The 143838-nt window shown below is 45.4% G+C and overlaps 7 protein-coding genes and 1 long non-coding RNA gene across 18 annotated transcripts in view; 4 read left to right on the forward strand and 4 right to left on the reverse strand.

Annotated features, from left to right (window-relative positions):
* The window catches only part of cog6 (component of oligomeric golgi complex 6), a 34297-nt gene extending 29290 nt beyond the window's left edge, over positions 1-5007 (reverse strand). Inside the window, 4 exon segments of the mRNA XM_076976194.1 lie at positions 3364-3422; positions 3559-3630; positions 3803-3946; positions 4825-5007. Of these exon segments, the coding sequence (XP_076832309.1) occupies positions 3364-3422; positions 3559-3630; positions 3803-3946; positions 4825-4962 (413 nt within the window). The 5' untranslated portion in view covers positions 4963-5007.
* A 2519-nt stretch (positions 5008-7526) lies between these two features.
* On the forward strand, positions 7527-55416 carry LOC143477909 (LHFPL tetraspan subfamily member 6 protein). 2 transcript variants are annotated; one of them, XM_076976782.1, is made up of 4 exons: positions 7527-7775; positions 8096-8629; positions 52234-52332; positions 55278-55416. In XM_076976782.1, exons 2-4 carry the CDS (start codon positions 8236-8238, stop codon positions 55394-55396), a joined length of 612 nt encoding a protein of 203 aa, XP_076832897.1. In that variant the 5' UTR covers positions 7527-7775; positions 8096-8235; the 3' UTR covers positions 55397-55416. The 2 variants fall into 2 exon arrangements, with proteins under 2 accessions (XP_076832897.1, XP_076832898.1); XM_076976783.1 differs by having other exon boundaries at positions 7527-7761.
* Positions 54762-59336, reverse strand: LOC143477910 (uncharacterized). The gene is made up of 5 exons (XR_013121660.1): positions 58846-59336; positions 58570-58756; positions 56739-56908; positions 55307-55765; positions 54762-55099 (listed from the first exon to the last, which is right to left on the reverse strand). It is a non-coding gene; the product is annotated as an uncharacterized LOC143477910 (long non-coding RNA).
* Positions 58403-64146, forward strand: nek3 (NIMA related kinase 3). Of its 2 annotated transcripts, XM_076976781.1 has the most exons (14): positions 58403-58527; positions 58715-58806; positions 58918-59005; positions 59271-59368; positions 59497-59580; positions 59789-59856; positions 60204-60290; positions 60475-60529; positions 60972-61172; positions 61337-61445; positions 61596-61748; positions 62359-62499; positions 63736-63850; positions 63948-64146. In XM_076976781.1, exons 1-14 carry the CDS (start codon positions 58518-58520, stop codon positions 64051-64053), a joined length of 1407 nt encoding a protein of 468 aa, XP_076832896.1. In that variant the 5' UTR covers positions 58403-58517; the 3' UTR covers positions 64054-64146. The 2 variants fall into 2 exon arrangements, with proteins under 2 accessions (XP_076832896.1, XP_076832895.1); XM_076976780.1 differs by lacking the exon at positions 58403-58527 and having other exon boundaries at positions 58671-58806.
* Positions 64147-84702: 20556 nt separating this feature from the next.
* On the reverse strand, positions 84703-86991 carry lpar6a (lysophosphatidic acid receptor 6a). The gene has a single exon (XM_076976859.1). The coding sequence runs from the start codon at positions 86333-86335 to the stop codon at positions 85163-85165; it is 1173 nt and encodes a 390-aa protein (XP_076832974.1). The 5' UTR covers positions 86336-86991; the 3' UTR covers positions 84703-85162.
* A 4961-nt stretch (positions 86992-91952) lies between these two features.
* Positions 91953-112709, reverse strand: rcbtb2 (regulator of chromosome condensation (RCC1) and BTB (POZ) domain containing protein 2). 3 transcript variants are annotated; one of them, XM_076976215.1, is made up of 12 exons: positions 112056-112709; positions 111231-111362; positions 110946-111096; positions 109349-109515; positions 108948-109106; positions 108705-108812; positions 105499-105641; positions 97775-97965; positions 97529-97655; positions 94915-95054; positions 94368-94498; positions 91953-93761 (listed from the first exon to the last, which is right to left on the reverse strand). In XM_076976215.1, the coding sequence occupies exons 2-12, from the start codon at positions 111354-111356 to the stop codon at positions 93621-93623; spliced, it is 1584 nt and encodes a 527-aa protein (XP_076832330.1). In that variant the 5' UTR covers positions 111357-111362; positions 112056-112709; the 3' UTR covers positions 91953-93620. The 3 variants fall into 3 exon arrangements, with proteins under 3 accessions (XP_076832330.1, XP_076832329.1, XP_076832331.1); XM_076976214.1 differs by having other exon boundaries at positions 112044-112709; XM_076976216.1 differs by having other exon boundaries at positions 112036-112709.
* Positions 112710-120284: 7575 nt separating this feature from the next.
* On the forward strand, positions 120285-124326 carry cysltr2b (cysteinyl leukotriene receptor 2b). 2 transcript variants are annotated; one of them, XR_013121731.1, is made up of 3 exons: positions 120285-120398; positions 121749-122895; positions 123226-124326. XR_013121731.1 is itself a non-coding variant. In XM_076977334.1 (2 exons), exons 1-2 carry the CDS (start codon positions 120467-120469, stop codon positions 122777-122779), a joined length of 1062 nt encoding a protein of 353 aa, XP_076833449.1. In that variant the 5' UTR covers positions 120359-120466; the 3' UTR covers positions 122780-124326. The 2 variants fall into 2 exon arrangements, 1 of the variants encoding a protein (XP_076833449.1); XM_076977334.1 differs by having other exon boundaries at positions 120359-120497; positions 121749-124326.
* Positions 124327-125050: 724 nt separating this feature from the next.
* fndc3a (fibronectin type III domain containing 3A) overlaps positions 125051-143838 on the forward strand; it is a 74777-nt gene continuing 55989 nt past the window's right edge. For 2 of the 6 annotated variants that reach the window (XM_076977333.1, XM_076977332.1), the window contains exons 1-2: positions 125051-125610; positions 135128-135263. In XM_076977333.1, coding sequence (XP_076833448.1) covers positions 135144-135263 — 120 coding nt within the window. In that variant the 5' untranslated portion in view covers positions 125051-125610; positions 135128-135143. Of the gene's footprint in view, positions 125632-125699; positions 125836-135127; positions 135264-143838 lie in introns of those variants that run through there. The other 4 variants (XM_076977329.1, XM_076977328.1, XM_076977331.1 and 1 more) reach the window with 4 other exon arrangements.

Below are 143838 nucleotides of genomic sequence, written 5' to 3' on the forward strand. Positions count from 1 at the left end.
GATTCTCACCAAGACTGTTTAGCTTGTTTCTTAACATCTGCAGCTGTGAAGACCAGTCTTATTTAAAACACTAACAAGGTAACACCTACAGCAGTACCACTACAGTACTACAGCAATACCACTACAGTAGTACCACTACAGTACGACAGCAGTACCACTACAGTACTACTACAGTACTACAGCAGTACCACTACAGTACTACAGCAATACCACTACAGTACTACAGCAATACCACTACAGTAGTACCACTACAGTACGACAGCAGTACCACTACAGTACCACTACAGTACTACAGCAGTACCACTACAGTACTACAACAGTACCACTACAGTACTACAGCAGTACCACTACAGTACCAGAGCAGTATTACAGCAGTACCAGAGCAGTATTACAGCAGTACCACTACAGTACTACAGCAGTACCACTACAGTACTACAGCAGTACCACTACAGTACCAGAGCAGTATTACAGCAGTACTGTAGCAGTACTTCTGCAGCACCACTACAGTACTACAGCAGTACCACTACAGCACTACAGTACTACAGCAGTACCACTACAGCACTACAGTACTACAGCAGTACCACTACAGCACTACAGCAGTACCACTACAGTACCAGAGCAGTATTACAGCAGTACAGTAGCAGTACTTCTACAGCACCACTACAGTACTACAGCAGTACTGAGTCAGTGGGCCGGCTGCACTGTCAACACTTATTTAAGAAATAAACACTATTACTGTTTATAACTGAATAAACACTATTACTGTTTATAACAGAATAAACACTACTACTGTTTTTGAGTGCCATGTCATATTCCTTGATAAAAAAGCCTCAAGAATTGGCGAAGATCAAAATAAGAGTGACTTAACAGAGCAAACGGCAGCATCAGCAGAGTGTGTCCTACCTCACGTAGCAGCCTGCACCCCAGAGGTCAGAGAAGGTGAGGACGAGGTCAGAGAGGTCGCTCAATCTCACCAGGCCATTGTGGACACACTCAGGGTAATGTCACTGAGACCCAGCGGGACACACTCAGGATACTGTCACTGAGACCCAGCGGGACACATTCAGGGTACTGTTACCGAGACCCAGCGGGACACACTCAGGGTAATGCCACTGAGACCCAGCGGGACACATTCAGGGTACTGTTACCGAGACCCAGCGGGACACACTCAGGATACTGTCACTGAGACCCAGCGGGACACATTCAGGGTACTGTTACCGAGACCCAGCGGGACACACTCAGGATACTGTCACTGAGACCCAGCGGGACACATTCAGGATAATGTCACTGAGACCCAGCGGGACACACTCAGGGTACTGTTACCGAGACCCAGCGGGACACACTCACATGCACACAGGTCGTACATTACACGCATGTAAAGCCCAGTGAGATTTTCTATGATTCTCCCCCTGCTAATATTCATATGTCAGTGGTGTGTTGAGGAATCACATGGGGACAGCAGATACACTACAGTGTGCTCACTAACACTACATGGACACATACAATACACAGTGTGCTCACTAACACTACATGGACACATACAATACACAGTGTGCTCACTAACACTACATGGACACATACAATACACAGTGTGCTCACTAACACTACATGGACACATACAATACACAGTGTGCTCACTAACACTACATGGACACATACAATACACAGTGTGCTCACTAACACTACATGGACACATACAATACACAGTGTGCTCACTAACACTACATGGACACATACAATACACAGAGACAAACATACAAGGTTCTACCAGTGTTGTTCTACAGAAACCCTTCATCATGTCTCCATGTTTGTAACAGGTCTGTGTGGACCTCACCCTCTTCTTTAGGACCATTTACCCCACTAGCAGAATCCCCAGCCACCTGCTGCTCTCTCCTGTGACCCGCCCAGCAGCGCAGAGCAGAGCCAGAGAGTCCGACCCGGCAAGCCCTCGCCAAATCAATCAGACTCTCTGTCAGTCACGCGCTCCCTGCATAAATCTCTCACTCTTTCCCAGTTCGATTCAAGGTGATTTTAGGTCTTTTCTCTTTTTCCTTGTCTCTCTCACTCACACACAGAGGTTTGTTAGACAAGACACGCTGTCTCCCCAACAGGTCCCCTTTCCAATCAATTCTGCACAGATGAGGTTTACTGGTGGCCTCTGAATGGTTTTGAAACAACAGGGAGGCACCATGAAGCTGCCCTGTGTGTGGAGAGATGAGACGGAGGAGAAGACCGCCAGCATCTCTGAGACGTGATTCAACCATCCATGCAAGACCACAACAAGCAAACCACCTTCTCCACACTAGAAGTGTGGAGTGTTGTGTCTGTGTTGTGTTTGCTATCTGCTGAACAGTATAATAATCTGAATTCAAAATGAGTAGTGAACAGGAGATATGAGAGAATTAATTACATACGCTGCACTCAAGTAAGACAGCAATAATATTTCCAGTTGGCTTATTAATCATTCATTAGCAGAATTTCCTACTAATCTCTGAATCTATGGATGCTCATTCATATTCCTCAGACATAAAAACAAGGTGAAAACCTTGTTGACACAGACCAAATCAAAACCTTAAATGGCCCCTATTATAGAAAACTGAATTTTCCTCCTTCACTCAATTAAAGCATTTTGAAGTAATATGTAAATACTGTTAAAATTTCTAAACATATAGTTCAGTCCTCCATTCCATAGAGACCATAAATGGAAACTGTATATGCAAAACAGTTAGTGAAGAGAGGCAGCAAGCTCAGATACTAATAAACACACCATCTGAATTAACATTCGCAGTAAATTAATCTAATATCTAATATGTGACCTGTCGGGGCAGTCATTGTCTGGTGGTAGGGAACTCGTCTTGTGACCAGAGGGTTGTGGGTTTGATTCCCAGGCCTGAGGCCATGACTGAAGTGCCCTTGAGCAAGGCACCTGCTCCCCGGGCGCTGTGCTAGGCTGCCCACCGCTGTGTATGTGCACCACAGCCCCCTAGTGATCACTAGTGTGTGTGTGTGTGTGTGTGTGTGTGTGTGTGTGTGTGTGTTCTCACTGCACAGATGGGTGGGTAAAAGCAGAGGACAAATTTCGCTCGGGGTGAAGATCACAATTGACAAATATGGCTTTTTTTTCACAGTAACATTTCTAACATAAAGGAAGGTTGGGTTAGGGTAGTGTGAGAATTAACATAAAGCTGCACAAATGTTGCAGGACATTAAGGAAACAGACAGAGTCCTTTAAAAGTCAGTAGCAAACACTGCACCTGATTTAAGACATTAAGGTTATTCTGAAAAGCCCGTAGTGCTTATTTATCTGTTTTTCACATGCAGATCAAATGTTCACATCTCAACAGGCCGTTTGATTAAACTCACTTTTCTCCTTGTAGTTTGTTGGTTTTCAAAATCAAGTCCTGGGTTTGTTCTTTGGCTACCTATCAAAAGCAGAATCCAATTAAATGACAAAAACAACAGATCACTAGGGTCAGCTTGCTTATTCTGTCTTTACACCACAGACTGCTGAGGATTATATTATATTATATTATTATATTAAATAAAAGAAGCCCCCACCTTTAGCCTGTTGGTCATTTCTCCACAACACGAGCTCATGGCTTGGACGTCCCCCTGAAGACTCTCCAGCTCCTGAGGAAATAAAATACAGCTCCATGAAGACCGTTCTTCTCTCGACAGCTGCAGAGCTGCTAACATAATGCTCGTATGTGCATGGACACAGTTCTCAACATGTACACAGCAGGTAACCACGACGTCGCTAGAGTTAGGGGAGGGAATCGGGTGAAACTTGACAGAGACGTACTTCCTTCACATCTTTAAATATCCGCACAAATTCTTCATTGATGGACAAACTCCGTTTCTCTATGTCACCACGTAGGTTTCTTCTCGTGCGAAGGCTGTTTTCGGTAAAGAAAACAGAGAGGGACTTCAAAGCCTCCAGCATCTCCTGGCGGTGCAGAAGGGACACGCAGTGTGAGATGTCAGTGAGAATATTACCACAAAGTGTATCCTGCTAGCTATCTAAATCTACATAACTAATCTAGCTCAAGTTATAGCCGTTACTACATTGTCTCTGCCTCCACACTAGACTGCATCAATGTCAGTCCATTAAAAACAGCTAGCTACATCATTATATTATAAAATTATTAAAAACAGCTAGCTACATCATTATATTATAAAATTATTAAAAACAGCTAGCAACATCATTACATTATTTTATTACTACATCGTTACATTATAACATTATTAAAAACAGCTACATCATTACACTGTTACATTATTACATCATTATATTATAACATTATTAAAAACAGCTAGCTACATCATTACACTGTTACATTATGACATTATTACATCATTATATTATAACATTATTAAAACCAGCTAGCAACATTATTACATTATTACATTATGACATTATTAAAAACAGATAGCTACATCATTACACTGTTACAATATGACATTATTACATCATTATATTATAACATTATTAAAAACAGCTAGCTACATCATTACACTGTTATATTATGACATTATTACAACATTATATTATAACATTAATAAAAACAGCTAGCTACATCATTACATGATGACATCATTACATTATGACATTAAAAACAGCTAGCTACATTTTTACATTATTACATCATTACATTATAACATTATTAAAATCAGCTAGCTACATCACTACATGATGACATTATGACATTAGTAAGAACATCTCGCTACATCATTCCTACGAGTAAACATTGTACTGGTTTTAGACTAAGTAGCTTGCTTGAACATTAAATTAACTTGTGAACCAGTTATGAACGAGACAATCACCTTGTCATTATCCAGCCTGGTCTCCAGAATCTTATTAAGCTTCCGTGACAGAGGATTATTGGGCTGCGAGGAGACGGTCCCACCAGTGGGGATGAGACCTGAACTGTCAGACGAAACATCCACTTTGACGTCCGCCATTATTAGCCATCCACGTCAACTAGCAGGAAGCTGTTGTGAGCATCACTCTAATGCGTCCCCCTGGTCCGTCTTCCGGTCCTCACTCTAATGCGTCCCCCTGCTCGTTTTCCGGTTCTCCCTCAATAATGAGTTCCGGTCCAGAAGCAAGCGTTAAAAATCTTAGAAGCTTTGATTAAAAATCTTAGAGTCGTTAGAATATTTTTGTAGAACATTTTTATTTGAAGATAATACGGCAATATAATACAAGATAATCCTAGAATGAACGCAAGATGGAAAACCCAGCGGTCGTAAGAGCCCGGAGCGAAAATACAGCTGTTAGCGGGAAGCTCAAAGTGACATTGTGCGCTTTACAGAATACATGCCAGCAGTTACCGTAGCAACGCACCAGAGCTGCTCTGATTGGCTACACGTTTGGAAAGATTAAGTAAACAAATACTGAAATTCTGTAAACCACAGCAGAGGCAGTACCAGATTGAATAAATCAGAGACCAGCACCACCCCCTGTCATCTCTCCTATACACCACCCACTGGACCAACACCACTCCCATCATCTATCCTATACACCACCCACTGGACCAACACCACCCACTGTTATCTCTCCCATAGACCACCCACTGGACCAACACCACCCCCGTGTCATCTCTGCTATACACCACCCACTGGACCAACACCACCCCGTGTCATCTCTGCTATACACCACCCACTGGACCAACACCACCCACTGTCATCTCACCTTTACACCACCCACTGGACCAACACCCCTCCCCCCCGTCATCTCTACAATACACCACCCACTGGACCAACACCCCTCCCCCCCGTCATCTCTACAATACACCACCCACTGGACCAACACCAACCCCCCCCCCCCCCCCCCCCCCGTCATCTCTACAATACACCACCCACTGGACCCACACCACCCACTGTCATCTCACCTATACACCACCCACTGGACCAACACCACCCCCGTGTCATCTCTCCCATACACCACCCACTGGACCAACACCACCCCCATCATCTATCCTATACACCACCCACTGGACCAACACCACCCCCATCGTCTATCCTATACACCACCCACTGGACCAACACCCCCCACTGTCATCTCACCTATACACCACCCACTGGACCAACACCACCCCGTGTCATCTCTCCCATACACCACCCACTGGACCAACACCACCCCCATCATCTATCCTATACACCACCCACTGCACCAACACCACCCACTGTCTTGTCATCACATCTGTTTTCTCTGTCAGTTGTTCATTACTCTATATTATTATGACTTCTGTGCTGACCTGGAGTCATGATCTAGTCCTGAAAGGCAATCTAAGACCACTGGAGGAAGAGCACAGCACTGATCTCAGATCAGAAATTCAAAGTATGTGCCATGGCTGTGTTTTTGGGTGACCAAACTGATGGGCCATGCAAAGTCACACACCTCTAGTTAAGGAAGGTCACAGATGAAACATCCTCAAATGATATAATATACAGAAGTGTACAAAGGTTTCAGGAGGTGTTCATGCTTTATTAGATTATAGATTAATGATATACATATACAGAAATGTACAAAGGTTTTAGGAGGTGTTCATGCTTTATTAGATTATAGATTAATGATATACATATACAGAAGTGTACAAAGGTTTTAGGAGGTGTTCATGCTTTATTAGATTATAGATTAATGATATACATATACAGAAGTGTACAAAGGTTTCAGGAGGTGTTCATGCTTTATTAGATTATAGATTAATGATATACATACACAGAAGTGTACAAAGGTTTATGAGGTGTTCATGCTTTATTAGATTATAGATTAATGATATACATATACAGAAATGTACAAATGTTTAGGAGGTGTTCATGCTTTATTAGATTATAGATTAATGATATACATATACAGAAGTGTACAAAGGTTTCAGGAGGTGTTCATGCTTTATTAGATTATAGATTAATGATATACATACACAGAAGTGTACAAAGGTTTTAGGAGGTGTTCATGCTTTATTAGATTATAGATTAATGATATACATATACAGAAGTGTACAAAGGTTTTAGGAGGTGTGGAAATGGCAATAGTTTAATTGTGTCAATTCACAATAAGGAAAGTGAATAAATAAGAGAAATCAAATAAATATTTGTTGTGACTTCCCCTTGCAGTCAACACAGCATCGGTTCTTTTAGCTACACCTGCACACAGTTTTGAACTCGACAAGGAGGTTGTTCCAAACATCTTGGAGAATAACCACAGATCCTGTGTGGATGTAGGCTTACTTAAACTCTTCTTAAACCCTCCTTAAAGTATTTATAGAGACATAAACACAAACACACGTACACAAATACCGTGTGTGTGTGTGTGTGTGTGTGTGTGTGTGTGTGTGTGTGTGTGTGTGTGTGTGAGTGTGTGTGTGTGTGCGTGTGTGTGCGTGTGTCTGTATGTGTGTGTGTGTGTGTGTGTGTGTGTGTGTGTGTGTGTGCGTGCGTGTGCGTGTGCGCGCGTGTGTGTGTGTGTGTGCGTGTGTGTGTGTGTGTGTGTGTAAGTCCAACCCCTTGGGCGGAGATCGGTATGACTGATGGGAGAGACTCGCTCGTGCTTATTTCGCTAGACGCGAGTTGCCCGCGCGGCTCACGCGCCATTCAGCGAACCTCGGCGCGCTGTCGCGTGCAGCTGCGATTCGCACGAGCGGGAACGCACGAGCGTTTGCGGACTTTGCGGACTCCTGAAACACAGCTGCGCATATTTCACGCAAAGTTTCCTGCGCTGCGATGCCGTTATTGATCTCCACTTGAGACACCGAGCAGGTGACGTTAATTACGTAAGTTATCGTTCATCTAAATTTAAATGGACACTTTGCTCACAATGACACCAGATGTCATTATATCGTCCAGTGCGGGTTTTTAAACTAATTGTCCAGTGGGAATTGCACAATGTTTGAGTTTTATTATCCTATCTGTATAGGATGCATTTTTCCTGTGCCGTAGGACATGCCTTCTTACGGCTGTCCTTACGGGTTTTACTACGGAGTCTTCTGTGGTTCCGTTAGAAGTCCAATTCGAGGATAATGTTGTATTAAACATAACATTTTAGTGTACACTTTGTTTACAACAGTGTTTTCCCTTTTCTGTTTGCCAACAGCCAAGAAGACCCCGTGCGCATCAGAGGAGCATGCTGAGAACTGTGGAGACACATTCCGACCTCCTCTAAAAGCAGGGATACGATCTCCAACATTTCCACAAAAAGTCGGGAGGTGTTCATAATAGGGCATCAAAGACCATATGTCCACCATGGGCTCCAGTTTGACCTGTGCTGGGCTGCTGTGGGCATTTCTGTCCCTGCTCAGCGCCGCAGCCTCGTGCGTCGGCTTCTTCATGCCGTACTGGCTACTGGGCTCGCAGATGGACAAGTCGGTGTCCTTCGGCACTTTCCGCCGGTGCTCGTACCCCGTGCGGGACGAGGAGAGCCAGGCTACGGTGATGCTGGAGCAGTGTGGGCGCTACGCCACGTTTCAGGGCATCCCCAGCCTGGAGTGGCGTATCTGCACCATCGTGACGGGGGCGGGATGCGGTTTGCTGCTCCTGGTGGCGCTCACGGCGCTCATGGGCTGCTGCGTGTCCGACCTCATCTCCCGCACCATCGGACGCGTGGCCGGAGGAATCCAGTTCGCAGGCGGTGAGTAGCGCACTGTGCAAGCTGACCCCTGCACACCCCCCCTCCCCTTTAATATTGTTTTATCACTGTATGATTATTATGCGCCGAGTCTGGAAGAAGAATTGCGTAACTTGTCATATCTTATTAGACCACTATATAATGAATATGTAGTGTAGTTGTTTAATAATTATCAGTGCTGATAGTTAAATATGTATTTGTATGAAGCACGTTATGCCGTTTTACAGATATTTCTCATGTTCACATTTTCATCAGAAGCGAAACACTGGAGCCCCTCCCGTGTGCACACACACTCTGTCCAGTTCAGAGCTCTGACCGTATGCATCACCAGGGCACCTTTCCTCACTCAATCATATTAAGCACAATGCAGAAGGAACCTGATTCACTTTTGGTTGGGAGTTCAGGCCTGTTATTACAAGCTCAGTGTTCTGGGTTCTGGCCCATGATGTGATGTAAGACCCTTTCGTGTTTCCCCCCCGGTTCCCTCTGCCTGACACAGCTGCAGTTCTGCAGGACAGGCTGCTTGGGTCCGCTTGGGTCCGCTTGGGTCCGCTTGGGTCCGCTTGGGTCCGCTTGGGTCCGCTTGAGGAGTGCTGACATGTGTTTCTGTTCTGTCTCCACAACTGTGGATCCCAGTGTGAAAACCTTGAGTAGAGCACCATGAATAAACGGAGCTACTGCTGGATGTTTGTTTCTCTCTGGGTCCCCCAGTCTCTCTCTGGGTCCCCCAGTCTCTTGTCTGGTTCAGTCAGTCTCTCTCTGGTTCAGCTAGTCTCTTTCTGGGTCCCCCAGTCTCTCTCTGGGTCCCCAGTCTCTGTCTGGTTCAGCTAGTCTCTCTCTGGGTCCCCCAGTCTCTCTCTGGGTCTCCCGGTCTCTCTCTGGGTCCCCCAGTCTCTCTCTGGGTCCCCCAGTCTCTTGTCTGGTTCAGTCAGTCTCTCTCTGGTTCAGCTAGTCTCTTTCTGGGTCCCCCAGTCTCTCTCTGGGTCCCCCAGTCTCTGTCTGGTTCAGCTAGTCTCTCTCTGGGTCCCCCAGTCTCTCTCTGGGTCTCCCGGTCTCTCTCTGGGTCCCCCAGTCTCTCTCTGGGTCCCCCAGTCTCTGTCTGGTTCAGCTAGTCTCTTTCTGGGTCCCCCAGTCTCTCTCTGGGTCTCCCGGTCTCTCTCTGGGTCCCCCAGTCTCTGTCTGGTTCAGCTAGTCTCTTTCTGGGTCCCCCAGTCTCTCTCTGGGTCTCCCGGTCTCTCTCTGGGTCCCCCAGTCTCTGGATACACAGTCTTCCTTGTTCTCTATCTGGCCTCTGATGTGTGAAAGATTTTATGCTGTGTGAAGCTTATCTTAGTCTGAATTGATTTTGCACCACTAACTCACCTTTCTAATTCATTAATTCAGTTTGCACAGGCACACACACACACACACACACACATGCTCACACACAGTTGTAATGCACACTGTGGTAAATACCGCTGTGTTAAACAGAGCTCAATGACGTCCGACAGTGCCACATCACTGCTCTACCACACTGTCCTAAGCTCCATACATTTATTTCATCATTTAGCATATGACCATGGTGTAGCACTTTGGAGTCTTCCCACATTTCTGGTTGGCCCGTCTTCACAGTGTTGTGGCGTGAGCGCGCACCTGTGCTCAGGTGAGCGTGGGCTATGAGCGCCTCTCCAGAGGCACACACACTCCCCACCGACGGAGGAGAGCAATACAACCCTGCACAACAGTATCACGCAGCACAATAATATAATCACTAGTCAGTTGGCAGTTTCAGACCCTGCAGCAAGTAAATTGGTTTATGAAAGCAGATGTCATGCAGCTCATCAGGTGTTTAACGAGTTCTTTAAGACTTCTTCCTTTGTCTGTGTTTGGCTCCCAGATTGATTTAGCTCGTTTTGCCTTTGGAGTACATCCCTCATGCAGAGTTTTGAATATCATTTGAGTTTGCATAGCGAAAAGGGATTCATCAGAGAGAGGAGTAGGTAGAGAGAGACAGGGAGAGAGAACGACAGAAAGAGAGAGAGAGAGAGAGAGAGAGAGAGAGAGAGAGAGAGAGAGAGAGAGAGAGAGAGAGAGAGAGAGACAAAGAGAGGGGATATACAGTACATGTACTGGCTCTCTGAAGCATATCTGACACACACACACACACACACACACACACACACACACACACACACACACACACACACACACGGTGTTTGTCAGGTATGTTATGTCTCATGGTATGTTCTGTTAACAGTTGAAATAAATGTAGGAGTAGAAACTACATGCTAAAGGAACAGAGAGGGGGTAACGTAGAGGGGTAATACACACAGTGGATATGGGGGGGGTAACAGAGAGGGGTGGTACACACTGGGGACGGGGGGTAACAGAGGGGTAATATATATACAGGGGAGGGGGGGTAACTGAGAGGGGTAATACACACAGGGGAGGGAGGGGCAATGGAGCGGGGTAATGCACACCGGGGTGGGGGTATCAGAGAGGGGTAATACACACAGAGGAGAGAGTAGTAACAGAGAGGGGTAATACACACAAGGATACAAGACAGAGTAAATATATATTTAAATGTCTCCCGTTTTAATGGTGGCTGGTGACTAGGGACAGGTCCTCTGGTTGGGAAGTGGACATAGACGTCCTGCAGACACACATGCAGAACCATTTGGCCCGCCTTTAGTAGTGATAACGTCCACAAATGTTACACAAACACTCAGACTAACTCCCACATATCTGTACATTAAACCTTTGTACATTACATCACATTGTGAGGAAGACTTACAGTGTGAGGAAGACTGCTGAGTCATTGTGTTTGACGTGGCAACCTCTTCTTTGGATCAGTGAAGGGTGAGCTTGGTGTCTGCAGACACACTGGTCCGTGTCCCAGCCCTTCTGGGGACTCACCTGGTGTCTGATGTCAAGCTGAAGTGTTCCTCAGGGCTCCTCTACACTCAGACTTCTCATCTGTCTGTGTGTGTCTGACTGTGTCTCTCTCTGACCTTAGCTCTGTGGTTACTCTGCATCCTGGTTTTCATCTATTTCAGTTCCCCAGTTCACCTTTCACTTTATTTCCTTCTCCCCGTCTCTGTCTCCCAGTCTCTGTCTCCCAGTCTCTGTCTCCCAGTCTCTGTCTCCCTGCCTCTGTCTCACAGTCTCTGTCTCCCAGTCTCTGTCTCCCCGTCTCTGTCTGTCTTCTCCTCTTTCCCACTGGCTATGTGTAGACTGGAGCTTTGGAGATGGAGCAAATCTCAGCAGTGCCCTCAGAGTGCAAACACACACACACACATACACACACACACACACACACACACACACACACTCACACACACACGCACACAGATAGAGAGAGAGAGAGAGAGAGAGAGAGAGAGGGAGAGAGAAAGAGAAAGACGGAAAGAGAGAGGGAGTGAGGTGGTGTGAGAGAAGGAAAGAGAAAGTGTGAGAGGGAGAGAGAGACCCGCATGCTCTGACTTTTTAAATGCCTTTAATGCATCAACTCTGTGTGTGTAGCAGCCCCTCCCCCCCCCCCCCACCTGAATATGACCTCACTGTGTACACACTTCACACCCCCCCCAATCCCCTCCCCCCAAAAAACAGAAACCATCACAGACAAATATGCAGTTCAAAATGAAGACCTTCTGCATCATAGAGAGGTCAAACCTGCTAACACTGTATCAGGACATCGGGGGTACCAGGAGTATTAGGGCTATCGGGGTACCAGGGTATCAGGCTACCAGGGGTATTAGGGTATGGGAGAGGGGTATCAGGGTACCAGGGGTATTAGGATATGGGGGGGGGTATCTGGGTACCAGGGGTATTAGGGTATGGGGGGGGGGTATCTGGGTACCAGGGGTATTAGGGTATGGTGGGTACCAGGAGTTTCAAGGGTCTTTTTTCTTGACTAAACATGTATAATGGATCCAGCATGAAGAGACACACACAGTCTCACAGCTCACTGGACCAGAGACACAGGGGAAATGTCCAGTGGAGGTTTGTCTTGTGCAGACAGGAAGTGTGTGGTAGAGCCGCGAGGGCTATTTTAGCCGACCGGAACCTTAAACCCTGGTGTGGCGCTGGCCCGTCTCCCTCAGCTCCCTCGGAAACCGCGGCAACACGAGGAGGCTGGTACCTTACGGGCAGCCAAATCAGGAGGCTGCTGTGGTGGGCGGGGCTCACCGGAGAGAAGGGCGGGGCCATCGCTGGTGTGGTAGACCTGCAGGGTGGGGGCTTCTGGGCCTGCTGAGAGAACCCAACACGTGCACACATGAACGCGTGCACACGTGAACGCGTGAATCCTTGTTCCATCTATTTCTGCTGATGAATGTCTCTTGTTCATGGAAGTTCTTGTTATATGTTATATGAATCAGAGCACAGTGGAGTGTGGAGATCAGCATGTACGTTGCTGTGTGTGTGTGTGTGTGTGTGTGTGTGTGTGTGTGTGTGTGTGTGTGTGTGTGTGTGTGTGTGTGTGTGTTTTAGTTAGCCAGGAGTTACTGAACACATTCTCATTAAGTTCTGAATCAGGATTTTCAGATCATTAGGGAAGATTGTGTTTTGAAAAATAAATGAAATTGAATGAATTATTACCTTTACAAAGACTTCCTCCCTGATCCCAGAGAGAGCTGTGTGCTTCTTTAAAATGCTTCATATTAATTTAATTCATAATAGGAATCTTTGTTTAAAGATGTAATTGATGATTACCATGTTTATATTCAAATGTGAAGCTAATTCTTCATTGTGTTGATTTGATCGATCACAGTTGAGGCATTATAGTACCACAACAGCTCAGATCTTCCACTGTGGCATTAGATGAAGATGAGGATGAAGACGACTGTTTTCAGTCTTGGTCTTGGTTCTTATTTTTAGCCCTCTTCATGGATGTGTGCAGGGAGATTAGTGTGTATTCTGAACATGCCACCAGACATCAGTCATGCAACTGCTTTTATAGACCTGCCTGTCCTGTTCTTTGGAGTTAAAGACATGAGACAAAGCGTTTGGGTGTGTGTGTGTGTGTGTGTGTGAGGGGGGGGTCTGTTTTTTTAATAATGCATGCAAATGAAAGAGAAAGAAATTCAAACGGATCCTGTAACCTGTCCTGACAGGAAGTGCTATTTGAAATGCCAGACCTGCCTTCCACCTAGTGTCAGCTATGTGGTGAGTTAGCACAAGCCCCTCCTCACTCACCATCACTGACTGAAGCTGATTTTACTTGATTACTGGACGGTGTAAACACAGTGTGAGGTTTTCTTGTAGAGTGATTTCGCATTAATTAAAAGTACACTGTTCACACAATAACTGTAGATGTTTGTGTAGGTCAAATTAGACCAGGTTTGTGTGAGGTGGTGCGTGTAGTCTTGATGTGTGTAGAACCCAGACACATTTCAGAAGCACACACACATTCTTAAACCCACATATGTTTTGAAAGCGCACACGCACACATTCCTAAACCCACACACATTTCAGGAGCACACACACACACACACACACACACACACACACACACACACACACACACACACATTCTCAAACATTTGTATTCTACTAAAACTGCCCAACAGAAGAGCCTCAGACAACAAAACAAACAAAAGACACAAACATTTGCTGCCCTGCAGATTTCTGGAGCTCTGTGAAATGGTGGTTAGGGCTCTAACCCTCTGTGTTCTGTATAGTCCAGAAGCTAAAGCATAACCCATCTGTTCTCCCGGCCCCCTAGTAAACGAACATCTTTCAGCAGCTGTTTTATTAGCTTCAGCTAGCTTGCTGGTGATCGGTGTGCAGCCGGTTGCTGCTGTGCGTATCAGATCCTCTAGCTGTGCACCAGTGGTCTGACCTTTGTTGACTGGCTATTTTTGGAAGGTGGACCCCCTCCCCCGAACCTGGAACTGTGGGCTGACACGTGGCCACCCCGGCAGCCTGGCTACACTAACGCCAGTACAACACCCACTGCTACGTCAGGCTCACAGTTGGTTGGAGATGATTGGCCACTTGAATGATGTCTGATTAGCTGTGGCCCTCTGGTCAGAAACAGAGTCAGATGAACAGATAGGGCTGCATTCTGCAACACTGACAAAATACACCAAATACACCTGTAACACAGGCTCACCTGATACACCTGTAACACAGTCTCACCTGATACACCTGTAACACAGGCTCACCTGATACACCTGTAACACAGGCTCACCTGATACACCTGTAACACAGGCTCACCTGATACACCTGTAATACAAGCTCACCTGATACACCTGTAACACAGGCTCACCTGATACACCTGTAACACAGTCTCACCTGATATACCTGTAACACAGTCTCACCTGATACACCTGTAACACAGTCTCACCTGATACACCTGTAATACAGGCTCACCTGATACACCTGTAACACAGGCTCACCTGATACACCTGTAACACAGTCTCACCGGATATACCTGTAACACAGTCTCACCTGATACACCTGTAACACAGTCTCACCTGATACACCTGTAACACAGGCTTACCTGATACACCTGTAACACAGTCTCACCTGATACACCTGTAACACAGTCTCACCTGATACACCTGTAACACAGGCTCACCGGATACACCTGTAACACAGGCTCACCTGATACACCAGAGCAGCAGGGTGGTTCCATGTGGGAGGATCTCTGGAGAGCCAGTATGGTCCATAACGCTACCTGAATAGGACACATCTGACAGCTCTTTGACGACCTCAGCCATGATGTGAGGAGACGGGGCGTGGTCCCACGTTTGGGGTTTCCTCTGAATCCCCAGCTGCTGCTGTGTTTGTGAACAGGCTGTATTTTTAGCTTGTGTGAAAGCTGAAACCACAACTCTCTCAGGGTCTGACCCTCTTGCCTCAGGATCTGACCCGCAAACCTCCCCGCGTCTACTGGTCTGAGACTCGAGGCCTGGGTGTATCTTTGGACAACCAGTTGTCAGTTTCAACACATGTTTCAAAGCTGACCAGATCCTGCAGATTTCTCCTCTGCAACATACGGAGAATACGACCCTTCCATTCACAGGAAGCTACTCAAGTGTTTGTGCAGTCTCTAGTAATCTCTAAGCTGGACTACTGCAATTCCCTACTTGCAGGTCTTCCTCTACGGGTCATCAGACCTCTACAACTAATTCAGAATGCTGCAGCACGACTGCCCTTCAATCTACCCAAGTTCTCACATCACTCTATTGCTGTGCTCTCTTCACTGAGTTCCAGTAGCAGCACACATCAGATAGAAAACCTTGATGCTTGCCTACAAAGCCAAAAATGGACCAGCCCTTCCATACATGATGTCCATGAAAGCCCAATCCGTACCACGAGCACTCAGAACCTCAAGCGTGGCTCGCCTCAACACCATGCTTAAAGTCTTGGGGAAGACAAACCTCAAGACTATTCTCTGTCCGATCTTCCACTTACTGCTCGGAATGCAGTATCTCTTGCCGTCTTCAAACATAGACTGAAGATTCACCTGTTTGTTGAGTACTTAAATGAGCACTAACTCAGCAGATAGCATTTATTGTCCTCGCTTTTAAATGTTAGATGTTTATCTGTCCATGGTTATTTGTGCTTCTTGGTATATGTTTTAATTCCTGTTTACTGTAAGTGAACTTGATTAATTGACATACCAGGTCATGGCATTAATCCCTGTAGTTGAGTAGTAGTCTGGTTCTTGAATTCTCACCTATCACCAGCACTTTGTAAGTCACTCTGGATAATGTTGAAAGAAAAATATTAATATGGTGAAAAATGTTATCAAAGTAAAAACAGATCATATTACTGTAAGAGGCAGACGGACTGCGTCTCCAGAATACTGTGCTATGTCACTTTCTCCCTCTTTCTCCTCCTCTCTTCTCTCTTTCTGTCTTTTTCCTTTCTTTTTTTCTCTTTCTTCTTCCCTCTTGTCTTTCTTTTTACTGTAACCTCCCCCAATGTTTCTGTGTTGTCTGTGTTTAGCCCTGGGTGTTCACACAGATTGCAGTAACATCTGTTTTAATGGTGGGGTTGTGTCTGTGCATGTCTTGGCTGGGGCTGGAGTCATGGGTCTGAGTCCTGACCTGTGTGTTCATGCGGACTGCAGTGTTGTTATGGTTTATGTCCAGGATGTCTAGTACGACTTGGACATGCACAGATACTGTCACTGAAAAGAAGTGTGTGTGTGTGTGTGTGTGTGTGTGGTGAGCAGGGTTATTAGGGTTATGTTATTAGGGTTAGTGCTAGGGTTTTTAGGGTTATGGTTAGGGTTATTAGGGTAAGGTCTGTAGCGTCTGATCTCAGCGTCTGATCTCAGTGTCTGATCTCAGTGTCTGATCTCAGCGTCTGATCTCAGATATCTGCAGATGGGCTTGTTAGTTAATCTGTCAATTTGGTGATCTTTTCTGGTGTGGTAGCATGTTTAGCATTCTGTTCAGAGTGCTGTGTTCAGAGTGCTGTGTTCAGAGGGCTGTGTTCAGAGTGCTGTGTTCAGAGGGCTGTGTTCAGAGGGCTGTGTTCAAAGTGCTGTGTTCGGAGTGCTGTGTTCAGGGTGCTGTGTTCAGAGGGCTGTGTTCAGAGTGCTGTGTTCAGAGGGCTGTGTTCAGAGGGCTGTGTTCAGAGGGCTGTGTTCAGAGGGCTGTGTTCGGAGTGCTGTGTTCGGAGTGCTGTGTTCAAAGTGCTGTGTTCAAAGTGCTGTGTTCGGAGTGCTGTGTTCAGAGTGCTGTGTTCAGAGTGCTGTGTTCAGAGGGCTGTGTTCAGAGGGCTGTGTTCAAAGTGCTGTGTTCGGAGTGCTGTGTTCGGAGTGCTGTGTTCAGAGTGCTGTGTTCAGAGGGCTGTGTTCAGAGGGCTGTGTTCAAAGTGCTGTGTTCGGAGTGCTGTGTTCAGAGTGCTGTGTTCAGAGGGCTGTGTTCAGAGTGCTGTGTTCAGAGGGCTGTGTTCAGAGGGCTGTGTTCAGAGGGCTGTGTTCAGAGGGCTGTGTTCGGAGTGCTGTGTTCGGAGTGCTGTGTTCAAAGTGCTGTGTTCAAAGTGCTGTGTTCGGAGTGCTGTGTTCAGAGTGCTGTGTTCAGAGTGCTGTGTTCAGAGGGCTGTGTTCAGAGGGCTGTGTTCAAAGTGCTGTGTTCGGAGTGCTGTGTTCGGAGTGCTGTGTTCGGAGTGCTGTGTTCAAAGTGCTGTGTTCGGAGTGCTCTGTTCGGAGTGCTGTGTTCGAAGTGCTGTGTTCGGAGTGCTGTGTTCGGAGTGCTCTGTTCGGAGTGCTCTGTTCGGAGAGCGATCTCACCCTCCCACTCTCCGCTCTCCTCCAACACATCCATCATCTGACTGAGGCGGCGACATTTTTACAATGGGAATGAGAAGTGGGTTGGATCTGGGACATGCTGCTGATTGAGTGGGGCAATAAATAAAAGATGAGACTTAATGGCTTTTCTTGACTTCATGACTTCTTGTGAAGTGATAGGTCATTCACAAATGTTATCATTCCAGAAACTTCTGCTGGTTTGTCTTTTGGGTTATGTCCAGTAAGACAGGGACATACACAGGGGTGGGGGGATGGTGGTGTGGGCACATTGGTAAGGTGGGGGGTTGGTGGGGGGGGGGGGGGGGGTTGTTGAGTTGAAGGGGGTAATAAGCAGGGGCCTTTTGTAAACTTGAATGCAGAGGTTTCAGTCATTCTGACTCACTGATGGTTTAATGAGCAACTGCGTGTTGAAAGGTTAACACAAAGGGCTAAAACCATATTGAAGCTACTGGAGTTGCTGATAAGGCCTCATTTATGTGGGCATGAATCTCTCATTATCCCAGTGGCACCCACAATGCCACTATGCAGAGTACCCACAATGCCACTGTGCATGTGTCATTTTATCCAGGGCAAAATGTTATCGCAGAGAAGAGGATTAGCACCCTGTTCAGTGCCGTTCAGTTTGGTCTTTGTGAGTAAAAAATGTGCTTTGCACTGCTGTGGTTGGCCTGGCAGTCGCGGTCACTGTGTTGATGCACCGCTAGAACTCGGGCTGAGTGAAACGGGCCTGTAACACCAACACAAGCGCCAACCTTCCACATCACTGGAAACTCTGACAACAGGACGTCGGCCATAGTGAAATAAGGAGGAGGCCCCCCGACCTCAATGACCCCCGGGACCCCCACGACCCCCACAACCCCCACAACCCCCACAATCCCCATGACCCTCATGACCCCCACAACCCTCACAACTCTCCTGCATGGCCTCGGGGAGGGGCGGGGCTATGCCTCTGCTCGTCTGTATGTCCATCATGGGACACACACCCCATGCACCATCCGCACCTCAAGACATCACTCTTTCATCCTTACCCAATGAACACAAACGGGGTCACCCTGCCATCCCAGCCTTACCTAACACCATTAACCTGCTTAGGGACTCACCTCACTGGAGATGTCTTAACTGGAGCTGTCCTAACTGGAGGTGTCCTAACTGAAGGTGTCCTAACTGGAGGTGTCCTAACTGGGTGTGTCCTCACTGGAGGTGTCCTCACTGGAGATGTCTTAACTGGAGGTGTCCTCACTGGAGGTGTCCTAACTGAAGGTGTCCTCAATGGAGGTGTCCTAACTGGGTGTGTCCTCACTGGAGGTGTCCTAACTGGGTGTGTCCTCACTGGAGGTGTCCTAACTGGGTGTGTCCTAACTGGAGGTGTCCTAACTGGAGGTGTCCTCACTGGAGGTGTCCTAACTGGAGGTGTCCTCACTGAAGGTGTCCTAACTAGAGGTGTCCTCACTGGAGGTGTTGAGTCCATGTGCTGTCCCCCAAACCGGGTTCATGCAACATTTACAAAGCTTGTTAACTCTTTATATTGGAGCTAGTCCAAAGTAAATAATGTTAGCATGAGAGCTGCTCTACTCTCTCCATTGATGTATAATTGGTGATCTAAACACTGGCAGAGGTAGCACCCTGCATGCAGGCTTCATGACGCTGTGTAGTAGAATCGGTGCAGTTGTCATGGCGATTACAGAAGTGCACAATAGCTCAGCTGTAATTGTACCCAGACGCACCACGTTTTGCAGGTAGTGGACACAATGTGGTTATGAGAATGTAAACAGTATGGTCATGTAAATGTAAACAATGTGGTGGTGGGAATGTAAACAGTGTGGTTGTGTGGATGAAGCTGGTGAATGTGTGGTTGTGTGGATGTGGGGGGGGGGGGGGGTTGTGTGTAGATTTGATGGGCATTCGGAACGCTGTGATGGGTGTTCAGAATGCTGTGATGGGTGTTCAGAACTCTGTAATGGGTGTTTAGAACGCTGTAGAGGCTTTCAAAATGCTGTGATGGGTGTTCAGAACGCTGTGATGGGCGTTCAGAACTCTGTAATGGGTGTTCAGAACACTGTGATGGACACTGTGATTCAGAACGCTGTGATGTGTGTTCAGAACGCTGTGATGGGCGTTCAGAACGCTGTGATGTGTGTTCAGAACGCTGTGATGTGTGTTCAGAACGCTGTGATGGGCGTTCAGAACGCTGTGATGTGTGTTCAGAACGCTGTGATGGGCGTTCAGAACGCTGTGATGGGCGTTCAGAACTCTGTGATGGGTGTTCAGAACGCTGTGATGTGTGTTCAGAATGCTGTGATGTGTGTTCAGAACGCTGTGATGGGTGTTCAGAATGCTGTGATGTGTGTTCAGAATGCTGTGATGGGCGTTCAGAACTCTTTGATGGGCGTTCAGAATACAGTGATGGGCGTTCAGAACTCTGTGATGGGCATTCAGAACGCTGTGATGGGTGTTCAGAACGCTGTGATGGGCGTTCAGAACTCTGTGATGGGCGTTCAGAACTCTGTGATGGGTGTTCCTCTTCACAGTCAGGACATTCTTGGCCTCCGTACCTGACCTACGCACATGACTTTATGAGAGAGAGAGAGGGTAAAATGCTGTAATAGTGATGTTACGTATTAATCAAATCAAATCAAATCAAATATATTTGTATAGCGCTTTTCACAACACATGTTGTCACAAAGCGCTTTACAGGATTTAAAAGGTTAACAATACTATGGGTCCAGGACCCTAATGAGCAAGCCAAAGGCGACAGTGGCGAGGAAAAACTCCCTATGATGGTGGGGATTAGGAAGAAACCTCGGGAGAACCAAGACTCAAAAGGGAACCCATCCTCCATTGGGCGATTAATATTAATGTGGGCGATTAAACCCAAAGTTCACCCTGAGACAGGACGTGAGGGGAGAAAAGGCTGCAGAAAGACCCAAGAACTCGTGCTGTCCTGAGACAGAGTCTGAAGTTTACAGTGTTTGGATTTCAAATTCCCATCATTCTCGGCACTTGAAGTGTTTATGTAAGGAGCGATGACTGTGCCGTTCACATCTGGTGCACGTCAGATTGCCGGGCCTGTGAGAAGTAAACAAGCAAGCCCTTTGTTGAGAACTAATGTATTTAGTGTAGGAAAGGCGGAGTTATACGAGATAATCGAAAACAAACTCACTTCTGTCTCCATCTCACTCAATACAATAACGTTTAACACATAGCTGAACATCACTGCTGATTCTGCCAATAGTCCAAAGTAACACTGTGGCCACCTGTATAATATTGTGTAGGTCACAAAACAACATCTTTGAGGCGTGGACTACGAGAGCGCTGACAGCGTCTGGCACACAGATATTATACGCCACAGATATAGATATAATATATATATATTATATACACAGATATACGCCAGTGATGTGTAGAGGTGCAAGCTGCGGCCTCTACACAGACTGCTGGGCTCCTGGAGTTCTGTGGGTTTGGACCAGATGGGCTGACCCTCGCTCCCACACTCACCACACACACTTGGGCACACACACTTGGGTTCACCGCTTGTCCTTCCTTGTTCTAATTTGGTTGTTAGTAACCACTGGACCGCAGGCCCTGCCGGTTTGGAAATGCAGGAACCCAGTTGTCTAGTCTCAATTTAGCCTTGGGCAAATTTTATAAATGCTTTATAATGTTTCATTAATGCTTTATAATGCTTTATTAGTGCTTTATAAGTGCTCTGATGCACTTTTTGTGTGTTTTTGCTGTATTTGTGGAGTGTGTTTGTGCTGTGTTTGTGGAGTGTGTTTTTGCTGTATTTGTGGAGTGTGTTTGTGCTGTGTTTGTGGAGTGTGTTTGTGCTGTGTTTGTGGAGTGTGTTTGTGCTGTGTTTGTGGAGTGTGTTTGTGCTGTATTTTTGTGGAGTGTGTTTGTGCTGTGTTTGTGGAGTGTGTTTGTGCTGTGTTTGTGGAGTGTGTTTTTGCTGTATTTGTGGAGTGTGTTTGTGCTGTGTTTGTGGAGTGTGTTTTTGCTGTATTTGTGGAGTGTGTTTGTGCTGTGTTTGTGGAGTGTGTTTGTGCTGTGTTTGTGGAGTGTGTTTGTGCTGTATTTTTGTGGAGTGTGTTTGTGCTGTGTTTGTGGAGTGTGTTTGTGCTGTGTTTGTGGAGTGTATATGTGTGGTACATTTCCACTGGGTAGTTCAGGCATGGGAGCAGATTCCTGTTTTAAAGTGTGATCCATCTACACCACCATCTACACCACCAGCTACACCACCATCTACACCACCATCTACACCACCATCTACAAGACTCCTCTCTGGCCAGATCAACCCACAGCACCTTTGGCACGGGTGTGTTTCAGAGCCCTGGCGCGGTACAGCTGGGATACACATGTGGCGGTGTGATTCTGACACAGCTGTGTAAGAACATGACTTCATCCCCAAATGGCTTGTTTTGTTCTCTTTCGATCTTTTTTGGCCTCTTTTGCTATGTGAGCGTGTGCAGTGTGCTCACACACAGGTGTGCTGTGAGGTACCACACACCTCTCTCACACCGTCCTCCCTCAACAGTTCCTGGACCTTCGAGGACCGCCCGTTATCTGGTCCTGAATTACAATGTTCTCAGATTGTGTTCTCTCTCCATTTAAATGTTTAAATATTGCTTCAAGCTCCAAGAGTGCAAACAGAACTCAGAACCCACTGCAGGGCTGTCTGAGCCCAGTTCAGCCAGAGGTTCTTTCTTATTCAATAAAAAAAACTAACTTTTATTACACTTTTATTATTATTACTTTTATTACATTTTTTTATTGTATTTTGTTATGACTTTTATTTTGTCATGTTTAGCTTTACTAGTAGAGTTATGCCAATGAAGCTAATTTATAGAAAGAGAGAGGGAAGGGGGAGAGAGAGAGAGAGAGAGAGAGAACAAAGAAACAGAAGGAAAGGAAGAGGGAGGGATAGAGAGCAAGAGAGAGAGAGGGAGGGAGATAGAGAGCAAGAGAGACAGCTTGATCTGTGGCTGTGTAATGACTACCAAAGCCTGCATCCTGTCAGAGGCAGGATTCCCGCTGAGGCTGGTTCTCACGTCCTGCTGTGATACATCCTGTGATTCCTCATCACACTGGCTCACAATCTCGCTCCCTCTCACACTTTCTCACTCCCGACTCTCTCTCTCTTTTACACTTTCTCTCTCACACGTTCTTCTCCTTACCACTTACCATGCTGCTGCTTTCGAGGGCTACTGATCTGTGAAAGAGAACCCCCTCACACAGACTGTCTCACACACACACACACACACACACACACACACACACACACACACACACACACACACACACACACATACGCACACACACACCCTCTCTGTTTCTCCCAGTAAAAGCCTTCAAGTGTTTACACCCCCACGCAGCCTCTGTGTTGATAAGGAGCACCCTGACTTACCCCCTCTGGCACTTAGATGCCCAGGCATCGAGATGGAGTTGTTGATGCCATTGAGGTGGAGTTGTTGATGCCATCGAGGTGGAGTTGTTGATGCCATCGATGTGGAGTTGTTGATGCCATTGAGGTGGAGTTGTTGATGCCATCGAGGTGGAGTTGTTGATGCCATTTAGGTGGAGTTGTTGATACCATTTAGGTGGAGTTGTTGATGCCATCGAGATGGAGTTGTTGATGCCATCGAGGTGGAGTTGTTGATGCCATCGAGGTGGAGTTGTTGATGCCATCGAGGTGGAGTTGTTGATGCCATCGAGGTGGAGTTCTTGATGCCATTGAGGTGGAGTTGTTGATGCCATTGAGGTGGAGTTGTTGATGCCATTTAGGTGGAGTTGTTGATGCCATCGAGATGGAGTTGTTGGAGGGACGGCGCCTGAGAATTAAACCAAAATATGGGTCTGCTTGGAGAGGCAGAGGAACAGACGCCCTCATTGCACAGTGAGCTAAACCCAGAAAATGAAGGCAGAACCTTGCTTTCCAGAAGAACCTTGCTTTCTTGAGCAGCTCCTTAAAGCCCTCAGACTCTGAGGAAAGAGCCTTTTCTCTACAAGCATTTTTAATGATCAGAGACTACAGGCACCTGTGCTCACAGCAGACAGGCCACCCTGTCCCCTCAGACCCAGTCTCTCCCGGGGCTGTCAACACAGATCCAGGCCTAATCCACCAGCCTGAGGTCCAGTTCCTCCCAGACACTCTTGTATTACCTCATCAGTCATGACAGCCAGTCACCTCGCAGCTCAGAGTCCAGTGTCCAGTGCTGGTGACCGGGGGGGAAGGTGTCTTATCTGAAGCTGCTGACAGTTGATCTCTGTTTGTGTCCCATATTTCTAAATCCACATGCAAACCCTTCCCATGGTCTGATCCGTCTCTGTAGTGAAGACGTGTCTGTCTGAACCATGTCTGTACTGAAGATGTGTCTGTCTGGCCCGTGACTGTAGTGAAGAAGTGTGTGTCTGACCCGTGTCTGTACTAAAAATGTGTCTGTCTGACCCATGTCTGTATTGATGTGTCTGTCTGACCCATGTCTGTAGTGAAGATGTGTCTGTCTGACCCGTGTCTGTATTGATGTGTCTGTCTGACCCGTGTCTGTATTGATGTGTCTGTCTGACCCGTGTCTGTAGTGATGTCTGTCTGACCCGTGTCTGTACTGAATATGTGTCTGTTTGACCCGTGTCTGTACTAAAAATGTGTCTGTCTGACCCGTGTCTGTATTGATGTGTCTCGTCTGACCCATGTCTGTAGTGATGTGTCTGTCTGACCCGTGTCTGTATTGATGTGTCTGTCTGACCCGTGTCTGTAGTGATGTCTGTCTGACCCGTGTCTGTACTGAATATGTGTCTGTTTGACCCGTGTCTGTACTAAAAATGTGTCTGTCTGACCCGTGTCTGTATTGATGTGTCTGTCTGACCCATGTCTGTAGTGATGTGTCTGTCTGACCCGTGTCTGTAGTGATGTGTCTGTCTGACCCGTGTCTGTAGTGAAGATGTGTCTGTCTGACCTCTGTCTACTATGTCTGTAGTTAAGAAATGTGCTATATTTTCATAGTTTTTTTTTTTTACCACATTAGCTCATTTCATTTAAACCACATAGGACCTGTCCATTAGCATATGCAAATATTCCTCCTGCAGCTGGTACTAGCAGCTGTGAATGTCTTTTGATCATGTTTTATTAATTGGAGCTGTTATCATTTTAACAATCCACTTGAAACTTTGATATTGACTTTGCAAGTCCAGCCTAGTCACTACAGAAAGCACTTTCAGAAATCTTTTTGAACTCACGGCACGACCGTACTGTCAGAGAGAGGTCAGAGTCTGGCTGTGTGCCAAGCACTGTCTTGAGTCAGTGACAAGAGGGAGGGCATGTGTGTGGTCATCTGCTACTGCTGGGAGCCAGTGTGTCAGAGAGAGAGAGAGAGAGAGAGAGAGAGAGAGAGAGAGTGTAAAAGAGATGGAGAGAGACAGAGAGAGAAAGAGGTTTTAACGTGTCACTATATACTGAGAGTTCTTGAATTTACTCTTTCTGCAGCTGCTGAGGTAGAGTGATGTTGGGTAGAGTGATGTTGGGGTAGAGTGATGTTGAGGTAGAGTGATGTTGAGGTAGAGTGATGTTGGGTAGAGTGATGTTGAGGTAGAGTGATATTGGGTAGAGTGATGTTGAGGTAGAGTGATGTTGAGGTAGAGTGATGTTGGGTAGAGTGATGTTGAGGTAGAGTGATGTTGAGGTAGAGTGATGTTGGGTAGAGTGATGTTGGGTAGAGTGATGCTGAGGTAGAGTGATGTTGGGTAGAGTGATGTTGAGGTAGAGTGATGCTGAGGTAGAGTGAGGTTGAGGTAGAGTGATGTTGGGTAGAGTGATGTTGGGTAGAGTGATGTTGAGGTAGAGTGATGTTGGGTAGAGTGATGTTGAGGTAGAGTGATGCTGAGGTAGAGTGAGGTTGGGTAGAGTGATGTTGAGGTAGAGTGAGGTGGGATTGTGACTCTCGGGTGGTTAAGAGAATGGATGTATGTGAGTGTTTAGTGTCTGAGTGCTGAAGATCATCATCATCATCATCATCATCATCATTATCATCATCATCATCAGGGGGTAGGGGTAGAGGTTAGGTGTAGGAGTAGGGGGTAGGGGTATGGTGTAGGTGTAGGGGTAGGGGTAGGGGGTAGGCGTAGGGGTAGGGGTTTGGTGTAGGGGTAGGGGTTAGGGATAGGGGGTATGGGGTAGGGGTTAGGGGTAGGGGTTAGGTGTAGGGGTAGGGGTAGGGCTTAGGTGTAGGGGGTTGGGGTAGGGGTAGGGGTTAGGTGTAGGAGTAGGGGTAGGGGTTAGGTCAGGGATGTCAAAGTCAAATACACCGAGGGCCAAAAAACCAAATTTGCTACAAGCCGAGGGCCGGACTGGTTCAATGTTTATTAAAACATATTGAAATGATTGCACATAGCCTATTGAACCAAGACCTAACACAGTGTATATTATTTAATGCTTAAATGAATAAAGCAATATTTTCTTATGGATCTGTCAGTAATTTCAAGTGAAAACATTTTTCAACAAGCAAACAGATAAAAACAAACTTCCTTCAAAGAAAACATATCCTGTACATTAAATGAATAAAGTAATAAAGGTTTGAAAAGTGCTGGAATTTAGGCTAAAGTACTTGAAAATGCTTGAAATTGTAACGACTTCGTTTCACAACAAATATTTGTCTCACTGAACAGTTTTCAAATACGAGCCTCTTGTAATTCCAGGACGAAACATGAGAGAACGTGAAGACGTTAAGATTGGGTGTTTTGAAAATAAACAACCATTAAATAATGTGAATAAAAAAGCGAATTATTTCGAATCATTTCGACTATATGTATAAATATTTAACTTAATTAAGTTTAACTGGTGCGCGCAGTTACAAAATTCGAGAGGTGCACGACAGCGTGCGACGCCCTCGCGCACGGGCGGAGCCACTGCGATTACGTCATTTCCGACGCGCAGACCCTCGCCGCTTGTGTACGCTGCAGTGACTTCGCGGGCTACCGTTGCATTGTGGGGAATGTAGTGTTTGTGCGTGCAAAACACCATCGGGCGGCTGTGGCCTGCGGGCCGGTTCTAATAGTAATTAAATATCATCCAGGGGGCCATAGATAATCAATTCGTGGGCCGGATCTGGCCCGCGGGCCTTGACTTTGACATATGTGGGTTAGGTGTAGGTGTAAGGGGTAGGGGTAGGGGGTAGGTGTAGGAGTAGGGGTAGGGGTTAGGTGTAGGTGTAAGGGGTAGGGTTAGGTGTAGGTGTAAGGGGTAGGGGGTAGGTGTAGGAGTAGGGGTAGGGGTTAGGTGTAGGTGTAGGGGGCAGGTGTAGGGGTAGGGGGTAGGGGTAGGGGGTAGGGGTATGTGAGACGGTCAGTGAGACGAAAGGTGGAACATGTCAAACGTGGATCTCTTCCCACCTGGAAAAGGACAACAGACAAGTCCATAAAGGACAAGAAGAGATGAGGGAGGAAGAGGGAGAGAAGGAAGGGATGACTAAGGGACAGCGAGAAAGAGAGAAAGAGGGAGACAGAGAAAGAGAAAGGTAGAAAGAGCGGAGCGGAGAGAAGAGAGAGAGAAAGAGAGAAAGACCTCCCCTGGTATGATATGTGGTGTACGGGTTCATACTCCACCATATGGTGGTCCAGGAAGCTCGCCCAGATCTCCCACTCCAAGCAGAGTGTGTGTCGGGACCTTCTCATAGTGGACTACAGCCATCCTAGGAGTTCAGCTGGTGGAGGCGTTGGTGCTGTGGTGATGTGATGCCGAGCCAGGACAGTCCGACAGCATCCGCCAGTGACTTACCCATCTGTGTGTGTGTGGCAGCAAACCTGACGTAGCAGCCCGAGTGTGGCTTTTCACACCACCCGCTGGTGGAGTCCAGCATACCGGGATCTTCACAATCTTCCTGCTGCTGGGGCTTCAGAGCTCAGCAGCTGACTGGGAATGGGCAGAAATAGACCGTTGTATATATAAATAGAGCAGAGGAGCCACAGGGGGGTGGCAGGTGTAGTAGGTGGTGTAGTGGGTGGTGTAGTTGAGGTGTACAGTGTGGTGTAGAGAGTGGTGTAGTGGGTGGTGTACTGAGTGGTGTAGTGGGTGGTGTAGTGGGGTGTGTACTGAGTGGTGTAGTGGGTGGTGAAGAGGGTGGTGTAGTGGGGTGTGCACTGAGTGGTGTAGAGGGTGGTGTAGTGGGTGGTGTAGGGGGGTGTGTACTGAGTGGTGTATAGGGTGGTGTATAGGGTGGTGTAGTGGGTGGTGTAGTGGGAGTGTTTTGGGTGGTGTACTGGGTGGTGTATAGGGTGGTGTAGTGGGAGTGTAGTGGGTGGTGTATAGGGTGGTGTAGTGGGAGTGTAGTGAGTGGTGTAGTGGGAGTGTAGTTGGTGGTGTACTGGGTGGTATAATGGGGGTATAGTGGGAGTGTAGTGGGGGTGTACTGGGTGGTGTATAGGGTGGTGTAGTGGGAGTGTAGTGGGTGGTGTATAGGGTGGTGTAGTGGGAGTGTAGTGAGTGGTGTAGTGGGAGTGTAGTGGGTGTTGTAGTGGGAGTGTAGTGAGTGGTGTAGTGGGAGTGTAGTTGGTGGTGTACTGGGTGGTATAATGGGGGTATAGTGGGAGTGTAGGAGAACTAGGCCAGGACCTCCGCATGTACTGTTTATTAAAAGCAGACTATTCACACACACTCCTGGACTTCATCACTGCCCTGGGAGTGTTAGGCCCCTAACTCTGATATACACTCTACTGCACATATGTCAAAGTCAAGGCCCGCGGGCCAGATCCGGCCCGCGAATTGATTATCTATGGCCCCCTGGATGATATTTAATTACTATTAGAACCGGCCCGCAGGCCACAGCCGCCCGCTGGTGTTTTGCACGCACAAACACTACATTCCCCACAATGCAATGGTAGCCCGCAAAGTCACTGCAGCGCACACAAGCGGCGAGGGTCCGCTCGGCGAAAATGACGTAATCGCAGTGGCTCCGCCCGTACGCGAGGGCGTCGCGCGCTGTCGAGTCGCGAGGTCGTGCGCCTCTCGAATTTTGTAACTTTGCGCGCACCAGCACGTTAAACTTAATAAAGTTAAATATTTATACATCTATTCGAAATTATTCGAAATAATTCGCTTTTTATTCACATTATTTAATGGTTGTTTATTTTCAAAACGCCCAATCTTAACGTCTTCACGTTCTCTCATGTTTCGTCCTGGAATTACAAGAGAACTGTTCAGTCAGATATTTGTTGTGAAACGAAGTAGTTACAATTTCAAGCATTTACAAGTACTTTAGCCTAAATTCCAGCACTTTTCAAACCTTTATTACTTTATTCATTTAATGTACAGAACATGTTTTCTTTGAAGGAAGTTTGTTTTTATCTGTTTGCTTGTTGAAAAATGTTTTCACTTGAAATTACTGACAGATCCATAAGAAATATTGCTTTATTCATTTAGGGCGTATTCACACTCATGGACGTAATTTTGATTTCAAAAGTGGGGGGGACATGGATTCGTCGCTATTTAAATATTTGGTTTTAACCGTAAAAACTGGGGGGGACCAAAGCCGGGTTTTGAAAAAGTGGGGGGGACATGTCCCCCCCGTCCCCCCCCCCCAAAATTACGTCCGTGCTCACACTAGGCTCTGTGATCCGGGCCCGGGCACGGTTGCCTGCCGAAGCACGGTTCGTTTGGCTAGTGTGCGCGCTCCAACCGTGCCCAGGCCCGGATCAATTAACCGTGCTCGGGCCCGCTTGAAGAGGTGGGTCAGGGCACGATTCATGTGGACTCGGGCACGGTTCGCTTCTAGTGTGAGCGCTATCCGTGCCCGGGCCCGCTTGGTGCCTCGTCTGATTGGTTCATTTCGCTGGAACTCAAACATGACGTCAGTGATGCGATGCTCACGTTAAACAGTCATAGCGGCAAAGCGATTAGCAGACAATCGTTGTGTTAAATTATCGATAAATCTGTGCTTGCACCGTGTTTCTGCACTCCCAAAACGACTCCAAAAATACAATAAAAAGAGAATCGTGAACTCCATAGTGTTGTGCGAGCGCGCTTTTTTTCCAAATAAAGCGGCGTTGTGATGACGTAAGCGTGCTCGGGCCGGGTTGCTGAAGCCAGTGTGAGTGCAGGCCAGAGGGGGAGTGGGGAGGGGGGATAACCGGGCCCCAGCACGGAACGAGCAAACCGTGCCTAGTGTGAGTACGCCCTTAAGCATTAAATAATATACACTGTGTTAGGCTATGTGCAATCATTTCAATATGTTTTAATAAACATTGAACCAGTCCGGCCCTCGACTTGTAGCAAATTTGGTTTTTTGGCCCTCTGTGTATTTGACTTTGACATCCCTGCTCTACTGTTAGACCCCTAACTCTGATATACAGTCTACTGTTAGACCCCTAACTCTGATATACACTCTACTGTTAGACCCCTAACTCTGATATACACTCTACTGTTAGACCCCTAACTCTGATATACAATCTACTCTTAGACCCCTAACTCTGATATACAATCTACTCTTAGACCCCTAACTCTGATATACACTCTACTGTTAGACCCCTAACTCTGATATACAATCTACTGTTAGACCCCTAACTCTGATATACACTCTACTGTTAGACCCCTAACTCTGATATACAATCTACTGTTAGACCCCTAACTCTGATATACACTCTACTGTTAGACCCCTAACTCTGATATACAATCTACTGTTAGACCCCTAACTCTGATATACACTCTACTGTTAGACCCCTAACTCTGATATACACTCTACTGTTAGACCCCTAACTCTGATATACAATCTACTGTTAGACCCCTAACTCTGATATACACTCTACTGTTAGACCCCTAACCCTAACTCTGATATACAATCTACTGTTAGACCCCTAACTCTGATATACACTCTACTGTTAGACCTCTAACTCTGATATACAATCTACTGTTAGACCCCTAACTCTGATATACAATCTACTCTTAGACCCCTAACTCTGATATACACTCTACTCTTAGAACCCTAACTCTGATATACAATCTACTCTTAGACCCCTAACTCTGATATACAATCTACTGTTAGACCCCTAACTCTGATATACACTCTACTCTTAGAACCCTAACTCTGATATACAATCTACTGTTAGACCCCTAACTCTGATGTAGATTGTATTTCAGATAAAATCTACTCTTAGACCCCTAACTCTGATATACAATCTACTGTTAGACCCCTAACTCTGATATACAATCTACTGTTAGACCCCTAACTCTGATGTAGATTGTATTTCAGATAAAATCTACTCTTAGACCCCTAACTCTGATATACAATCTACTCTACTGTTAGACTTTACACTTTACTGTTAGACCCCTAACTCTGATATGCACTCTACTGTTAGACCCCTAACTCTGATATACACTCTACTGTTAGACCCCTAACTCTGATATACTATCTACTGTTAGACCCCTAACTCTGATATACAATCTACTCTTAGACCCCTAACTCTGATATACACTCTACTGTTAGACCCCTAACTCTGATATACAATCTACTGTTAGACCCCTAACTCTGATATACACTCTACTCTTAGACCCCTAACTCTGATATACAATCTACTGTTAGACCCCTAACTCTGATGTACACTCTACTGTTAGACCCCTAACTCTGATATACAATCTACTGTTAGACCCCTAACTCTGATATACACTCTACTGTTAGACCCCTAACTCTGATATACAATCTACTGTTAGTCCCCTAACTCTGATATACACTCTACTGTTAGACCCCTAACTCTAAGATACACTCTACTGTTAGACCCCTAACTCTGATATACACTCTACTCTTAGACCCCTAACTCTGATATACAATCTACTATTAGACCTCTAACTCTGATATACAATCTACTGTTAGACCCCTAACTCTGATATACAATCTACTCTTAGATCCCTAACTCTGATATACACTCTACTCTTAGAACCCTAACTCTGATATACAATCTACTGTTAGACCCCTAACTCTGATATACACTCTACTGTTAGACCCCTAACTCTGATATACAATCTACTGTTAGACCCCTAACTCTGATATACACTCTACTCTTAGACCCCTAACTCTGATATACAATCTACTGTTAGACCCCTAACTCTGATGTACACTCTACTGTTAGACCCCTAACTCTGATATACAATCTACTGTTAGACCCCTAACTCTGATATACACTCTACTGTTAGACCCCTAACTCTGATATACAATCTACTGTTAGTCCCCTAACTCTGATATACACTCTACTGTTAGACCCCTAACTCTAAGATACACTCTACTGTTAGACCCCTAACTCTGATATACACTCTACTCTTAGACCCCTAACTCTGATATACAATCTACTATTAGACCTCTAACTCTGATATACAATCTACTGTTAGACCCCTAACTCTGATATACAATCTACTCTTAGATCCCTAACTCTGATATACACTCTACTCTTAGAACCCTAACTCTGATATACAATCTACTGTTAGACCCCTAACTCTGATATACACTCTACTCTTAGAACCCTAACTCTGATATACAATCTACTCTTAGACCCCTAACTCTGATATACAATCTACTGTTAGACCCCTAACTCTGATATACACTTTACTGTTAGACCCCTAACTCTGATATACAATCTACTGTTAGAACCCTAACTCTGATATACACTCTACTCTTAGACCCTTAACTCTGATATACACTTTACTGTTAGAACCCTAACTCTGATATACACTCTACTGGTAGAGCCCTAACTCAGACATGCCCACTTTACTGTTAGACCCCTAACTCAGACACGCCCACTCTATTGTTAGACCCCTAACTCAGACACGCCCACTCTGCTGTTAGACCCCTAACTCAGACACGCCCACTCTACTGTTAGACCCCTAACTCAGACACGCCCACTCTACTGTTAGACCCCTAACTCAGACACACCCACTCTATTGTTAGACCCCTAACTCAGACACGCCCACTCTGCTGTTAGACCCCTAACTCAGACATGCCCACTCTACTGTTAGACCCCTAACTCAGACACGCCCACTCTACTGTTAGACCCCTAACTCAGACACGCCCACTCTACTGTTAGACCCCTAACTCAGACACGCCCACTCTACTGTTAAACCCCTAACTCAAACACGCCCACTCTGCTGTTAGACCCCTAACTCAGACACGCCCACTCTACTGTTAGACCCCTAACTCTGATATGCACTCTACTGTTAGACCCCTAACTCTGATATACACTCTACTGTTAGACCCCTAACTCTGATATACTATCTACTGTTAGACCCCTAACTCTGATATACAATCTACTCTTAGACCCCTAACTCTGATATACACTCTACTGTTAGACCCCTAACTCTGATATACAATCTACTGTTAGACCCCTAACTCTGATATACACTCTACTCTTAGACCCCTAACTCTGATATTCAATCTACTGTTAGACCCCTAACTCTGATGTACACTCTACTGTTAGACCCCTAACTCTGATATACAATCTACTGTTAGACCCCTAACTCTGATATACACTCTACTGTTAGACCCCTAACTCTGAGATATACTCTACTGTTAGACCCCTAACTCTGATATACAATCTACTGTTAGTCCCCTAACTCTGATATACACTCTACTGTTAGACCCCTAACTCTGATATACACTCTACTCTTAGAACCCTAACTCTGATATACACTCCACTGTTAGACCCCTAACTCTGATATACAATCTACTGTTAGACCTCTAACTCTGATATACAATCTACTGTTAGACCCCTAACTCTGATATACAATCTACTCTTAGACCCCTAACTCTGATATACACTTTACTGTTAGACCCCTAACTCTGATATACACTCTACTCTTAGACCCCTAACTCTGATATACAATCTACTGTTAGACCCCTAACTCTGATGTACACTCTACTGTTAGACCCCTAACTCTGATATACAATCTACTGTTAGACCCCTAACTCTGATATACACTCTACTGTTAGACCCCTAACTCTGAGATATACTCTACTGTTAGACCCCTAACTCTGATATACAATCTACTGTTAGTCCCCTAACTCTGATATACACTCTACTGTTAGACCCCTAACTCTAAGATACACTCTACTGTTAGACCCCTAACTCTGATATACACTCTACTCTTAGACCCCTAACTCTGATATACAATCTACTATTAGACCTCTAACTCTGATATACAATCTACTGTTAGACCCCTAACTCTGATATACAATCTACTCTTAGATCCCTAACTCTGATATACACTCTACTCTTAGAACCCTAACTCTGATATACAATCTACTGTTAGACCCCTAACTCTGATATACACTCTACTCTTAGAACCCTAACTCTGATATACAATCTACTCTTAGACCCCTAACTCTGATATACAATCTACTGTTAGACCCCTAACTCTGATATACACTTTACTGTTAGACCCCTAACTCTGATATACAATCTACTGTTAGAACCCTAACTCTGATATACACTCTACTCTTAGACCCTTAACTCTGATATACACTTTACTGTTAGAACCCTAACTCTGATATACACTCTACTGTTAGACCCCTAACTCAGACATGCCCACTTTACTGTTAGACCCCTAACTCAGACACGCCCACTCTATTGTTAGACCCCTAACTCAGACACGCCCACTCTGCTGTTAGACCCCTAACTCAGACACGCCCACTCTACTGTTAGACCCCTAACTCAGACACGCCCACTCTACTGTTAGACCTCTAACTCAGACACGCCCACTCTACTGTTAGACCCCTAACTCAGACACACCCACTCTACTGTTAGACCCCTAACTCAGACACGCCCACTCTACTGTTAAACCCCTAACTCAGACACGCCCACTCTGCTGTTAGACCCCTAACTCAGACACACCCACTCTGCTGTTAGACCCCTAACTCTGATATGCACTCTACTGTTAGACCCCTAACTCTGATATACACTCTACTGTTAGACCCCTAACTCTGATATACTATCTACTGTTAGACCCCTAACTCTGATATACAATCTACTCTTAGACCCCTAACTCTGATATACACTCTACTGTTAGACCCCTAACTCTGATATACAATCTACTGTTAGACCCCTAACTCTGATATACACTCTACTCTTAGACCCCTAACTCTGATATTCAATCTACTGTTAGACCCCTAACTCTGATGTACACTCTACTGTTAGACCCCTAACTCTGATATACAATCTACTGTTAGACCCCTAACTCTGATATACACTCTACTGTTAGACCCCTAACTCTGAGATATACTCTACTGTTAGACCCCTAACTCTGATATACAATCTACTGTTAGTCCCCTAACTCTGATATACACTCTACTGTTAGACCCCTAACTCTGAGATACACTCTACTCTTAGACCCCTAACTCTGATATACACTCTACTCTTAGACCCCTAACTCTGATATACAATCTACTGTTAGACCTCTAACTCTGATATACAATCTACTGTTAGACCCCTAACTCTGATATACAATCTACTCTTAGACCCCTAACTCTGATATACACTCTACTCTTAGAACCCTAACTCTGATATACAATCTACTGTTAGACCCCTAACTCTGATATACACTCTACTCTTAGAACCCTAACTCTGATATACAATCTACTGTTAGACCCCTAACTCTGATATACAATCTACTCTTAGACCCCTAACTCTGATATACAATCTACTGTTAGACCCCTAACTCTGATATACACTCTACTGTTAGACCCCTAACTCTGATATGCACTCTACTGTTAGACCCCTAACTCTGATATACAATCTACTCTTAGACCCCTAACTCTGATATACACTTTACTGTTAGACCCCTAACTCTGATATACAATCTACTGTTAGAACCCTAACTCTGATATACACTCTACTCTTAGACCCTTAACTCTGATATACACTTTACTGTTAGAACCCTAACTCTGATATACACTCTACTGGTAGAGCCCTAACTCAGACATGCCCACTTTACTGTTAGACCCCTAACTCAGACACGCCCACTCTATTGTTAGACCCCTAACTCAGACACGCCCACTCTGCTGTTAGACCCCTAACTCAGACACGCCCACTCTACTGTTAGACCCCTAACTCAGACACGCCCACTCTACTGTTAGACCCCTAACTCAGACACACCCACTCTATTGTTAGACCCCTAACTCAGACACGCCCACTCTGCTGTTAGACCCCTAACTCAGACATGCCCACTCTACTGTTAGACCCCTAACTCAGACACGCCCACTCTACTGTTAGACCCCTAACTCAGACACGCCCACTCTACTGTTAAACCCCTAACTCAAACACGCCCACTCTGCTGTTAGACCCCTAACTCAGACACGCCCACTCTACTGTTAGACCCCTAACTCTGATATGCACTCTACTGTTAGACCCCTAACTCTGATATACACTCTACTGTTAGACCCCTAACTCTGATATACTATCTACTGTTAGACCCCTAACTCTGATATACAATCTACTCTTAGACCCCTAACTCTGATATACACTCTACTGTTAGACCCCTAACTCTGATATACAATCTACTGTTAGACCCCTAACTCTGATATACACTCTACTCTTAGACCCCTAACTTTGATATTCAATCTACTGTTAGACCCCTAACTCTGATGTACACTCTACTGTTAGACCCCTAACTCTGATATACAATCTACTGTTAGACCCCTAACTCTGATATACACTCTACTGTTAGACCCCTAACTCTGAGATATACTCTACTGTTAGACCCCTAACTCTGATATACAATCTACTGTTAGTCCCCTAACTCTGATATACACTCTACTGTTAGACCCCTAACTCTGATATACACTCTACTCTTAGAACCCTAACTCTGATATACACTCCACTGTTAGACCCCTAACTCTGATATACAATCTACTGTTAGACCTCTAACTCTGATATACAATCTACTGTTAGACCCCTAACTCTGATATACAATCTACTCTTAGACCCCTAACTCTGATATACACTTTACTGTTAGACCCCTAACTCTGATATACACTCTACTGTTAGACCCCTAACTGATATACAATCTACTGTTAGACCCCTAACTCTGATATACACTCTACTCTTAGACCCCTAACTCTGATATACACTCTACTGTTAGACCCCTAACTCTGATATACAATTTACTGTTAGACCCCTAACTCTGATATACACTCTACTGTTAGACCCCTAACTCTGATATACACTCTACTCTTAGACCCCTAACTCTGATATACAATCTACTGTTAGACCCCTAACTCTGATATACACTCTACTGTTAGACCCCTAACTCTGAGATACACTCTACTGTTAGACCCCTCACTCTGATATACAATCTACTGTTAGTCCCCTAACTCTGATATACACTCCACTCTTAGACCCCTAACTCTGATATACACTCTACTCTTAGACCCCTAACTCTGATATACAATCTACTGTTAGACCCCTAACTCTGATATACACTCTACTGTTAGACCCCTAACTCTGATATACAATCTACTGTTAGACCCCTAACTCTGATATACACTCTACTGTTAGACCCCTAACTCTGATATACAATCTACTCTTAGACCCCTAACTCTGATATACACTCTACTGTTAGACCCCTAACTCTGATATACAATCTACTGTTAGACCCCTAACTCTGATATACACTCTACTGTTAGACCCCTAACTCTGATATACACTCTACTGTTAGACCCCTAACTCTGATATACACTCTACTCTTAGACCCCTAACTCTGATATACACTTTACTGTTAGACCCCTAACTCTGATATACAATCTACTCTTAGACCCCTAACTCTGATATACACTCTACTGTTAGACCTCTAACTCTGATATACACTCTACTGTTAGACCCCTAACTCAGACATGCCCACTTTACTGTTAGACCCCTAACTCAGACACGCCCACTCTATTGTTAGACCCCTAACTCAGACACGCCCACTCTACTGTTAGACCCCTATCTCAGACACGCCCACTCTGCTGTTAGACCCCTAACTCAGACACGCCCACTCTACTGTTAGACCCCTATCTCAGACACGCCCACTCTACTGTTAGACCCCTAACTCAGACACGCCCACTCTATTGTTAGACCCCTAACTCAGACACGCCCACTCTGCTGTTAGACCCCTAACTCAGACACGCCCACTCTACTGTTAGACCCCTAACTCAGAAACGCCCACTCTACTGTTAGACCCCTAACTCAGACACGCCCACTCTGCTGTTAGACCCCTAACTCAGACACGCCCACTCTGCTGTTAGACCCCTAACTCAGACACGCCCACTCTACTGTTAGACCCCTAACTCAGACACACCCACTCTACTGTTAGACCCCTAACTCAAACACGTGGTGGGGTTTCTCATGGTCAGCCTGAGCTGGTATATACTGGCCCTCTAGTGAGGGAGGTGACTGCTCTCAGGGTGCAGCTTAGCAACCATTACAACACTCGATCAGAGCACCTGCACCTAACCATCCATCTGGGGGTGAGTGGAGGAGTTTGTGGAGAGATAAAGGGAGACGGGGGGGCTCTGTGGCTGGAGCAAGAGAGGAGGAAATGAACTGAGCAGCTAGAAATGCGATTCGCACTCATAATGTTTATGGCCTACAGGAGGCCTTCATGGAGATGTGGACGGATCCTTGGGAGGTGATGATCAGACTCCTCACTCAGGCAGACGGGGGAGGAACAGGCTCTTTGTGGCCTGTGTGTGTGAACTGGTTGAGGTTTCTATGGCTTTGTTCTCTCCATGAACTGAGATTCACCCTCCTTTAGTGCAGAAGATCTAACCGAATAACCATAGGAACACCTCCACGATGTGCCGTACAGAAATGATCCATGCTGGGTGCTACTTAACCTCATGGTCTTCATAGCCAAGTCACTGTGGTTTAATGAAGGCTCCTGTCTTGATGTGATTGGCAAACATTTAAGCTAATTTAAAGGTAAAGGCAATACTCTCTGATTTACCTTTGTGTGAACGTCCAACATGGTTTATAGCTGTAGTTAAGTGTGTTGAACCCAGACGCTTTTATCTGAAACCATCAGCACACTAATGAGTCTGGTTAGGACACGGTGACATTGAGATTCTGGACTGACTGGGGGGCGGGTAGCGGACATGTGGAGGATGGGTGGGGGATGGATGTGTGTGTTAGTGTGTGTGTGTGTGTGTGTGTGTGTGTGTGTGTGTGTGTGTGTGCGCGCCTTGTAGATCTCATTGTTCTCACTTATGTGAAAAGGGATGCTGTTGGGATTTCCTTGTGTGTGTGTGTGTCTGTGTGTGCATGCATGCATGTGTGTGTGCGTGTGTGTGTGTGTGTGTGTGTGTGTGTGTGTGTGTGTGCATACATATGTCTGTGTGTGCATGCATGTGTGTGTGTGTGTGTGTGTGTGTGTGTGCATACATATGTCTGTGTGCATGCATGTGTGTGTGTGTGTGTGTGTGCACAGCCTGAAGGCTTGCAGGGTGGAGAGGAGGAGGGGTTATTTTTATGTTCACACATAAGTGTGTATGTGCTAATGAATGCATGGAATATTGATGAGTGGTCTGGGAAAGTGGGGGTTGGGCACACACACACACACACACACACACACACACACACATGCATACAAACACATGCACATACACACACACACACATACACACACACACGTGCACACACATGCATGCAAACACACGCACATACACACACACACACACACACACACACACACATACACACACACACACACACATACACACACATACACACACACACACGTGCGCACACATGCATACAAACACATACACATACACACACACACACACATACATACATACACACATACACACACACACAAACACAAACACACACACACGTGCGCACACACTATCACACACACATGCACATACACATATACACATACACACACGTGCGCACACATGCAAACATGTCTGTGCTGTTCTCTGGAGGACACTGTGCTGTTTGTCTGAGCTGTTTGTCTGTGCTGTTCTCTGGAGGACGCTGTCTGTGCTGTTTGACTGTACTGTTTGTCTGTGCTGCTTGTCTGTGCTGTTCTCTGGAGGACCCTGACTGTGCCGTTCTCTGGAGGACGCTGTCTGTGCTGTTCGACTGTACTGTTTGTCTGTGCTGTTCTCTGGAGGACCCTGTCTGTGCTGTTCTCTGGAAGATGCTGTCTGTGCTGTTTGACTGTACTGTTTGTCTGTGCTGTTCTCTGGAGGACGCTGTCTGTGCTGTTTGACTGTACTGTTTGTCTGTGCTGTTCTCTGGAGGACCCTGTCTGTGCTGTTATCTGGAGGACGCTGTCTGTGCTGTTTGTCTGTGCTGTTCTCTGGAGGACGCTGTCTGTGCTGTTTGACTGTACTGTTTGTGCTGTTCTCTGGAGGACGCTGTCTGTGCTGTTTGACTGTACTGTTTGTCTGTGCTGTTCTCTGGAGGACACTGTCTGTGATGTTTGTCTGTACTGTTTGTCTGTGCTGTTCTCTGGAGGACACTGTCTGTGCTGTTTGTCTGTACTGTTTGTCTGTGCTGTTCTCTGGAGGACGCTGTCTGTGCTGTTTGTCTGTGCTGTTCTCTGGAGGACGCTGTCTGTGCTGTTTGACTGTACTGTTTGTCTGTGCTGTTCTCTGGAGGACGTTGTCTGTGCTGTTTGACTGTACTGTTTGTCTGTGCTGTTTGTCTGTGCTGTTCTCTGGAGGACACTGTTTGTGCTGTTTGTCTGTACTGTTTGTGCAGTTTTCTGGAGGACACTGTCTGTGCTGTTTGTCTGTACTGTTTGTCTGTGCTGTTCTCTGGAGGACACTGTCTGTGCTGTTTGTCTGTACTGTTTGTCTGTGCTGTTCTCTGGAGGACACTTTATGTGCTGTTTGTCTGTACTGTTTGTCTGTGCTGTTCTCTGGAGGACGCTGTCTGTGCTGTTTGTCTGTACTGTTTGTCTGTGCTGTTCTCTGGAGGACACTGTCTGTGCTGTTTGTCTGTACTGTTTGTCTGTACTGTTCTCTGGAGGACGCTGTCTGTACTGTCCTGTCCTGTGTCACACTCCACTGCACTAATCACCTCAGAGATTCAGTATCCAAGGTCAAACAGCAGTGGCTGTGTGAGTTGTGGCCCACCTGTCACACGTATACATGATAGGATACTCAGATACACTACAATTGTTCCTAGATTTGAAACTTTTATGCCTTTTCATGCTTTATGGTGTCTAGATTTCACCTTTTAGTCCTAATGACCAAAGTGTTGCAGTTCCGATGCCACTATCCCCGTATCTAGGATCCACACTTCCTGACACCTGACCAGCTGAGTCCAGTCACATGACACCTGAAAAGGTAAAGCAGTGTAGTAAATCATTCAGTGTTGTTTAAACACTTCATATGGAATTTTTAAAATCCTGAAATGTGTGCATAAATCAACAGTATGGCTTATCACAGGCATTTGAGAGGGCATGTAATTACTGAAGTGCAATTACTGAGATATGGGGGATTACTGACGTTTGTGTGATAACTGAGGTCTGAGTGATTACTGAGATACAGGTCATTACTGAGGTCTATGTGATTACTGAGATACAGGTTATTACTGAGGTCTATATGATTACTGGGGTCTGTGTGATTGCTCATGTCTGTGTGATGATTGAGTTCTGTGTGGTTCCTGAGGTCTGTGTGTCTGCTGAGGTCTAGTGGCTACTGAAGTTTATGTAGCTAATGAGGTCTCTGTAGTTACTGAGGTATATGTGGTTCCTGAGGTCTGTGTAGCTACTGAGGTCTTTGGGGCTGTAGGTCTGAGGGGTGGAGAACGTCCTGTAAGTCTGAGGGGTGGAGGAGGGGCTGCAGGTCTGAGGGGTGGAGGAGGGGCTGTAGGTCTGAGGGGTGGAGAATGTGCTGTAAGTCTGAGGGGTGGAGGAGGGGCTGCAGGTCTGAGGGGTGGAGGAGGGGTTGTAGGTCTGAGGGGTGGAGGAGGGGCTGTAGGTCTGAGGGGTGGAGAATGTGCTGTAAGTCTGAGGGGTGGAGGAGGGGCTGTAGGTCTGAAGGGTGGAGGAGGGGCTGAAGGTCTGAGGAGTGGAGAACGTGCTGTAAGTCTGAGGGGTGGAGAACGTGCTGTAAGTCTAAGGGGTGGAGGAGGGGCTGTAGGTCTGAGGGGTGGAGAATGTGCTGCAGGTCTGAAGGGTGGAGGAGGGGCTGTAGGATTGTGGTCTAATCCTAACACCTAACCCTATGCCATATGGACTGTGGTCTAACCCTAGTAATAATCTTAAACCTAACCCATACGGATTGTGGTCCATGAAACCGTGTTTGCTTCAGACGTACAGGCTGTCTGATAAGTGGGTTGATCTCTGGTCCTCCAGGCGTTTATGTTCCAGCTCTGACCACCAGGTTATTTGATTTGTTGGAGATGTTACCTGTGGCGATAGTGTGTAGCCATGTGCGACAGGCGGGATAAAGAACTGTGAGGGAGAAGAAGGCAGCTGCAGACTGAACCCAACACTCGGTCTTGACGTCACACGTACAGTACAAACGGTTGTAAAGAACACTGCTGGGCCTCACCGAGGAGAGTTTGGGAAATTCCACCGTTGGTGACGTAAACACACAGACCGAAATAATTAGACCATCTGGATCAAGTCAGTTTGACATGAACATTTTAGCTGCATTTAAAGTCCCTCAGTACTGCTATGAAGACATTTACCAGAGTGCATGTACCATTTATATGCAGGTAATTGTAAAAGTGCGTACATTTTCATGATCTTATGTGAACATTGACCCAACCTAAACTACCCAAGTAAGCAGAGACTTTGTCCAAGATATTTCATGTGATTGCAGTAGTTTCCTGAGTGCCAGGGTTTTCTCTTCTCTGGTAATGTGAGCTACAAATGTATGTTTGCGGAGTTTAGTGTCGTTTGTGTTATCATGTTTATTAATTCCGGTGTTTTCCTGTGTGTGGTTTGCTAGGTTAGTGTAGATTCTGTAATTATGTTCCCATCCTTGTTCTTCCTGTTAGTGTCTGTGTTCCTGTACGTGTTCATTACTCTTCTACCATGATTCTGCCTCATTTGTTATTGTCTTTGTAAACTAGCTGTATTATACCGTTGTTCTATATTGTTGTGTGTTGTGTGTCCTCAGTATTTAGCGTTACCGTGTGTGCTATATTATATAGCCTTTTGTTACGAATACTACCGGTCTCTTTGTATTCATTGATTTTGTGTGTGTGCATTAGTATTAGTCTGATTATGCTCATATTAATGTAAAATAATAGGCTATATGATTTATGACCTTTGACGTCCTACAGCTCTCTGGCAGATTCCCAGACTACTGCACACAGCAGTGATAATGTGAATCTGATGTGTTTAAGATCCTTAATGTCTGGATTGATTCACTCTGTTGGACTTTAGCTCAGTGCTCAACCACTGCCAGGTTTGCCTCTGAAGTTCTTCTATCCCCAAACTGCTATAGATCCTTCCGGTGGGTTTTTAGAGTCCTCAGTGCCCCACAGGACTAAGGGAAGCATTTTCCATCAATAAACTGACCAAGGAATAAATCCTGTCCTGTAAGTGTTGTAAAAGGAGATGAACCATTAGATGTCTGCAGGAGGCTAGTCAAGCCCTGTATTGCTCTGTAGCTCCGGTAATTAGATCTCAGAAAAAAAGAAGAAAGAATGGATCCATCTAACACTACAGCATTTCCATCTAACACTACGTTTCTATGTAACACTACAGCATTTCTATCTAAAAATACAGCATTTCCATCTAAAACTACATTTCCATCTAATACTACAGCGTTTCCATCTAAAACTACAGCGTTTCCATCTAAAACTACAGCGTTTCCATCTAAAACTACAGCATTTCTAATGCTACAGCATTTCCATCTAACACTACAGCATTTCCATCTAACACTACAGCGTTTCCATCTAACACTACAGCGTTTCCATCTAAAACTACAGCATTTCTAATGCTACAGCATTTCCATCTAACACTACAGCATTTCCATCTAACACTACGTTTCTATGTAACACTACAGCATTTCTATCTAAAACTACAGCATTTCTAATGCTACAGCATTTCCGTCTAAAACTACATTTCCATCTAATACTACAGTGTTTCCATCTAAAACTACAGCATTTCTAATGCTACAGCATTTCCATCTAACACTACAGCATTTCCATCTAACACTACAGCGTTTCCATCTAACACTACAGTGTTTCCATCTAACACTACAGCATTTCCATCTAACACTACAGCATTTCCATCTAACACTACAGCGTTTCCACCTAACACTACAGCGTTTCCATCTAACACTACAGCGTTTCCATCTAACACTACAGCATTTCCATCTAACACTACAGCGTTTCCACCTAACACTACAGCATTTCCATCTAACACTACAGCATTTCCATCTAACACTACAGCATTTCCATCTAACACTACAGCGTTTCCATCTAACACTACGTTTCCATCTAACACTACAGCATTTCCATCTAACACTACAGCGTTTCCATCTAACACTACAGCATTTCCATCTAACACTACAGCGTTTCCATCTAACACTACAGCATTTCCATCTAACACTACAGCGTTTCCAACACTACAGCATTTCCATCTAACACTACAGCATTTCCATCTAACACTACAGCATTTCCATCTAACACTACAGCGTTTCCACCTAAAAACCTGCTTGTTGTTGCTTTTCCAGTCTGCCACATTTTTTCTCTTTTTTCATTCTTTTACTGGACATTGGTGTTTAAATGAAACAGAAGGTTTTTGAGCAAAACTGAAATGTGCTTTTAATCAACAGCAATTTTCACTTTCTTCTACAATCTTTCTTGCTGGTTCTCTCTCATTCTTTCTTTCGCTGGTGTTTTCAAGCCCTGGTTCATTCGCCCCTGACAGGAGTTATCTTCCCACCTTTTAAAAACTTTTTTCAGTGTCTTGTTCCTCTGAGAACGATGGAGCAGGCCTTTAAAACAGCCCGAGACCTTTTCACGTCCCCCATTCTTCACCCGCTCCTAAACCCAGACCGCCTTTATTCCTTTTCTTACCCTCCCCTCTCTCTCTCCGCCCCTTTGAATATGAAGTGTGAATGGCGCTGAAGGCCAAGACAACAGGCACAGGGACGTTCAGAATTCCAGAATTCCCACTGACGATAACCAGGAAGAGATGACAGAAACGCAGGGTTCTCCACCCAGGGGGCTGGCAGGGAGATGAAAGGGAGGATGTGGTTTCCATGGAGAGCGGCTCATGGTCCAGGCAGGCCTCCAGAGATCCCTGCTGCCCTGTGCCTTCATACGCATGCCTGCTGCTCCTGTTGTAGACCACTGATGCAAAGTGAGAGCTCATTCCTCTAGTGTTGCTATGATATTCTGAGCACACTCACAGAGTTTATTTCATTGCTTAGTTCATGGGTAACATCTTCTATATTTGGTAAAATTATGTCACTTCTGTACATGCTGTAAAGTCACTTCGGTCATTATTAAATGTCTCTAAGGATTTTCAGAATGTTAGTTTCATGTGCTGTAAAGCACAGGGCCAGAGCACTGTAGCCTAAAAACAAATTGCCTGGTCACACAGACAGGTGAAGAGATTGGACACACAGACGGATGAAGAGATTGTCTGGACACATAGACAGGTGAAGAGATTGTCTGTACACACAGACAGGTCCTTCAAGCCTCCATTGTTTATAAATGATGAAATAAAGAATTTCAGAGAAGAAATTACTTCAGGTATTCTGAGATCTTTTCACATGTTTTATCACATTAGGCTTTGATTCCATTTGGGGTTTTTTATCCTGCTGTGTGCATTAGCCTCATCTCATCACCTGCACACTCTCAGTGTTAAAGGTTCTGATGGACCTGACACATCCGTCCTCTCCCCCAGCTGCTCGAGAGCAAACGGCTTCGTCTGTCATTACGTGTGAGGGCTTGTCTGCTCTTAGCCTGGGATGACTGAAAGGATGTGAGATCATCTAGAGTGTGAAGAAGTGTTCGCTGTAGAGACTCGTTAGTACCCGCTCACAGACTGCGACTGGGGGGAAAGTGTAGACTGAAAGCAGGTCTGCACCGCTCGCTCACTGAGAGCAGGTCTGCCCCACGCGCTCGTTGAGAGCAGGTCTGCCCAGGGGCCACTCTCACTGAGAGCAGGTCTGCCCAGGGGCCACTCACTGAGAGCAGGTCTGCCCAGGGGCCACTCTCACTGAGAGCAGGTCTGCCCAGGGGCCACTCTCACCGAGAGCAGGTCTGCCCAGGGGCCACGCTCACTGAGAGCAGGTCTGCCCAGGGGCCACTCTCACTGAGAGCAGGTCTGCCCAGGGGCCACTCACTGAGAGCAGGTCTGCCCAGAGGCCACTCTCACTGAGAGCAGGTCTGCCCAGGGGCCACTCTCACTGAGAGCAGGTCTGCCCAGGGGCCACACTCACTGAGAGCAGGTCTGCCCAGGGGCCACGCTCACTGAGAGCAGGTCTGCCCAGGGGCCACTCTCACTGAGAGCAGGTCTGCCCAGGGGCCACGCTCACTGAGAGCAGGTCTGCCCAGGGGCCACTCTCACTGGCGGGTTCATATTGATGGCTGCCTACCAACTCCATTGTCTGGTTTCCATGCCAACAACCTTTACAGTAAGACGCAGACCTCCGAGGGTTCTTAGATGAGCCTCAGTAGGAGACCAGAATACACGTAGCATTGGCAACAGAAAATCCCCTCTAGGCAATATCAAGTATATGCTACAAATGTGATGTTATTTTGGCATATTTCTTATACAGAATGTAGCCTGACTGTCATTTCTCCTGTCATGTAGCCATGTTGACTGCCTGCATCATTTACTCAAGGCTCACGGCTCTCTCTCTGCGCATCAAACACTATGGAAATGAGACCACAGAGTTTGTATGTTATCATAGCTGGGTAGTGATGAAGAGAGTCCAGTGTAACATCTCAGGAAACAGGAGACTGTGTTTGTAGCAGGCCCTACCCGTTTAAATCACAGCACGGTTAAATCGATCCTCCTTGCCTCATTATTAAACTTCACCTGTTCCTCATTTCCACACACCCAAATACACCTGGACCTGTTCACGTCCACTTCGTGAAGTATGGCTGAATTCAGTAATACTGAGTGGTTCTCTGAGTGGTTCTCTGTGTTTTGACTGTCTGCTATTTTGACCTGATCTATCATCAGTCTTCCTGGCTTGTGTCATGGCTAGCTCGTTCTCTCTCTCTCTCTCTCTCTCTCTCTCTCTCTCTCTCTCTCTCTCTCTCTCTCTCTCTCTCTCTCTCTCTCTCTCTCTCTCTCTCTCTCTCTCTCTCTCTCTCTCTCTATCTATCTATCTATCTATCTATCTATCTGTTTTTTGAATCTATATTTCTAATATTCCAGTCAGCAGGACAGGAATGACAGGAAATCTGACCAATGAAATGTTTGGTTTTCACTGCGAGGCGGGCCTGTAGTAACCTGGCTTTGTGAAGAAGTGACTCCAGCATCATCTGGACATCACCCTCAGCCGCACCATCAGCCTCTATGCACTGAGGTCTGAGTGTAGTTTCCATGTTCTCACTGTGTCTTACCTCCCACAACCCCAAAACATGGAGGTTAGTAAATTGGCGTTCCCCTGGAAACTCTCTTAGTCTGCATATGTGACTGTGTCTTCAATATAAACTGAAAGGTCATTGATAGTCTCACAATAATTCAGCAAGGTTGGCCAGTTTATAAATGTTTATAACATTTAGCCAGGAAGTAGACCCTCTGTGGCTCTGAAGTTTGTGTCAGATGAGGTAGGCCCGTCTGGGACCAGCATGCAGCCAACACGTTTGATCCAGTCCTGGTTCTGTTGCCCCGCCCAGGATCTCAGTACTACCATAGGGAGCGTGGAGGATGTGATTAAACACCACAAAAGCTTCAAAGACAAACAAGTGAACAAATACTGCACTGCAAAAAGGCCACGTGGTGTAATACTGCACTCGACTGCTCTGATGAAACTACAGCTGAGTACATATACTATACTACAGCTATACTACATCTCCTTCTTCTTTACTGTAGATATAATATTGAGAGGCTGATTAATCCTGGTTGTAAGATGTTGGGATGATTTAGAGTTTAGCCCTAAGGTCCCAGTGTAATGAAACCTCACCAGTACATCACACACACACGGCCCTGTTCTGGTCCCAGTGTAGTGAACCTCACCAGTACATCACACACACACACGGGCCTTTTCTGGTCCCAGTGTAGTGAACCTCACCAGTACATCACACACACACGGCCCTGTTCTGGTCCCAGTGTAGTGAACCTCACCAATACATCACACACACACGGCCCTGTTCTGGTCCCAGTGTAGTGAACCTCACCAATACATCACACACACACGGCCCTGTTCTGGTCCCAGTGTAGTGAACCTCACCAATACATCACACACACACGGCCCTGTTCTGGTCCCAGTGCTCGTTCTGGAGTGTCCTGTCCCAGAACCACAGCTGCGTTCTCGTCCCTCATTGTGTTTCTCTGAGGGGAACACACGTTCACAAATGTCACCAGCATCTACCACAGGTTCAGTGGGAGTTGCCGACGGGCTCTGGTCCGTGCTCACTGGCCGATGCAGGCGGCTGTGTGGTGGATGGTCAGGAGACACAGCCTCTCCTTACTCACCTATCTGTCCATCACATCCAGCTGTTGGTCAGAGAGATGAGCACGGAGGTCGTGTTCTGTAGTTCTGTGACCCGCGGGATTCTTCCACAGGTCCATACATCCTTCATGGCATCAACAACGCCACTACAAGCGCGGCCACGTTCGTGAGCGTGTGCAGCCTGTGAAAAAAGCTGCGTCTTAAACCTGGTTAATGAGGTTCACAGCTTCTGAGTATCTTTTAAATGTCTTTTATTTGCCTCATTAGATCAGAGTAACTTTGTCCTGCGTTGAGCCACTATATGAAGTGTGTTTGTTGTGCCGTGTTCAGACACAGATGAATTAGAGGCTTCTTGACATTATCATACTACTGCTCCCTATATGAAGTGTATACGTTCTGATGTTCTTGCATTCTTTATCCACCACATTCTTCTCTCCTTATGTTTTACAGGGAATTAATGATTGTCAGGCTCATCACCATGTCATTATAAAGTAACAGAATTTATATTAAATCTTTTTTTTTATTGTGCAAATAGGTCTTGCAGTCTAAATGTGTTGGATTCTGAGGTCACGCCTCTTTTTCGCTGCGTTGTGAAGAAGCTCCAGCATTACAAGTTGATTTCACGCCTATTTATCGCTTGTCATTACTTGCTGCTTGAAAGAGAATTCATGATTTTGTTTAAAATTCAGCATGAATACATTAACGCCACATAGCATCTGCGGTAGGAAACCCAATCTTCCACAAACTTCAGTATGCATGAGACATTTAAGCAGCACAATTTGTGGTAGCAACCCAGCACAGAAGAGTGGCAGTGTTTGATTTAGCATCTTATAGATCTCATCTTCAGTGTTCGGTGTGGTGCACCCACCCTTTCTTCAGAGCTTCAAAACTAGGGCAGCAATTTAAAAGAAGAACAGACTCTTCTACCTCTAAAGAGGTGACGGTTCTTTCATCTGCTCCTTTAATCACACTCTAAGTCAGACTCATTGTATTTTAATCACACTCTAAGTCAGACTCATTGTATTTTAAGTAATACTGGTGAATAAAAGAACGATGTCACTTTTTTCCAGGGGTTTGGAATGGCGCGGTGCTCTTCTGGGTCCATGTTACATTGCAGGAGTCAAAAATGCTGAGGAAAATAGATATATAATGTAGTCCCTCACTCTAACCCTAGTCATGTAAACCCCAACGTTCAAATGAACCTCCATACCTAGAGAATCTATGTTTAATTAGGTTTTAGATTATATTTATATAAAATATAATCATAGTAGTTATATAAATAGTAATCATATGTTGGTGAGGAGAAGCAGAATAATTAGTTCTTTGTTAGGTGTAAATAAAGGCTCGTGTTCAGGTGTCTCTGTTATCAGGAGCAGGGAGATTCTGTGACTGTGTTCTTCTGTGGACGCTTTATGAAGTGACTGTGTCCGTCTGTCTTTCATTTCAGGGTAATGTGGACTTTAGATGAGTATGTAAACAAGTTCCTCTGTATGTATGTCTGGGTTGAATTTCAGTTCTTCACTCTTATTTCTGTCTCTCTCTTTCTTTCTCTCTCACTTGGTCTAAAACCAATAATCAAGAGGGTAAATTGGGAGGGATTCATCTAATGTGAAAGCTGAACTCTTTTTGCTTCTGGGTTCACCCAGTACTCAGATGGTTGTATATTATATATATATATGAATATTTATCTCCCTGCCGTGAGCATTGTGTTCCTACCAGGAACTGAGACTGTGGCAGTAGTCTCACTAATAAAATCTGTGGTGATAATGACTAAAAAATTATGACTAAGCAGTAATGACTAAGATTGTTTTTGATCATGGTGCAGAACACCTTCAGATGGTTTTGGAGAAAGACCGGATGGGGCAGATGGTTTTCCCACCATTTACATACAGTTATCTGTTCATTTACATACAGTTGTCTGTTCATTTACATACAGTTATCTGTTCATTTACATACAGTCAGAGGTGGGGACTCGAGTCACATGACTTGGACTCGAGTCAGACTCGAGTCATTAATATTAAGACTTTTGACTTGACTTGAAAAAATATTCAGAGACTTAGACTTGACTTGGACTTTTACACCAATAACTTGGGACTTGAATTGGACTTGAACCTGTTTACTTGCAAAGACTTGATTTTTTAACCCCAAATCTAAATTTTAAAACGCATATTAATATTTATAAAGTGTGCCCCATTAATTTCATTTCCGTCCTTCTGATGCAGACCGGTCCTCTGCTTTTCCACACTCTGTACGTGTGTTTGTGCATGAGCTGCAGCACAACCAATCAAATGGGGGGTTGGCGAACGTAAATTTTTACCGGGCGGGGTGTAAAATGGACACAAATTAAGTATTATATCGCGATCGATCGATCGCCAGTGGTTGGTGCCAGAGCGAACTAGTAACTCATTGAATCATAGATGTGGATCAGAGGTAAATAAACTAGATTTTTTTCCGGCGTGAGAAATCGGATGTGTGGCGTGAGAGCGTGTGAAGACGGTCAAATGCGTGTGTCTCACGCTCAATGCGTGAGGGTTGGCAACCCTGGGTTCTGTATCTGAACTCGGGGAAGAGAGCCTCTCTCTGTCACCATCATAATATCCAGTTCTATCTCAGCATGGATTGTGTATTTGAAGACATCTACATCGAGAAAAAAATATATTGACAAAAGTGGAGCGAGTTTTCAGCTATGGGGACATCATTCATCGTGCACAAATGACATACAGACTTTTGGCCAGCAAATGCAATGCAGAATAGTTTACTGAAATGTCTAAAGTTGCAGATTCCTGTTAATTGTTCAGTTCTTATATTTGTTTGTCTTGTGTCACTCACACATGGACACACATGTTCTCCAAGAAACCAGATAAGAGAAGAGAGGGAAAAATGCTGTTATGGTTCTTGTATTGTACTGTGAAAATATCAGCACTTTTTATTTGAACATGGAGTTCTACTTATGACTTTTTCACAGAATATTTATTTCTGGAAAATTGTAGTTTAAAGTATGAATAATTTTGCAGCTAAGTTTAACAAATTGAACTGTGCAATAAAGAGGTGTAATTTTAATTTTTTTAATACTTCGTGTTTTCAGTTGCACATGTTTTATCAAGATTTGAGGAGAATTTAGATTTAAAAAATAATTTACAATTTAAATTTATTTACATTTAAAATATACCTGCAACATTGGTAAAAAAAAAAAAAAAAAAAGACTCGAAAGGACTTGAAATTCCAAGTTTCAGACTTGGGACTTGACTTGACTGTTGCCTGTCTTGACTCGAGACTTGACTTGACTTGAGTGTCTTTGCTTGAGACTTGACTCGGGACTTGAGGTATAAAGACTTGGACTTACTTGAGACTTGCAAAACACTGACTTGGTCCCACCTCTGCATACAGTTGTCTGTTCATTTACATACAGTTGCCTCTGGCTCCCCCCTCCCTCTCTGAATGAATCACGCCTCTCACTGCTTACTGTCTGTGTTATCAATGCTGTATGTGCTATGGGGATTTTTTGCATGCACACAGACTGTTGTCCTGTTCACGAGAATAATCTGTGGTCATATTTTTTTGTCTCCTCCCAATGTTATCTCTATGTTTTTTTCTGCCTGTGAAGGTGGCACGTCTGCGTCTGTTACGCTGCGTTACGCTGCCACCGCTCTGGTTTTCCGGTGCTTTAACACTGGGCCCTGGGCAAGAAAGCATTTCATATTGTACTTGTACAATGTATGACCAATAAATCTGATTCTGATTCTGATTCTGATTCATGTAGGAGTGAGAAGTAACAGTTATGTCCTTCCTTCCTGTAGGTCTGCTTATTGGCTCTGGGTGTGCCCTCTACCCTCTTGGCTGGGACAGCGAGGAAGTCAGACAGACCTGTGACAACAGCTCAGACCAGTTTCAGCTGGGTAAGCCAGTGTTACTCTACATCTTAATATTTTTAATGTACATTTTTATTAGAGCCCTGCACTTTTGAAGGACATGCATGGACACATACTCGTGTGTCTATACATGTCCTTCATACTCGTGTGTTCATACATGTCCTTCATACTCGTGTCCATACATGTCCTTCATACTCGTGTGTCCATACATGTCCTTCATACTCGTGTGTCCATACATGTCCTTCATACTCGTGTGTCCATACATGTCCTTCATACTCGTGTGTCTATACATGTCCTTCATACTCGTGTGTCTATACATGTCCTTCATACTCGTGTGTTCATACATGTCCTTCATACTCGTGTGTCCATACACATCCTTCATACTCGTGTGTCCATACACGTCCTTCATACTCGTGTGTCCATACATGTCCTTCATACTCGTGTGTTCATACATGTCCTTCATACTCATTTGCTTTACGTAAATTTTTAACTGCAAAGCTTGAAATGGCTTTCGAGATTTTCATCATGATGTGTTTCAATCTCCTTATCATCTAATGTAGAACAATTGAACTCCTGCTAAATAAAACAGGTTTTATTCTGCATAAAAACCATTGGCACTCGAATGTAAGGTACCAGTAAGGAACTGGTTTTGTTCTTCAGCAACAAAAGACCTTTGAGCAAAAACCTTTGAGTGCACAATCCTCATAAATAAAAGTCCTTGCCTAAGGACAATCCTAATAAATAAAAGTCCTTGCCTGAGGACAATCCTCAAATAAAAGTCCTTGCCTGAGGACAATCCTCATAAATAAAAGTCCTTGCCTGAGGACAATACAATATACAATACAATATACATTATACAATGCCTTTGGGGTAATGTTGCTGTAGGCTGTGCTTATTTGTAGATTGTGGTTGCTTTGCTGTAAGCTGTGCAAGTCCACAATGTTCATCATATTCAGCGCATTGTGACATCATGATATTATAGGCATGGTGACATCATGATATTATAGGCATTGTGACATCATGATATTATAGGCATTGTGACATCATGATATTATAGGCATTGTGACATCAGGATATTATAGGCATTGTGACATCATGATATTATAGGCATTGTGACATCAGGATGTTCATTGTATGGTGACATCATTGGCTTTTTAAAAAGTTTCCTTCAGAGATGTGAACTCTCTGTTCTCAAGGAAACATTGTGTTTGGTAGCTTGTGACACGAACAAGCTGAATGTATTGTCTGGCTCCGCCCCTACCTGTCAGTCTAGTGTTCTTCTCCCTTCAGCTCCGCCTCTGTTTTCATTGCCACGGTTTCTCTTCCGTTTGTTCACTCCCTGCTTATTGTTTCCAGCTGTCCCTTGTTTAGGTAGTTTCATTGGTTTGTTATTTAGTCCCTGTGCTAAATGTGTGCATTTTCTGTGCATGTTCTCAGGTGTTGTCTGTGTTTCTCCCTGTTCCTAGTTCACGTGTGTTAGGTTTGTTAATTTAGCATTCTGTTGTTGTTTCCTTATTTACGTTTACTATGCTAGTGTCTTCCTTTTCATGTTATTGCTAGTTTGGTATTTGTTTAGTTGGGTTATTATTTTGGTTTCCCTGCTAGTTTATGTCCCATGTGTCTCTTTATAAATGTCCCCTGGTTCCTAATGTCCAGCTCTGTGTCCTTCTCCATGGGGGCACTGCGACCATCCAAGATCCTCACCCAGTATTAGATAAACCCTGTCACACTGAGAACTAAATGATGTGTGTCTACATCACATCCTTCACATATGTGTGAGCATCAGCTGACTCCTTCAGTCTGTTAAAATGAGCTTCAGTGGGGTTGAGGAGAGCTGGGTGCAACATGCCTGGGGTCTTCTGTCCCTTCCTTCGTCCACAGTGTGGCGGCTTTAGCAGAGACTCAATAGTCCTGTTGTGATCTGCTAAAAGTGATCTGCTAAAAACACCTTTTCCTGAGCTGTACACACATACATGATCTTGTGCAAAGTAAGCGATGTCGCATTGTGTATTTTCTATCACTTTGTTTAAATGAGTTGTTGTCAAGTTCCTTCTTGGAATGAAAGGAACTGTATCTTCTCAAACATTATGACATTCAGAGCAGTTCAAAAGAGATTGCGGCAATTTATGTCGGTTGTGGTTGCTTGACTGTAGGAGGTGGTTGCTTGGTTATACGGATGTCTAAAATAAAAGCTACAAGCACCGAGCATAAGATGAACACTACACTACACACAGCAGGGTGATGTCACTCAGTTCACATGTGAGAGAATATTTTACATCGCCTTTTTTGAAATGGCACCTGTATAAGGGATCACTGCGAAAAATCAGACATTGTAGAAGAACTATATGATGTTATTGAACCATTTAAAATCAAATCTGTTTGTAACAAACAATGTGTGCAAATCCACAAAGTTCATCAAATATTCAGTGTACTGTGATACCAGGACATTCAATGTATTGGGACATCGCAAGTTACTTTAAGGTTCCTCCTGAACTCTCAATAATTTCAGCTCTCACGCAGCAGAATTCATTTATTTTCAAGGAAACAACGTATTCGGTAGCTCGTTACACGAACAAGCTGAGAGCTTTGCTGAATGATGCATGTCTACAGTGGAGGCAGACAAAGAAACGTCACATTGAGCTGTGTCGTGTGCTCTGACTCCAACGGTCTGTTTGTTAAAATGAGCTTCAGTGGGGTTTAGGAACCGAGTTCAACATGCCTGAGGTCTTCTGCCCAGTCCTCCGCCCACAGTGTGAAGGCTGTACCAGTCTCAACGGTCCTGTTGTCAAGTTTCCTGTTAGAATAAATGGAAATGTGTCTTCTCAAGCATTAGGACATTCAGATAGAAGAGTTCAGAAGAGGTTTTGGCGTTCAGTTATTCTGTAAAAGTCCTGATTTGTGATGCCATTTTAAATTCCCTGTACTTCTTAATTTTGAGACTTTTAAGTGTCCTGTGTCTTGTGTGTGTGCAGGCTCGTGTGAGATGGGTTGGGCTTTCTACCTCACAGGGGCGGGGTCCGCCTCCGCCCTGCTGCTCTGCGCCTGGCTGGCCTGCTTCGCTGGCAAGAAGCAGAAACAGTACCCTTATTAACCCCCACCCTTAATAGGAGCCCTCCATCCTCCATGCCAGCACAGAGCTCCAACTACAGCACAGAGACTCGGACACGGAGGCGTGGCCCACGGAGAGCACTAGGCCACGCCCACAACGCGAGCTCCGCCTCCTGCAAGCCATCCAGCACTGCCATGATGCTGATGCTCCACTCGTATGGCCTGCAACACACTCATCAGGGGGGAAGATGACAGATTGTGTGAGTAATTGAATGGACCGATCACATTCAGAGCCGTGACATAATCGTCTGCAGAATTATGTTGGTGAAGGTGGACAACCAGTTTTTTATGATGACTGTGATTCCCGACAGTGTATTTTCTCCGTTTGGTGATGTTCTAGTGCTGGTGCTGTCTGTTACAAAAGGACAGAGAACTCCATTCTTGATATGAACTCTTTATATTTCCATTTATTTTAGCATATGTCTGCATCACATTATGAACTGCAATAATTGTCACACATTTACATATGTATCATCAAATTAGCATTTTCATAAGACTAATCTTGTCATTTTATAGTAATGTATATCAAAGACAGTTTAAAGTACGTTAACTAAACAAGGTAGGCTTTATATTGGCATATACATTTTGTGAATACATGAAATGCAGTTTTATTCATTGTGTTTGTAAATAAAGCTTGTTTATAAACTGTGTTTTGTTCATTTTTGCTCCAACTGTTTGAGTAAATGAACAGGAAATGTCAAAGGTCAGGAACACGTTCCCTGATTGGCTGAATGGCAGGATGCTCCTTTAGCTCTAGTATGCATGGGCGTGGTAGTGGGGGGAAAAGTGGACCTGACTACCCAGGGCCCGAGTAGGGAGAGGAGTGCTTTATGCTCATGTGCCTCGTTTACTGGCATTTATAGGGGCCCACTGACATTGAGAGTGTACAGGGCCCAGAATTTGCTGCAACGATCCTGCTAGTATGTAATACACTCACTGACCAATCCTGTACAGCCAGTCAGTAAGTTTCAACCAATTATCTTTTCCTGCTCTGTCTGGTAAGATGAGGATACTCCAACCAACAATATTTATGTAAACGGGGGGATGATGAGTCAGAACTCTCTGAATAATGTTAACTACAGCACATTCCTTTAAAGGTCAAGGGAATTATAGATTGTAAACTGAATTACCCACCCAGTGCTAAATACCCCCCTGGCCCACGAGGGGCTAAACTTAATGCCCTTATTAGCATCCAGACTTTCCAAATAAGCTACAGTAACTAATCCCAGGATGTCAAATTAGAACTCTCACATACAGCGGGGACAAAACCTACTTTCATCTAAATTCCTAATTTAACAAGGAGAGAGTGGAGAAACATCTCAGACCAGCAATGGCAGGAGTGTTCAGAGGAGTGATGCTCTTGTTTAGATCAGGAGTGTCGCTGGTGTGCTTCAGAGGAGTGTGCTGTTCGTGTTTTAAATGTGGGGCTGAAGCTGGCGTGGCCTCTTTGAATGTGGCCTCTCCTTCACAGCAGAGTGTTGAGGTCCGGCACTGCCTTCAGGGTGAGGAGGGGCACACAGAGGGGAAGGAATTAAAGAGCAAACCCACCTCCATGGTTCAACTCCATTATGGTTAGACCGTTACATCACAGACCTCTGCTTCTTAAAGCCTAGACTTGTTGTCCATAAAATATGCTTCAGGAACTCAGTGCTGGGCCAGTACTCAGTATGGGTAGGGTTAGAGTTAGGTAGGGTTAGAGTTGGATAGGGTTAGGATTATTTCAGATTGATACCAACGCTGATGTTTGACTATCTTCTGAATTAACATGGCACCTGATAAGATTCATTTACCTGTAACGTCTCTCTCTCTCTCTCACTCTCTGGTGTATTTAACCCATGAATATTACTATTGTCTGATATGTGATTTGAGACAACTACTACAATCTCTCCTACACTTTAGTGTCGCCGTCTTCTTCCTGCACAGTTTCAGCTTCCAGTAAGTGGGGAACTTGAGCAGCTCATATTCACTCCACCGCTGGGCCACCAGGGCCTCCAATAGTTGTTATTAGAGAGGGGGCAGCTTAGTCATACATGCATATTGATTTGTAGATCAACTGTGTTATTCAGTTCGTTTTATGCATGTATTACTTTGCAATAAGCACTGGTTCAGGTCGGCTTTAACAGAGACGTAGGTTGTAGCTGTAGTTGTAGCTAACGTGGTCATTTATACAGGTGTTCCTCAGCACTGCTGCCTGTCTAGTCCTTTAAATCACAGAACTTTAGCGTATGGGACTCCGTGCACTCTTGTCCACCCATAAAACTCCCCAGCTGTGCTGCAACAGTGAGAATCATTGTGAACTACTGCATGTCAATGTAATTCTTTTTTATAATACATTTTTTTACAAATGTCTGCTTGTATAACATGACAATATTATGTAGATGCACTAATTCACTCTTACAGGTACTTTACTTTCGGAGTGAGATCTTCTATATTGACAAACCAGTTTTTTTGGTTCTGTACAGCTGAGAACCAACCAGTAGCAAGAATGGCCCACAGTTGGTGATTAATACAGCTCATAGTCTCTGCCCCACAGTCCAAGTGAGATTATACACCTACGTCTGAGTCCTGTCTTCAGCACAGTCAGCTGGGATTAATGCAAATGTAAAATAAATCAAGCGTGGGTCTACACGCTGTTTTCCATCCAGAACACTGAGTGAAAACAATCTATTTTCTCCCGTTTGCTTCTGTCTGAGTGTAATCACAGGCTTTGGAGGGCAGGGAGGAGACACCATGTGACCTGTAAAGGCATGTGTTATTATGACCTGGGCCCAATGAGCACAACTTCCCTCCAGAATTACAGTGTATGTTCTTACACTACAGGACTGTTTGAGGTTCATACACTGCATAGTCTACAGTTATTCTGTAACTGACATTTTGTTTAGGAATCTCCCACCCAAACTTATATTTGCTGAGAAAGACGTGAGGATTTCTTTCATTCTCCAGGCCCATAGTGCCATCTAGTGGTCGAAGATAGCACAGGGCCACGAACTCACCGCGGCTCCCGGTACCGCAGGACTCTTCCAGTCCGGAAACTACCGACGTCTGGCGCTGTTTACGTCACTCAATAACACGGAAATAACGTTGGAAATATAGTTCTACCATATATGAAATTAGGTAGTAAAAATGCCCTTTATTATATGCCCAGTGTGTACTCACAGTCATTCGTTAACATCACACCCGACGTGCAGGGGTCGTTTACTGCATTAGAGCTGCTGCTTCGTCTTTGTTGCAGTTGAATAAGTTGAAGGTGTTTATCAGTATCTGTGTCCCACAGTAATGGACCTTTACTCCGCTCTTACAGTCCTCGGCCAGGGATCTTTTGGACGTGCTGTCTTAGTGCAAACTAAAAACAGCAAAGACAAATGGGTTATGAAGGAAATACGACTCCCACGGGTAATATTCTGTAATATAAATTTTGAAAAGAAAAAAAACCTCTTAGGATGCTCCGGTGTAACTGTGTATTGATTTCTGATTAAAATGTTTCTGATTAAAACGTCGGCACAGCGTGGAATGAGAAGTACGCGAAGGGAAGCCGTGCTCTTGTCACGAATGAAGCACCCGAATATTGTTGCTTTCAAAGACTCGTTTGAAGGTCTGTATTCTTATATATGGTCGATATATGGTGGTATATTATCATATATATTAGCCTGCTAGAAACATTTCCGTTCACTCGTCGCGTATATCTTTGTATTTACAGCTAGACCGTGGTTAAGTTTGTTCATGAACAATTCTGAATCCATACAAACACTACTGACTACACACACACTACTGACTACAATTACTACTGACTACAAACACTAGAGCTCCTACACGCCGCTGTTTCTCACGTCCTTTCCTGGTGCCCTCACGTTCCTCAGATGATGACCATTTGTACATTATAATGGAATATTGTAGTGGAGGCGACCTTCTCCAGAAGATACACCTACAGAAGGGCACTCTGTTCTCTGAGAATGTGGTAAAATGAGTTTTTGATTACTCAAATTATTTAAATGATGATGATGATGATGATGTTGTTAAACATTTTCATGTGTAGGCCTACATGACAGGCCAGATTTCTTAAATGTTCATAATCTGTCCTGTCAGATACTCCGGTGGTTTGTTCAGATGTGTCTGGGTGCAAAGCACATTCACGATAAGCGAGTACTTCATCGGGACCTAAAATCAAAGGTAAGAATACAGTACAGAGTGGATATTATGGTGATGTGCTTGGAATTCACATTTACGTTCATTCTATGTGAGGTTGGCCAACCACTTTTTGAAATGGTTCAAATCATAGTTGGGTTGACACAACCCTCTATTAAGCCCTCTGATTTGGTATTGGCTCATATTATGGTTCATTTGCCATATTGTTTTCACTCTTCATTTGTGTGTTTAGAACATATTTTTGACGGCACATGGGACAGTCAAACTGGGAGACTTTGGGTCTGCATGCACTCTGAAGAGGTAGTCCACACACACACACACACACACACACACACACACACACACACACACACACACACACACACACACTGAAGAGGTACTCTATATACACACACACACACACACACACACACACACTGAAGAGGTACTTTACACACACACTCTGAAGAGGTACTCTACATACACACACACACACACTCTGAAGAGGTACTCTACACACACATTCTCTCTCTCTCTCTCTCTCTCTCTCTCTCTCTCTGAAGAGATAGTCTACACACACACACTGTGAAGAGGTAGTCTACATACACTATTAAGATGACCGTTACTTACAGTGCTAACAATACTCTGCCTCTTCTGCTGGTTTACAGTGCGGAGGGTTATGCACACACTTATGTGGGAACCCCATACTACGTGTCTCCGGAGATCTGGGACAACCAGCCTTACAACAATAAGAGGTCCTCTCATCCTGTTGAGTTATAGTACCTGGAAAACACTTATCTTTACATGTCAGGAGTGGGTTTAACTAAGTGCTATATTCCATACTGTGTGTGTGTGTGTGTGTGTGTGTGTGTGTGTGTGTGTGTGTGTGTGTGTGTGTGTGTGTGTGTGTGTGTGTGTGTGTGTGTGTTTTTCTTACAGTGATGTTTGGTCCCTGGGTTGTGTTCTGTACGAACTCTGCACCCTGCGTCACCCAGTATGTAAATTTCCTCCTGAGGGGTGGTGGTGGTGTTGTAGGTCTAATTCCAGATGGGGGTGGAGGTGGTGGTGTTGTAGGTCTAACTCCAGATGGAGGTGCAGGTGGTGGTGGTGTTGTAGGTCTAATTCCAGATGGGGGTGGAGGTGGTGGTGTTGTAGGTCTAACTCCAGATGGAGGTGCAGGTGGTGGTGGTGTTGTAGGTCTAATTCCAGATGGGGGTGGAGGTGGTGGTGTTGTAGGTCTAACTCCAGATGGAGGTGCAGGTGGTGGTGGTGTTGTAGGTCTAACTCCATATGGGGGTGTAGGTGGTGGTGGTGTTGTAGGTCTAACTCCAGATGGAGGTGCAGGTGGTGGTGTAGTTGTAGGTCTAACTCCAGATGGAGGTGCAGGTGGTGTCGTTGTAGGTTTGGTTGGAGGTCCACTCTTTTCTCCTTCCCAGTTCCAGGCCCACAGCTGGAAGAGTCTGATCTTGCGGGTGTGTCGAGGGGCCTACACCCCTCTGCCCAGTCACCTTCCCTACGAACTTCACTACCTGATTAAACACATGTTCAAGACCAACCCTAGAGACAGACCTTCCATCCAGACCATCCTCAACTCCCACCGTGTGTCCAGACTGCTGTGCAGACACCTACCTGCTGAGGTACAGCAAGAGCACGTTCTCTGGGGGACATGGCTTCCTTCACGTACCATGTTAGCTATTTAATATTATTTATTGTCATTTAGTGCACTCTTTGTCTTTTGAGTGACTAAACCCTGATAGTATTAGGAGACACAACTCAAGGTGTTTTGTCTGTTGCCCTGCAGAGCAAAGAACGGGTGGAGGAGCCAGTAAGTAGGTGGAGGACTGAGGATGGAGAAGACGTAGCTGTGTGTCTGGGCCACATGAGCTTGATAACCACATCCACAAACGCAGGTACGTAGTGTCTGTGAAGGATACCTACGGTTTCTGACTGGGTTCAGCTGTGAGTGTAGCGCTGAACTGAATGAAGCTGCACTGAACGGGTTTGGGCCCTTCAGAGAGAGTCCAGTTCAAACTGAATGATTCTGCTAATCTTTCTTAAAGGACAGTCTCTGCCAGAGAGAGAGAGTAGCAGCGTCCATCCCAGGAAAAAGTGGACAAAAGGACCATCCAGCACGGTCCTGGAGGCTCTCGGACAGGCTGAGATCATGTCCTCCAGTGCCACGGCAAGCGCTGGAGACTCTGATTCCAGATCAGGTGCTCAGTCTGCACCGTCACTGGGTCAGGGTCAGAGTTCAGAGGATAAGGGTTCAGAGGGTCAGTTGAGAGGTTTATGGTCAGTTCAGAGGGTTAGGGTCAGTTCAGAGGGTTAGGGTCAGTTCAGATGGTTAGGGTCAGTTCAGAGGGTCAGTTGAGAGGCTTAGGGTTAGGGCTCAGAGGGTTAGGGTCAGTTTAGAGGACTCTGTGTTTAATGTCATGTGAATTTGCCATTGTGAGAAATAAATGGTAATGTTTGCATATATAAGTATATTGACATTGATACATAGTTCATGGTATAAGGAGGATTTAGAAGTTTACAGGACAGTCTTTGTTCTGCTGATTTGGGCTATTTAAGTTGATCAAAACTATATCTATATATTAAAATTTAATTAGTATGCTTAGCATTGCTTTTGCCATTACAATAAGTGAGACTAACCTGGGCTAGCATATATTATTATTATATAATATATTGTTATTATTATTTTCTACATTTAATATAGAAACACAAAAATTTGTATTAGTTCCACCCCTTTATGACACTTAGCCCACACCCCTTTATGACACTGTTCCCCATTTATTTGTATGTGTTCATTCCTCTGGTGACCAGCTGTAAAGGAGGTGTGTGTGGAGACCCAGAAGAAGAGAGAGAGAAAGCAGTGGGTCAAAGATCCGCCTGAGAGACTCTTGAGTCTTCTGGAGAAGGCCCATCTCAGCGCCGCCTTTAAAACCTACACCATCAGCACAGCCTGTGAGTGTGAGTGAATGTGTGTGTGTGTGTGTCTGAAAGGGCCATGGTGGTGGTCTTATCCTTCTACCCTTTGTTTTATAAGTTCACATTTTGACATTATTATGAACTGCTCCAACAGTGCCAATGAACATGTCAAACTGCAGTAAACTCACATTGACTGATGGGTCGTCGTGTATGTAGCTGTACTCTGATGGGTCGTCGTGTATGTAGATGTACTCTGATGGGTCGTCGTGTATGTAGATGTACTCTGATGGGTCGTCGTGTATGTAGCTGTACTCTGATGGGTCGTCGTGTATGTAGCTGTACTCTGATGGGTCGTCGTGTATGTAGCTGTACTCTGATGGGTCGTCGTGTATGTAGCTGTACTCTGATGGGTCGTCGTGTATGTAGATGTACTCTGATGGGTCGTCGTGTATGTAGATGTACTCTGATGGGCCATCGTGTATGTAGCTGTACTCTGATGGGCCGTCGTGTATGTAGATGTACTCTGATGGGTCGTCGTGTATGTAGATGTACTCTGATGGGTCGTCGTGTATGTAGATGTACTCTGATGGGTCGTCGTGTATGTAGATGTACTCTGATGGGCCGTCGTGTATGTAGCTGTACTCTGATGGGTCGTCGTGTATATAGATGTACTCTGATGGGTCGTCGTGTATATAGATGTACTCTGATGGGTCGTCGTGTATGTAGATGTACTCTGATGGGTCGTCGTGTATGTAGCTGTACTCTGATGGGTCGTCGTGTATGTAGATGTACTCTGATGGGTCGTCGTGTATGTAGCTGTACTCTGATGGGTCGTCGTGTATGTAGCTGTACTCTAATGGGTCGTCGTGTATGTAGCTGTACTCTGATGGGTCGTCGTGTATGTAGCTGTACTCTGATGGGTCGTCGTGTATGTAGATGTACTCTGATGGGTCGTCGTGTATGTAGCTGTACTCTAATGGGTCGTCGTGTATGTAGCTGTACTCTGATGGGTCGTCGTGTATGTAGCTGTACTCTGATGGGTTGTTCTGTATGTAGCTGTACTCTGATGGGTCGTCGTGTATGTAGCTGTACTCTGATGGGTCGTTGTGTATGTAGATGTACTCTGAAGGGTCGTTGTGTATGTAGATGTACTCTGATGGGTTGTCGTGTATGTAGCTGTACTCTGATGGGTCGTCGTGTATGTACAGTAGCTGTACTCTGGCCTGCATTAGCAGTCTGGCCATGTTTCTGTGTGTCTGTACTGTGTGTCAGGTTCTGGTCCTCTGCCTGGGCCCTTGGCCACGGAGCCCAGTGATGTTCCGGATGGCCCAGAGGAGATACCCACAGACCATAGCCGCCTTGATCCTCGCTCGGATGACGAGGACACGTGAGACTCCTCACACCTCTTGTCTTCTAGTGCTGTGTTACGTGATTCCCACTTCCTGCAGGACCCCTCAGGGCTTGTCTGTCCGCTCTGTTCACAGGGACTTTGAGGAGGAATGTCCTCTGGATTGGGTCCAAGAGCTGGAGAGGATGGAGAAGGAGCATCAGAAACACCCAGAACTCTCCAGAGATTTTATACACATTTAAATATGTATAACAACATGGTTAACAGAATTATACATGGTTTAATGTCTGTTTTCATGTGAATATGTGAAAATGAAACACTAATTGTTGCTGTAATTGTGGGCTTTAATTCAGTGACACTTAATTCTGATCATCAAAGGACAATTTAGAGACACGAGTCCACCTTCTGTGTACACCTTTGGGATGTGGGTGGGGACAGGAGACGTGCACAGGCAATGTGCAGGTTGCCAGCAGCGTCAGAATCGATCCCAGAACACAGGAAGTGTGAGTCAGGACTGCACACCACCGTGTCATCACTCAGCTGGGTGTAAAGAGGGGGATTTGTTGCTGGGTTTGTCACATATAAACTACATTAAATGTTCTACATATAAAACAAATAGTATAAATACAGAGATGGTCAATTCTACAGTAAGTCCTTTGAGAGAATGTCATTGCGTTTTTCCACCCACTAGGTGGGGTAAAGATTTTACAGGTTACAAACTGAGAAAAAAATTAAGATGCACCATGAAACGGTAATATGTATATGGGAATAGAAGCGAGGGGAGGGGTTAGTAGTCAAGCAGAGACCAGGGGGAGGGGCACAGAGAGGAAGGGGAGGGGCAAAGGGGGGAGGGATACAGAGAGGAGGGACAGGTCAGGGCACAGGGAGGTATGAAAACCTCATCATGGAAAAACTACTGTCAACTTGGAGGGAAGAATAATTTCTCAATTTAACCATTCTGGATGACTGTGGTAGTCTTTATCATATTATTGTAATATGAGTGTTTTGATATGTGTTGTTTTTCTAGTCCTGGTTACTGTCCAATACAGCAGATCTCAGCCAGTTTAAAACTGGTCATGATTGATGTTGTAAACAACAGCGTATATATAATAGTTCACAGCAGAGTCCAACACCTGAGACACAGCCTGCTTTTCTCTGTTTGGCAGACTGCTTTAACACTGAAGCTCTGACTTTCTCATGACCCTCAAGTTTAGCAGCATAGGAATGGAAGAGTGTGCCGGCCACCCTGTGTCATCAGACTCGGGCAGTGCCGCGGTGGCTCAGAGGAACCGTGGGGTCCAGGGTCTGCAGATAAGACCGCAGGACTGAGGAAAAGCCGGGGGTTATCTGCGGCACACACGGGGTCCTCCTTCAGCCCTGCACACCCCTGTTAAGTCTGACTGCCTTACATCAGCCAAAGCACAATGACTTATGAGAAGCAGAGATAATAATTAGAAATGGCGAACTAGACAAAAGCGAGGATGATAGCAAACCATAAGCTAAGAATAAAGCCCCTATTTTGGTTCAGGCGGTCTTGGGTTCAGAAGAGTGTTGTGTGGTGCCACAAATGGAACTGAAGAAGAAGAAATTACTGCCTTGAGTTTAAGATGTCACACGTTAGCAAGATTCTCTGGGATAAATCACACCTCATGTCGGGCTAATTTGTACTGGAACTGGCTCCTTTGTGCAGCTCCATCAGGGAGAGAGATAGTGTGGGTAACATTTTAATAACATCCCCCTTGCAAATATACCACACGTAATAATTATTACATTTTGTACATAAATTAATGTTTTAAGTTGTGGTGTTTTTTTATAAAAGTGTTAATTAAATAAAGATAATAAAATGAAAAACATCTTAAAGAAAATTGCATTCAAATATGCATCGGAAGACTTCAGTGTGCTATAGAAATATATTCATTATACTGTGATGGTTTGAAAGCTTGTACGTGTTACAGTGTCACTGTCCCTGTCAGCAGTCAGAATTCAGCTCAGAGTAACTAGTGATGTTTCCTCTCAAAACAGCATGATGTCTGCTGGGATTCAACATTAACAAACACACCTCTGTGTGTCTCGTGTCTACACGTGGTTCTGCACTTCACTGATCAGTTGCTTCTTCTATTCTGGAAACCGTATTTTTGTAAAGGTGTGAACATGTGCTGTGAAGACTACTGACAGTCAGCAGCTCTGTGTAGTTTACAGGAACTCTGAGTGTTGCTTGCACACGACTTCTTTGAGCATCACTATATGTAGCTGAAATGCCTTGTGTTTTAAAAACCAGTTATAAACATCTACTAAAGCACCTACTAAAAGCTCCCAAAGCAGCAGCTTTCAGGCACATTATCAGGAATGGTAATGCACATACTGGTGCAGTAAATCTGGGGTCCCTGCAAGACCCATTTGACTATGAGCTAAATTTTAAACGGCATGTTAGCAATATCTCTATTCATCAAAACACCAAGGAAGGGAGGTGCCTTCCTGATGACCCCAAGGAAAAGCTTGCAAGGTATTGTGTGTGTCCTTGTCACCTTGTTTTGAAGGTCAGTCCAGGTTTGTTTGGTGGTCTGAGTACTTGGCAGTTGAGGCAATGGACCATGAACATAGTGCGCTGTGCTTCTGGATCCTTGTCGAGCCAGTATCAGATTGTAGCTGCTGCTGTGCTCTGTTCAAGCAACTAGTGTGTGCATAGGGTGTGTGAAATCTATCTTGTCTTCTTAGTAGTATTGGGTAGTTGAGACGATGGGTCATGGGCATAGTAGTAGGTATTATTAGATCATAGTCGTTGGTTGGTTAATACATCCTAGCCAAGCCTGTTGCATGACTCCGGATGTTAGGTGCAGGATTTTATCATCTTCCTGTATTATGTTACTTGGTGTCTAGTTAAACTAGTGACAGCTTGGAAAGACAGCTGACAAGAGGGAACAGACCCTAACGGTGCTGCCATGGGCTAGCAACTCATGGCAGCAGCCACCATGGTACCCATGTGTGTGCAACCAAGTAAGCTACATTGAGGAATAAAAAAGCAATACCCCAAGAGTCAGCGAGAGCAGGGGTGGAAGATGACTCACAGGTGGATAACACGGTTACGGACTTTGGAACAGACATGACTACGAGAAGTGGGTTGAGCATACAGGCAGGCAGGGTGGTAGGGGAAAAGGCGCTGCAGACTTGCGTGTGTGGGTGGCGCAAGGTCACGTCAGTGAGAGGGCTGAGGATTCACCAAGGGAAGATGAAATGTTTGAGTGAAGGAGTGCAGGGGCCCCGCATTGAACAATACCTTGCACAGAGTTGTTTGAGTCAGTCGGCTGAAGTCCAGCGGCAGGTTAGTTACCACAGTCCGCAGGATATCAACACCCTTGTTACTATGGAGGCCAACTCAAGCACAGGAGGTGGAGAGGAGGATAGCGGTGATGGGCCAGGGGTTAGTGGAAAGCAAAAGGGAAGAGAGAAAGGGTTAGGGTACAGATTGAAGGATAAATGGCCTGGGGCAGGTGATAAAATGTTGTGGAGGAGTATTAATGAGGATTTGAAAGGGATGTTGAAAGGGTTGAAGGGAACAGCGGAAAGTAAGTTGAACAGGCTGGGTCACGTTATCTATGATTATGGTGTGGCAAGATTTGGTGTTGTGCAGAAGAAAGGAATGAGTAAGGCTGTTTGTAAATCAAGGAGGCAGGTAGAAATAGGAAAACTTGTCAAGGTTGTTGAGGAAGCGGTGGAAGCGGGGTAATGAGCAGGAAAGAGAGGGCATAGAGCAGGGGTACTCAACTAAATTTGTCCGCGGTCCAATTTTGGCAGATACCTGTGACCTGAAGTCCGGTGCGGCGGGGGTGGCGAACGTAAGTTGTTGAGCACGGGGGGGGGGGGGGGGGGGTGGCGAACGAAAGTTGTTGAGCGCGAGGGGGGGGGGGGGGGCGTGGGGGCTGGTGGGGGGGGGGGGGAGTGGGGGTGGCGAACGAAAGTTGTTGAGCGGGGGTGGCGAACAGCCCTGAAGTAAATGCTCCGGTTTTTTTTTTGGTCCGTATCCAGTTAATCAGAAATGAGATTGGGTCCGGACAGGACTGCGTTCGGGTCCGGATCCGGACCGCGGTCCGCCAGTTGAGTACCCCTGGCATTGAGTTACTGCAGGACGAGTTGAAAAGTAAGTTAGGGAAATTGCGGAGAGCAGAAGCTATGAGGAAAAGAAGGAAGAAGAAAGAGCGCGCTAGAGAGGCATTCTTTAAGGATCCGTTTAGATTTGTTAAAACGTTGTTTAGTCAGGAGAAGTCAGGGAGCCTAAAGGTAGGAAAGAAGGAGCTTGAGGGGGACTTTCAGAAGGTGTAGGCTACTCAAGGGAGGAAAGGACTAGTGAGGTGAAATTACCAGCAGATATTCCGCCAGTAGGTGACCTACAGTGAAAGATGGATGTTAATCCCCTTAAGTGGAGTGAGGTACAGGATGTAGTGCGGTGTGCAAAAGTAGGTTCAGCACCAGGGCCTAATGGAGTTCCATATTGATTATATAAAAGTGCGGCAGATGTTTTGAAGTTGTTATGGAGGTTGATGATTATAGTGTGGAAGAAGGGGATTATCCCAAAGGACTGGTGAAGGGCAGGTGGTGTTCTTATTCCGAAAGAGAAGGATTCTGTAGCCATAGAGCAGTTTCGTTCCATAAGCTTGCTTAATGTGGAGGGTAAAATATTCTTTAGTGTAGTTGCACGTAGGTTTGCAGCGTTTCTGAAAAAGAATAAGTTAATTGATACATCGGTCCAAAAAGCAGGGATTACAGGTTTTTCAGGGTGTATAGAGCATAGTAGCATGATCTGGCACCAGATTCAAACAGCAAGAGCAGAGAGAAGAGACCTACATGTGGTTTTCTTAGATCTGGCTAATGTTTTTGGTTCGGTACCGCATGCTCTGTTGTGGAAGGCATTTGAATTTTTCAGGTTCCAGATCAGATTACGAGGTTAGCTTATTTTGGAGACATTCAGTTTTGTTTCAGCACAGAGGAGTTTGTCACATCTTGGCAACGTCTGGAAGTAGGTATAATGGCAGGGTGCACAATCTCACCATTGGCATTTACAATGGCAATGGAGGTGATTATTAGGGCTTCTAAGTGGGTTGTAGGTGGGGAGAGGTTGCATGATGGCACCCGGCTCCCACCAATTAGGGCATACATGGATGACATGACTACATTAACGACTACTGTTCCATGTGCTGGGCGGCTGTTGGAGAAGCTAGGTGATAATCTTAGGCTGGCTAGGATGAAGGTTAAATCCAGTAAGTCTAGGAGTGTTTCAATTGTGAAAGGGAAGTTGACACAAGAAAAGTATGTGATGGAGGGAGAAGTAATACTGTCTATTCTGGAGAAATCAGTTAAGAGTCTAGGTAGGTGGTACACCGCAGCACTGAACGACAAAGAGGAGATTGTAGAGTTAAGGAAGGCATTGGGTGAGGCTATTAATAGCAGGCGTGTGGACTCGAGTCACATGACTTGGACTCGAGTCATTAAACTGATGACTTGTGACTTGACTCGACAACATCACTGAAGACTTGCGACTTGACTTAGGTGAGGATCCAACTTGTAAGCTTTGTGCAGGAAGTGGTACATTAAAGCACATCCTGTCGGCATGTAAGGTGAGTTTGTCACAGGGACGTTATACATGGAGGCATAATCAGGTACTTAAATCATTGGCAGGTGCACTTGATAAGAAGCGGTTGGAAGTTAATGGCATGCCAGTTGCTAGTTCCAATAGAGTAATTAGGTTTGTGTGTGAGGGGCAGCATAGCAAGGAGCCAGCACAGTTTTCAAAAGTTGTTGGTAAGTGGGCTGATGCAAGAGATTGGAAACTGTTGGTTGATGTAGGCTGTAAATTACAGGTCCTAGAGTGTATTGTAGTCACAACCTTGAGGCCAGATATTGTGTTGTATTCTGAAAGTAAGCGGATAGTGTATTTCATAGAGTTAACTGTTCCATTTGAGGACGAAGTTGATGCAGCATATGAAAGGAAAAGGTTGAAGTATGCAGATTTGGTGGCTGAGGTAAGAGAGCGGGGCTGGCAAGCACATATTAGACCTGTAGAGGTAGGGGCTAGGGGTTTCGTGGCGAAGTCTGCCACAAGACTGCTGGCTGAGTTTGGATTTAGAGGTTGTGTGATGAGAGCAGTGGTAAAGGAGTTGTCAGCGGTAGCTGAGAGATCTAGTCAGTGGGTGTGGCTAAGAAGGGCTGAGGTTAGGTGGGGTAAGGATAGTACTTGAAGAGAGTACTTGTCTTCTTAGTAGTGTTGGTAGTTGAGACGATGGGTCATGGGCATAGTAGTAGGTATTATTAGATCATAGTCGTTGGTTGGTTAATACATCCTAGCCAAGCCTGTTGCATGACTCCGGATGTTAGGTGCAGGATTTTATCATCTTCCTGTATTATGTTACTAGAACGGCGTTATCTTTGTAACATAGTCAGGTCAGGAGTGTGCTGTGAGCAACCAACAGTGAAAACTACTCTATGCATTTCTGTGTTCCTGTCTGTGCTGTAGTGCAGTGCTCACAGGTCTCTCTGAGAACATCTCAGCACCAGAGCACCAACCTTTAAAGAAGAGAGATCACATTACACATTGACTTTAAAATACTTCTGCTCACTTTCAAGTGTTTACATGGTCTTCTGCTGCCATATCTTAGCAGTGTGATCAGTAGGCACACATCCCCAAGGGGGCTTAGATCAGCTGATAAAAACACATTGATGGTGCCCATTATCTGGATAGAGTTCAGACGCTGGCCCCACACTCTGGACCTCTCCAACATGGCCTGCAGGCCCTTAATGACTGTAAAGCACTTTGTAAACTGTGTTTAAGAAAGTGCTATATAAATTAGGTTTATTATTTATTATTACTAGTCTGATGAGCTAAACACGGAAGAGTGATTGATTTTCATTAGATGAACTGAGGATGAATTACATGCTGTGTGCATCTCATCAAATATGTTAGTGGTAGTGGTGAAGTGTAAGTGGTGAAGGGTGTAGTTGAAGGGTAAGTGGTGAAGGGTGTAGGTGAAGTGTAAGTGGTGAAGTGTAAGTGGTGAAGGGTGTAGTTGAAGTGTGAGTGGTGAAGTGTAAGTGGTGAAGGGTGTAGGTGAAGTGTAAGTGGTGAAGTGTAAGTGGTGAAGGGTGTAGGTGAAGTGTAAGTGGTGAAGGGTGTAGGTGAAGTGTAAGTGGTGAAGTGTAAGTGGTGAAGGGTGTAGGTGAAGTGTAAGTGTAGGGTGTAGGTGAAGTGTAAGTGGTGAAGGGTGTAAGTGAAGTGTAAGTGGTGAAGGGTGTAGGTGAAGGGTGTAGTTGAAGGGTGTAGGTGAAGTGTAAGTGTAGGGTGTAGGTGAAGTGTAAGTGGTGAAGTGTGTAGTTGAAGGGTGTAGGTGAAGTGTAAGTGGTGAAGGGTGCAGTTGAAGGGTGTAGGTGAAGTGTAAGTGGTGAAGGGTGTAGTTGAAGGGTGTAGTTGAAGGGTGTAGGTAAAGTGTAAGTGGTGAAGGGTGTAGTTGAAGGGTGTAGTTGAAGGGTGTAGGTGAAGTGTAAGTGGTGAAGGGTGTAGGTGAAGTGTAAGTGGTGAAGGGTGTAGGTGAAGAGTGTAGGTGAAGTGTAAGTGGTGAAGGGTGTAGGTGAAGGGTGTAGGTGAAGTGTAAGTGGTGAAGGGTGTAGTTGAAGGGTGTAGGTAAAGTGTAAGTGGTGAAGGGTGTAGTTGAAGGGTGTAGTTGAAGGGTGTAGGTGAAGTGTAAGTGGTGAAGGGTGTAGGTGAAGTGTAAGTGGTGAAGGGTGTAGGTGAAGAGTGTAGGTGAAGTGTAAGTGGTGAAGGGTGTAGGTGAAGTGTAAGTGGTGAAGGGTGTAGGTGAAGGGTGTAGGTGAAGTGTAAGTGGTGAAGGGTGTAGGTGAAGAGTGTAGGTGAAGGGTAAGTGGTGAAGGGTGTAGGTGAAGTGTAAGTGGTGAAGGGTGTAGGTGAAGGGTGTAGGTGAAGTGTAAGTGGTGAAGGGTGTAGGTGAAGAGTGTAGGTGAAGTGTAAGTGGTGAAGGGTGTAGGTGAAGGGTGTAGGTGAAGTGTAAGTGGTGAAGGGTGTAGTTGAAGGGTGTAGGTAAAGTGTAAGTGGTGAAGGGTGTAGTTGAAGGGTGTAGTTGAAGGGTGTAGGTGAAGTGTAAGTGGTGAAGGGTGTAGGTGAAGTGTAAGTGGTGAAGGGTGTAGGTGAAGGGTGTAGGTGAAGTGTAAGTGGTGAAGGGTGTAGGTGAAGTGTAAGTGGTGAAGGGTGTAGGTGAAGTGTAAGTGGTGAAGGGTGTAGTTGAAGGGTGTAGGTAAAGTGTAAGTGGTGAAGGGTGTAGGTGAATTGTAAGTGGTGAAGGGTGTAGTTGAAGGGTGTAGGTGAAGTGTAAGTGGTGAAGGGTGTAGTTGACGGGTGTAGTTGAAGGGTGTAGTTGAAGGGTGTAGGTGAAGTGTAAGTGGTGAAGGGTGTAGTTGAAGGGTGTAAGTGAAGTGTAAGTGGTGAAGGTTGTACGTGAAGGGTGTAGGTGAAGTGTAAGTGGTGAAGGGTGTAGTTGAAGGGTGTAGGTGAAGTGTAAGTGGTGAAGGTTGTAGGTGAAGGGTGTAGGTGAAGTGTAAGTGGTGAAGGGTGTAGTTGAAGGGTGTAGGTGAAGTGTAAGTGGTGAAGTGTAAGTGGTGAAGGGTGTAGTTGAAGGGTGTAGGTGAAATGTAAGTGGTGAAGGGTGTAGGTGAAGTGTAAGTGGTGAAGGGTGTAGTTGAAGGGTGTAGGTGAAGTGTACGTGGTGAAGGGTGTAGGTGAAGTGTAAGTGGTGAAGGGTGTAGTTGAAGGGTGTAGGTGAAGTGTAAGTGGTGAAGGGTGTAGTTGAAGGGTGTAGGTGAAGTGTAAGTGGTGAAGGGTGTAGTTGAAGGGTGCAGGTGAAGTGTAAGTGTAGGGTGTAGGTGAAGGGTGTAGGTGAAGTGTAAGTGGTGAAGGGTGTAGGTGAAGTGTAAGTGTAGGGTGTAGGTGAAGGGTGTAGGTGAAGTGTAAGTGGTGAAGGGTGTAGGTGAAGGGTGTAGGTGAAGTGTAAGTGGTGAAGGGTGTAGTTGAAGGGTGTAGGTGAAGTGTAAGTGTAGGGTGTAGGTGAAGTGTAAGTGGTGAAGGGTGTAGTTGAAGGGTGTAGGTGAAGTGTAAGTGGTGAAGGGTGTAGTTGAAGGGTGTAGGTGAAGTGTAAGTGTAGGGTGTAGGTGAAGTGTAAGTGGTGAAGGGTGTAGGTGAAGGGTGTAGGTAAAGTGTAAGTGGTGAAGGGTGTAGGTGAAGGGTGTAGGTGAAGTGTAAGTGGTGAAGGGTGTAGTTGAAGGGTGTAGGTGAAGTGTAAGTGTAGGGTGTAGGTGAAGGGTGTAAGTGAAGTGTAAGTGTAGGGTGTAGGTGAAGTGTAAGTGGTGAAGGATGTAGTTGAAGGGTGTAGGTGAAGTGTAAGTGGTGAAGGGTGTCGTTGAAAGGTGTAGGTGAAGGGTGTAGGTGAAGTGTAAGTGGTGAAGGTTGTACGTGAAGGGTGTAGTTGAAGGGTGTAGGTGAAGTGTAAGTGGTGAAGGGTGTAGGTGAAGTGTAAGTGGTGAAGGTTGTAGGTGAAGGGTGTAGGTGAAGTGTAAGTGGTGAAGGGTGTAGGTGAAGGGTGTAGGTGAAGTGTAAGTGGTGAAGGGTGTAATTGAAGGGTGTAGGTGAAGTGTAAGTGTAGGGTGTAGGTGAAGTGTAAGTGTAGGGTGTAGGTGAAGGGTGTAAGTGAAGTGTAAGTGGTGAAGGGTGTAGGTGAAGGGTGTAGGTGAAGTGTAAGTGGTGAAGGGTGTAGTTGAAGGGTGTAGGTGAAGTGTAAGTGGTGAAGGGTGTAGTTGAAGGGTGTATGTGAAGTGTAAGTGGTGAAGGGTGTAGTTGAAGGGTGTAGGTGAAGTGTAAGTGGTGAAGGGTGTAGGTGAAGGGTGTAGGTGAAGTGTAAGTGGTGAAGGGTGTAGGTGAAGGGTGTAGGTGAAGTGTAAGTGGTGAAGGGTGTAGTTGAAGGGTGTAGGTGAAGTGTAAGTGGTGAAGGGTGTAGGTGAAGTGTAAGTGGTGAAGGGTGTAGTTGAAGAGTGTAGGTGAAGTGTAAGTGTAGGGTGTAGGTGAAGTGTAAGTGGTGAAGGGTGTAGTTGAAGGGTGTAGGTGAAGTGTAAGTGGTGAAGGGTGTAGTTGAAGGGTGTAGGTGAAGTGTAAGTGGTGAAGGGTGTAGGTGAAGTGTAAGTGTAGGGTGTAGTTGAAGGGTGTAGGTGAAGTGTAAGTGGTGAAGGGTGTAGTTGAAGGGTGTAGGTGAAGTGTAAGTGTAGGGTGTAGTTGAAGGGTGTAGGTGAAGTGTAAGTGTAGGGTGTAGGTGAAGGGTGTAGGTGAAGGGTGTAGGTGAAGTGTAAGTGGTGAAGGGTGTAGGTGAAGGGTGTAGGTGAAGTGTAAGTGGTGAAGGGTGTAGGTGAAGTGTAAGTGGTGAAGGGTGTAGTTGAAGGGTGTAGGTGAAGTGTAAGTGGTGAAGTGTAAGTGGTGAAGGGTGTAGGTGAAGTGTAAGTGTAGGGTGTAGGTGAAGGGTGTAGGTGAAGGGTGTAGTTGAAGGGTGTAGGTGAAGTGTAAGTGTAGGGTGTAGGTGAAGTGTAAGTGGTGAAGGGTGTAGGTGAAGGGTGTAGGTGAAGTGTAAGTGTAGGGTGTAGGTGAAGTGTAAGTGTAGGGTGTAGTTGAAGGGTGTAGGTGAAGTGTAAGTGGTGAAGGGTGTAGTTGAAGGGTGTAGGTGAAGTGTAAGTGGTGAAGGGTGTAGTTGAAGGGTGTAGGTGAAGTGTAAGTGGTGAAGGGTGTAGGTGAAGTGTAAGTGGTGAAGGGTGTAGTTGAAGGGTGTAGGTGAAGTGTAAGTGTAGGGTGTAGGTGAAGTGTAAGTGGTGAAGGGTGTAGTTGAAGGGTGTAGGTGAAGTGTAAGTGGTGAAGGGTGTAGGTGAAGGGTGTAGGTGAAGTGTAAGTGGTGAAGGGTGTAGGTGAAGTGTAATTTGACCTCTGAAAGGTTTGGTCTTCTATCACAGTGTAAATATAAGATCAGATTTCCTTTACTCGTTTTGCTGTTTTTATCAAATAAATTCCAATAATTCTGGAGGTCAGAATACACATTATTAATAATAATAATTTCAAGTATGATCATTGTCTAAAACTCACTCAGTAACATTTTATAAGCAGATTTACATTGAATATCAGTAAGACAAACAGGACATGTGTCTGCTTATGATCATTACAAGGGCAAAGAGACTGTCCCCATAAATAACTCCTCAACCTTTTTAACTCTTCATCTCTTCATTGGCACTGCAGACAGAGACATTTCACTTTTGTCCAAACTGAACTGACATTGTTATCAATCGTTGTGTCACATTATTGTCTACAAATTTCATTTTTAGTACCACTGGGACAATGGAGGCTGAACTGTCGTCTGACAGAGTAATTAAAGCTGTGTTCACAGCACAGAGGTCAGGTTCAGTGTAGACGTGAAACTGCTGAGTGTTGCGAACGCTGGCATACGTGTGGAACATCTCGCTGGATCATCAGGCCACTCTGAGGTCATCTGCGTCCTGTTGTCTCCTTGACGGTTCCTGCGACTTCTGTGGAAAGGCCCGACAGAATGGCTGCCTGGGCGTTCGGAGTTCCTTCCTTCATGCCCAGAATAGAATGGCTTCTGTATGAACCCAGGGAAGACAGCCAACTCTCCTCCGAGACCGGACGACCTTGTTGAAAACTCTGTTGAAATAGTTCATTGGTCCGGCAGAGACTTTAAATGAAAATGTACAATGTGCTTACAGATGTGACTTTAAAGAGTCTTAAGGGTTAATGGCGTATTGATTGTGGTTATTGTCGTCCCACCCCCCCGATCCTTGAAATAAAATATTCAGACCATTCAGATAGTTGCCAGCGTTCCTGTGGTTTGTTACTCACTGGTTTGCATGCACAGGTTTACCACGCTTGCTACACCAGAGGAAATGTAGCTCTTCGATTCTTTAACTGAATATTTCTATGGGAGTTATGTTCACACGCCCATGAAGTATGAGGTGGGACTCATTCGTGTTACGGCTTGCTCTCCACGCCGCACAGAGCTCACTCCTCTGGTACGTTGGGACGAAGCATTCGTCTTCTGTAATGTGTGTGTTTTGGAGTGGTGCCATGAGGCCATATTATCAGGCCCTCTGCTCCAGACAACACACACAGTCACAGAACATCAAACCCACCCAACCCTCAGAACCTCAGACTCTCAGAACCTCGACTACTGTTTTCACTTCCTGATCCATCTTGCAATGCTAAAAGTGTGTGTGTGCGATCAGGGCAAGGATGTGCGTTGCAGCGCTGTGCTCAGGACGTGTGCCAAACCTCAAAGCCAAATGTCTGTTTGCTTCTGTTTCCTTTTTTCAATCGTTTAGGTAGTGTGGAGGGGAAACGCCCAGCTGTGAACAGCACTGTGCTGACGCAGGATGACACGTCTGCCTATTCTGACCAATGGGGACAGCTGCTATTGCCACACCCTCTTAATCTGAACACACCCATCTACCGAAAATCCTATCATTTCACCTGCCAAGGTGTAACCACTGCGAAATATCCCACCTGGAGCATGGTGAAACAGAGGAATTTAAAGGGAGACATTTGAAGAGTTAAGACGTTGATTGCCGCACAGTGAGATTTCAGGGCAGAATCAAATGGGGAAATCGTAGCCAATCAATGGAACCATACTTTTAATACACAAAAAATGTTTGAAATGAAAACAGTCAAGCTAATAAATATACTGTTTTATCTTATGACTTAAAAAAACCTACTGATGTATAGACATTTAACATATTAACAGTTAGATGGAATATGACTTCAGGGATCCAGGATCCTGTCGTTATGGATTTTCCCAGGAAATTCCATTCATATGTGATTGCAACATTTAAAGGGAACTGGTGAAAGGGAGTTAGGGACACTAAACATGCAGAGATCTGATTGGTCGATACTGGGTAACAGCAGGCTGGTACAGGTTTATCACAGTCGTGTTTGTTCTTGCAATAAAACCACAACGTTGTTCACCACAGCACCTTTGACCCCTGACAGTATTTCAGGCTCCTCGTTACCTTTAGACCAGAGGGAGCTACCAGAACACATGAAGGATTTGTTTATTCCACCACTCCTCTCTGACATCTGTCAGTCTTATAGGTCTATTTCTTCCTAATTGATTGAAAGTACTGTGCTCTTCGTCTCTCAGACAGTAGTCTTCCTCTCTCTCTCTTACATGGTGCGTTTCATACCAGGGCTGTGCTGTGCAGACAGTGACACAGTCCTCACAGGATAACAGGTGCAGACTATAAGAACATCTGTTATCTAGTTACTGTAAATATTTAACGTGCTTGATTTTTGCTTTTGCTTTCTTTGCAGCGAGGCGGATGATCACGTTTGGTTCCTGCTGTGCCCTGTGTCATAAAACCCTGATGATCCTACTGTGTGTTTGATAAAGAAGAGTTTTTAGCTTTTATAGTGTTTATAGCTTGACTTTACCAAGACAATAGTGTCATCAATGGGTATGGCCTGCTTCTCTCTCCCTCCCTGTCTCTCCCTCTCTCTCCCTCCCTGTCTCTCTCTTTCTCCCTCTCTCTCCCTCCCTGTCTCCCTCTTTCTCTTTCGATTTTACACTGCTCGGTTCCCTCAACAGCAGTGATGTGTATGTCTCTGAGCACAGTGATGTTGTGTGTGTATGTCTCTGAGCACAGTGGTGCTGTGTGTGTATGTCTCTGAGCACAATGGTGCTGTGTGTGTATGTCTCTGAGCACAGTGATGATGTGTGTATGTCTCTGAGCACAGTGGTGCTGTGTGTGTGTGTCTCTGAGCACAGTGGTGCTGTGTGTGTATGTCTCTGAGCACAGTGGTGCTGTGTGTGTATGTCTCTGAGCACAGTGGTGCTGTGTGTGTGTATGTCTCTGAGCACAGTGATGTTGTTTGTATGTCTCTGAGCACAGTGATGTTGTGTGTATGTCTCTGAGCACAGTGGTGCTGTGTGTGTATGTCTCTGAGCACAGTGGTGCTGTGTGTGTGTATGTCTCTGAGCACAGTGATGTTGTTTGTATGTCTCTGAGCACAGTGATGTTGTGTGTATGTCTCTGAGCACAGTGGTGCTGTGTGTGTATGTCTCTGAGCACAGTGGTGCTGTGTGTGTGTATGTCTCTGAGCACAGTGATGTTGTTTGTATGTCTCTGAGCACAGTGATGTTGTGTGTATGTCTCTGAGCACAGTGGTGCTGTGTGTGTATGTCTCTGAGCACAGTGGTGCTGTGTGTGTATGTCTCTGAGCACAGTGGTGCTGTGTGTGTGTATGTCTCTGAGCACAGTGATGTTGTGTGTATGTCTCTGAGCACAGTGATGTTGTGTGTATGTCTCTGAGCACAGTGGTGCTGTATGTGTGTGTATGTCTCTGAGCACAGTGGTGCTGTGTGTGTGTATGTCTCTGAGCACAGTGGTGCTGTGTGTGTGTATGTCTCTGAGCACAGTGATGTTGTGTGTATGTCTCTGAGCACAGTGATGTTGTGTGTATGTCTCTGAGCACAGTGATGTTGTGTGTATGTCTCTGAGCACAGTGATGTTGTGTGTATGTCTCTGAGCACAGTGATGTTGTGTGTGTATGTCTCTGAGCACAGTGATGTTGTGTGTGTGTATGTCTCTGAGCACAGTGGTGCTGTATGTGTGTATGTCTCTGAGCACAGTGGTGCTGTGTGTGTGTATGTCTCTGAGCACAGTGATGTTGTTTGTATGTCTCTGAGCACAGTGGTGCTGTATGTGTGTATGTCTCTGAGCACAGTGGTGCTGAGCACAGGTTTGCTTTCTTCTTTCTTCTTTTTTTATCCTTGTGATTCTCCAAGACAAGCCTGTTTCTCTTGACGTACATAAGCTTTGTGCCTGGACTTTAGAGTGCTATAGTATTTATCTCTGGACTTTGGAGTGCTATATTGTTGGTCTTTGGGGTTTGGAGTGCTGTAGTGTTTGTATCTGAGGTTTGGAATGCTGTAGTGTAGTGTCTCTGGGCTTTTGAGTGCTGTAGTGTAGTGTCTCTGGGCTTTGGAGTGATGTAGTGTAGTGTCTCTGGGCTTTGGAGTGCTGTAGTGTAGTGTCTCTGGGCTTTGGAGTGATGTAGTGTAGTGTCTCTGGGCTTTGGAGTGATGTAGTGTAGTGTCTCTGGGCTTTGGAGTGATGTAGTGTTTATCTCTAGGCCAGAGGTGGGCATTCCAGGTTCAGAAAGTAAAATGCTCCTCACCAGGATTTTACTCAAGCTTGCTAGATTTCCTAATTAGTGCCAGCCAGGTAAAATTAGTGGAATCAACACAATCCAGGAAGCCTGAGCAAAATCTTGGTGAGGACTTTTACTTTCTGAACCTGGAATGCCCACCTCTGCTCTAGGCTTTGGGGTGCTGTAGTGATTGTCTCTGGGGTTTGAAGAGTGTCTTGTTGGGGCATCAACTTGTGCTATTTCCACCCAACAATGAAACTACAAACTATAAACATCCTCCTAAATAATCCATAAAACATTTTTATCTTCCTGCGTGATTACAGATGAACAGCATATAGTTCATGGGTGACATTAACAGCTAGTATATCCAACAAGGAAATTTGCCTCACTAAGAAACCTAGTTTGAGAGCCATTTTGGATGTTGTTTTGATGGTTATCTGACATTTTTCCACAAATAGGTCCTCCCAATCTTTCCTAATTGGTTGAAACTACTGGTATTTGCTCTTGTCAGGCCAATATGTTTTTCTATCGCTCTTGTGTTTCCTGTGGTATGAGCCACATCTGCCCACTGATCTTTAGAATTCTACTTACCAACACAATATTTTTTTCTAGACACATGTTCTTGTGTTGGAGGAGACCAAGAGGGGATCTTAGAAAACAATCAAAATATAGAAGGCTGCGCTTTATGCAGTGGGCCAGAATAGGCAAGGGTGCTATATATAGTAATATAGAGAAGGAGATAACTCCAGAAGTCTCCTGTGTGTGTAGAGAGCGAGATAACTCCAGAACTCTCCTGTGTGTGTAGAGAGCGAGATAACTCCAGAACTCTCCTGACTCCAGCTCTAGAATCTGACTCCTCTATCAAAATGTAAAGGGGAAATGTGTGAATGATTGAGTGTTATGCGTAGATGTGCTTAGTAACAAACTAAGACCCAAAAGAAGATCTTCTGTTAAACAGCAGCGGAGTGGCAGTTTGACGTAAAGGTTTTGAAGTCAAAACACATTTGCATGTCCAAGTTCCCAGTTCACTGATAGCATCTTTGTCTGTGTAAAAGAATTGAGTATACATGCAGAGGTTAAGTGTTAAAGAAGACCACAGTTCTCATTATCAGAAAAGAACCTTAAGAAAGTCCTGAGCTATAGAGAGCGATCAGAATAGCTATCATATATTTTGTTTAAACTCTAAAGTGGGGTGAAAACAACATGGTCTGAATTTATGAATATCAGTTACAACTCCTCCAGAACTGAGAGAACCATTAATGTCTAAACCACTGATGCTTCACCAGCAAGCTCCCAAAAAACAAATGATGTTTGTGAAAGTCTGTGTGTGAATCCAGAGATTTGTGAATTGGAACAGTGGTGTTTGTGTGCCAGCCTCTCTGGTATTTCTCACAGTCCTGGGGGGAGTGCTTCTGGAATGATAAGATAAGGGCAGTGAATGCAGACCAGTCCACTTCGTTCACAGGACAGCCCACAGGACACCCCACAGGACAGCCCACAGGACACCCCATGGTACAGCCGACAGGACAGTTCACAGGACAGCCCACGGGACAGCTGATGGGACAGCCCACAGGACACCCCATGGTACAGCCGACAGGACACCCCACAGGACACCCCATGGTACAGCCCACAGGACAGCTGATGGGACAGCCCACAGGACACCCCATGGTACAGCCGACAGGACAGCCCACAGGACACCCCATGGTACAGCCCACGGGACAGCTGATGGGACAGCCCACAGGACACCCCATGGTACAGCCCACAGGACAGCCCACAGGACACCCCATGGTACAGCCGACAGGACAGCTCACAGGACAGCCCATGGGACAGCCTACGGCACAAGCCCATGAGCTTGTTTTAATCCCGCACCTGCCCGCCACATACACATTTCTGTCGCCCCGCCCGCAATCCTAATATGAATTGAATTAATTAAATTTAGTACTTGAAATTTTCTCATGTATTTATTAAAACAGCAATATAGCGATGGATCGCGCTGTCCCATTTCTTACCACAGTCCAAACACGTGCCGTCAGGTGACGTACACCAACACTTTCTGACATCTATCACAACAAGCCGATTTCCATCTCCATTAATTACAATGGAATATGACTTCCATACATCAGACTTTCCTGTAGTTGGTTTAATTGTGGTGTATTCGCCTGTTTTAATTGAATTTTCCACAGCTGAAACTGGTTGACCGTCTACAATCTCTGCCGTTTCGGTATCAAAATGACAAAATGACGCACACTTCATGTTCACGTGATCAGTTTTTTAGCCAATATTTTGAATTAGTTTATTGCTTACTTACTGAATGATTAGTTGTTTTCATCCTGTTCCTTATGCATGGAAATCATTGCGTTGTTATTATTATAATTTTCTAGACTATTTATTAATTTGCGGGATTTTTCTACATGTATATGTGGTCCCGCTCCCGCATCGCCTGGACTAATTCAACTCCCGCTTCCGCCAATAACAATTAAATTCTGTCCCGCGCCGCAAGATATTCTGCGGGATTACCGCGGGAGTGCAGACCTCTAGCCCACGGGACAGCCCACAGGACAGCCCACAGGACAGCCCACAGGACAGCCCACAGGACAGCCCACGGTGCTGTACAGGGCAGTATGTTCAATCAGCCCAATGTTCAATGTTCAATGTTCAGTTTCCATGACAATGTCCAAACACCTTCAACATTTTAAAGTGGCCAAACAATTTGATGCGGTACCATATGATGCTATAAAGAGGAATCACTACACAAGCAGGGTTGACACCATCTCCTGACTGGTGTTTTAATGTGTAGGCCATACTGTCATGGCTTCTGAGGTTATCTGCTGACCTTCAGCTGGTTGAAGTTCAGCTGCACAGGGAGAGTCTGGAGGCCAGTGTGGTGACCCTGAGGTTCAGCAGTGGAGGATCCGTGTCTGTCAGTGAATCTGCTGCACACAGCCAAACACAACCACACACAACCACACACAGCCACACACAACCACACACAACCACACACAGCCACACACAGCCAAACACAGCCACACACAACCACACACAGCCACACACAGTCACACACAACCACACACAACCACACACAGCCAAACACAGCCACACACAACCACACACAGCCAAACACAACCACACACAGTCACACACAACCACACACAGCCACACACAGCCAAACACAACCACACACAACCACACACAGCCAAACACAACCACACACAGCCAAACACAGCCACACACAACCACACACAACCACACACAGCCAAACACAGCCACACACAACCACACACAGTCACACACAACCACACACAGCCACACACAACCACACACAGTCACACACAACCACACACAACCACACACAACCACACACAGCCACACACAGCCAAACACAGCCACACACAACCACACACAATCACACACAACCACACACAACCACACACAGCCACACACAGCCAAACACAGCCACACACAGCCACACACAGCCAAACACAGCCACACACAACCACACACAATCACACACAACCACACACAACCACACACAGCCACACACAGCCAAACACAGCCACACACAGCCACACACAGCCAAACACAGCCACACACAACCACACACAGTCACACACAACCACACAGAGCCAAACACAACCACACACAGCCACACACAACCACACACAGCCAAACACAGCCACACAACCACACACAACCACACACAGTCACACACAACCACACACAGCCAAACACAACCACACACAGCCACACACAACCACACACAGCCACACACAACCACACACAGCCACACACAACCGCACACAGCCACACACAACCCCACACAACCACACACAACCACACACAGTCACACACAACCCCACACAGCCACACACAACCACACACAGTCACACACAGCCACACATAACCACACACAGCCAGCATGTGGCAGTGAAACCCATGATGTCTTATTGGAGAAACTGTGAATGTGGGCTGTCAGGGGTGAGTGAGGGATGTCGGGTGAATGTGGGCTGTCAGGAGTGAATGTGGGCTGTCAGGAGTGAATGAGGGCTGTCAGGGGTGAATGTGGACTGTCAGGGGTGAATGTGGGCTGTCAGGGGTGAATGTGGGCTGTCAGGAGTGAATGAAGGCTGTCAGGGGTGAATGTGGACTGTCAGGAGTGAAGTTGAATCTTCTCAGGGGTGAATGTGGGCTGTCAGGAGTGAAGTTGAATCTTCTCAGGAGTGAATGTGGGCTCTCAGGGTCGTTTTTGTTTTAACAAGGTGTGGCTAGAATACACATATTGTTCTTTGACAAGCACGATGCCCTTAGAGTTCAGAGGTCACCGTCATGTTGAGACAGGCCACCTTTGATTGCATAGCACTCCACAGCCCTACAATACACTCTTCACATGTGCAGTGGCTAAAGGCTAAAGGCTAAAGGCTGCTCCTTCAGCACTAATGATGAGAAAACAACAGCCTGTTGTTCTTACGGTGACTGGTATATCCTAGTATAACCCTGGCATATATTTATATGTATATACAATAAAATGGAGAAGTTTACCTGCACCTAAACTAGATTTTCAACATTAGATGTTGACATTTTAAACATATCTGAAGCTTTTTATAGTATTGCATGACTAATGCAATTCAGTTTATTCTTGTAAATGATATGAATTATTTATAAGAAAAATTTGGAAATAAACAAAGTTTGAAGATTGCACCCTGGTAGACTACCTCCACACACACACACACATACAGGTACACTTGGGGTTGAGATATGTCTGATTCTCCTGGATCTAGCATGGTTTGGAGATTCTCCTGGATCCAGCATGGTTTGGAGATTTTCCTTCTAAAACCGCACCTGCTGAACCTGCTAAACAGCTGAAATACTTCCAGTTTCTTGGAGCTGTGAAACCATGAAAGTGTGTTTGTCTGAATACAGTTTGGAAGGCATGTTGGTGAAAGAGCAGGTATAAAGAGCATAACTAGTAACATACTGTCATTTTATAAACTACAGCACTGAAAAATCAATGACGGTTTTGTTTATTTGTGACCAGAGGGTCGTGGGTTTCAGTCCCAGGCCTGCGTTCATGACTGAAGTGCCCTTGAGTAAGGCACCTAACCCCAACTACTCTCCTGGCACTGGGCTAGGGTACCACAGCCTACCACACACTAGAGTGCACTTTGCAAGTTGCTCTGGATAAGAGAGTCTGCTAGATGCCTTAAATGTAAATGTAACTCGTTCTCTGACTTTATAATCAGCAGTCAACCAAACATACATAACAATACCATGAACTTTTACTGCTGTTGCATTTTGTATTATTAATGTATTATTAATGCATTATTCAGCTTTTATAGAACATATTTTTCATTGTCATTGGTTAATTACTGTGACTGAAGTTCAACTGGAGATTTATACTTTATAAATACTGGAGATTTATACTTTATAAATACTAGAGATTAAGGCTTCTGTTTATGTTTTTGAACAGAACGTTTGGATAATACAGTTGGCTAAAACCCGTCTTCAGTGTGGTCATAAGATACAAAACAAATTTATTTCAAAGAAGGAAAACTGTCCACTGATTCACAGTAGATGCTATTTATAGTACTCTTATGTTTCCTCACTAGGAGGTGAAATAGAAAAGTGTCTAACTGTCAGTACAGACACAGAGACATTGTGATTTTTAAACTTTATTTTATCATATGGTGTTGTAACAGAATAACATTGCTTAATGAGCTTAATGAAAGGTCAACGTCACTCCCAACACAATAACACTGTAATATAATGTGCCAGTAAATGTCTGTCCATTCAAAACCACTGGCATCTGTGGCTGTGACTGCGTCCTTATGCCAGACACATGTCCCGAAAGCTTCAGCCAATAGAAACTTCTGACAAACGTTCTCTTCTTAATTACAGTTTTAATTAAATATTGGTCATGTGATATTGGCAAAAATATTTTTATGCATTTACTCACCAAGGCAGAAATGTGAGGCTGCAGTGTTTCAAAATGTAAGGATGTTTTACAGGTTTTACAGTTAAATAATCACAGTCCTTGTGAGGAAAAAATAACATTTTCTCAACAGCTAAATACTTTATTCCTAGGGAGATATTCAGAGATAAAGGGTCCATGGACTCTACTGAACACATCCATTAACCGAATGATCATTAGGTACTTGTCCGACCCTCATTGGAGAACTCATCTTGTTTTTAATGGATCTCGAACTGAAATTGAGAGTTGAACTTGTCTCTGACTGCAAGGCCTCTGAGAGCTTCACATCACATGACTGGTGTGCCTGAGATTTCCTCCTGATGGAGTTCTGTATCGTTTCCGAGGTGAAGTAATAAACCACGGGGTCAAAGCAGCAGTTGGACACGGCTATGCACAGGGCGATGGGATAGATGCTCCGCACCACCGATTCTGTCGCGCAGCCCGGCAGGTTCTTGGTGCGCACCAGCGAGTAGAACACCAGGTTGACGTTGTACGGGATGAAACAGAAGCAGAAGATGGCGAGATGCACGACGATCATGCGGAGGATCTTGGCCCGGTTCAGCTTTCCCCCCCGGGCCACGGCGTACGGCCTCCTCAGGGTCTGCAGAACCAGGGCAGAACACACCACGTTGAGGATCAGCGGGAGGAGGAAGCCCACCGTCTCGATGAAGATCACTACCTTGGAGAGATGAGACTTCCACTGCTTGGAGGAGAAGTTCTCAAAGCAGAAGGTGGCGGTGTTGTTGGCGCTCTTAGGCGTGGTGGAGTCCAGCATGAAGCCCGTGGGCAGACTGCCCGACAGAACCAGCATCCACACCGCCACGCACACCATCTTGGCATTGCGCTTGGTGCGAAGTTCTCGCGAGCGGAAGGGGTAGACGATGGCCAGGAAACGGTCCACGCTGATGCAGGTGAGGAAGAGCATGCTGCCGTACATGTTGGTGTAGAAGAGGGAGACGGAGAGCTTGCACAACAAGCTCCCGAACGGCCAGTCCCGTCGCATGAAGTAGAAGACCCGCAGCGGCAGGGTCAGGACGAAGAGCAGGTCCGACACCACCAGGTTCATCATGTAGGTCGTGGTCTCGTTGCGTATCTTCAGGGTGCAGGTGAAGATGTACATGGCGACTATGTTCATAATAAGTCCAACCACAAAGACCACGCTGAACACCGCACTGTAGAGGGGATACTTGAAACCATCATTCTTCTCACACTCTTCACCACCTGAGCTGGAGGTCCAGTTAACGTTACTGCTCCATGAGCTGGACCCGCCGTGCCATGACTCTGTTGGGCCGTCCATCTGTAACGTGATGTTGAACATCTCTCCAGGAAACGGGTCTACACTGCCGGGCAGAAGTTACACGAAGGGATTTTTCCCTTTCCAAAACGAATGGTGAGTTAAGCAGAGCATGAATGGTGGTGAAGGCATTCCTTTACGGTGTCTGTCCTGAGCCGCTCACGCTCCCAGGAACACGGAGGTCTCGGTTGGCTCTCTCTGCTCGTCAGCCTGGCTGTCGCTTGGTGCTGAGTGAACACTCAGAGAGGCAGAAGATGATATTCCACCCCCTCCTTCCTTTCCTCTTACTCAACCGCTCCTAGAAACCCAGCTGCAAGGTAACTCAGAAGTCACCTTGCAGCTCGGAGAACTCAGCCCCGATGACTCACTGCGTGCGGGACAAACGAGCTCGTCCACATGGTACAACCATCCACAGGAGCGTGAGGAAAATCCAAATGAAATGTTGACTCTGAAGAAAAATCTTAACGCTTAAAATCTTGGAAAAAAATGTCATTCACCGAAGAAAGTCAGCTGCACGTCCTCCCTGATGGTTTGTGAAATAATCCGAGAGCGTTGCTTGTGTCTGTGCCGCAGCTAGTCGTGTTTGTACTCAAAACACCTGAAGTGCTGGCTGCTCCGAACACAGCCCGGCTCGCCTCACTTCAACTCCACAAGTGTGTGACAATGTGAGCTTGTGCTTCTCTTCACAGTCTACTTCCTGCTACCCTCCCCTTCTGCCCTCCCTCTCTCCCTCCCTCTTTCTCTCCCTCTGTCTCTCTCTCTCTCTCTCACACACACACACACACACACACCCGTAGTTTGTGTCTCGGTATCTCCGTCTGAAACAGCCTGAGGAGCATTCTCTGCAAAAGCATACCGGGGGCTGGGGAAGGGAGATGTGTGTGAGGTGGGGAAAAGGGTGTGTGTGTGTGTGTGTGTGTGTGTGTGTGTGTGTGTGTGTGTGTGTGTGTGTGTGTGTGTGTGTGTGCGTTAGTCAGGGTGTGGTGTGTACATGTATGAGGCAGGGAGGGGTGTGTGTGTGTGTGTGTGTGTGTGTGTGTGTGTGTGTGTGTGTGTGTGTGTGTGTGTGTGTGTGTGTGTGTGTGTGTGTGTGTGTGTGTGCGTTAGTCAGGGTGTGGTGTGTACATGTATGAGGCAGGGAGGGGTGTGTGTGTGTGTGTGTGTGTGTGTGTGTGTGTGTGTGTGTGTGTGTGTGTGTGTGTGTGTGTGTGAGGCGGGGAGGGGTGTGTGGAAGGGTAATTATATGGAGCATTATCACATTACGTGCATTTGAGTGTTGTCTTGGCCCCGCCCACCTCCCTGTGGGACCTTTTCTGTTGATCTTTGGAACATAAACAGATATTGTGAGTGGAAACCTTAAAAGGTGAAGACAGGTGAAATTGGCAAAGTCCACATCAAGATATTTGGAATGTCCTTCAGGTGGATGTGACGTTGGGTTTGAAGGGTGCGTGTAGCCCAGTGGTACTGGTCACAGGGCTCACCTCCCCAGGCTGGGGGACACAGGCCATGAAGGGTCTCACCACCCCCCGTGACGCTCTGCTGCAGCTCCTGGTGAGGGGGAGCTCGCCTCCTGTCTTTGAGGTCCCACACATTAGTCTTAAACAACAGCTTTTCTTATTCATGGCATTAAGAAAGAGGAGGATGTGACTGTAAGGATTCAGCTACCTCAGCACTTCACCATCTGTCCTTGTTGAAGGCGTTTCTCCCTCTGCACGTTCTCTCTACATTCTTGATACGTCATCTCTCTAAAACAGAACCTCACTGTGGCTATGAGAACATGGTCGTCTTGACCTGTAGCTTGATTTAATTCCGCTTGGTCATTACCACGAAGTACAAAATAACCATCCCTCAAAGTCATCTAGAGCCCTTACCCAAACCATAGCACATATCACATTGTGTTGTCATGGGGCTCACTAACGTGACCAGCAGGTCTTCGGGCTGGACCTGTGACCAACAAATAAGACAAGAATAGACAGAACCTGATTGCACACAAACACGGTAATAAAATCTATACTTTCACACATCTATACTTTCACACGTCTATACATTGACTCACGTTTCTGAGCACGTGGTCAAAATAGGAACCACAAATGCAGATGTCAGCACAACGTGCTGTAGCCTCTCTGCCAGTCAGGTGGCTACGTCTGTCTGAGTCACGCGCTGCAGTCCAGGAAGGGTGTGACACTACTTCCACTCACGCTCAGCCTCTTACTGAACCAGGATCAGCTCATAGTGCAGTCAGTCTGTGTTACTGAACCAGGATCAGCTCATAGTGCAGTCAGTCTGTGTTACTGAACCAGGATCAGCTCATAGTGCAGTCAGTCTGTGTTACTGAACCAGGATCAGCTCATAGTGCAGTCAGTCTGTGTTACTGAACCAGGATCAGCTCATAGTGCAGTCAGTCTGTGTTACTGAACCAGGATCAGCTCGTAACACAGCCTGTGTTAATGAACCAGGATCAGCTCGTAACACAGTCTGTGTTACTGAACTCATTACGTCAGTCAGGCTGGATTTCCAGTGTGAGATTGACTATCATGATTTGCCATAATCATCAGTGCAAACAAAGGTCTAAAGCAACTGTACATGCACTAAAAACAGTTGGATGATTCAGCTCTGAGTCTGATAATGAACTCAAATGTATATAATGTACAATCGATGTCTTTCATGAACTATGTTGGTACATTACAGATACATTAAACCATAAAAACACTAAATTGAAATTTATTTTTAAAATAATTTAACACATTTTTTCTCATTTCTGATATACAGAATATCTTTAATTTCTTTGTAAACTATATATTTATTATAAATACAATACAATAAAGATCTCATTCATGTCCACACTCATAAGGGATTGCTTATATAATTCTTGTAGGAAGTGGTGAAACCATAAAGTAGAGTAAGAGCAATTCTGAGCACTTCACAGTGATAAACTGGTGTTTTTACACCACTGCGTAGTGGTTTTGTGTGAAACACACATCATTAAGGTCAGGAAGGGGTTGGCTACACTTAGTGTGCATAGACATATACACACACACACACACACACACACACACTATTCACTGTGTTCCTCTTTGGTCCTTCTCTTATCTATAAAATAAAGTCTCTGCAATAAATGCGGTTTTGCAAATTCACAAGACAAGAATCAAGTTAACATCTTTACATAGAAACTGCTTCAAAAATGAGTTTGAATGTCAATATTAGTTTATGGCAGTTAGTCCCAGCTTGTGGTACTAGAATTTAGATGCTGGTACTGGTGTTTAGGGCCATATCCGGCCTCCTCTGCTTTTGCTTCTTGGGATACTTGATATACCACATTTTCAAGAATCACTGCAGAGATCTCCGCACCTCCACACGCTGGGACTCCTGCACGTGTCTCCCCATGATGCCTAACGTGTGCAGATAGGAGCTTGGACAGTTCTCCTACCCCACACTACCCCCCCCCCCCCCACACACACACTCCCCCACCCCACAGGGCAGCACAGGCACGTGTCGGGAGACATGATGACACACAAGACATTGCCACTCTGCTTCAAGAGCAACAGGAGGAAACGCAGCAGCGGAAATGTCAGAACAGGAAGTTGACGTCTTAACACACTGCACATCTCCGTGACTCCTAAAGGTTTTTTGCTAGAGCATCACAGCAGAACAGACTGTTCTGTAAACAGTTCTGTTCAGATTTTAAGACATGCTTTGGATTTCACCATCTAGAAAAGTTCTAGACTGGATTTAGAAAAAAAATAAAATTGTTAGAGAACTGGAAAATCAGATAGATGAGAAAGATTGGCAGAACTCAGTGAACATCTAATCTTGCCTTTTCTGGTTCTATCTGGGCTTCTTTCTGTAAATCAAATAACCAGAATCAGTTCATTCAGTGACCAAAGGCCAAAGTTAAATCTACAAAATAATCAGAACTCGATACGACTCTAGAGCTCTGTTTATGAATGTATGATTGTGTTTCTGAAGCAGCAGCTTGCCGAGTGATGGACATTACCCACATCACTCTATAACACCCATCACTCTACGTCACCCCACATCACTCTACATCACCCCACATCACTCTATAACACCCATCACTTTACATTAATCCCACATCACTCTACATCACCCCACATCACTCTATAGCACACATCACTCTACATCACCCCACATCACTCTACGTCACCCCACATCACCCCACATCACTCTATAACACACATCACTCTACATTAATCCCACATTACCCCACATCACTCTATAAAACCCATTACTCTACGTCACCCCACATCACTCTACATCACCACATATTACATTCATATGACATCCTGCCCACACTGGAAATCACAACTCCAATGTTAGTTGTTTTGCCTAATTAATGTTGCCATGGTTACTGAGTTGGTTATGAGTCTGCATTAGAGTCCTTCACGTTCTGAGTGTGATGTATAAATGATGGTGGCAACACCAGAGCTACAAGCTTCAGTCCGGTCACTGCCATGGAGATGACCTCTAAAGACTGTCAAAGGTCACCCGGCTCCATGTAGGTCATTAATCACAAGAAGGTCTAGATTTTTAGAGAGGCAGAGTAACAGAGATCTCATCCTGCCTTCCGAATGCCTTTGCTCACATGACAGTGTAACTTCCTCCACAACAGCTGTAGAGAGACTGTACCTGCTCCACAAACCCCACCTTTAAACAGTTTATCTATGGTAAGAAATGCAGAATTTCCAATATAAAGTTATTAATCACCGGCAGCCATCCAATACAATTCGTGTTGAAGCTCACAATGAGTTATTCTTATCCGACACTGCCACCTAGAGGCAGGAACAAGTTCAGCACTCTCATTTCATGTGGTAAAAAACCCCAGCAGAATCTAAATCACTGATGTCTTACAAATGATCCTTTCGTCTTCATCAGAACACTGCCAATAAGACAATAAAGCTTTCAAGCAAACGTAGAGCTCACCTGGAAAACAAAAGCAGCAGAAAGTCCCAGTGAATGCTCCAAAGAACCACCCCAGTGAACCACCCCAGTGAACGTCCTGGTGAACGTCCCAGTGAAGGCCCCAGTGAACGTCCTGGTGAACGTCCCAGTGAACCACCCCAGTGAACGTCCTGGTGAACGCCCCAGTGAACCACCCCAGTGAATGTCCCAGTGAACGTCCAAATGAACGCCCCAGTGAACCACCCCAGTGAATGTCCCAGTGAACGTCCCAGTGAAGGCCCCAGTGAACCACCTCAGTGAACATCCCAGTGAACCACCCCAGTGAACCACCTCAGTGAACGTCCCAGTGAAACACCCCAGTGAATGCCCTAGTGAACGTCCAAGTGAATGCCCCAGTGAACCACCCCAGTGAACGCCCCAGTGAAAGTCCCAGTGAAGGCTCCAGTGAACGCCCCAGTGAACGCTCCAGTGAACGCTCGTGAACGTCCCAGTGAACGCCCCAGTGAACGCTCCAGTGAACGCCCCAGTGAACCACCCCAGTGAATGCCCTAGTGAACGTCCAAGTGAATGCCCCAGTGAACCACCCCAGTGAACGCCCCAGTGAAAGTCCCAGTGAAGGCTCCAGTGAACGCTCCAGTGAACGCTCCAGTGAACGTCCCAGTGAACGTCCCAGTGAACGCCCCAGTGAACGCCCCAGTGAACATCCCAGCAGCCCCAAACATGGTTTTTAATATCCTTTATTTTAATATTGAGAGCAACAGTACAAGCAAAACTTTCTTTCTCGCAACAACTGAATCTCCAGAGCAGTTGGCTGTGCATTCTGCAGTAGTTTGGGTAACAGACAGACCAGTTCTCTTGGTGTTCTCAGGGACAGCAGGGTCAGGATGTTGTCAGCTCACATAATCAGGTGGTCAAAACAACTTACCAACTCAAGGAAATGACAGAAGTCAAATGTAAACAATATGTTGAGATCAGACCAAACACAGATGTAGTGAATTTCTAAAGATGCGATAAAAAAAATTCCTTGTTTACCATTTGTGGCATTATCAATAAATTTTTTATGCAGTCATGGCATTGATATGTATACATAAATATTCAAGACTGTGAAGATGTTCCTCCTGAAGTCTGTTATAAAAACAGTGGGCAGTAATGCTATCAGCTTGCCCAGAAGGTTCATTAGAGTCAGAGTCAGTGTATAATGCTCTTATTACCAACCAATGTAAACTTACATCTACATACAGAACTATGTCCCACTCCACTGTAAAACATTAACCTTACAATAACACAATAGCTGAAATACTGACCTGTCCTGGCATTATATACCAACAGCAGTGCAAATCAAACAAAATAAGCATGTAACTCCTAGCCAAGACACCCGTCTGAGAGCAGGAGTGTTCTCAACAGCACATGGGCAAATATATATCGTGCTTACTGAAAATAACATGATATGAAGTAAAAATCATATTTAATGAACTCCAGTGTAATGTATAGACTGGAGAAATGACTCAAGTAGTAAACAGTGAGCTTACCAAGGTTTTAAAGGTGATGTTTTAAATGAAAGGTTTTAATTGAAAGGTTTTAAAGGAGATTTTATAGGAGGGGTTTTAAAGGAGAAGTTTAAAAGCCGTCAAGTATGCTGCTACCTAAATGCTTCACGTTTCAGCTATTCAAACCCTGAAATGTGATCACCTAAAGTCATCTGTGAAAACCAGGAAGAAGCAATTACTGTCAGGTAACAACCCTTAACATGAAATTAATAAATGAATCTGAAAAAACATAAATAAAACAGTCTCATTATTTTTCAATGTCTCTTATGTGAAGGTGATCTCTTCCATAAAGGTGACCTCTTCCGTAAAGGTAATCTTATCCGTAAAGGTAATCTCTTCCATAACGGTGACCTCATCCATAACGGTGATCTCATCCATAACGGTGACCTCTTCCATAACGGTGACCTCATCCATAAAGGTGATCCTGAACTATAACAGTTACAGTGTTTGTTGCAGTTGTCTGCTGTTGGCAACATATTTCCTGGAGAAAGCAGGTGATGTGAAGTCTTTACTGTGAATGTTACTAGTGTGAGGATCTCTGCTCTTGTTTTCCTTATTTATAGTCTGTTGTGTAGGCACCCTCACATACTCGTAGGTACAGTGATCCACCAGTTTTAAACATACTTCCAAGTCCACTAAAGTGATGAATGTACTCCTGATCAGAGAGACTTCTAACTCTTCAGTTAATCTAATCCCAGAGGTGAAGCCCTGTACAGCTCGAGCAGCGCAGTGGTTTAACACGGTGCTCATATCTCTCATGGTGCGTTCTCATGCTCTAGACCTTAATGGCAAAGTCACCCTGTGATTCTCCAGCTGTCTACAACATCGGATCCCGTTCCATGTTAGTTTTTGAAGGCCCCGTACCGACTTGCTTTGCTAATGAAGTTCTTCAGCAGGTCGTGGTCCATGTCGGCAAAAGCCTGGGTTTGTGTGACGGCCGTCAGGTGGTTGACACAGAACTTGAAGCAGAACTCCTCAAGGTCCTGCCAAAGAAAGCACACCCATGGTTAATGCTGCGTTGAGCTGAACACGGCACAAGCACCTCCAAGCCCACGCGGGTTAAGAGGGAGCTGAACGTCCTGGACAATATTATACATCACAGATTAAAGGTTATAATACACATCACAGATTAAAGGTTATAATACACATCACAGATTAAAGGTTACAATATATTATACACCATAGATTAAAGGTTATAATATAAATCACAAATTAAAGGTTATATTAAAAATCATAGATTAATGGATACAATAGCATATGTTTATATATTATAGATCAAAGGATAGGTTGCATGTGTTATACAAACGTAATGAGTATAGATACCATACTTTACGAGTCATAAAGGACAGATTAGCAGACATTACACATCATAGACTAAACTGTGTTCCAAATTATTGTACAAAAAGTGTTTAGGAGTGATAAGGTAAGAAGTATTTTGTTTGTCAGTTAAACCCATTGATGGTGATGTGTGGCAGGACTCTTTAAATCACTGAAAGCAATTACAGTGTGTGTGTGTGTGTGTGTGTGTGCGCGCGCACGTGGGTGTGTGTGTGTGCATGGGTGTACATGTGTGTGTACCATGCACTTACGCGTGCCTCGTACTTGACAGCAGCAGACAGTAGTGTGATGGCATTGTCTTCGGAGATGCCTCTTTTAATGGTCTCCTGACAGAGTCTCTTCAGACGCGCCTCTCTGTAGTAAGTAGCAAGATCTAGAAGACCTTTAGATGACAGAGATGGGAGTCACTACATGGACTAAATCAAGACCTAAAATAAACTTCTCTCCCAAAGACCTCCATCAGAACATGAATTCAAACAGGTCAAATCTATTCACGTACAGAACAAACAGGCCTTGTTTGATAAATGGCCACATAGAAGTCGAGTAACCATAGGAATTATTCACACAATACAGGAATCATAAGAATATGAAAGATCATTAAAAGGTAAAGATGATATAAACACAGTTCCCTCATATCCCGTATTTCACACAAAACGTCCCAACTCCCAAAATCCCAACTAGATTATATATTTTTTATTTGACTCTATGATACTCCAGAAACAATACAGAACAATAATACTGCTTAAATGTATTATTTATACAGAATGGCTAATGATGAGATAATAAGACTTGTGTTACCAATAGCGTCCTCAGGGGGAAGGTTAATGGTGTCGGTGTAGAGGTATTCCAGAAAGGCGCGGTACACCAGGTACGAGAACTGAGTGACCTCAATAGCAGTCTCATCTGTCTCGGTTAACAGCGTTCGGAAATGTTCACACCTTTAAATAAAGAAAAAAAAGAAACATCGCTCACAGGAAAATGCCTCATTGGTAAAGAATCTCTCACATGCATGTGTTCATATTTACTAGACACACTAATGTTTCAGTTTGAGGGTAAAGATTATTATCAGACTATTATTATTATAAAGATTGTTATCAGACTATTACTATTATAAAGATTATTATTAGACTATTCCTCCAGCTGCTCAGAAATGTTCCCAGGAAAAATATTTCAGACATTTCACTCAAAAATAAAAAATGCTCAACGATACACAGGAGTAAAGAGTATAGAATACAATTCTTTTTATTGTTATTGAATCCTAGCAGTGGACTGATAGGTATGAACGCTGGGATGTGACCCAGCAGAACCACACAACTCAGCTAGAAGAAGCAGAGCACAAACAGGTCCAGACACAGAAATCCCACAGTGGCATGAGGAAAAGCTGAGACGTGTCCAAGAGGGAACCACAACACGCCTCGGGCACGGAACCACAACACGCCTCGGGCACAGAACCACAACACGCCTCGGGCACAGAACCACAACACGCCTCGGGTACAGAACCACAACACGCCTCGGGTACGGAACCACAACACGCCTCGGGTACAGAACCACAACACGCCTCGGGCACAGAACGACAACACGCCTCGGGCACGGAACCACAACACGCCTCGGGTACAGAACCACAACACGCCTCGGGTACAGAACCACAACACGCCTCGGGTACGGAACCACAACACGCCTCGGGTACGGAACCACAACACGCCTCGGGCACGGAACGACAACACGCCTCGGGCACGGAACCACAACACGCCTCGGGCACGGAACCACAACACGCCTCGGGCACAGAACGACAACACGCCTCGGGTACAGAACGACAACACGCCTCGGGTACAGAACCACAACACGCCTCGGGTACGGAACCACAACACGCCTCGGGTACAGAACGACAACACGCCTCGGGTACAGAACCACAACACGCCTCGGGTACAGAACCACAACACGCCTCGGGCACGGAACCACAACACGCCTCGGCCACGGAACCACAACACGCCTCGGGTACAGAACGACAACACGCCTCGGGTACGGAACCACAACACGCCTCGGGTACAGAACCACAACACGCCTCGGGCACAGAACCACAACACGCCTCGGGTACGGAACCACAACACGCCTCGGGTACAGAACGACAACACGCCTCGGGTACAGAACCACAACACGCCTCGGGTACAGAACCACAACACGCCTCGGGCACGGAACCACAACACGCCTCGGGCACGGAACCACAACACGCCTCGGGTACAGAACCACAACACGCCTTGGGTACAGAACCACAACACGCCTCGGGCACGGAACCACAACACGCCTTGGGCACAGATGGCCAGGAGCACAACACCAGTGTTTTGTAACACACACAGTCACACTACACACAGAAACAACTATATATACAGTCACACTACACACAGAAACAACTAGTCACACTACACAGAGGAACCACTATACCCAGTATCACCAAATGGCGGACCGCGGTCCGGATCCGGACCCGAACGCCGTCCTGTCCGGACCCAATCACATTCCTGATTAACTGGATACGGACCCAAATGCCAAAAAAATTTTAACGGGAGACTATATTTTAAACCGGAGAATTTATTTTCAGACGAGTGTTACGTTCACCACCCATTTGAGTGTGGTGGACAACTATACAATCACACTACACACAGGAACAACTATACTGTCACACTACACACAGGAACAACTATACTGTCACACTACACACAGAAACAAGTATACAGTCACACTACACACAGAAACAAGTATACAGTCACACTACACACAGAAACAAGTATACAGTCACACTACACACAGAAACAACTATACAGTCACACTACACACAGAAACAAGTATACAGTCACACTACACACAGGAACAACTATACAGTCACACTACACACAGAAACAATTATACCGCCACACTACATCCAGGAAACTATAGTCACAGTACACACAGAAACAACTATACAGTCACACTACACACAGAAACAATTATACAGTCACACTACACACAGAAACAACTACATAGAGGAATAACTATATAGTCATACTACACACAGGAAACTATAGTCACACTACACACAGAAATAAATATACTGTCATACTACACAGAGGAACAATCTGGTGAGCGGCCAGTTTTAACACTAACGATAGGTGCGCACAACTAAGCATGCACACCCATCATTTGTTGACAACCTGGAGGTTCTCTGCTTAGCAAGTAGTGTATATCAGAAATGACTTCCTGGAACAGGCACCATCATGTCTGTGGTTAAACTCCTACTAACGGTCTGTGGCAGATGTTTGTTTTCTTGATATCATATAAAGCAAACTTTCACTTAGAGATTATCTGAGGACAGAAACCCTTCAGGCAAGAATGTTCCACAGAGTGAAGGAAGGTCAGAAGGTCTCAGAGGGGATGGAGGTACCTGATTTTAAGCAGAGCTTTGTGAACGTAGATACACTTCCCATCCACCAGAAACTTCAGGTCAGAGATTTCTGGGCTGTCAAACTCTCTTTTGAGGGACTGGGACACAGTCAGGTAGTCATCTCCATCTATCAAACAATATTCAGCATAGTTATATATGTAGTCGTATAAGTGTAACGGCACAAAAGTGAGAATAAATGAGTGTGAGGCATGTAGGTGTAACCAGACAGTAGCCCAGGCATCTTACCCACGGAGAGAAGACGCCAGGTGATGGCAGGCGTGGCGAAGCAGGCGAAGACGTCGTCCGTGGTGGAGAAGTGTGTGAGGTGTGGGAGTGCCACAGCCTGGCCACGACACTGACCCCACATCAGAACCTGACCGCTCTGGCTCTTAGCAGCCGACGTGTGGCTGGTGTGACAAGCAGCCACCTCCACCATCCTAGGGAGTGTGTACGACGCCCACACGCAGCACATCAGCACAGACACACACACACACACACACACACACACACACACACACACACACACACATCAGCACACACACACACGCATACATGCTAGGATATGTATACCCTCAAAAACACACCCACACGCATATATGCTAAGATACACATAAGTTCACACACACACACACACACAAACACACTAACATAGCACCTGCTAGCTCTAATCAAAACGTGATGCCAGCAGCTCTCCAACACTGACCTGTATGAACAATCTACTATATAAGAGAGTAGGGGGGGAGTGTATCTGAGGAGGGGAGTGTATCTGAGGAGGGGAGTGTATCTGGGGAGGGGAGTGTATCAGGAGAGCGGAGTGTATCAGGGGAGGGGAGTGTATCAGGAGAGCGGAGTGTATCAGGAGAGGGGAGTGTATCTGGGGAGGGGAGTGTATCAGGAGAGCGGAGTGTATCAGGAGAGGGGAGTGTATCAGGGGAGGGGAGTGTATCTGAGGAGGGGAGTGTATCTGAGGAGGGGAGTGTATCGGGGGAGGGGCGTGTATCGGGGGAGGGGAGTGTATCAGGAGAGGGGAGTGTATCAGGGGAGGGGAGTGTATCTGAGGAGGGGAGTGTATCTGGGGAGGGGAGTGTATCAGGGAGGGGAGTGTATCTGGGGAGGGGAGTGTATCTGGGGAGGGGAGTGTATCAGGGGAGGGGAGTGTATCAAGAGAGGGGAGTGTATCTGGGGAGGGGAGTGTATCAGGAGAGGGGAGTGTATCAGGGGAGGGGAGTGTATCAGGGGAGGGGAGTGTATCAGGGAGGGGAGTGTATCTGGGGAGGGGAGTGTATCAGGGGAGGGGAGTGTATCTGGGAGGGGAGTGTATCTGGGGAGGGGAGTGTATCAGGGGAGGGGAGTGTATCTGGGGAGGGGAGTGTATCAGGGAGGGGAGTGTATCAGGAGAGTGGAGTGTATCAGGAGAGGGGAGTGTATCAGGGGAGGGGAGTGTATCTGAGGAGGGGAGTGTATCAGGGAGGGGAGTGTATCTGGGGAGGGGAGTGTATCAGGAGAGTGGAGTGTATCAGGAGAGGGGAGTGTATCAGGGGAGGGGAGTGTATCTGAGGAGGGGAGTGTATCAGGGAGGGGAGTGTATCAGGGGAGGGGAGTATATCTGAGGAGGGGATTGTATCAGGGAGGGGAGTGTATCAGGGGAGGGGAGTGTATCAGGGGAGGGGAGTGTATCAGGGGAGGGGAGTATATCTGAGGAGGGGAGTGTATCAGGTGAGGGGAGTGTATCAGGTGAGGGGAGTGTATCAGGTGAGGGGAGTGTATCTGGGGAGGGGAGTGTATCAGGGGAGGGGAGTGTATCTGAGGAGGGGAGTGTATCAGGTGAGGGGAGTGTATCTGGGGAGGGGAGTGTATCAGGGGAGGGGAGTGTATCTGAGGAGGGGAGTGTATCAGGGGAGGGGAGTGTATCTGAGGAGGGGAGTGTATCAGGGGAGGGGAGTGTATCAGGAGAGCGGAGTGTATCAGGAGAGGGGAGTGTATCAGGGGAGGGGAGTGTATCTGAGGAGGGGAGTGTATCTGAGGAGGGGAGTGTATCAGGGAGGGGAGTGTATCTGGGGAGGGGAGTGTATCAGGGGAGGGGAGTGTATCAGGAGAGCGGAGTGTATCAGGAGAGGGGAGTGTATCTGAGGAGGGGAGTGTATCAGGAGAGGGGAGTGCATCAGGGGAGGGGAGTGTATCAGGGGAGGGGAGTGTATCTGAGGAGGGGAGTGTATCAGGTGAGGGGAGTGTATCAGGGGAGGGGAGTGTATCTGAGGAGGGGAGTGTATCAGGTGAGGGGAGTGTATCAGGTGAGGGGAGTGTATCTGGGGAGGGGAGTGTATCAGGGGAGGGGAGTGTATCTGAGGAGGGGAGTGTATCAGGTGAGGGGAGTGTATCTGGGGAGGGGAGTGTATCAGGGGAGGGGAGTGTATCTGAGGAGGGGAGTGTATCAGGGGAGGGGAGTGTATCTGAGGAGGGGAGTGTATCAGGGGAGGGGAGTGTATCAGGAGAGCGGAGTGTATCAGGAGAGGGGAGTGTATCAGGGGAGGGGAGTGTATCTGAGGAGGGGAGTGTATCTGAGGAGGGGAGTGTATCAGGGAGGGGAGTGTATCTGGAGAGCGGAGTGTATCAGGAGAGGGGAGTGTATCAGGGGAGGGGAGTGTATCAGGGGAGGGGAGTGTATCTGAGGAGGGGAGTGTATCAGGGGAGGGGAGTGTACCTGAGGAGGGGAGTGTATCAGGTGAGGGGAGTGTATCAGGGAGGGGAGTGTATCTGGGGAGGGGAGTGTATCAGGTGAGGGGAGTGTATCAGGGAGGGGAGTGTATCAGGGAGGGGAGTGTATCAGGGGAGGGGAGTGTATCTGAGGAGGGGAGTGTATCAGGGAGGGGAGTGTATCTGGGGAGGGGAGTGTATCAGGAGAGCGGAGTGTATCAGGAGAGGGGAGTGTATCAGGGGAGGGGAGTGTATCAGGGAGGGGAGTGTATCTGGGGAGGGGAGTGTATCAGGAGAGCGGAGTGTATCAGGAGAGGGGAGTGTATCTGGGGAGGGGAGTGTATCTGAGGAGGGGAGTGTATCAGGGGAGGGGAGTGTATCAGGGGAGGGGAGTGTATCAGGGGAGGGGAGTGTATCCAGGGGTGATAGTGGGAAAAATTCCTGAGCCTGAACTTTTTCTGAGTGGGGGGGAGGGGGGGGTGGAGTGTTAGTGTACCATATTTAGAATATTTCATAATTAATCTTTAAATTAATTAATAAATAAGTCAGGTAATCATTATAGTGAAATAAAAAACTAATTTCTATTAATATTCTGAGAAAATGCTGTAACCTAAAGATTTAGATTAGACACAATATGTTAAAAACAGGCATAATTATTTATTCATTACTGTTAGTAAATTATAGGATACCAGACAACTCAAAGAAATTATGCAAATAAATTTTAAAAGAATTACAAGTATTATGATTATAGTTAGTTTTTATATATAAAATTTAATAAATATTTTGTGTTGGTTTATTAGGACATACATTTTGTGCTTTTGTTCATGTATTACATGTATTTGTTCATGTTCAATTATGCAAATAAATTTGAAAAGAATTACAAGTATTATGATTATAGTTAGTTTTTATATATAAAATTTAATAAATTTAATAAATATTTTGTGTTGGTTTATTAGGACATACATTTTGTGCTTTTGTTCATGTATTACACCTTACGCTGTAAGGCGGCCAGGATGAACCAGATCGTCTGACCACCTGTACCAGCTAAAAACATTCTTATATTTCTGATAAAAATTTAACTTAATCAGAATAAAGATAAAATACTGAAGTTATCTTGCATCTACCTCTGAAGCTCTTCCGATGTCTGAAATACAGGCGGTCCCCGGGTTACGAAGTTGATCCGTCGTAAATCGATTTTCGGTGTAAATCGGAACATACGTACATGTATGTACGTAAATAACGTACTATACGCAGTTATCCTATCCTAAAGCTAGCCTTTTGGCCAATACCTTTATTCATAGCTGCGTTTAACTAATCCTGACGCCACGCACACCAAACACCAAGTTCCGTTTACGACGCAGAACCATTTAGGTCCAAACAAGGCTTTATACAGTAAATGGGAGATGTGTAGTAACCACGAAAATCGTACCTTGGGAACCTCGTAAGGATCATATTTCGGCCTCAAAACAGATAGCATGCGCACGCGTGTGGTTTATCATTATGATTTGACGGATTCCCCCCCGCCCCCCCCCTCAATTTTTTTTTCTCGCGGACATGTCGGTACGCCGGAATTCTGGCGTGGCGCCTGAAAACTATCAGGCCTGTGTATCTGGGGAGGGGAGTGTATCTGGGGAGGGGAGTGTATCAGGAGAGCGGAGTGTATCAGGAGAGCGGAGTGTATCAGGAGAGGGGAGTGTATCTGGGGAGGGGAGTGTATCTGAGGAGGGGAGTGTATCTGAGGAGGGGAGTGTATCCAGGGGTGATAGTGGGAAAAATTCCTGAGCCTGAACTTTTTCTGAGTGGGGGGGAGGGGGGGGGGGTGGAGTGTTAGTGTACCATATTTAGAATATTTCATAATTAATCTTTAAATTAATTAATAAATAAGTCAGGTAATCATTATAGTGAAATAAAAAACTAATTTCTATTAATATTCTGAGAAAATGCTGTAACCTAAAGATTTAGATTAGACACAATATGTTAAAAACAGGCATAATTATTTATTCATTACTGTTAGTAAATTATAGGATACCAGACAACTCAAAGAAATTATGCAAATAAATTTTAAAAGAATTACAAGTATTATGATTATAGTTAGTTTTTATATATAAAATTTAATAAATATTTTGTGTTGGTTTATTAGGACATACATTTTGTGCTTTTGTTCATGTATTACATGTATTTGTTCATGTTCAATTATGCAAATAAATTTGAAAAGAATTACAAGTATTATGATTATAGTTAGTTTTTATATATAAAATTTAATAAATTTAATAAATATTTTGTGTTGGTTTATTAGGACATACATTTTGTGCTTTTGTTCATGTATTACACCTTACGCCGTAAGGCGGCCAGGATGAACCAGATCGTCTGACCACCTGTACCGGCTAAAAACATTCTTATATTTCTGATAAAAATTTAACTTAATCAGAATAAAGATAAAATACTGAAGTTATCTTGCATCTACCTCTGAAGCTCTTCCGATGTCTGAAATACAGGCGGTCCCCGGGTTACGAAGTTGATCCGTCGTAAATCGATTTTCGGTGTAAATCGGAACATACGTACATGTATGTACGTAAATAACGTACTATACGCAGTTATCCTATCCTAAAGCTAGCCTTTTGGCCAATACCTTTATTCATAGCTGCGTTTAACTAATCCTGACGCCACGCACACCAAACACCAAGTTCCGTTTACGACGCAGAACCATTTAGGTCCAAACAAGGCTTTATACAGTAAATGGGAGATGTGTAGTAACCACGAAAATCGTACCTTGGGAACCTCGTAAGGATCATATTTCGGCCTCAAAACAGATAGCATGCGCGCGCGTGTGGTTTATCATTATGATTTGACGGATTCCCCCCCCAATTTTTTTTTCTCGCGGACATGTCGGTACGCCGGAATTCCGGCGTGGCGCCTGAAAACTATCAGGCCTGTGTATCTGGGGAGGGGAGTGTATCTGGGGAGGGGAGTGTATCAGGGGAGGGGAGTGTATCTGGGGAGGGGAGTGTATCAGGTGAGGGGAGTGTATCTGGGGAGGGGAGTGTATCAGGAGAGGGGAGTGTATCAGGAGAGGGGAGTGTATCTGAGGAGGGGAGTGTATCAGGGGAGGGGAGTGTATCAGAGGAGGGGAGTGTATCAGGGGAGGGGAGTGTATCTGGGGAGGGGAGTGTATCAGGGGAGGGGAGTGTATCTGAGGAGGGGAGTGTATCTGAGGAGGGGAGTGTATCTGAGGAGGGGAGTGTATCTGGGGAGGGGAGTGTATCTGAGGAGGGGAGTGTATCAGGGGAGGGGAGTGTATCAGGTGAGGGAAGTGTATCTGGGGAGGGGAGTGTATCTGAGGAGGGGAGTGTATCAGGAGATGGGAGTGTATCAGGAGAGGGGAGTGTATCTGAGGAGGGGAGTGTATCAGGGGAGGGGAGTGTATCAGAGGAGGGGAGTGTATCAGGGGAGGGGAGTGTATCTGGGGAGGGGAGTGTATCAGGTGAGTGGAGTGTATCTGAGGAGGGGAGTGTATCAGGGGAGGGGAGTGTATCTGAGGAGGGGAGTGTATCTGGGGAGGGGAGTGTATCAGGTGAGGGGAGTGTATTTGAGGAGGGGAGTGTATCAGGGGAGGGGAGTGTATCTGAGGAGGGGAGTGTATCTGGGGAGGGGAGTGTATCTGGGGAGGGGAGTGTATCTGAGGAGGGGAGTGTATCTGGGGAGGGGAGTGTATCTGGGGAGGGGAGTGTATCAGGAGAGGGGAGTGTATCAGGGGAGGGGAGTGTATCTGAGGAGGGGAGTGTATCAGGAGAGGGGAGTGTATCAGGGGAGGGGAGTGTATCTGAGGAGGGGAGTGTATCAGGAGAGGGGAGTGTATCTGAGGAGGGGAGTGTATCTGAGGAGGGGAGTGTATCAGGAGAGGGGAGTGTATCTGGGGAGGGGAGTGTATCAGGGGAGGGGAGTGTATCTGAGGCAAGGTTATAATCGTTAACGAAAACGAACGAAAAAACGAAAACTAATATTGAAAAAACATTTTCGCTAAATGAAATAAATAATAAAGGTAATTAAAAGAAAAAAACGACAAGTAACTGTAACTATATTACATGTTTAGAAAACTAACTAAAACGTACTGAAATTATAGATAGGATACCCTTCGTTTTCGTGTTTGTCAGTTTATTTATAAGTCTTGTGAACTGATATGAGATTGATTTTTTTCACTAGAAGTTTTATATTAGCTGACAGAAGCGTACGACACATTGTGGTCCGTCACGTCTCTTGTTTAGAGCTCCTGCTTGCCATGCTAGCTGCAAAATTACCACAACAAAGTTGTGGAGAAAACGGCGAGTCCTGTATCGGATTTAAAAAATATGACTACACGTCTTGTAGTAGAAACAGGTGATAAAAATATATGAAGTAATTATCAAGAGGAAAATCCCACGAATCTCAAAGCTCACACAATAGGGCTAACTGCCAGTACCTTGACAAGCTAGCCTCTGAGTAGCTCCACCGAAAGAGAAGCACCATCCCGGCTGGGTAGCACCGGGAAGGAGAACCATAATGGACCGTTTTCACCAGTAATCAAATAGCTGCTAGTTAGTTAATACTCAGGAAAAGCGCAAGCGGGCGGATGCACTAGTTAACGTATTGAGACTGGATGTCAACACGACTGTGTGACTCGATTGCCTTCAAAAAGTTTGGCTTTTCACACGAACCAAAATAGGGTTACACTCCTATGTTCGTGTCTGTTCTAGTCTGGCAATTTTCAACAGCAAAATTACACATTTTGCACTTAAGGCTTCTATCTTGTGGACTGTTGGTTTAAAATGGTATCTTTTGATGAGTTTTTATGACACAATATTTACTTTGGACTTTTTGAATCCTGCACCTGACAAATAACCCAAAATATTAAAAAAAAAAACTAAAAAACTAATACTAGAACTAATGAAAACTAAACTAAAACTAAGCTTTAAAAAAATAATTAAAACTAATAAAAACTAGCAAACATGCTCTAAAAACGAATTAAAACTAACTGAATTAGAAAAAAGTCACAATGAAATAAAAACTAAACTATAATGAAAAATCCAAAACTATTATAACCTTGATCTGAGGAGGGGAGTGTATATCACTTTACTACCAGTGGACAGTGCCAATGTCGCCTGCTACCTTCATATTACATGTGTGTTTGTGATGGGTCTGTGTGCTCAGTCACAATTAACACGCTTCACATCCATCCAACCGAAAAACAAAGTATCTGGACTTCACTAATCGCCCCGACATCCTGGCCTGTTCATGCTGACCTTTCTCTGTCCACGCTGAGGAGCGTGGGTAAGGCCTGGTTGCACTTGCTGCCCGTGCCCAGTTGCCCGTAAGAGTTGGCCCCCCAGGCGTAAACAAAGCCCTCGTCCGTCAGGGCCAGGGTGTGCGCATAGCCACACGCCACCTGCAGAGTGCACAGGACACGGACGTTTGCATGAGTGTGAGAGGCAGACACGATACACACGCCTTTCTCATCTGAAATGAGTAGGGCAGGATGGGTGTGAATAAACTACATCCACTCAGTACAACTGTAGCAATGTACTGGAATACAATGTCATGAGTAGAAGTGAGAGTAAGTGTGTTATTGTAAATATATGTAAAGGTGTTCTGGCTTGTGTAATTATGTATATTACTCTCACACACCTGTATGTTAACTCACCTGTGCCCTCTCATACCTGTATGTTAACTCACCTGTGTCCTCTCATACCTGTATATTAACTCACCTGTGCCCTCTCATACCTGTATGTTAACTCACCTGTGCCCTCTTAATACCTGTATGTTAACTCACCTGTGCCCTCTTAATACCTGTATGTTAACTCACCTGTGCCCTCTCATACCTGTATGTTAACTCACCTGTGCCCTCTAATACATGTATGTTAACTCACCTGTGCCCTCTCATACCTGTATGTTAACTCACCTGTGCCCTCTCATACCTGTATGTTAACTCACCTGTGCCCTCTCATACACCTGTGTTATCTCACCTGTGCCCTCTCATACCTGTATGTTATCTCACCTGTGCCCTCTCATACACCTGTGTTACCTCACCTGTGCCCCCTAATACCTGTATGTTAACTCACCTGTGCCCTCTAATACCTGTATGTTAACTCACCTGTGCCCTCTCAAACACCTGTGTTATCTCACCTGTGCCCTCTCAAACACCTGTGTTATCTCACCTGTGCCCTCTCATACCTGTATGTTAACTCACCTGTGCCCTCTCATACCTGTATGTTAACTCACCTGTGCCCTCTAATACATGTATGTTAACTCACCTGTGCCCTCTCATACCTGTATGTTAACTCACCTGTGCCCTCTCATACCTGTATGTTAACTCACTTGTGCCCTCTAATACCTGTATGTTAACTCACCTGTGCCCTCTCATACACCTGTGTTATCTCACCTGTGCCCTCTAATACCTGTATGTTATCTCACCTGTGCCCTCTCATACACCTGTGTTACCTCACCTGTGCCCTCTAATACCTGTATGTTAACTCACCTGTGCCCTCTAATACCTGTATGTTAACTCACCTGTGCCCTCTCAAACACCTGTGTTATCTCACCTGTGCCCTCTCATACCTGTATGTTAACTAACCTGTGCCCTCTAATACCTGTATGTTAACTCACCTGTGCCCTCTCATACCTGTATGTTAACTCACCTGTGCCCTCTCATACCTGTATGTTAACTCACCTGTGCCCTCTTATTGTGTTTGTTTCTTTTTTTATGTTTAAGTCTAACATTTTATTTTTACTGTTCTTATCTTTGCTCCCCCCCTTTAGATCTTATTTACTTTTTATTCTTTTATTTACTGTACTTTTTACATTCTATGTTATTTTATTATATATTTTTCTTTATATATGTGATTAATTTCTTATATCTATTGTTTTACATTTTTCTGTTTTCTTTTCATTTGTAAAGCACTTTGAATGACCGTTGTGTATGAAAGGTGCTATATAAATAAACTTGCCTTGCCTTGCTTTGCCTAATACCTGTATGTTAACTCACCTGTGCCCTCTAATAAACCTGTGTTATCTCACCTGTGCCCTCTCATACCTGTATGTTAACTCACCTGTGCCCTCTAATACCTGTATGTTAACTCACCTGTGCCCTCTCAAACACCTGTGTTATCTCACCTGTGCCCTCTCAAACACCTGTGTTATCTCACCTGTGCCCTCTCATACCTGTATGTTAACTCACCTGTGCCCTCTCATACCTGTATGTTAACTCACCTGTGCCCTCTAATACATGTATGTTAACTCACCTGTGCCCTCTCATACCTGTATGTTAACTCACCTGTGCCCTCTCATACCTGTATGTTAACTCACTTGTGCCCTCTAATACCTGTATGTTAACTCACCTGTGCCCTCTCATACACCTGTGTTATCTCACCTGTGCCCTCTAATACCTGTATGTTATCTCACCTGTGCCCTCTCATACACCTGTGTTACCTCACCTGTGCCCTCTAATACCTGTATGTTAACTCACCTGTGCCCTCTAATACCTGTATGTTAACTCACCTGTGCCCTCTCAAACACCTGTGTTATCTCACCTGTGCCCTCTCATACCTGTATGTTAACTAACCTGTGCCCTCTAATACCTGTATGTTAACTCACCTGTGCCCTCTCATACCTGTATGTTAACTCACCTGTGCCCTCTCATACCTGTATGTTAACTCACCTGTGCCCTCTTATTGTGTTTGTTTCTTTTTTTATGTTTAAGTCTAACATTTTATTTTTACTGTTCTTATCTTTGCTCCCCCCCTTTAGATCTTATTTACTTTTTATTCTTTTATTTACTGTACTTTTTACATTCTATGTTATTTTATTATATATTTTTCTTTATATATGTGATTAATTTCTTATATCTATTGTTTTACATTTTTCTGTTTTCTTTTCATTTGTAAAGCACTTTGAATGACCGTTGTGTATGAAAGGTGCTATATAAATAAACTTGCCTTGCCTTGCTTTGCCTAATACCTGTATGTTAACTCACCTGTGCCCTCTAATAAACCTGTGTTATCTCACCTGTGCCCTCTCATACCTGTATGTTAACTCACCTGTGCCCTCTAATACCTGTATGTTAACTCACCTGTGCCCTCTCATACCTGTATGTTAACTCACCTGTGCCCTCTCGTACCTGTATGTTAACTCACCTGTGCCCTCTCATACACCTGTGTTATCTCACCTGTGCCCTCTCATACACCTGTGTTATCTCACCTGTGCCCTCTCATACCTGTATGTTAACTCACCTGTGCCCTCTCATACCTGTATGTTAACTCACCTGTGCCCTCTAATACCTGTATGTTAACTCACCTGTGCCCTCTCGTACCTGTATGTTAACTAACCTGTGCCCTCTAATACCTGTATGTTATCTCACCTGTGCCCTCTCATACACCTGTGTTAACTCACCTGTGCCCTCTCATACCTGTATGTTAACTCACCTGTGCCCTCTCATGCACCTGTGTTATCTCACCTGTACTATGTTGACTCCCTGCAGGGCGGCGATTCGGCAGGGTGTCTGCTGGTTGCCGTTGTTCCCCAGACCGAGCTGACCGTTACAGTTGTAGCCCCACCCATACGTCTGTCCACACAGAGAGCAGAAGACCACTCAGTGGAGCACAACGCAGTTCAAGAAGGACAGAGGACCCATCACTGCAGCAGTAGTTACTGATCTATGAGCACGAGGGTGGTGTAGTTGAGCGTGAGGGTGCTCCACCTCTCCGTTCTCCAGGACTGCCATGGTGCACAGCTGGCCGCAGGCGATGTTCACCACCACCTTGTTCTGCAGACAGCTGCTGACCCGGCGTGGAGTGGGCTGGTTGGCCGTGGAGCCCGAGCCCACCTGGCCAGAGTTATTGTAGCCCCACGCATACACCTGCACGCACGCACACACACACACACACACACACACACACACACACACACACACACACACACACACACACACACACACACACACACACACACACACACACCAGTGTCACTACCAGCACAGTGTGTATAAGGGTCCAGTCATGCAGGACAGAGTATGACAGAGGGGAAAGTGCTAATCACATCCAGGCCAAAGGGTAATCCTTCTGACTCGTTCACTGATCAGGCCGTTCCTGCTGAACACACCTCCCCCTCGTTGGTGAGCGCCACGGTGTGGTGGGACCCACAGGCCACCTCCATCACCTTCTTGGTGATGAGGGTGGTGGAGACCAGGGCAGGAGTGATGCCATGGCTGGTGGTACCGTTACCCAGCTGGCTGTATCCGTTGTGTCCCCAGGCATACACCTCCCCCTCTGCAGGAGGAGAGAGGGGAGGAGAAGGAGAGAGAGAGATGAGGGAGAGAAGGGGAAAGAAGGAGGGAGAGAGAAGTAGAGGGGGCCATGAGGGTCTGCACACTCACAATTAAAGAGAGCAGCAGCTTGAGCCTGAGTGGAGAGTGAACTGTGTGTCTGGGTCTGTGTGGAGAGTGGACTGTGTGTCTGGGTCTGTGTGGAGAGTGGACTGTGTGTCTGGGTCTGTGTGGAGAGTGGACTGTGTGTCTGGGTCTGTGTGGAGAGTGAACTGTGTGTCTGGGTGTGAGTGGAGAGTGGACTGTGTGTCTGGGTCTGTGTGGAGAGTGGACTGCGTGTCTGGGTCTGTGTGGAGAGTGGACTGCGTGTCTGGGTCTGTGTGGAGAGTGGACTGCGTGTCTGGGTCTGTGTGGAGAGTGGACTGCGTGTCTGGGTCTGTGTGGAGAGTGGACTGCGTGTCTGGGTCTGTGTGGAGAGTGGACTGCGTGTCTGGGTCTGTGTGGAGAGTGGACTGCGTGTCTGGGTCTGTGTGGAGAGTGGACTGTGTGTCTGGGTCTGTGTGGAGAGTGGACTGTGTGTCTGGGTCTGTGTGGAGAGTGAACTGTGTGTCTGGGTCTGTGTGGAGAGTGGACTGTGTGTCTGGGTCTGTGTGGAGAGTGGACTGTGTGTCTGGGTCTGTGTGGAGAGTGAACTGTGTGTCTGGGTCTGAGTGGAGAGTGGACTGTGTGTCTGGGTCTGTGTGGAGAGTGAACTGTGTGTCTGGGTCTGTGTGGAGAGTGGTCTGTGTGTCTGGGTGTGTGGAGAGTGGACTGTGTGTCTGGGTCTGTGTGGAGAGTGGACTGTGTGTCTGGGTCTGTGTGGAGAGTGGACTGTGTGTCTGGGTCTGTGTGGAGAGTGGACTGTGTGTCTGGGTCTGTGTGGAGAGTGGACTGTGTGTCTGGGTCTGTGTGGAGAGTGGACTGTATGTCTGGGTCTGAGTGGAGAGTGGACTGTGTGTCTGGGTCTGTGTGGAGAGTGGACTGTGTGTCTGGGTCTGTGTGGAGAGTGGACTGTGTGTCTGGGTCTGTGTGGAGAGTGGACTGCGTGTCTGGGTCTGAGTGTCTGGGTCTGTGTGGAGAGTGAACTCTGTGTCTGACGTTTGGTCCTCGCTGGAATAGATCTGCTTGTTCAGGCCTAAAACTAGACCTGCTGTAGGAAAATTATTACAGGTAAAGAAAACAAGGAGAAAGAGAGGAGCACAGATTTATCATACTGTCTCCATAGCAACAAAATGTGCAATATGAAATTAGACTTCATATTAGACTACATAAACAATACGTAGCTAGCCTTCAGGTACAATGTCAATAGGAAAGGAAAAGACCCAGATGATTTTAGCTGTTTTGGATCACGTGGGAGGTGAAGTGAGTTAAAGGACGGATGAGCGTGTAGCGGACCTGCAGTGGCGATGACCACGTGTGGTCCAGTCCCACAGCTCAGAGACACTATCTTCTTCCCACACAGTACGTCTATCCTCCTGGGCTCTATGGTGCTCTGCAGGTCCCCCACTCCCAAGCAGCCGCTGCAGTTTGTCCCCAGAGCAAACACCTGCGGACAAAACCCAGAGGAAAGTCTAAACACCTCTAAAAACACTTTGAGAGAGAGAGAGAGAGAGAGAGAGAGAGAGAGAGAGAGAGATACTTGACAGTGAGTGGAGAAGGCGGTGCTGTGGTCTGTCCCACCTCGTCAGTGACGGTGACGTAGAGGGCCTCGTTAGCAGCAGTGCCGAACACACAGGCCTGGCGGACCAACCGGACCTGCTCAGGGGGCAGCAGGGCGAAGACGGGCCATTTCCCCACGTCCAGCATGGTACTCTGCAGCAAACACGTACAGCAAACACGTAATCTGTGATTCCCCCCCCCAGCCAGAAACAGGATACAGCAAGACTGGAAAACAGCAGCACATGTCCTTAGCCATACACTTCTACACTGGATCTGGATCAAAATGGCATAAGGCAATGAAGATGTTTTAATTAACTTTATAATTAATATAGCACATTTTCATACCACTGCAAGGGATTACAAGTTGCTCTTCTAATAACAAACTTCATCATATTCAATATGTAATAATTATGACACAAAAAACCAACCATTCTGGGAGGTCTTACTAGATTAATCCTTACTTTCTAATAAAATGGCTCAGAAAAGCAGGTACATGTATCATCCTGGAGGACAGCTGCACTAGACCATGTAGTTATCACATCTCTCTCAGCACTGTCGTTTATAAAGAGATGATCTCAGGTGTGCTGGGAGTCCTGCACACGACTCAGGGTAGATTTAAACTGATCTGAGATCTGTGGACTACACAGGTGTGCTGGGAGTCCTGCACACGACTCAGGGTAGATTTAAACTGATCTGAGATCTGTGGACTACACAGGTGTGTTGCGAGTCCTGGACAGAGGAGGAAACTGATGCTTGGGGCAAACTGACCCCAGAGTTTCTATAACACATGTACTTTATATGCAGGTTAGGCTAAGATAATCCTTACCTACTTACATCAGATATTACCTGACAGTCGACAAGAAAACTCCAGCCAGGGAATCAAGTTTAGGACGCGAGGGGTGAAGCTATGTTTGAATCATCCTACACCACCCTAAAGTCCCGATGTAGGGTCCACCCTAAAGTCCCGATGTAGGGTCCACCCTAAAGTCCCGATGTAGGGTCCACCCTAAAGTCCCGATGTAGGGTCCACCCTAAAGTCCCGATGTAGGGTCCATCCTGGCCGGGTGAGGTTAGCAGCGCGTGCTAGTTTAGCGTAGCGTGCTAGCGGCGTCAACTCCCCAGTGCGACGTTAATGTCCTTGTGTTGTTATTTTAACGCCAGCGCCCTCACCAACGGTGTGTTTACCGACCTTAGCCGCCTTTTATCTGTGTCTTTTCCATTCACGTTGTGACAAAAAACACCAAACAAAACACAGGTTCACCACAAGCGTCATTTTGGCTAACCTAGCTAGCCACCGTAGTCGGTCGTTCCTGCGCGCCTAGTGTAAAGTGAGTAGGCTATAGGTGTAGTATAGCGGAGTATAGAGTAGGCTATTACATATCTAAAATAACCAGATGGACCCGGTCAGTCGGGCAGCCGTGGCGAGGGTCTTCGCGTTGTTGTGCTACTGACTAGCAACTAGCGCCCTACCAGCCCTCACTACTGCCCCAGCACCGCCCTACCACCCCGCCTCCACGCACTACTGCCCCCCACCACCCCGCCTCCACACACTACTGCCCCCTTACCACCCCGCCTCCCCGCACTACTGCCCCCCTACCACCCCGCCTCCACGCACTACTACCCCCCTACCACCCCGCCTTCACGCACTACTGCCCCCTTACCACCCCGCCTCCACGCACTACTGCCCCCCTACCACCCCGCCTCCACGCACTACTGCCCCCCACCACCCCGCCTCCACGCACTACTGCCCCCCTACCACCCCGCCTCCACGCACTACTGCCCCCTTACCACCCCGCCTCCACGCACTACTGCACCCTACCACCCCGCCTCCATGCACTACTGCACCCTACCACCCTGCCTCCCCGCACTACTGCCCCCCTACCACCCCGCCTCCCCGCACTAATGCCCCCTACCACCCCGCCTCCACGCACTACTGCACCCTACCACCCCGCCTCCCCGCACTACTGCCCCCCTACCACCCCGCCTCCCCGCACTACTGCCCCCTACCACCCCGCCTCCACGCACTACTGCCCCCTACCACCCCGCCTCCACGCACTACTGCCCCCCACCACCCCGCCTCCCCGCACTACTGCCCCCTACCACCCCGCCTCCCCGCACTACTGCCCCCCTACCACCCCGCCTCCACGCACTACTGCCCCCCTACCACCCCGCCTCCATGCACTACTGCACCCTACCACCCCACCTCCACGCACTACTGCACCCTACCACCCCGCCTCCCCGCACTACTGCCCCCCTACCACCCCGCCTCCCCGCACTACTGCCCCCTACCACCCCGCCTCCCCGCACTACTGCCCCCTACCACCCCGCCTCCCCGCACTACTGCCCCCCTACCACCCCGCCTCCCCGCACTACTGCCCCAGCACACAACTGGTTCTTCAGGCTAGTCATGTCTGGCCTGTTTGTTTAAATTATACAGCACGTTTTCTTGTTGCTAAACTGCAAATTAGTGGTTTGCTGTCTTGGTAAATTGACTGTGTAATTTATAATGAAAGTAATGGACAGGAGTCTCGTGATTTTGAGGAGTCGATGTGGTAAACTAATGTACTGTAGATTAAGCTTCATTAGTTTACTATGCTGACTAATCTGAATAATGCTCTAATATGCCTTATTTACCCATAATACCATTGAAGAACCCAGCTATTCATAACATCCATGAAGAACTAATCTGTTCCTAACATCCATGAAGAAACCATCTCCTTCTTACATCCTTAAAAATATATATAATAATAATAATGATAAGATGACCAGGAGCACACCTGAGAACCAGGAGCACACCTAGTACTGCAAGCATGTCTCTGTCAGATATAGTTTAGCATATTTCCTTTTCCACAAACCATTTCAACAAACCTTCATGTAAATCTTAACAGCAGATCTTCATGTAGTCTACATCTCAACATCGAAATAATAATAATAGAATTTTATAAGCGCCTTTCAGGACACCCAAGGACACTTTACAAGGAAATAAACAACAAGAGATTTTATATAATAACTAAAATTAGAATAGAATTATTAGATTAGAATAAATGACCAAAAATTTAAAATAAATACATAAATAAAAAACATTAGAAAGAAGAAGCAGATGAGAAAAGAGACATATACACACACACACACACACACACACACACATATACATAAACACATACACATTAGTGAACCTACATATTTAAGAAAGCAATACTAAAAAGGTAAGTTTTTAAAAGCTTCTTAAAAGTAGATTAGGGATGTACATGTGTGGAGGCACAGCGGGATGGAGTTCCTTAACTTTGGACCAACAACACTAAATGCTCTTTTACCATACATATGGAGTTTTGCAGAGCGAATAGATAGTAGGTGAGCATCTGCAGACCGAAGTGAGCGTGATGGAGTATATGTAGCCAGCAGTGTTGGGAACGTTACTTTAAAAAAGTAATTAGTTATAGTTACTCACTACTTGTTCAAAAAAGTAACTGAGTTAGTAACTGAATTACTCTATGATAAAAGTAACTCGTTACCAGGGAAAGTACAGTTGTGATCAAATTTATTCAACCCCCACTGAAATAAAGTGTTTTGGCCAGTTTGACATTGATTTTGATCATTTCAGTCATCTTATTTACAATTATATCAAAGAGGCACTTATAAATTAGACAAACATAACATAATATTTATGATGGAATAACCACAAATGTCTTTACTGTGCTCACATCATTATCAGTTTTATTCAACCCCCTAGTGACATTATTTTTTAGTACTTAGTACAACATCCTTTTCCAGTTATGACAGCTTTCAAGCGTGAAGCATAGCTTGACACAAGTGTCTTGCAGCGACCTATGGGTATCTTAGCCTATTCTTCATGGGCAAAAGCCTCCAGTTCAGTCACATTCTTAGGCTTGCGCACTGCAACTGCCTTCTTTAGGTCCCACTAGAGGTTCTCAATTGGATTTAAGTCTGGTGATTGCGATGGCCACTCTAGAATGTTCCAGCCTTTCATGTTCAACCATGCTCTAGTGGACTTGGATGTGTGCTTCGGATCATTGTCCTGTTGGAAGGTCCAACGTCTCCTAAGCCGCAGGTTTGTGACTGACTCCATCACATTTTCCTCCAAGATCTCCTGGTACTGAAGGGAATTCATGGTACCCTGCACACGTTGAAGCTTTCCTGTACCATTAGAAGCAAAACAGCCCCAAAGCATAATTGACCCCCCGCCATGCTTCACAGTAGGCAAGGTGTTCTTTTGTTCATAAGCCTGGTTCTTCCTTCTCCAAACATAGCGCTGGTCCATTGTCCCAAACAGTTCTAATTTAGTTTCATCTGACCACAGTACACTGTCCCAAAACCTTTGTGGCTTGTCCACATGACTTTTGGCATACTGCAGTCGACTTTTCTTGTTCTTTGGAGTCAGCAAGGGGGTGCGTCTGGGCGTTCTGGCATGGAGGTCTTCGTTATGCAGTGCGCGCCTTATTGTCTGAGCTGAAACTTCAGTGCCCACATCTGACAGGTCTTTTTTCAGTTCCTTAGCAGTCACGCGGGGATTTTTCTCCACATTACGCTTCAGGTAGCGCACAGCAGTCGCGGTCAGGATCTTCTTTCTGCCACGACCAGGTAACGTTTCCACTGTGCCCTTTAACTTGAACTTGCGAATGATACTTCCGATAGTGTCTCTTGGAATATTTAACAACTTCGCAATCTTTTTATATCCATTGCCATTCTTGTGAAGAGCAATAACCTCTTCTCTTGTCTTCTGGGACCATTCTCTTGCCTTCACCATGCTTGGAAACACACCAGTAGATGTCTAGAAGGAGCTGAGTATCACAGTCCTTTTAAATCTGCCTAATTGGTGCTTATCATGCTTGATTGCTGCTCGTTGACATCCACAGATGTTTTCAATACCTGATGGAAAACACTGGAATGAACCTCTGTTCTTAGGAGTGGTAGTCGTAAAGGGGTTGAATAATTGTGTCAATGAAGAAATCACAAAAAGGCCATTTAATACTTTATGACAAAAAAAATTGATGCTATCTTAGTTGCATTTAGTTCTTTAACAAGTCCTTGTAAGATTTCATTATGAACACAATTACAAATGTGCACTGAATTCCATAAAACCCTTCGCAGCATTGGGGGTTGAATAAATTTGATCACAACTGTAACTATTTGCATTACAGTTTAAAAAAAATTATATGCCAATGAAAAAGGATTTTTTGAAAAAGCAGTTTTCACGGTCAGTTGAAATGAGTAGATCAGAAAGGTGTTTAATTTTTATATTTATTGCACATCCACAGACCAGTGCAGGATAAAATCCTTTAAAATCCCAAATCTTTTGTTAAAAAATATAAATAATAAAAAAAAGCAAAAGTAAACAGTTGCACTATATAAAGTGCATTTACATCTATCAAATTAAATTAAATTCTCTCAACCTGAAACAACTGGTTTGTTCACAACAGATGTAACAATAAAACCTCTATTCTTAATTAAATAAATAAAATACCCAGTCTGGTAGACATTCAGGAACTTCAAGTATTTTCTTAAATAATGTTTATATCGCCACCTTGAAAATGCAAATGTTTCTTCTGTTTGCTCCTGACTCGCCATTTCTGCCTCTTCTCCGTTTGTGTCGTATGTCACTGGTGTGCTTCGGCGTGCGTGTAAAAACACTGGCTCTGATTGGCTACCATAACGCTGCCTTAGCCAATCGATTACTGACTTGTTAAGTTAAACAGGTGTTACACCAAGAACTGTGACCTATCGAGATCTGTTACTCCTCACTAGCCTGGGAAGCGGTCCACTCGCATTACTGTTAGTATATCAATATATAGTAACGCACCGCTTTTAATGACCAGTAACATCAACTGCGTTGTAACGAGAGGAAAAGTAATTAATTACATTATCCCGTTACTGACAAAATTACGCCGTTACCTAACACCATTATTTTTAACGCGTTATTCACAACACTGGTAGCCAGTAATAAGCTACGGAAGCAGTAAACCAGAGAAGTGGCATATAAAATTAAATACAAATTGTCACGGTGAGGCGGCCCCCTACTGGCCGCCTCCGTCCACAGCGGCTGTTGTTGTTGTTGTTGTTTTGTGACGTCATGTGTGTCCCTCAGGTGGGCGGAGCCCGTGATCCGTCTCACCTGAGGGTCGTTTGTTTGCCTATATATGTCTTGTCTTTGTACCAGTTGACCGCTGGTCATTATATCCTTAATTTGGATCTATTGCACGGGTTTTGGTTTGCACTCTTTCTATTAAACCATCCTTTTTCCCTGAGACTTGGCATGATCGCTTCAATTTTAGTTCGCACACCCCACCCGTCACACAAATAATTAAATTCTAATGAAATCTACCTTTTAATGATACATACCATTATAAATACCATTTCTACTTTTCACACACCACCAGTATATGGTGAGGCCCGTATATTTACATTTACATTTACATTTACGGCATTGCTTCTGATCACAGAATACATCCTAGGTAATAGTACGGATAGGCCAGAATTCAAGACACCATTGAGTCAGACTACTACTAAAACTACAGGATTATCTAGTTATCTAGTGTTTTGCAAGTTAGACGTTTGCCAAGAAGCACAAATAACCATAGACAGACATTTTAAGAACAACGGCAAGTGGTATCAGCTGAGTTAGTGCTTTGGTAAGAGTCCTCAATCTACGCTTGAAGATAGCAATAGACTCTGCAGTCTTAGCAGCTAATGGAAGATCGTTCCACCATCTTGGAGCCAGGATGGAGAATAGTCTGAAGTTTTGTCTTCCATGAGACCTTAAGCATGGCGTTTCAAGTCGAGCCATGCTTGAGGTTCTGAGTGTTCGCTGTACAGATCAGCATTTACCATGGACATCATGTAGGGAGGGGCCAGTCCATTTTTGGCTTTGTAAGCAAGCATCAAGGTTTTATATCTGATGCGTGCCGCTACTGAAAGCCAGTGAAGAGAGCGTAGCAGAGGAGTCACATGTGAGAACTTGGGTAGATTGAAGACCAGTCGTGCTGCAGCATTCTGAATTAGTTGTAGAGGTCTGATGACCCGTAGAGGAAGACCTGCAAGTAGAGAATTGCAGTAGTCCAGCTTAGAGATTACTAGAGACTGCACAAGCACTTGAGTAGCGTCCTGTGAAAGGAAGGGTCGTATTCTCCATATGTTGCAGAGGAGAAATCTGCAGGATCTGGTCAGCTTTGAAACATGTGTTGAGAAGGACAACTCGTTGTCCAACGTTACACCCAGGCTTCGAGCAGTTTCTGATGGTGTTAACAAGATGTTCTCAAAGGAAACTTTGAGGTCGTTGTGTGTGAGAGAAGAAGGCCTAGGACTGAGCCTTGGGGGACTCCAGTGGAAAGTTCACATGGATTGGATGTAGATCCTCTCCATGTTACCTGATAGGAACGGTCTTCAAGATATGACTGGAACCATTTCCATGTGTGCATGCAAGAGTGAGAAGTGCATTCCCTTACATTTACATTTACATTTACATTTATGGCATTTAGCAGACGCTCTTATCCAGAGCGACTTACAAAAGTGCTACGTAGTTGCTTGGAATCTCCAAGGTAGAATAGATAGTCCTGAACACAAGGTACTCTAAGCTGGAAAAACCACTAGATGAAAGTCAAATGATTAGTCTAACCCTTAGTCTAACACCACAGCACCTTGAAGTTTGGGGCATACTTTGAGCCAAGTCTCCTTATGTATGGTCTCAGGTCTGTGGTTGTTGCTGTTAAGGTCTTATTTTGCTGTTGGTGTAGTTGTGGTTGAGGGTTTATTTTACTGTGGGGGCAGTTAGGGTTGTGGAGTAATTGGCTGTAGATAAATTGAGGCTGATAGAGTTGTTTTGCTGTCTCAGTAGTTCTGGCTGATGGAGTGAGAGAGATAAGAGGCTCTGTGTGTGTGTGTGTGTGTGTGTGTGTGTGTGTGTGTGTGTGTGTGTGTGTGTGTGTGTGTGTGTGTGTGTGTGTGTGTGTGTGTGTGTGTGTGTTCTGTGAAAGTGACCTACATCATAGAATTTCCAGTTACAGACAGGAAAAATACTGAAGTCCAGGTCCAAAATGCACAAGCAGACTATTCGGTATGGGGGTATCTGTGCACGATTCATGATTTTATGGCAAAAACTGCAGACTGTGAAAATGGTAGAAATGTGCAAATATAATAATAATTATTAGGAACTTGAAAGTAAAATTTGTGGACAAATGTTTGTGAAAAGTGGATGAGTAATTTGTATCCATCCTCAGATCATGCATATCAAGTTTGGTGGATTTATCTTGAAATTTCACAAAACGGGAGCAGTGTGAAAATTTGTCTCATGAATGTCTATGGGAGAAAGTGGTGAGACGGAGGCATGGAAGGGTGGATGCAGGTGGTGTATCTCCAGACAGCACAAGCACATCATTCAGGTATAGGGCAGAGGTTCATAGAAAGTTTGTGGGCTCTGTATTAAAAACTGTCAAAAAAATAGCAGTCAGAAATTTCGGGTGTAAGAACAAAATGAAAAGCAAGTTGGCATTGTCATGCTGACATAGTAATACATTTAATTTATATATAAATAAGTTTTATTTATATAGCACTTTTCTCAGACCCACGGTTGCTTTACTCTGAGGGAGAAACCCAAGGCAGAGATATGAGATTATCTCATCTGTTATCGTGTTGACTCCTCCTGTGTGAGCCAAAAATTCTTAAACAAGTCTGAACACATTTGAATACCATTTATGGTATGCTTTTTCTTTATCCCTTTTTGGGGTTCCGGTAATTTACAGCAGACATTCAAAGTAGAGCTTTCACTTTCTATTGTTTATAGATAGATAATACGTGAAAGTGCTAGAAACTCCAAGTACATTTTGAACAAATATATAAGCATATTATATTTGGTACTATTCAGATTGTATTGAGTAATAAATAGTATTTGGACTAATCTCATATTCACAAACAGTTTGTGTGTGTGTGTGTGTGTGTGTGTGTGTGTGTGTGTGTGTGTGTGTGTGTGTGTGTGTGTGTGTGTGTGTGAGTTTGTGTGTGTGTGTGTGTGTGTGTGTGTGTGTGTGTGTGTGTGTGTGTGTGTGTGTGTGTGTGTGTGTGTGTGTGTGAGAACTTCACAGTTGGAACATTTCTAGTGGGGAGTTGAAATAACACTGGAGATGGGGTGGATCTTGACACGAGATAAATGTAAAAGAACCTCCTTCACTTCTTACAGACGTAAGGAATGATTTCACTGTCTCTACTGTGTGTTTAAATTACCATTACTCATATATGTATTTGCATTCATGAACAACAGACATTGGCAAAACTTGATAGGTAAGTGTATTTTCAGTAGTGATTATGCAAGCATGTATTATACATGTCTTAACCGATGTCTTTATTTCTGTGAATGCATTATATTGGAAGTAATTTGATTTGGCTACTGTAATATATTGTAATATATTGTAATATATTGATGTGTAGACTCTTTGAATGCATTATCTTGGAAGCACTTGGATTAGATTTATATTTACTTATTCTACTTTTCTTTGGAAAAGTCAAATTTAATTGGATTTTTAATCCCTTCATTGTTTTACTTTATTTATTAAAATTATGGTTGAAAATATTACTTGTAAGAGTTGCAGGACACCTGTCATCTCTCATTGCAAGTTTCAGCTTGCATTAGACCTATGTATATTCTCAAGTAATACATTCATGTTCTAAAGTAATGTATGTATGTTCTAAAGTAATGTATGCACGTTATAAAGTAATGTATGTATGTTCTAAAGTAATGTATGCGTGTTCTAAAGTAATATATGCGTGTTCTGGAGTAATATATGCGTGTTCTAAAGTAATATATGCGTGTTCTGGAGTAATATATGCCTCCAGCTTCTTCTGAATATAAGTGTTTTACACCAGATTTGTTTTCCTAAGATCTGCCACTGAAGCCATTACTGCTTGGAATGTGAGATTATCTCATGTTCTTAAAATGCTAGAGAAAAGCTCAACTCGCACACAGTGCTTGAGCTCCCCCTCCACATGCCAACATTTTCTTCCAGAACTATAATACACCTGAACATTTGGACTGTACTGGTTTAACTGGATAGGTACTGAAGGACAAGTGCTTCTGAATTAGTCTCATATGACTTTGTGACTGGTTTATCATGTCACTCACATGGTGTGTCATCACGTAAAAAGTATTACAAGTGTCTATGTGTAATACAGCATGATAAAGTGCTATGTAATTCATTAATCAAACGTTTATATGAAATATTGTACTGCTTTGAAACCCTCTCTTCATAAATACAAATAGAATCAGTATTATCGGTATAATGAACTGTCTCAGAGGCTAAAAAATATTTAGCATATAGCATAATGCCACAGTCTCAAACTGCTACCAGCATAAATTATTTTCATATACACCATCATCATGTAGTATTTTTTATGGTATTTAAAGTATCTATAAATTGTTTAATAACACTGAATCTTTGGTTTAAATGCATTGTGATTATAATAACACCGTTAATACCTTTAATAACATACCTGATATTTCAGATAACTCAGGCTATTTCAAATCTGTCTTTACAGAATTTGACATAGAACCAAGAATGAACCAGTCATGTCCAGACAACATCACAACAGTTCAGTGCAATTGTTCAGTCAGTGACTTCAAGCACAGAGTTTATCCAGCTGCGTATCTGTTCATCTTCTTCCTGGGACTGGTTGCTAACCTCATCTCCTTATGGTTCTTCATCACTGTGAGCAGGACTATGAAGAGGTTCTCCTCAGTCAACATCTTTATGCTAAACCTCCTCATTTCTGACCTGATGCTGGTGTGTTCTCTGCCGTTCCGAGCATCCTACTATATCATGAATTACTGGGCCTTTGGTGACATTGCCTGTCGTTTAATGTCTTTTGCGTTCTATATTAACATGTATGGCAGTATTTACTTCTTAATGGTGCTTAGTGTAGTTCGCTTTGTGGCTATTATTAAGCCATACAAATTCAGGGACTTACAGAGAGGCCAGGCGTGGCTGATATGTGCCTGTGTGTGGTTGCTGGTGTCTTTAGCCTCTGCCCCATTGTTGGTCCCGGGTGATTCTCATAGGCCAAGGGGTGAGATGAAGTGTCTGGAGCTGAACATGTCTGACGCGGACACCATCATCACCATCATGGACAAAGGTGCACTGTGCCTCGGATTCATCATACCCTTTATAGTCATCTCCGTCTGTTACCTGTTCAGTGCTGGCAAACTGCAACGGCTTAGAACGATTCCTGGCAGAGAGGGACTTCGCTACAGCAAGTCCTGCTCTCTGGTAATCATTGTTCTGTTAATTTTTCTGGTGTGTTTCATGCCCTATCACGTTGTGCGTACCCTCTTTCTGAAGGCTGAGAGGGAGGTATATGAGAAGGGTTATGGAGACTCATGTCAGCCCATCACGTGGATCAGAAAAGCTGCAGTCATCACACTCTGCCTAGCTGCTAGCAACAGCTTCCTGGATCCTCTCCTCTACTTCTTTGTGGGGGAGAATTTCAGGAGCTTTTGGCAGAAGAAGACGACTAGAAGGCCCCAGAGCAGAAGCTCTAAAAACAGGCTAAACAGCTCAATGAGCATATGACATCGAACACTTGAAAGGTGATCGGGACGGGCCAGGACTTGCAGGAAACCCAAATACTCCAGTAACACAGGCAACGTTTTGAACTTCCTCCTATTAGAGCTACTCAACTTTTATAGGTATCTTCAACATCAAATCAACATGTTATCATCCTTTTAAAGTAATTCCAGGATTGTTCATTGTTTGTACTGCTGTTTCTGTAAAAACAAACAAAACCCCTCACAGTGTGTGCTCTTCAATAGAATAGATATCTGTGCTATAACTTTACAATGTTCTCAATATATTATACATTTGTAGGAGGCTGTATTATTCATATTTAGTGTGTGGAGGTTGAATTATTGTTTTATGTCAGCATATACATTCTGCTCCGAGGAAGAGGAAGAACATGACAAAACATTTTGAAGAATTTCTTACATTTTCTTCTATTTTCTGTGTTGTCTACATTTCAGACATTACTGCTCCACTAAAAACATTACTGAAGGACTGCAGGTCTTCAAACATGGGCGTACACTAAGTGGGACTTCTACAGGTTGTTTCTAGGACATATATTACTGGGTCAGCTATGACTGGTCACTGCAGGCAACATCTAGAAAAGAGACGTCATTTGTAGTTCATACGGTGTGAGACTGTCAAAATGACATCAGCATTTTACACCTGCTTGAGCGCATTACAAACTGAATTCTCTACTGATTGTGTGTATGTTGTTCTGAACCCTCACAATGAGCTCACCCACCATAGCAGAACTTACCCACCACCACAACAGACATCACCCCACCACAGCTGAACTTACCCACCACCACAACAGACATCACCCCACCACAGCTGAACTTACCCACCACCACAACAGACATCACCCCACCACAGCTGAACTTACCCACCACCACAACAGACATCACCCCACCACAGCTGAACTTACCCACCACCACAACAGACATCACCCCACCACAGCTAAACTTACCCACCACCACAACAGACATCACCCCACCACAGCAGATCTCACCCACCACCACAGTAGACACTTTAAAATATTTTTAATACCAAAGGTGATGACTAGAGTTGTATAAGAAAATAATTGCATTACTCAATGGAATAAATACCACAAGTGTAACATTAATCATTTAAATTTTTATTCAGTTTGGTCAACAAAATGAATGCTTGCTGTACAACGTCACCTCTAGGTGACCTCTTGCGTTTTTGTTAAATAATTATAGTGCATTTACCTTTGTACCGTCAAACAATACCTGTTATCAGCAGGGTATCAGCATGTTATCGACAAGCTGAATTCCAACAATCAACACTACCGCTCAGTGGGGACTTTGCTGGCATATTTTTCAACCACATTCATCCATGTACTTGCTTGCAGCACCACCTGCTGGTCTCCTTCTGTAGTACATTCATGCGACACAGTTATAGAGCGAATGGACTACCTCTATGTTGGAAACTGGACCATAAATGCATACTCTCTGTTTCATTATCGACAAAAGAACTGTACACTTAAACGTATTTATGGGATCCGTTACATTATGTGGGATAATAAAACATAAATTGCATATCTGATAATTATATTTTTAATGGTAAAATTATATACGTTAATAATTCATAACCACAGAGTGAAAAGTTAGAGCACCAAGGCTTTTTGAGACAGCATCGCCTGACAGACCTACATTAACTAAGATAGTTGCATTTAATCAACATATCATTGACTGACAGGCCTGTTGGACATTCTCACGTCCCATTTTTTGGACATTTATGTTGATTTACAGGGTGTCACTTGAATAACCACATTTGAACTTTAACAGAAATTGAGCTCAAGTGTAGTGAACCGTGTAGCAGATGTTCCACAGCCCAACTAGACCAGACTAGAATGAACTGTAGTACATCTGTTAGTTAGGTCAGTGAACTTCCGGTGAACCTCCAGTCTTTCCAGTATAGCCTGTTGGTTTTAGCCAAATCATAAACAGGATCGGGGCCTGTAGTTCTGTTGTGTGCACTAGATATACTAAAGAAAATGAAGTTAGATAGTTAGTAAAGGGTGCATTTGAGAGTACTGTCTACTCTTTACTTTGACTTAGAAATATTCTTGATCAGATACTCAATAATGGCTTTCTCTATAGTTTTAAAACAGTAAGTAACATTGTCCAGTTGTGTGCACTGCGCAAGTTGTTTTGTATTGCGCTATAGCCAAAAAATCCCTGACAAAGCAAAGGACAGTAAATATCAGCGAGCGCGCAAGGTTAGTGGCCACGATACGCATGCGCGGAGAGACTGTGTACATTCTTCAAGGAAAAACAATGGCGCTCGTCCAGATAGTTAAAGAGTCCAGCTTAGGTTCAGACGGGGGCTGAACGTGAGAACTAATAACAACAGTTGTCAGCGTCGCTTTTTTTTATTAAAGTAAAGAAAGCGAGGTTTCTCGGTACTCGACCTTTTGAAACTAGGAAAAGCGACTTGAGTATGTATTGTTTTCAAAGTCTTGTATTGTTGAAGCTGGACGAGTCCGTCAGCCGTGTGTGTAGTTCAGTCCGCTGTGGGCTTAGCAGGCTAGGCTAGGCTAGGCTAACAGCGCGAGCCGCGTCGCCCGTTTTTGGCTGGCTAGGCTAGGCTAGGCTAGGCTAAGCTAAGCTAAGCTAACAGCGCGAGCCGCGTCGCCCGTCTTTGGCGCGTTAGCAGGCTAGGCTAGCTGCAGTTAGCTTGTCCGCTACTTCTCTGAACGGCGCCTGTTTGCCGATACGCGGACCCAAGGGAGCACCGACAGTTTTGTGATTTTTTTGTCTCCTTTTATTTCGAAGAACGCGAATATCTACCGCCGAAAAAGAGGACCGAGGGGAACTGAGGTAAACACCCGGCTACCTCGGGTAATTACAGCCTGACTTTGTTCACGGTGTATCGCAACAGGCAGGTGCGGAGCCGGACGCGCTCCTGACCGAACCAACCCGTCCCTGGACGCCCGACGGTCCGCCGTTTGGAGCCCAGCCGTCCGCAGCCCAACCGGCACCGTGTCCGACCCTCCCCGGGCACGGACCTCTCCGGGCCCGGACGGTGTCTTGTCGAGGTCGCCGGTGAGCTGCGCAGCCAGCCAGCGCCGCACACGTCAGCCTTAAGCGGCCGCTTCGCGTGGTGATCCTGGTTAAAACAAGCGCAGTGGTTCCGTTAAAATACTCTGATCCAAAAGTAGTTATGATTAAGTCTCACATTGAGATCCAGCCTGTTGATATAAGTAGATATCTAGCCTGTGTGTGTGTGTAATGTGGGCTGTATGGGAGCTAAACTCTGTGGTTAATTATCCAGCTAGATCCTAGTTTCACGCCTTCACCCAAGTTTACTGTCTATTCTCCAGGCCAGATTACAGATTTGACCAAAATCAGTTGAGCCTTAATGACATGATGTTTTTAATCTGGTAAAAATGTTCAAACTGTTTAAACATATGGGTAATGGAGCTAGTTTAACATCACAAGTGTTATGTGGCCTGGTTGTCTTCCAGGAAGAATCTTATCATTGCCTCTGTGTTTCTCACACCGGCACACCGGGATGTTTAAGGAGGTTATACATGAAATGAAATGTTGATTCTGTTAGATAGATTCATGTTAGATAGTATATTCAATAAGTGCCTGTTCTCCAGCTAGTATAAACCTTCTCTGTGTTGACATTTTTATGTACACGTGGACATGTACACATGCTCTAACCAACACACTGTCCTTTTTCATTTTTTTTAGTCTGTATAGTAGTTGGTCTTTGTGTATTGTGGGTATCGACCTGGCCTGGTGCCGAATTGTGATGAGAACTTCAGATGCACCGGCACGTCTGCAGAAGTTAAATTAATGATGCATACCCTCATTTGAGCTTACACTGATGAAGTGAGATTTGTGACCCCTACCCTCATTTGAGCTTACACTGATGCATGGCGGTGAGCACTGAACACTAGATGACAAGTGCAGTTTGCTAAAAATGAGGGAAGATTTTTGAATTACCAACGAACAGTATCAAGGTTCAGTGAGAAACGTCTGATCTCAGCAGGGCAGCTCAGAAGAGCTAAGCTATGTCATTCAGTTTAATTTGAAATGACATCACGGTATCAGAACCGCTGATACTACGGGGAAGTTTGGTACATGTATTAACCTTCTACTAGCATCAGAATTGTAACTCTTCAGGGTTTACATTAGTGTGTATAATCGCAGGCCTCAAATATACATAATTTTCTTTTAAATTATTAAAATAGGTCTGATGGTAGCCAATGTCATATTAATCAAGAAATCATATGGTGATGTGTACACATGAATGATCTGTGTCACTAGGATGTGTTCAGCTGTCTGTCAGAGCTTCTGCATGTGTTGACCGTGGTAGAGCTGACAGAATGCTAGGTACTTTCGTTTCCTGGTTCTCTGGTTCTGCAGGTTAACACCCTGCTTATCATGGGCTAGTGATGAGCTACCTAGCTTTGACCAGATGCGCGAATGCAAATTACCGAAAGGGTTACTGAAACTCAGTACTGATAAAGAGAAAAAACGATAGAATTTTAAGCACTGAAACTGAAGCTGTTCATACCATGTTTTCCTTTAAGGCTCACAGTGAAACTGGCTGTGCACTTTTGTGTGTGTGTCATTTTTTTAATGACTGATACTATAAGAGCTCATTTCAGTCTGGGTGCATTAGCGTCACTGGATATGCTTTTATGATCAAGCTGTCTTATTACTAGGAATGTCTTGGTATTGTCTGGAGGGATGCACTCTGGCTTAGGCCTTCCACAATCTCCTGGGTCTCTTACTGTGGCCTAGGCCTTCCACAATCTCCTGGGTCTCTTACTGTGGCCTAGGCCTTCCACAATCTCCTGGGTCTCTTACTGTGGCCTAGGCCTTCCACAATCTCCTGGGTCTCTTACTGTGGCCTAGGCTTTCCACAATCTCCTGGGTCTCTTACTGTGGCCTAGGCTTTCCACAATCTCCTACATTGGGTCATATCACTGTATTGACAGAGGGACGTTAGCGTTAAATGGCAAAGTTTAACTTTAGTAGCTACCTACTTTATAGTGGTTAAGCTACTAAAACCACAAAATGTAATTGGAAGACGATACCTTTTGTAGCTCGAGGACACTATATTAACAGTAAACAGTCTTTGTCCTTGCCTCCCCCTTACACTGTTGGGAAGGTGGTGTAACTAGCAGTTTTACACTTAAAACAAGACCACTGCAGAATTACCAGAGACCTGTCATTCTAAACTGTAAGATATTCTTCCAGTCTTTAGGTAAAAGTATAATTTAGTTTAAAAAGTTGATAGTAAGTTGCCAAAAAGTATTATTGCTGGCGTTTCCATGATATTAAGGCAGGTTTTTGGTTGGTGGTGTAGTAAGGATTTGAGTTAGCAGGTTTGATCTGGCAGACACATGTGGTCATAGATGGAGCTGTATTCTCTTAATACTTTCATTCCGGTCTCCTTGTTTCATTCTGGTCATGGTTTGCATGGGTAATTTCTCATCACTTTAGGAAGGAAGTTGTGAGTGAGTGCTGATAAGGGTCTGTAAGTTCTTGAGTAACACACTGTCTGTCATTTACAGAGTTTTGTCCCCTCGGTTAGTTTGTGTGTGTAGAATACTTCTTATGCGCAAGCCGTCTGCTACCACCAAATGTCAAGTAAAGAAAGCGAAAGCCCACTGAAACCTTGGGAATTCCTCCCTGTGACGCCTGGATTTCCCCAGAGCGCTCCGTCTGTGAAACGCCTCATTCAGGTGATTGAAGTGCTCCACTCATGCTCCAGTGTGGACTTGTGCGTCTCTGTGTCCCTGGGGCTGCAGCGTGGAGTGTGTGTGGTGAGGTGGGGGTGTGAGAGAGTCTGGGGACAGTGCTGAGTGTGTGTGGTGAGGTGGGGGTGTGAGAGAGAGAGAGAGTCTGGGGACAGTGCTGAGTGTGTGTGGTGAGGTGGGGGTGTGAGAGAGTCTGGGGACAGTGCTGAGTGTGTGTGGTGAGGTGGGGGTGTGAGAGAGTCTGGGGACAGTGCTGAGTGTGTGTGGTGAGGTGGGGGTGTGAGGGAGTCTGGGGACAGTGCTGAGTGTGTGTGGTGAGGTGGGGGTGTGAGAGAGTCTGGGGACAGTGCTGAGTGTGTGTGGTGAGGTGGGGGTGTGAGGGAGTCTGGGGACAGTGCTGAGTGTGTGTGGTGAGGTGGGGGTGTGAGAGAGAGAGAGTCTGGGGACAGTGCTGAGTGTGTGTGGTGAGGTGGGGGTGTGAGAGAGAGGGAGTCTGGGGATAGTGCTGAGTGTGTGTGGTGAGGTGGGGGTGTGAGAGAGTCTGGGGACAGTGCTGAGTGTGTGTGGTGAGGTGGGGGTGTGAGGGAGTCTGGGGACAGTGCTGAGTGTGTGTGGTGAGGTGGGGGTGTGAGAGAGTCTGGGGACAGTGCTGAGTGTGTGTGGTGAGGTGGGGGTGTGAGAGAGAGAGAGTCTGGGGACAGTGCTGAGTGTGTGTGGTGAGGTGGGGGTGTGAGAGAGAGAGAGTCTGGGGACAGTGCTGAGTGTGTGTGGTGAGGTGGGGGTGTGAGAGAGAGGGAGTCTGGGGACAGTGCTGAGTGTGTGTGGTGAGGTGGGGGTGTGAGAGAGAGGGAGTCTGGGGACAGTGCTGAGTGTGTGTGGTGAGGTGGGGGTGTGAGAGAGAGGGAGTCTGGGGACAGTGCTGAGTGTGTGTGGTGAGGTGGGGGTGTGAGAGAGAGAGAGTCTGGGGACAGTGCTGAGTGTGTGTGGTGAGGTGGGGGTGTGAGAGAGTCTGGGGACAGTGCTGAGTGTGTGTGGTGAGGTGGGGGTGTGAGAGAGAGGGAGTCTGGGGACAGTGCTGAGTGTGTGTGGTGAGGTGGGGGTGTGAGGGAGAGAGAGAGAGTCTGGGGACAGTGCTGAGTGTGTGTGGTGAGGTGGGGGTGTGAGGGAGAGAGAGTCTGGGGACAGTGCTGAGTGTGTGTGGTGAGGTGGGGGTGTGAGGGAGTCTGGGGACAGTGCTGAGTGTGTGTGGTGAGGTGGGGGTGTGAGAGAGAGAGAGTCTGGGGACAGTGCTGAGTGTGTGTGGTGAGGTGGGGGTGTGAGAGAGAGAGAGTCTGGGGACAGTGCTGAGTGTGTGTGGTGAGGTGGGGGTGTGAGAGAGAGAGAGTCTGGGGACAGTGCTGAGTGTGTGTGGTGAGGTGGGGGTGTGAGAGAGAGAGAGTCTGGGGACAGTGCTGAGTGTGTGTGGTGAGGTGGGGGTGTGAGAGAGAGGGAGTCTGGGGACAGTGCTGAGTGTGTGTGGTGAGGTGGGGGTGTGAGGGAGAGGGAGTCTGGGGATAGTGCTGAGTGTGTGTGGTGAGGTGGGGGTGTGAGAGAGTCTGGGGACAGTGCTGAGTGTGTGTGGTGAGGTGGGGGTGTGAGAGAGAGGGAGTCTGGGGACAGTGCTGAGTGTGTGTGGTGAGGTGGGGGTGTGAGGGAGAGGGAGTCTGGGGACAGTGCTGAGTGTGTGTGGTGAGGTGGGGGTGTGAGAGAGAGAGAGTCTGGGAATAGTGCTCACTCTGACAGTGTCTCACTCCCACGTCGGGCAGTGCAGCCTGCCATACTGTCCCTCTTTGGAAGTCCTAATAAGAAGTCCTGTTCACTGTCTGGCGTCTGTCCCCTACGCCTGGACACTGGGACTATCATGAAGTGATCAGCTTGTGTCACCAGTAGCTGTATGTGGGGACAGAGCTTGTGGGGACAGGCGTGCTGTATGCGTGGACAGAGCTGGTGGGGACAGGCGTGCTGTATGCGTGGACAGAGCTGGTGGGGACAGGCGTGCTGTATGCGTGGACAGAGCTGGTGGGGACAGGCGTGCTGTATGCGGGGTAGGGTTGCAACGGTATGAGATTTTCACGGTATGATAACCGTCTCAGAAAATACCGCGGTATCACGGTTATCACGGTATCACAGTTAGTTTGTATATTATTAAAATATACACCGACCCTTAAAGAAATTACAACAAGTTATTTTTGTTCAATTAACTATTTATTGTAGAAACCTGGAACTATTGTATACAAAATGTGTCCTTTAAAAAAATAAGCTGTACACATGTTTATATAAATACTGCAAAATTAGAGAAACCTAAATCATGGATTTCAGTACAATTATTTAAGTTTAAATTATTTAATATCTGATAAACTCAGCCTGGGTCAGTGTCTGATCAACAACTGTTGTAAACGTCCGTTGTACTGCCAAGTTAGAATATAACCAGATACTGCAGGAAGAGAGGATTTATTTCTGACATCATCACAATAGAGATGTCTATTTTAAGGTTTTCACACCGAGTCTGGTTTTAACATATCAAAAACAGGTACGTTAGAATTTGAACGCATGTAAATTAATAGCGTCTTTCACATCCAGTGAAAGCAAGGACCATAAAAAGCTAGGTTTATACTTTCACTAGTGACCGTAGCACGCGACTCCGCAGTTCTTTTGTCTTACGTTAACAAATACGAGCCTCTTTTAATTCCAGGACGAAACATGAGAGAACGTGAAGACGTTAAGATTGGGCGTTTTGGAAATAAACAACCATTAAATAATGTGATGAAAAAGCGAATTATTTCGAGTATATGTATAAATATTTAACTTAATTAAGTTTAAGGTGCTGGGAAATATTGAAACGGACCTTTAAAGTGACGTGACGTACAAGTGTTTTAATTCCACCTTTTAAACGTGTATGAATCCTGCAAACATGACTTTGTTCATTAGTTACAAAATTCGAGAGGTGCACGACCTCGCGAATCGACAGCGCGCGAGACCCTCGCGCACGGGCGGAGCCACCGCGATTACGTCATTTTCGCCACTGATTTTAGTTTAGCTTTTTTTTTGTTAAAAAATGTGTTAAGTCTGATGCACTTTCTGCCATTCTCACTGCTGTGTGCTGAGTAGCTGAACCGGAGCGGAGTTGCGCATGCGCGGGTCAGTTTCTCCGCTGGCTTGCTTTTTACCGGTAATAAGCAAACGCACACGGTATGATAACCGTGCATTTTAATACCGTGGTATACCGTGAAACCGGTTACCGCTGCAACCCTAATGCGGGGACAGAGCTTGTGGGGACAGGCGTGCTGTATGCGTGGACAGAGCTGGTGGGGACAGGCGTGCTGTATGCGGGGACAGAGCTGTGGGGACAGGCGTGCTGTATGCGGGGACAGAGCTGTGGGGACAGGCGTGCTGTATGTGGGGACAGGCGTGCTGTATGCGGGGACAGTGCTGTGGGGACAAGCGTGCTCCTGGTGGGGAGATGTGCATAGTTTAGCAGTGAAATGTTAGTAGCACAGCTGGGCTACAGAAATGTAAATATCTGAATGTGTGAATTTGTATTCTGTAAGATTTATCAAACCATTAATTCTTTTAAAAGGGGCAACTACATGTATTCATATCAGGGATCATCATGAGGCTTTAGTGGTGCCCTCCAAATCCCTTCATCTTCTACCAAAACATTTGAAGGTATTTTACATCAAATGTGAACAAGTGGTTCAGGAGTGAGGGACAAATGAACAGGTCATTTCTCATTTCCAGTTATGGATAACAGGCTGCGCTTCATTGCACTGCAAACTAGCAAAACTATACAACAAATAATGGCAAATTGGTCCTAGGTGGGCCAGACAAAGACTGATCCAGGAACAGCCCCGTGGAAGATCCAAGAACCTGTGGAGGAGGCAAACATCAGGACTCTGTTTCCCTTGCCCAAATTAAGGTTACCCACGGGCCCAGCTAGGCTTAGCCTGAATGGGTTACATGGGCCCCCCAGGGTCAGGTGGGCAGTTATAGGGGTCCAGTGCGATGTGAACCAGGGCGGGGCTGAAGGCGGGGCTTAATCTGCTTCTTGGACTCTCCCTTAGAGATGAGCATGAGGGCTCTGGGAGAGACTCCGAGTAGAGCCGCTGCTCCATGTAGAGAGGAGCCAGTAGAAGTGATTGAGCATCTGATCCAGATGTTACCTGGCCGCCTCCCTGGTGAGGTGTTCCAGTCATGGGAGGAGACCCTGGGGAAGACCCAGGATACGCCCCCAGAAGAGCAGGAGGAGGTGGCTGGGGAGAGGGGAACTGGGCCCCGCAACAATATTACTCTCAATTTAGGATAAAAAAGTTCTGAGAAACGTCAGTGCACCTCGTATCCATGAGGTTGGAACAACATGGTGTAATAGCCTTACGCTTTGATTTTCCCAGTTATTTTTGGTTTGTATTGTATTTTGGTTTGCATAATCTTCTCCAATAATGACATGTCCAGTGCATTAATTTCATAAGCACTTTAATTACATGTTAACTGTTTTAATTACATGCTAACTGCTTTAACTGCATGTTAACTGCTTTAATTACATGCTTCTTTCCTGGTAAAGGAGGAGGTGTTCCTAAGAAGCCGAGGATCTTGAATTATTAACAGAACTGGCAGGTGCCACCTGTGGTGCTCTGAACTGATGAGCTTAATTACAGTTTGTCGTCATGGTTATTTAAACTGCCTAGGCCTTCTATGTAGGTATATAGAGAAAAGTGCTTTCATCTCAGTTTTAATGACCAAACTTTAACTTGCTAATCATACCTGGACGGGACTTGTCTCTTAAGGAAAAATTATCTCGCATGGGGAAAAAGCGAATTTTTGCAGTTTCCTGCAGTGGTTGTGCTTGTGGATTTTGCCGAGACTGGATTTAATGTGGTGGGCGTTCTGTTGTCACAGTTATAGCCCATCTCCCCACGTAGTGGACAGTCCTGGAAGTGAAGAAGCCCACAGATGTGGCAGTGCAGTGTTGACCTGCTGCTCTGCGTGAGCTGAACCTGTCACCATCCCTGTTGCATGCAGTTAAAGCTTTTACGCCTGTGTCTGGAAATGGTTTATTGTAAGCAAGAGTATTGTACAGCACTCTTCATACACGGGGCGAGAGTTGCTGCATATCAGATAGGGAAGAGTGATCACATGAGTAGGCTTGGTCTTAACAAGTGCTGCTGCCCACTGTGTGCTTGAGCCTGGGCTGATAGCTGACTGGGCCGTGTGGGGTTCTTTTTGTGGTGTGAGGTGGGTGTAGTGTGTTTGGTGGTTGTGGTTGTGTGTGTGGTTGTGTGGTGGGGAGAATAAGATGTCACACTGCACAGCTACATAACAGCGAGGCTGCTTATTTCATAAATGCACTGACTCAGGCTAAATATGGCTCTGCGTTACAAGTCTGTAAAAAGAATAGCAGAGGTAGCTGCTAAATAGAGGTACCTGCAGGCTCCAGAGTAAGGTCTCTGGCATCCTCAGTACTGGTACTAGTACTGTACAGGTATTGTACCCTAGCTAGCCCAGGACACTGAAGGACCTTCAGATTTTGCTCTTAGTTTCACTATTGTCAGAGGAAATGTATTTATTTTTATGTTACACAGGAGCGAACCTTTTGCAATAGTATTTATAAAGACAGGACCCTCCATCCGTCTTTCATGAATCCACGGTGTACGCGGTTGTCCAAGCCTGATCGGTGTATGTGGTTGTCCTAGCATGATCGGTGTACGTGGTTGTATGCGGTTGTTCTAGTCTGATCGATGAACGTGGTTGTCCAAGCCTGATCGTTGTACGTGGTTGTACATGCTTGTACATGCTTGTCCTAGCCTGATCGGGTATATGCGGTTGTCCTAGCCTGATCGTGGTACGTGGTTGTACATGCTTGTCCTAGCCTGATCGTTGTACGTGGTTGTCCTAGCCTGATCGTTGTACGTGGTTGTCCTAGCCTTATCGATGAACGTGGTTGTCCTAGCCTTATCGATGAACGTGGTTGTCCAAGCCTGATCGTTGTACGTGGTTGTACATGCTTGTCCTAGCCTGATCGGGTGTATGCGGTTGTCCTAGCCTGATCATTGTACATGCTTGTACATGCTTGTCCTTGCCTGATCGTTGTACGTGGTTGTCCTAGCCTGATCGTTGTACGTGGTTGTCCTAGCCTGATCGATGAACGTGGATGTCCAAGCCTGATCGTTGTACATGGTTGTACATCCTTGTCCTAGCCTGATCGTTGTACGTGGTTGTCCTAGCCTGATCGGGTGTATGCGGTTGTCCTAGCCTGATCGTTGTAAGCTCACAAGCTTGTCCTTGCCTGAACAGTGATGGCTGTATAAATGATGGCAGAAACTACTGTCAACAAAAAAAACCAAGCAGTTGCAGGTCTGATGCAGTCTCTCTGTAGGTGGAGTTTCAGCCTGCTTTGCCCAGATTATCATACCAGGTTTATTTGATGCTGCTTTACTGCTCTCACTGTAGTCAGCTTCACATCTTCAGCGCTGTGATCTTCAACAAGTGTTGACTTTGCTCAGACATCCCTGGTGTGTGAAGATAAACGTTTGATAATGAAAGTTTCATTTTGACTGACTGAATCTACTTTTTGACTCCTCTAGTGTGAATGAGGGAATCATGGCTGACCACACCCCTCCATTGGAGACCAGCCAGATGCTCAGCCCAGACCTGCCCCTTCTCCCGCCCTCGGCTGCCCCGCCTCCGCCCAGCATGGCCAATGGAGATGGAGCCCAACAGGTAGGGTCCTCGCACATTAAAATATATTCCCATACTTTGCTTCGTTTCCTCTTGAGGTCTTTCAAAGTTGAACTAAAACATTGTGAAAGAAGGTACAATGTACAAACTTTCATCTCTAACACTATATAAACTTTGAATATTAAAACCATTGTAGAAATTAAGTTCAGATGTGACCAGTAATGGTGCTCAAGTAAAAGAAAGACGCGATCACACAGTCTCATTGAAAATGAAGGATTTAATGAATAAAGTGAACCAGCACAAAACCCGTGACATAATCCAAATAAAGGATACAATAACCAGAAGACAACACAAACTGGTACATACTGGTACATACTAGTCAAGACAACTAGTCCCAGAACATAAGGGGAGCCCTCACCTCTCATGGGGGCTCTTCAAGACCCGCTCACCCCACAACATCAGGGGGCTTCTACCTAAGAGATCCCTAAAGGTCCAGAAATACTGCTCCATCTCCGGGGAGAAACACCTGCACCTAAAATAAACACACACACATTAATTGTGAAACACACATATAACCTTGTTTAATAATACAATAATACTACATACACTTTGATACAGTTACTCTTTGAATCACGTTACTATACTTTTAATGCTGGTAACATTTTCAGAAATTGACGTTCACCAATTTAGTTTTTCCCTGTTCCGCCATAAACTGCGGTGCTGTTCCATTCTGGCACCAATAACTGCTGCATCGTTTAAAACTGGAACTAAAAACAGACATTGGTCTTAGTTTGAAGACCAGTATTGTTTTGATATAATTATGCCTATATATTAATCCTCATTGTCAAATTATGGATAGCTAACTAGCTAACTAACTGCCAAATGCCGTAAATGTAGCTAACTATCTAACTACCTGTTTGCTCCCGCGTGGGCGGAGTTTAATGACGTCTTTGTGGGAGTCATTTAGTTGGATTAACACTGATTTGATCAACCTTGTCCGATAACTCCAACACTGAACATCATTTAAATCTACTCTTTGGGTGTGAAAATCAACTCAGAAATGTTTAACTCTCCAGTTTTTGCTGTGTAGCTTTAGTTTGATATTGAGTGGTGTTCTTGGATCATTAAAGATGAACCAACCGTAGATGAAGTTTTCTGTCTCCATCAACCTGAGACTAGAGTGAAAGTGAACAGCCATGACAAAACTGAATGTTGGTGCCATCACTGAAATGAGCACTGTGCTGTTTGGTGGTGTCTCTCTAATGGAAATCCTGTGACATTTGGTTGTGTCAGTCTAATGGACGTGCTGTGATGTTTGGTGGTGTCACTCTAATGGACGTCCCATGACATTTAGTGGTGTCACTAATGGAAATCCTGTGACATTTGGTGATGTCAATCTAATGGAAATCCCGTGACATTTGGTGGTGTTGCTCTTAATGGGCATCTTGTGGGGTTTGGTGAATGGTCTGGTTGTTGCTGAAGGGATGTGGGATGGTCTTCACTGTGCAGGGAGAGCTACAGTAGTGCGTGTGTTGGCAGTATTTACTTGCATTCATGCTTCATTCACCCCACCCTCTCACCCCCAATAAAGCAGCAAAAATCACTGTGTGTGTGTCTGTGCAACACTGTGCCTGTCGAGAGTAGTGTGTGCCATGGATCTGATGTGTTGGTGGTGCCCAGAGGTGCTTGTCACCGCGTTATAACAGCGCTGGAATAGTAATTACCCTTCGGTGATGTGAAGACGAACAGGCAGATGGATGTTAATTATGGAATGTCTACAGCAGCACGTCTTAATGCTCTTGGCATGTCTTCCAGAAGGTGCATGTGCACGCCCTTTCACTTCCAAGAGTGCGCATACAGGAGTGCACAATAGTGTCTAGTGATAATCTGAATATCTTAAAAGGAGGGGAGGAGAAGTAAGGGTGATGTTTGGTGTGTGGGATATTAGTTCAGGTTTAGTTTGGTGTGTTCATGTGGGATATTGGTTAAGGTTTAGTTTGGTGTGATCATGTGGGATATTAGTTCAGGTTTAGTTTGGTGTGATCATGTGGGATATTAGTTCAGGTTTAGTTTGGTGTGATCATGTGTGATATTAGTTCAGGTTTAGTTTGGTGTGATCATGTGTGATATTAGTTCAGGTTTAGTTTGGTGTGATCATGTGGGATATTAGTTCAGGTTTAGTTTGGTGTGATCATGTGGGATATTAGTTCAGGTTTAGTTTGGTGTGATCATGTGGGATATTAGTTCAGGTTTAGTTTGGTGTGATCATGTGGGATATTAGTTCAGGTTTAGTTTGGTGTGTTCATGTGGGATATTAGTTCAGGTTTAGTTTGGTGTGTTCATGTGGGATATTAGTTCAGGTTTAGTTTGGTGTGTTCATGTGGGATATTAGTTCAGGTTTAGTTTGGTGTGCTCATGTGGGATATTGGTTAAGGTTTAGTTTGGTGTGATCATGTGGGATATTAGTTCAGGTTTAGTTTGGTGTGATCATGTGGGATATTAGTTCAGGTTTAGTTTGGTGTGTTCATGTGGGATATTAGTTCAGGTTTAGTTTGGTGTGTTCATGTGGGATATTAGTTCAGGTTTAGTTTGGTGTGTTCATGTGGGATATTAGTTAAGGTTTAGTTTGGTGTGCTCATGTGGGATATTGGTTAAGGTTTAGTTTGGTGTGCTCATGTGGGATATTGGTTCAGGTTTAGTTTGGTGTAATCATGTGGGATATTAGTTCAGGTTTAGTTTGGTGTGATCATGTGGGATATTAGTTCAGGTTTAGTTTGGTGTGCTCATGTGGGATATTAGTTCAGGTTTAATTTGGTGTGCTCATGTGGGATATTAGTTCCGGTTTAATTTGGTGTGCTCATGTGGGATATTAGTTCAGGTTTAGTTTTGTGTGCTCATGTGGGATATTAGTTCCGGTTTAGTTTGGTGTGTTCATGTGGGATATTAGTTAAGGTTTAGTTTGGTGTGCTCATGTGGGATATTGGTTAAGGTTTAGTTTGGTGTGCTCATGTGGGATATTGGTTAAGGTTTAGTTTGGTGTAATCATGTGGGATATTGGTTAAGGTTTAGTTTGGTGTAATCATGTGGGATATTAGTTCCGGTTTAGTTTTGTGTGCTCATGTGGGATATTAGTTCCGGTTTAGTTTGGTGTGCTCATGTGGGATATTAGTTCCGGTTTAGTTTGGTGTGTTCATGTGGGATATTAGCTCAGGTTTAGTTTGGTGTGCTCATGTGGGATATTGGTTAAGGTTTAGTTTGGTGTGCTCATGTGGGATATTGGTTAAGGTTTAGTTTGGTGTGCTCATGTGGGATATTAGTTCAGGTTTAGTTTGGTGTGTGGGATATTAGTTAAGGTTTAGTTTGGTGTGTTCATGTGGGATATTGGTTAAGGTTTAGTTTGGTGTGTTCATGTGGGATATTAGTTAAGGTTTAGTTTGGTGTGTGGGATATTAGTTAAGGTTTAGTTTGGTGTGTTCATGTGGGATATTGGTTAAGGTTTAGTTTGGTGTGTTCATGTGGGATATTGGTTAAGGTTTACCGATGTATATCCCACAATAATGATCATTTCCGTCACGCCCGTATACTCCGCCTAATGGCAGTAGTACGTCACCTAACAGGTGGAAACAGCAGACGATGCTTTAGCTGCCAGCACGCTGCTTTTCTTATTTGAGGGCTGTGGCGGGAACAACAATACAAGGATGCAGACATGAGTAAATGTCCATTCAAAGTGGCTGGAGGATGAAAAAATATTGTGGCTGGCTGAAACCTTCCAGTGATTCGTATGAGGCGCAATGTGAACTTGCCAAAAAACATTCAAATTTGGTACAATGGGCTGTAAAGCGCTGGATTCTCATATGAAATCTGAAAAACACAAGCGATATGATGGCACTTGTAATAGTAATATGCACATCGAGTCATTCGCTGCTAACTGCAGTTTAATTGTAAGTGCCAAAAATGATTTGTCTACTGTGTAGTGCGACCAAACGTCTGTATTTCCCGGGATGTATTTCACGTCCTGTGAGGAAATGTCCTGGTTTTTAAATGACCTTCAGTGGACCATTACAATGTAAATGTACAGGCACTAGGGCACTGCGCACGGCGCTGCGTGTGCCGTAATCCCTGAACCGCGTAAAGTTTGGTTTATACATGGTTCCGCATGCCGACAATGACATAATCGCGCTGGCTCCGCCCCTGCGCGAGGGCCCCGCGTGCTGTCGCGTCCCGAGGTCGTGCACCCCTCCAGGTTCAAATCTCACTCCAAGCGATCTTGAAAATTTGGCAACCCTGATATTATTTTATCTTGTGAGAGGTATTAAAAAAGTCTTAAGTCATTGAATTTGAGATTTAAAAATGTGCAGATATCCTGGTTTAATTTGGTGTGTTCATGTGGGATGTTGGTTAAGGCTTTTTTAAGGTATTATAGGTGAAGTTGTAGTGAGAGTGTAAACATAATGGTTGTATGTGTGAACTGTGGTGGGGGATTTCATTGAAGAGTATTAGGGAAGGAAGAGGGTGATGTAACCTGCACACAACCATGCAGCTGTGTGGAGAACGCCATGACCACGTTCTCTGTTAGCTGACCATACTGACCCTGCTAGACAGTCCTTTGGCCCCGCCTCCCACCATGTTCACTTCCTGGTGTGGGACTTTCTTACCCCCGCCCCCAGTGTTCTGCTCAGTATTAACACACCAGTGCTTCATTTCTCTTGAGCTGATTCAGAGTGGAAACCCTGAAGCCTAAATATCATCACGCAGCCTAAAACCATCACTGCTCTTTTACAACACAAAGTAGCATACGCACGACGTGATTCACATTTTCCATTAATTAGCTGACACACATCTCCCCCACCTGCCCGTGTGTGTGTGTGTGTGTGTGTGTGTGTGTGTGTGTGTGTGTGTGTGTGTGTGTGTGTGTGTGTGTGTGTGTGTGTGTGTGTGTGTGTGTGTGTGACTGAGCTGGATCCAGATGAATCAGTCTGCTGTTTATCAATACTTACCTAATAGTCAAGGTGCCCAGCTGTCTACCAATTGTAAAGATCTGCAAGGACCATTTTTTCCATGTTTCGTTTGTGCCGCTCTGCCCGTTAGCCATGACGTACACTCTTTATGCTTTTATTTATTTGCCATTTCCCCCACAGACTGCAGCATCTCCCGGTGTGTGCGCGCCCTTTCAACAGGGTGGGGTTTATGATCTGTAAGGGGGGGGGGGGGGGCGTATGACCTGACACAAAGCGGTGGGGAGGGGAGGGGGGGTAGACTTCTCTGCATGAAATTTGGTGCTTTACTGTGGTCATAAACAGTTGTAAAGAGGAACAACTGCTCAGATCCCTATAAACGCAGCATTTGTCTGATTTAATGTAACTGTCACTGTGGACATGATACTAGAACTTACAGTTCAGACCTGAAAGTTTATCCGATTTTCCAGAGATCAGAGGGAGTGATCGTTGTTGCAACAGCTCAATATCTGGTGATCTCACTATTTAGTGACCTGGTCAGGTCACTATAGCAACCTCTTCCAGGGACGGCTGAGCTGCAAGGCACAAGACCAGAATAAACCAGTTCTTGCCTGTTTTAGATCTTACACGCTAATGTAGCCTATTAGCACACATTTTTTTTATGTTGCCTAGCGTTTTTCTTCTTCATCCCTTAATTCATTCAGCAACTCAATACATTTATTTATATACCCCTATATTAATTCATTTTTATCTATTCCTATGTTAATTCATTAATTTATCTATTCCTACATTCATTTATTTGTTTCCCCAACAGTCAAAATAGATGTAGGCAGAGGTGAAGAGACTAGTGAGAGCTAGTCAGGTTGAAGCAGACCCCTAACATGGTTAAGACTGGTGTAAATGTGAGAACAGCATGGTCTTCAAAACCCATTTTTATTGATTGAGTCACCATTTGTGAACACGATTACACCCAGCTAGCTATGGCTGCTTTAAGAAACACTGTAATCTGTGCTGCACCTATCAGATTAGGATCTATGTTTTACAAAACACATTTATCATTATGTAAGACTTCCATATTTACCACTGTGTGCGGCACTGTAGGTGGCATCATTTGAATCACGCAAGCACAAATCTGCCTTGCTGGGATATGGTGAAGTTTGAATCACCGTAGTCACTTTGAGGTTGAGTCTGCTGTCTCCGCCATCATCATCAGTCATATTTTTCAGATGCTCCGAGCCTAATGAAACAAACATTTCCATTAGCAGAACACTCACAGCATCTGGCAGATGCGTTTTCTACAGAAGTCGTTTACTGTGTACTTGTACATGATTTAACCTCAGTGCTGGTAGCCATAGAATCTAGCATACATATAGACTAGAATCTATTTACATTTACAGCACTTGGGAGGTGCGTTTCTCCGGAGTAACGGAGGTAGAAAATTGTTGGGATTGAAATTGAAAACGTACACAAGACTCCATATGAGATTTGATTATGAGGGATGCTTCTCTGATCTTCTTAACCTTGCTACAGTAGAGTGTCTTCTGGCAGGCGTCAGGGAGCACTGTCACAGTCTGTATTCCAGATCGTGAATCCTTTGGGTGCCAGTTTGAAATTTGGCTGATTGATGGGTCTACAGATCAACTTTAGTCTAATTTCCATGACCACAGAAGAGTTATAAGAGAGGTAAAATCTAAGGTTGAGAAACGGGTTTAGGCTGCAAATGTAATAATTCTGATATAAACAGGATTAGGCTGTAACTGTAATAACCCTCATATAAACATGATTAGGCTATAAATGTAACAATCCTGGTACAAACAGGATTAGGTAATAATCCTGGCGCAAACTGCACCAAAGACTGAATTGAGCTGCTTGTCACTCAAACGGTATGAAGGTCTTGAGTGTGGATGTCTGCTCCATACACACTTAAAAGGGTGCGGTGTGAGGCTGCCAATCACAGCACATCCCATTATAAAATGGGCCATAAATGGTGCCTCAGTTGTGGTGTGAATCACCAGGCGGATGCTGTAGTGTTGTTGAAGCCCGCGTGGCCTGCTGCGACAGCAGCCAAATGGGTGAGTAGGCTTTGTCAGTAAATCTTCAGCTTAAAACATTCACTACAGGGAACTGATGGGCAAGTCGCTTTCTCTGTCTGCTTTGGCATTACTATCATATAAAGAGCGTGGGCTCTACTCCCCTGAAGTGTCTCAAGGACCCTGATGTAAACAGGTTTTTATGCTGCATTTTTGTAGTTTGGAGAGACTTGAATTCTAGTAGAAGTCTGATGTAAGTTCATGGTTTCGTGGGCCAGAGTGGGTCTGATTTTGCAGGGCAGCAGGCTTGGCTGCTGGAGTTGAGGTACACACACAAGTGTTTCTCTTGTCAGTGAGATGTGGGTTAGTGCATATATTTGCTTAGCGTGAAGAGATTGAAGACTTGGCCATTTTGAACTGAGCAGAACTGAGTAGCGGTGATTTGAGGTAGGTCTGTAGGCCTGGTGGCAGACGGGGCCTGTCTGTAGGCCTGGTGGCAGACGGGGCCTGTCTGTAGGCCTGGTGGCAGACGGGGCCTGTCTGTAGGCCTGGTGGCAGACGGGGCCTGTCTGTGGGCCTGGTGGCAGACGGGGCCTGTCTGTGGGCCTGGTGGCAGACGGGGCCTGTCTGTGGGCCTGGTGGCAGACGGGGCCTGTCTGTGGGTCTGGTGGCAGACGGGGCCTGTCTGTGGGTCTGGTGGCAGACGGGGCCTGTCTGTGGGCCTGGTGGCAGACGGGGCCTGTCTGTGGGCCTGGTGGCAGACGGGGCCTGTCTGTGGGTCTGGTGGCAGACGGGGCCTGTCTGTGGGTCTGGTGGCAGACGGGGCCTGTCTGTGGGTCTGGTGGCAGACGGGGCCTGTCTGTGGGTCTGGTGGCAGACGGGGCCTGTCTGTGGGTCTGGTGGCAGACGGGGCCTGTCTGTAGGCCTGGTGGCAGACGGGGCCTGTCTGTAGGCCTGGTGGCAGACGGGGCCTGTCTGTAGGCCTGGTGGCAGACGGGGCCTGTCTGTGGGCCTGGTGGCAGACGGGGCCTGTCTGTGGGCCTGGTGGCAGACGGGGCCTGTCTGTGGGCCTGGTGGCAGACGGGGCCTGTCTGTGGGTCTAAAAGATTCCCATTGTAAGATGGTGATATTTGAATCAGAACTGCATATTTGTGCTCTTCACTGCCCAGTTTCACTCATACTTGGAAACTTTCCAAAGCCAAAATCAGTAAAAGGCCAACAACACCTGAAGATCAGGAGAGCACTTCATTGTTAGGAAGGGATTTCCTGAATGGACACCGGCGCTAATTAAGAGCACCGTGGCAGTGTATCACTGCCCAACTGTGTTTTGGGAACATTTGAAGCGTTCTCTGATGACTGCATGCCTACTGTAACAAATAGAAGAGGATCAAATGCTTTGCACTAAGCAGAAATGGAAACGTACACTAGGCACAATATTACGGTGTTTGTGAAAGGGTGTGTTAAGAATACTGCATGAATGCATTTCTCCTGCGCACCTTCACGTGTGGAGTTGCCCTGTGGGGGTTTAGGCAGAATATTTAGGGTTGATTGTTCTTTGACTCAGTTTTGTCTGAGTCTGCTAGGCATCTCATAATTCTACTCAAAAGTCAAAAGAAATATCTTTGCCAGCCA

This window comes from Brachyhypopomus gauderio, chromosome 16 (assembly GCF_052324685.1).
Source record: "Brachyhypopomus gauderio isolate BG-103 chromosome 16, BGAUD_0.2, whole genome shotgun sequence".
Taxonomy (NCBI): Eukaryota; Metazoa; Chordata; class Actinopteri; order Gymnotiformes; family Hypopomidae; genus Brachyhypopomus; species Brachyhypopomus gauderio.

Coding starts and splice junctions, on each gene's coding strand:
- LOC143477909 (XM_076976782.1), top strand. CDS start 8,236: ATGTCCACCATGGGCTCCAGTTTGACCTGTGCTGGGCTGCTGTGGGCA. Junction 8,630..52,233: donor AGGAATCCAGTTCGCAGGCG/GTGAGTAGCGCA, acceptor TCCTTCCTGTAG/GTCTGCTTATTGGCTCTGGG. Junction 52,333..55,277: donor CTCAGACCAGTTTCAGCTGG/GTAAGCCAGTGT, acceptor GTGTGTGTGCAG/GCTCGTGTGAGATGGGTTGG.
- nek3 (XM_076976780.1), top strand. CDS start 58,690: ATGGACCTTTACTCCGCTCTTACAGTCCTCGGCCAGGGATCTTTTGGA. Junction 60,291..60,474: donor CAGCCTTACAACAATAAGAG/GTCCTCTCATCC, acceptor TTTTTCTTACAG/TGATGTTTGGTCCCTGGGTT. Junction 61,749..62,358: donor AGACTCTGATTCCAGATCAG/GTGCTCAGTCTG, acceptor TCTGGTGACCAG/CTGTAAAGGAGGTGTGTGTG.
- lpar6a (XM_076976859.1), bottom strand. CDS start 86,335: ATGTTCAACATCACGTTACAGATGGACGGCCCAACAGAGTCATGGCAC.
- rcbtb2 (XM_076976215.1), bottom strand. CDS start 111,356: ATGCTGGACGTGGGGAAATGGCCCGTCTTCGCCCTGCTGCCCCCTGAG. Junction 111,097..111,230: donor ACGTCACCGTCACTGACGAG/GTGGGACAGACC, acceptor TTTTGTCCGCAG/GTGTTTGCTCTGGGGACAAA. Junction 108,813..108,947: donor CAGTCCTGGAGAACGGAGAG/GTGGAGCACCCT, acceptor CTGTGTGGACAG/ACGTATGGGTGGGGCTACAA.
- cysltr2b (XM_076977334.1), top strand. CDS start 120,467: ATGAACAACAGACATTGGCAAAACTTGATAG. Junction 120,498..121,748: donor ACATTGGCAAAACTTGATAG/GTAAGTGTATTT, acceptor CTGTCTTTACAG/AATTTGACATAGAACCAAGA.